This window comes from Eschscholzia californica, unplaced genomic scaffold (genome assembly GCF_041429995.1).
Source record: "Eschscholzia californica isolate CP2 unplaced genomic scaffold, dmEscCali1.0.p SCAF_6, whole genome shotgun sequence".
NCBI classification, from domain to species: Eukaryota; Viridiplantae; Streptophyta; class Magnoliopsida; order Ranunculales; family Papaveraceae; genus Eschscholzia; species Eschscholzia californica.
In genome coordinates, this window is record NW_028238483.1 from 8,546,197 (window position 1) to 8,690,375 (window position 144,179).

At 37.1% G+C, this 144,179-nt stretch overlaps 5 protein-coding genes and 1 pseudogene across 11 annotated transcripts in view; 4 read left to right on the forward strand and 2 right to left on the reverse strand.

Moving 5' to 3' along the window:
- Positions 1 to 16,662: 16,662 nt before the first annotated feature.
- LOC147531574 (pathogenesis-related protein PR-1-like) lies at positions 16,663 to 17,526 on the forward strand. Its single transcript, XM_086648086.1, has one exon. The coding sequence runs from the start codon at positions 16,666 to 16,668 to the stop codon at positions 17,221 to 17,223; it is 558 nt and encodes a 185-aa protein (XP_086504212.1). The 5' UTR covers positions 16,663 to 16,665; the 3' UTR covers positions 17,224 to 17,526.
- Positions 17,527 to 54,861: 37,335 nt separating this feature from the next.
- Positions 54,862 to 62,531, forward strand: LOC147531575 (putative lipase YDR444W). Of its 2 annotated transcripts, XM_086649166.1 has the most exons (10): positions 54,862 to 55,353; positions 57,049 to 57,116; positions 57,405 to 57,475; positions 57,642 to 57,911; positions 59,543 to 59,706; positions 60,082 to 60,137; positions 60,265 to 60,317; positions 60,551 to 60,674; positions 60,918 to 61,015; positions 62,280 to 62,531. In XM_086649166.1, exons 1-10 carry the CDS (start codon positions 55,031 to 55,033, stop codon positions 62,349 to 62,351), a joined length of 1,299 nt encoding a protein of 432 aa, XP_086505292.1. In that variant the 5' UTR covers positions 54,862 to 55,030; the 3' UTR covers positions 62,352 to 62,531. The 2 variants fall into 2 exon arrangements, with proteins under 2 accessions (XP_086505292.1, XP_086505293.1); XM_086649167.1 differs by lacking the exon at positions 57,049 to 57,116 and having other exon boundaries at positions 54,979 to 55,353.
- Positions 62,532 to 78,640: 16,109 nt separating this feature from the next.
- Positions 78,641 to 87,890, forward strand: LOC147531576 (xylose isomerase family protein). 3 transcript variants are annotated; one of them, XM_086646074.1, is made up of 21 exons: positions 78,641 to 78,919; positions 79,992 to 80,090; positions 80,175 to 80,285; positions 80,445 to 80,519; positions 80,600 to 80,729; positions 80,816 to 80,907; positions 81,086 to 81,136; positions 81,487 to 81,563; positions 81,639 to 81,693; positions 81,780 to 81,881; positions 82,067 to 82,118; positions 82,217 to 82,262; positions 82,340 to 82,395; positions 82,515 to 82,566; positions 82,660 to 82,739; positions 82,853 to 82,923; positions 86,389 to 86,429; positions 86,671 to 86,770; positions 86,914 to 86,985; positions 87,070 to 87,147; positions 87,688 to 87,890. In XM_086646074.1, exons 2-21 carry the CDS (start codon positions 80,028 to 80,030, stop codon positions 87,721 to 87,723), a joined length of 1,440 nt encoding a protein of 479 aa, XP_086502200.1. In that variant the 5' UTR covers positions 78,641 to 78,919; positions 79,992 to 80,027; the 3' UTR covers positions 87,724 to 87,890. The 3 variants fall into 3 exon arrangements, with proteins under 3 accessions (XP_086502200.1, XP_086502199.1, XP_086502201.1); XM_086646073.1 differs by having other exon boundaries at positions 78,688 to 78,919; positions 80,008 to 80,090; XM_086646075.1 differs by lacking the exon at positions 78,641 to 78,919 and adding an exon at positions 79,700 to 79,838 and having other exon boundaries at positions 80,008 to 80,090.
- On the reverse strand, positions 82,946 to 85,386 carry LOC147531577 (trifunctional UDP-glucose 4,6-dehydratase/UDP-4-keto-6-deoxy-D-glucose 3,5-epimerase/UDP-4-keto-L-rhamnose-reductase RHM1 pseudogene; annotated as a pseudogene). Its single transcript, XR_015227407.1, has 2 exons — positions 83,452 to 85,386; positions 82,946 to 83,005 (listed from the first exon to the last, which is right to left on the reverse strand). The product of XR_015227407.1 is annotated as a trifunctional UDP-glucose 4,6-dehydratase/UDP-4-keto-6-deoxy-D-glucose 3,5-epimerase/UDP-4-keto-L-rhamnose-reductase RHM1 pseudogene (transcript).
- A 27,000-nt stretch (positions 87,891 to 114,890) lies between the features above and the next one.
- On the forward strand, positions 114,891 to 118,803 carry PEPR1 (PEP1 receptor 1). Its single transcript, XM_086650324.1, has 2 exons — positions 114,891 to 118,117; positions 118,243 to 118,803. Exons 1-2 carry the CDS (start codon positions 115,144 to 115,146, stop codon positions 118,605 to 118,607), a joined length of 3,339 nt encoding a protein of 1,112 aa, XP_086506450.1. The 5' UTR covers positions 114,891 to 115,143; the 3' UTR covers positions 118,608 to 118,803.
- Positions 118,804 to 123,520: 4,717 nt separating this feature from the next.
- Positions 123,521 to 144,179, reverse strand: part of LOC147531579 (diacylglycerol kinase 7-like) — a 20,860-nt gene continuing 201 nt past the window's right edge. Inside the window, exons 1-12 of one of the 3 annotated variants that reach the window (XM_086647393.1) lie at positions 143,704 to 144,179; positions 135,444 to 135,566; positions 135,018 to 135,152; positions 134,844 to 134,929; positions 133,666 to 133,753; positions 133,413 to 133,479; positions 132,995 to 133,077; positions 128,893 to 128,963; positions 127,830 to 127,907; positions 127,261 to 127,348; positions 126,409 to 126,525; positions 123,521 to 123,971 (exon numbers count right to left, since the gene is read on the reverse strand). The exon at positions 143,704 to 144,179 is cut by the window's right edge and continues 201 nt beyond it. In XM_086647393.1, the coding sequence (XP_086503519.1) occupies positions 123,810 to 123,971; positions 126,409 to 126,525; positions 127,261 to 127,348; positions 127,830 to 127,907; positions 128,893 to 128,963; positions 132,995 to 133,077; positions 133,413 to 133,479; positions 133,666 to 133,753; positions 134,844 to 134,929; positions 135,018 to 135,152; positions 135,444 to 135,566; positions 143,704 to 144,033 (1,428 nt within the window). In that variant the 5' untranslated portion in view covers positions 144,034 to 144,179 and the 3' untranslated portion in view covers positions 123,521 to 123,809. The remainder of the gene's footprint in view (positions 123,972 to 126,408; positions 126,526 to 127,260; positions 127,349 to 127,829; positions 127,908 to 128,892; positions 128,964 to 132,994; positions 133,078 to 133,412; positions 133,480 to 133,665; positions 133,754 to 134,843; positions 134,930 to 135,017; positions 135,153 to 135,443; positions 135,567 to 143,703) is intronic. The other 2 variants (XM_086647395.1, XM_086647396.1) reach the window with 2 other exon arrangements.

Here is a 144,179-nt window from a genome sequence, read left to right on the forward strand (position 1 = left end):
TTTACACTTGGGGATCACACCCCATAATTTTCCCTGACAAAGTCAGGAGTATATTTGATGATTTTATTAAATCCAACCCATCACTAAAAAATCCAGAGCTTATCTTTGCAGCTCATTATCAGGTTCCGTGGATAGTTAAATGGGACGTTATTATTGCAAATTGTCCTATTAAAAAATTTGAAATAACTGTCTCTCATATCCCTTATTTGGGAAGAAGAATTCTCATTAAATGGTGGGATAAATTCGAATTCTTTAAGGATTCGATATTTTCGGAAAAGGGAATTATTTCATTTGAACCAGCACCCCCACCAAAGGCTCCTAAAAAGGATGTCTCAGATCTTCTTAAAGAACTGCTCGCGTCGTCCTCGAAGTCAGACCTAAAGAAGCAGTTGAGGGAAATTTTAAACAACTCATCTGAGGAAGAAGATGACACTGAAGATGATGACTCTATGCAAGATTCTCAGGACCCGTTTGCATAAATGTCTAAATCTCAATTATGATCGCTTTTATTAAAGCCTAGCATTTTGTAATAAGAAGGATATTATTATATCCACCACAATTATTCGCACTTTAAGGTGTCGGCATAAAATGCCAGTTATCTTTGAAACGTGCATTAGCAGTAATTAGGACCTGGCGATGGGGCCCATTGAGCACCCGGGGTTACTTTTACTTGTCGTGATGCGTCGGCGGAAGAGATATTTCAGCAATAATGCATAAAGGAAGAGATTCCTTTACTTTACTTTAATAAAGAGCAATTGTAATACGTCATTGCTTAGGTATTTTGTTTTGTTGTTTTGTAAGTGCTCCATCTATATAAGGAGACTTAGTTTATTTGTAAGAACACCTTGTAATCTTGTAAGAACAATAAGAATAAAATCCTTTTCTTCTTTCCATATTTCTCCACTCACTTCCTCCACTAACTATTACTTCCTCCACTAACTATTTCTTCCTCCACTAACTTTCTTTCTTCCATGAAGATGACTGATACATGGATTGATGAATGATATAGGAAGATGATGAAGATGACTGATATTTGAAGAAGATGATATTATATGCAAAGATGGTGAAGAAGACGATGATACATACAAAGATTGCTGGAAGATGATGTAGATGACTACTTTAGGAAGCTCCTTTCACATGAGTGTAAAAGATGATTGGGTGGAGAGAGAGAGAGAGAGAGAGAGAGAGAGAGAGAGAGAGAAAGAGTTTGATTTGTGTTAAAAGAGAGAGAAATAGAGGGGTTCTGTTACGTTAGTAGGGAGAGAGAGAAAGTGAGAAAGCTTTTGGGTGTAGCGAGAGAGAAAATAAAAGAGAGCAAGTAGGATTAGCTTTATCTTCCAGAGTATCTTTTTCTCGCTCTTGGAAAGTTAATAAAAACTTGAATATGGAAGGTTTGATAGGACGTTTGGGCGGGAATGCGGTTGGGTATGTTTTTTATATTAAATATTTAGATTGTGGGTACTTTGGGAACTTTGGACAAAGGACGAAATACCTATAGATCTTTATGGGTGGGCCTTGGACCAGATTTCCCCCTCTTTTGGACCTCCAACCCACGACCCCAATATTAAATTTGTTTTGTATTTTAGCTTTTAATCTTCAGTTCCACCTCCTTTCACGAACAAATGCCGACCACTACCACCATAATTTCTGGCCAATGCCACTACCACCATTTTATCCTCTTTCTCTTCTATCTCCCTCCTTTTTTTCATCCTTTCCCTCTCTTTCTTTAAAAAACTGTTGGGAGTTTTCTTCTTCAATCAAAAGAAGAAAAATAAGACCAACTTATTGAAGAAAGATAAACCACCTTATTCAAACTTATAGGAGAACGTAAACCCATTTGAACATGAGAGGGAGAAAGATGAACCCCGTTCAAAACTTATTCCAATCTCAGATCTGAGATCTCCCTCCCCCTTATCATATTCAGAACCCCATTCAAGCATGAGTTGAAGAAATCATTTGAACATGAGTTTATCTTCTCTCTTTAGGCGATCTTAGATCTCCAACCCTTCCTCTTATTCAAAACTTATTCAAATCATTTACTCGAAGAAAATAAACCCAACAGATCTGAGATTTGCTAGGGTTTTTAGGGAAGGAAAGAGAGGGAAACGATGAGAAGGAGGAAAAGAAAGAAGGAGGGAGAGAAAAAGGTAATGGTGACAGTGGCCAGAAACTTTGGTGTTAATGGTTAGAATTTGTGCCTGAAGGTGAGGTGAAGGTGAAGATTAAAGTCTAAAACATAATCAGATTTAGTTTTGGACCTATAATAAAGATGCCTCTTAGGTCAGATTTTGTTGACCAAAGTCTTTATGTCGCGGAGACTTTTCTTTATGCCTCAAAGAGCGACCTTCTTTTAGGTATTTAAAATTCTAACACTTTGTTTCACTTCACAAAACTCGATCGACCGTAACTCTCTCCAAAAAGGCCGCTTCTCACTGTCTCTGGAAAAATCAACCATCTTTTTCTCTATCTAAAAAATAGACCTAAAATAAAGCTTTTTTACATTTTAAAATCTCGGTTTCTCTCTTCAAAATCAAATTTATATCAACTCAAAAATGAGTTTTTGATTAAAAAATGAAGAATAAACTGAAGGGAATTATACCCTTATACTAGTGTTTATAGCGGATAACGACATCTAATGTCTAACACTAGTATCCCCAAGATCATCATGCAAAACTAGCAATTAACTAATAGGAAGATAGTAGATTACCATAATCGCTATTTCCCTCGAGCTAGTTGAATAGATTAAAGAAGACCAAGAGCTTCAAACGTAGCTCCTCTACTTGGGACAACGAACGGTGTATTTAATCTCCCTCCTTGAAAGTTCGCTAGCACTCCAATGGTGGTTTGATAATAAGAAGACCTTCTTCTTGCTTGACTAGAAGATAGCTTGGGAATTAACTCACTTTCTCCTCTCTATGTGGTAGAGTAAGAAAGCTTAGAGAGAAATTCCACAGCTTATTCTCTGTCCTAAGAGTGTTTATATAGAACCCTAATGAGAATACACCTCCTCAAAGGTTTCCTAAAACACCCTTTAGAATAAGATTTAGGGAAATAGTTGAAAATAACAATTAATGATATTTTCTCAATTCCCTAAGGAGGAGGTGTCCAAACACCAGGAAATTTTGTGTGCATACTACTTGGTATGTCAGAAACTCACCCTCCATAATTCAGCCCAATCCGAGTCTCGAAAGTACCCGAACCGGCTTAGGCCCAAAACCCTTATTTCGGGTCTTTTTGCTATCTTTTGCCCAAATTCTATTTAGGCATGTGAGATATGTTTTATGGGACATTCCCAATGTTATATCACACTCCCACTAGTCATATCATCCGATTAAATACCCATTCTTATGTGTAATCCGATCTAGGATCCGATCGAAGTTAGCCGCGAATTACTTCGTAATTCGACGATCGTAGTTGGTTTCTAGTTAAACACTACGACCCTAAAGCAATCGAACTTGATGATCTTCTTCATCAATTGTGCTAGCCGACATATTGCTCGCATTGCCATCTTGGTCGAAGGACATCTCCTTCAACTCCTTCATAAACCGCCATGGTTCTTTTGATGTTTCAAAATATGTTTGTTAAAGATAGTGTTGCGTATCGATCTTATCTGACAGCCCGTTTAAGGGTAGTTCGGGCTGACTTGATTCAGTGATAAGATGGGCCAAGCCAACCTGGGTTACCCTCTGGCCCTAGGCTGGGGTTTGTTTTCATACCAGCGCGATAGTCTGGCGGAAAGCCTAGGTTAGAGAAAGGTTGTTAGATTGTTGGGACGGGCCGAGCTTCCCGACATTAGGGGTGAGCAACGGTCGATTTCGACCATATAGGGTTAGGGCAAAGTCAAACCAATCATGGCGGTTTGGCTAAATCAGCGGTCGAAGCTGAGTCGATCAAATCGACAACCGACTTCATTCGACCCAGTTCTGTTTGACTCAACTGATTTCGGTTGGTTGGTCCAGCGAACTCAATTAACCAAATCAAACATAAGAAGAGAAAATGTGAACTTAAGCGAGAAGAAAAAGAGTTAAAATTTAAAGTTAGTGTTTAAACCGTAATAGATTTGAGTACTTAAAAAAATCTATTTCTTAGTTTACAATCCCCATTAACTAATGGTTATTAATGTAAGGTATTATATAATGTGTATGTAGTTATATACAATAAATACATATATATATATATATATATATATATATATATGTATAGTTTGGTCGATCTTCAAAACTGAAGTTGAAGTCAAACCAAACCAAGATGAATTGATCACTTTTTTCAGCCAGTCGAGCCAAACATTGTTCGGTTTGGCTTAAAAACCATTCAGTTCAATCCAGATCAACTAATGGTTATTAATTTTCACTTCTAGCTTGGAAGAGCCCAAGAAGAACTAGGTTGTGGTTATTCATGTTCAAAACAGAACTGAAGTCATTTGTCATATGACTTATTTATTTTTTTGTTGAAATTTGTCATATGACTTGATGATCTAGTGTCACGAACAATTATTTGAGTTTGTTTCTCTCTTTTGATATACTTCCATACTTGTGTTAGTCATTTCATTTATACATGATTTTCAACAACAAATTCAAGGATCTTCATACTCAAAATACTTAATGTATTCCAAATTTTTCTTCTTCACTTTCGGTTACTCCTCTTTTAGTGTCTTTATTAGAAGTTATGTCATCTTCTTACTCATACAGGTGCAGTCAAATTTCTTTTATTTTGTGTATTTGATGCACTCTTGTTCCTTTTGTTGTAATCATTCTAGTAATCAAGTTGAATATTTTTGAAGTTGGTGGTCAAGTTGGGCACGTGCGATATCTATACACCAATTTGAGGGGAAGTGTTGGAATATCTTGCCATATTTTAAGATATCCCATATAATATTGTTCCTATATTAAGATATTAGGAAGTACCAAATAGTAGAAACTAGTGAGATATTAGGAACTAGTAAATATATTAGAAGCTAGTAAATATGGAAACTAGTAGTATTGTAACTCTATAAATATCTTATATTCCTTTTGTAACCATCAAGGAATAAAACAATTTCTTTGATCAATTTCAACTACTTGCCAAATACCCCTCAACAAAATGGGGTCGCTGCAAGAAAGAATCGTCAATCGTTAGAAGTTATCAGGGCTATGTTGATCGAAGCACATATGTCATTATCTTATTGGGGAGAAGCACTTCTTGTCGCAACCTATTTAATTTATAGAGTTACAATACTACTAGTTTCTATATTTACTAGCTTCTAATATATCTATTAGTTTATAATATTTGGTACTTCCTAATATCTTAATATATGAACAATATTATATGGGATATCTTAAAATATGGCAAGATATTCCAACACTCCCCCTAAAGTTGGTGCATAGATATCGCACGTGCCTAACTTGTCCACCAATTTAAACAATATTCGACTTGAAACTGCTTTCATAAGAACATCAGCTAATTAATCTTCGGATCGGATCATTGGTAACTCTACAATGTTTTCGTCCGACTTTTCTTTAATAAAGGCCAGCGCTTTGGGGAAAGCAAAATAGTTTCCGGGGTGTGAAGACTTTGTCAAAAACTGGTCAACTTTAGTTTGACCAGTATATTTTCTAAATGTTAGGGGGAAAGCAAATTTTTGACCATTTCTTCTCTATTCCGGCAAGGGTTGTCGGAATCCGGCCACCACTGTCATCACCAAAATCCGGCCACCACCATCATCACCAAAATCCGGCCACCACCATCATCACCAAAATCCGATCACCGCCATCTTCACATATATATATAGAGAGATGATTGAAAAACAAGTGATTACCCACCGGAACATTGCTACTTGTTTGATACATCCGTAACCACATGACGAGAATTCCTCTCAGTGACTCTTGAAAATCGTTTTGTTGTTGAGAATTTCCTTCTATGAGCTTTATACGAAGGTAACAAAAGTCTTCTAAATTCATTAGCTTTTTCACCATCAAGGACCTAATAACAGTAATCATCATCTACCCATTTATACACAAATAATACAATAAGAATAATAATTCGTTAACCCAACTCCACAAGAGTAGAGAGAGAGAGAGAGAGAGAGAGAGAGAGAGAGAGAGAAAGAGAAAGAGAGAGAGAGAGGGGTTGTTGTCTTACAGCAATGGCGGGATAAGTGAGGCTGACTTGGGAGAAGAAGAGAGAAACCCAGTGAGCAAAGGAGTGTAAAGAATGTGTACTTCCATTGTAACAGAGAGGATTGACGTCCAAAAAGAAACCACCAACAGTTCCATTGTGGTTGTTGTTGTTGATTGGTGATAATAATTGCCCACAACCTGTTTTTTTTTTTTGCCAAAGAGAAGGAAGAAGCAGAAGAGGAGGTGATCCTGGAAGTAGGTGTTTTGTTGGGGGAGGAGAGAGAAAGAAATGAAATGGGAGGAACTGTTGGTGGTTGATTTCCCATGAAATGTTGGTGGTGGCGGTTGTGGCCGGAGATGGTGGTCGGAAATGGTGGCCCGCGTTGAAGATGATGAAGAAGAAGAAGAGGAAGAAGATATGTTTGATTTCCCTTTAAAATTTGTTTCCCCCGAAACTTTCTAAAATTTCACATACTCCCTTTAAAATTTCACACCCCGGAAACTATTTTGCTTTCCCCAAAGCGTCGGCCTTAATAAAACATCGATCCACCTCAATATGCTTTGTACGGTCGTGCTGGACTGGATTGTGAGCAATATCACATGCTGTTGTATTGTCACAATATAATTGAATTGGTCTTTCAGAAGGATATCCTAAATCATTCAAGAGGAGTCTTAACTATAGCGCTTCACATATGCCATCTGCCATACCTCAAAATTCAGACTCTGCACTTGCAAGTGCAACAACGTTCTATTTTGTACTTTTCCACGTAACAAGATTTCCACCAACAAAGGTAAAATATCCTGTAGTTGATCGCCTACCATTTACTTCCCTGACCCAATCTGCATCAGTATATACATCGATAATTTGACAACTCAAATTTTTGGTAAACAAAATACCTTTTTCAGGAGCCGCCTTCAAATATCTCAAAATGCGTAAAACAACATTCATGTGTTTTTCACCGGGATTTTGCATAAATTGACTAATTATACTTAACGCATATGCAAGATCTGGCCTCGTGTTCGCCAAGTACATTAACCTTCCAACGAGTCGTTGATATCTTCCTTTATCAACTGGTATCTGATTAGGTTCCACGAACAACTTTAATCCTTCTTCGACAGGTGTATCAATCGGCTCACACGCTGACATTCCCACCTCGTGTAACAAATCTAAAGTATACTTTCTCTGAGATAGGTAAATTCCATTACTAGATCGAGATACTTCAATTCCAAGAAAGTATTATAAATCAAGGTCTTTCATTTCAAACTCTTTAGATAAGTAATTCTGTAAAGCCTTCCGTTCTTCAGGATCATCCCCAGTAACCACCATGTCATCAACATATACAATAAGTGTTGTGAGTTTTCCTTTCTACCTTTTTATAAATAAGGTATGGTCAGAATTTCTTTGGCGATACCCAAATTCCTTCATAGCCTTTGTAAACCTTCCAAACCACACTCTTGGTGATGGGTTTAATCCATACAATGACTTTTTCAATCTACACACCTTCTGGTTACGTATCTCTGGCATCTTGGATCCCGGTGGAAGGTCCATATAGACTTCTTCTAATAATTCCGCATGCAAAAAAACATTCTTCACATCAAATTGTTGCAGTGGCCCATCTAAATTTGCTGCTAACGATAACAAGACAAGAACAGTGTTGATTTTTGCAACTGGAGCAAATGTCTCTGTGTAATCGACTCCATAAGTTTGAGTGTAGCCTTCTGCCACTAGTCTCGCTTTGTAACGTTCAATTGTACCGTCTGCTTTGTACTTCACCGAATAAATCCACCAACATCGCAATGGATTTTTATCAACTGGACGATCAACTAGCTCCCAAGTGTCATTCTTTTGTAAGGATTTTATCTCCTCATTCATAGCTGCTTTCCATTTTGGATCAGATAAAGCTTCCTGCACATTGTTAGAAATAGATACAATAGATAATTGATTTACAAATGACTTATTTGATTCCAACAACTGATGATCTGACACATATAGGCTCATAGGATATTTGACTTTACTAGACGACTCAGGTTCATATGTTGGTTTAGGAATACCTCTGGTTTGCCGCAACAGTAATATTTTTTTAGGTGTTCAGAAGGTGCTTCAGGAACATCCTTGACAAGCTATTGGTTTGGTGTATTACTAACCCCTGGTTCAACAGCTTCAATTGGAGATAAATCCACTATTTGTTCAACGATTTGATTAACACTTTCTTCAATTACCGATTCAGATGGTGGTAATTCTAGAATTTGAATTTCAACTCTAATTGTTTCTTCAGGAATCAAATTTACTTCAATATTATATCCCATGTTGTTCTCTTCTACATGATTATCTGTTTCTTCATAATCAAGAGTCAGAACTTCCTGTTTGCTTTTCTCCCCCTGAAGTTCAAGTTCAGGTGAAAAATACTTGAAATCATCATGAAAGATAACATCCAATGTAACAAACATTCATTTAGTTGGAGGATGATAACATTTGTACCCTTTCTAATTTACACCGTACCTTACAAATACACATCTTAATGCCGTTGGAGTTAATTTTGTACGTTGGTGCTCATGAAGATGAACAAATGCTACACAACCAAAGATACGGGGAGGTAAATTTCAAACTGTCGAAGAGGTTGTAGCATCCAATAGAGCTTGAAAATGAGTTTTAAACTCAATAGTACTAGAAGGTACTCTATTAATTAAATAGGTTGCGGCAAGAAGTGCTTCTCCCCAATAAGATAACGGCATATGTGCTTCGATCAACATATCCCTGATAACTTCTAACAAGTGACGATTCTTTCTTTCAGCGATCCCATTTTGTTGAGGGGTATTTGGACAAGTAGTTTGATGAACAATACCATGAGAATCCAAATAAGTTTGAAGTTCATGATCCATATACTCTCCTCTGTTGTCACTACGAAGTATCTGGACATTTGCGTTGTACTGAGTACTAAACAACTTATGAACCTTCTGAAATAATAACTTTACCTCACTTTTAGATTTCATCAAACACACCAAAGGCATCCTCATAAAATCATCAATAAAAGTAACAAACCACCGTGACCCACCCAAAGTAGGAACTTTAGATGGACCCCAAACATCAGAATATAAGATCATAAAAGGGGTTGGACTTTTATTTAAATTTAACGGAAACGACGCACGATGAATTTTTTCAAGTGCACAAACATCACATTGAAAATTTGAAACATCGCATATAATAAATATTACTAGATCTTTCCGATACTAAATCCAAGTAATACAATTTTCCTCGGCTAACACCATAACCAATAGTTTGCCTCGTCCGGATGTCCTTAAATACACAAAATTCAGGCCAAAAGATGACAACACAAAATAGAGTGGTGGTTATTTGAGACACTGATAATAAATTATGATCTAAAGATAGGACAACCAAAACACAGTTTAAGTTCAAGGTATTAGTTAGAGTTATAGGTCCTTCCCCTATAATAGGGGTTGAGGTGCCATTGGCAGTATATGTGAGGATTAGTTAATGGTTGAGACCTGTCTAAAATCAAAAGTCATATGATCTGTAGCACCAGAATCAATTATCCAAGTACTATTCGAAACATGTTTAGACATATTTAAAGTCTTACCTACATTACCTGTAGTGGCTACCGTTGATGAAGCTTGCTCAACAATTGGAACTACAACGGTCTTCGTAGAGTTTTTCTTTCGATTATGATCCCACCATTCTGGATAGCCTAATAGTTCATAACAATGGCTTTTGGTATGACCAATTTTGTGGCAGTCAGTACACTTGTAAGTTTTTATGTCGGATTAACCAACAACCTTAGCAAAATTTGATTTTGTCTTATTCCGAGTCATTATTGCGGAAGCATCAGTTCTTTCAGTTTCTCCCTTTCATAAATTAAATTAAAAAAATTGATGAAGTTTTTTTCCCTTCACTTTAGCTAAACCGAAAAAACAAAATGAAGATGAATGCTCTTTCTCTAGAAATTCACAAAACAAATTTAAGACCGTTGGATCTGGTACCAAGTTGAAATTGATCAAAGAAATTATTTTATTCTTTGATGGTTTACAAAAGAAATATAAAACTCTATTTATAGAGTGACAATACTACTAGTTTCTATATTTACTAGCTTCTAATGTATTTACTAGTTCCTAATATCTTACTAGTTTCTAATATTTGGTACTTCCTAATATCTTAATATAAGAACAATATTATACGGGATATCTTAAAATATGGCAAGATATTCCAACAGTTGTCGTACGTGGTTGTAGTTTATGTTGTGGTTGTTGTTCTCCTCTGATAGTGAATATCTGAATCGAAATTTGTTACTATATGACCCCATCTTCTAGAAATTTCATCATGGTATACTAGTAAAATCGAAGTCCATAGCCTTTTCTCTTGATTGACTTGATTGGCTTTGCTGATTTTATGTACTCTGTTGTTGTGTTGTCTTAGTAACTCGAGTTTGATAAATTTTTAGAAGTTTTGCAGATGAATTATCAAAGGTTTGTTATCTAAAGGAATTTGCATAAATTTTTTACCTAAAAAGTAGATTTCCATAGTTTTGTGTTGATTTATGCACAAAATATGCAGAATTATTATCTTCTGATTCATCTTGACCTTTAAGCCATTCTTCACGATGAATCAACTTTGTCCGAAGGTCTGAAAATGTTACTAAGCTTTCTTGATGAATTACAACAATGAACTTGTTTTAATCTCTACTGAGTCCTTCTAGTGTAATTCTGCGTTATTAGGTCCTTATCATTTACTCGATCACTCATAGCTATAAGTGCATATGTTTTCCTTTAATCATTCTATGATGGTCACTAACTGAACAGTTACCTTTTGTAATATGTTGGATTAATTTTTTGAAAGTTGAGATTTGCGCCTCACATCCTTCAATATAAGTCCTTAATTTCTAACAATTTCCATATTTTCCTAATTGGTAGAGAGGCTGATGATAGGCCTAAAATTAGGTCTTTCCCCAAGTGTAGGGGTCAAGTTATAGTATTTAAAATAAGATCGAGTATCGTTCCAAAGGACAAGCTATTTTACCTAAATCTCGAATTAAAAACCCCCTTCGAATTTTTGGTTTGGTTTGGAAACTACTTAAAGAAAGAAAACAATACTAATAGACTAATAAGAATGAAATCAAGGTGAGAAAAAGGATCTAGGGATTTCGATTTCACCACATAAATGGACTACTTAAGACAAGCATTCAATCAACAAATCACTTTTTGTTTATAACTCAAAACCTAGCTTAATGAACTAATTAGGTGTCGGATAATATTCTTTAATAACACAATTCAAAATCAAGAATATTTGATTGCCTATCATATAAAACTAAATTCCTACACTATCATTCATCATCTAAAAGGCATATCTCATCTAATAATTCAATAAAAACATGAAATATCTAATTATAATGCATGAATGATAATAAGGTTATAGAATCAACATGAAATGACAATCAATAGGCATTGAAGCTCAATATAAGGATTCATTGATTTATAACATATCTCAAAATAAGCCTAAATATGGGTTTCCTCTACACCCTAGATATAAATTTAGCTACTCATGGAATCTAAAGTAATATTCATTGAATTTATAAAGTAAATGGAATTACAAAAGATTAATGGAAAGAAATCACCAAGAATGTTCAAAATCCATATTCCCATGTATCTCCATTTTGATGTTCAGTATTAGCTCCAAATGTCTCAAGAATATTACCCAAAACTCCAAATAATAGCTTATTAGAAGATAAAAGAAGAGAAATTTAGAAGAGATTTTAGAGAAGAAGGTATGGAGAAATTAGAAGGTTAGAAGAAGAAATTAGAAGTAGAAAGAAAATGTAGAGAAGAGATGAAGGTGGTAGAGAAAGTAGAAGAAAAGAATGGGGGGCTAGGGTTTTTAGTTTAGAAGAGGTAGAGAGAAAAGGAGGCTAAAAGAGGAGAGAGAGGCTAAGAGGGGAGGGGAAGCTTGGTTGGTTCTCTAAAAGTCTTTATATAGAGTTAGGGTTTGGTTGGGGTTAAAGTGGTAAAAAGTGGGAAGTTTGAGGGTTACTTTTGGAATTCTAGGGATTTAAATGAGAAAACCCTAAAATACACAAGTATGGTCGGCTGGGTTAGGGTTTGGAAGTTCGGATGTTAAGGTGTAAATGGAGGTAGCTTAGTAAGATAAGACGAAACAGCCACCGTTGGATGAGAAGAACGCGGGATCTTGAGGGACGGGAGAGAGCCACGTGGCCGGGAGCATGAAGACTAAGCAGCTTCGGGTGCACGAGATTAAAAGAAATAGAGCTGAATCTCGACAGCCGTAGGATCTAGAAAACGCGGAAGCCAACGGTCGAGATTAAAACGTAGGAGCGGGACTACTGAAATAGGATACAACGCGCTACATTGGATCATGCTCTTAGGTCTCATTTTGTTACTCAGCGGGAATACGGGAATTGGATACACCAACCTCTAAAGCGCGCCACGTGTCCTGCAGAATCCCGCATGCCCGAATTTGCACCGAATGTATCCCACCTGGTCAATGGAATTTGACCCATCTTTGACTTTGCATATTTCACTCATCCGGACTCCGATTTGACTTCTGTTTTCTCCTACGGACTCGTCTAGACCTCTACTTCTCAACCACACACTGACCTTGGCCAAATTACCAGAATGTCCTTGACTCCAAATGACCAAAATACCCTTTATGCATCTTTTCCTCGTTTTTAACCGTTTTTCACACCTAACTCTGCAAAAGACACCTAGTCAAGAAAACCAACCATTTTATTACAATAAAGACTCGAAACAGACTAACTTGACTAATTTAAACGACTCCGATGGGACATTTTCATGATCCATCAGCTGAAAACAACAGATGCAATTGAGCGACTAAATGTTGATTTCAAGAATGATCACACAAAACTATCAGTTTTCTTCCAAGCTATATACTCAGAATTTTTGAAAAATGAATTGGGGACTCCCCAGGGATACTCCCAAGTGTTCTCCCCCTCACAGGACAAGGTCATTTTGGTCTTTTCAGTCTCACAGAAACTGTGAAAAGACCAAAATGGCCTTGTCACTGCGAGAGGGAGTACACTTGGGAGTATCCCTCATAGAGTCCCCCTATCATCGTTGAAATTATTTTTCTGTTTGTTATCTTCTGTACTATATTTTAGTGGAACCTTGATTTAGCCATCTAGATAACCAAATAAATTGTTATCAATTTCAATCTTTTCCATTAGATAACCAAATAGATTATTATTCATTTCAATCTTTTTGATTTGATCATTCGGTACTATATAATTATACACCTCACAAAATTTAACAGTGAAAAGACGGGGAAAAAAATTGTTGAAAGTGTCTTCAATATGGGTTGATATCTATCCTTATTCAGGCGGTTATAAAAGTAAAGGGGTCTCCATGAAGTTTCGCGAATTTGAAAAAAAGAGTCTGTGAGGCGGTGGGATTAGGATTTCAATGGCTATATAAACTGAAACATAGAGATATCTTAGTGTCGCATTCTTACTAATCCCTTGTGTAACTTGTTCTTTTTATCATAGTTGAAATCATTGCGCCGTAGTGGAGTAGGTTTTTGATGTAGAGAAATTGGCCAAAAAATACATGAAAGAAATTGATGCGGCCAAATGTAAAGGTGACAGACTAAAACAACCAAAACCGAAGCTACAGATGTCGGAATTGGGCAAAATTTCGAGGGATGGTGCGGAATAGCATTCCGTAAATTCTTTGCCACTTTGTCACAATCAACCCACTTTGGGGGTCAGAATTCATCGTTTAGGCCCTCAAAACAAACTTTTAATAGTTTTTTTTTTTATTTCTATTAAGTGTTCTTTAGTTTAGGTAGTTTCTTAGTTTCTTGAGATTCTAGTATTTTATTTTCCTAGAAGTTGTTATTTCGAAGTTGATTAGGTTCAGACAACCCTAAGGCTATATAAAGGGGATCAAGTAGTTATTTTATTTATTCAGTTTATCAATAAAATTCAAGGATTTAGTTTAATCTTGTTAGTCTTATTCTATAAGTCTTAGACGAAGATTTAAAGGTTTTTTCTGAGTTTTCCTCTGCGCTAGTTTTACAAACCAAACCACGTAAATCTATTTATGTTATGTGTGATTGTTTATTTTGATTATACTTTTCATGGTTTACTTGATTTCGTCACAACAAAAATTTGTTATAAAAGTTGTTACAGAGGCGCCCACTTAATCTTTCTAAACTACATACACCATCTTGACACCACTGAAATTTAAGTTCCGCTGTAATAAGGTTATCTAATGGACTAATACATTTTACATTCATCGGGGATATTTGTTATCAATTTGAACGTTAGAATCAAACTATGTTTCTCCTTTTTCCGAGGGACCTAACTGATGCAGGGAGATTTTCGAAAAATAAATCAAGATTCTTAGATATCTAATAATCTAGTTATTTTAGTAGTTCCATATTTTGGGTTTAGCAAACCCTAATGCTATATAAAGGAGATCCAGTAATTGTTTAATGCATTCAGTTTATCAATAACAATTCAGTTTTTAGCTTAATCTTGTTAGTTTCCGTTTTCTAAGTTTTAGACGAAGATCGAAGGCTTTTTGAGTTTTCCGCTGAGTTATGTGTGATTGTACAAACCAAATCACGTAAATCTATTTGTGTTATGTGTGATTGTTTATTTTGATTATTGTGAGAATAACTCCACATGGGAGAAGGGTATCTAGCAACCAACAATATAATGTCTAGGTCCTCTCCACTCAGTGGCGAGGTCAGATGAGTGGGGGCACTTTTTTGTTATAGTTACTGAAAGAATTTCATAGTATCCGATCAGGCTAGAATCAAAAAATAAATTTTCAACAAAATGTTATTTATAGTTTAAATATTTCATGGTAATTTTGATGTACAACAAGTAATCTCTAATTTTCTCATCAATATGGTTTGGGAATATTTCCCCCAATTGCATTCCCAAAAAATATTCAAATAAAAAACAAAGGAAGGGATGAAGAGATAGTGGTGATGATAAAGAAAACGATGGTGGAGATGATGGAGAGCAAGTGATCGTAATGGGAAAAAAATAAAGATAAACTTTTCATTCTAATAATATGTTTACTATAACAAACGTGTAAAAAAACAATCTTGAAGTCCAAAAACAATCTTATTAAGGTGGTCACTTTGAGGAGGCCAAAATTTAATTAGTTCCAAACAATAATTTCAACTAACGTAAATAGTAGACATTCTACGAAAAAAGTGTAAGTAGTGGAAATTTAAGAAAAAAAGGTGTTGTGTGTGGGTCGATACCAGGACCTCCACTATGTAATCTAAGCATTTCACCACTTGAGCTAGAGAAGAGTTCTATTTAAAAAGTGGGACTATAGATACATAATATACTGACAAGTGCAATTTAACACATACGAGTCACATTAGGGTCGTGGGGGCACGCGCCCCCACGGGCACTTATGTGGGCTCGCCCCTGACTCCACTCATTGCCAATTGATTTTGAGTTGGATGACCACAAACTTAACATGGTATAAGAGCTAGGCCTGCACGTGATAGGCTTAACAGCCACACGTGCTCCACGTCACTTGAAGAAAAAAAAAACACGTATTAGGCTAACCACGCCACAAGTGAGGGGGCGTGTGAGAATAGTCTCACATGGGAGAAGGGGTACCTAGCGACCAAAAATATAGTAGTGTTTAGGTCCTCTCTACTCATCACCAATTGGTTCTGAGTTGGATGACCGCAAACTTAACAATTATACTTTTTTTGGTTTACTTGATTTCGTCACAACATACATCTGCCATAAAAGTTGTTACAGAGGCACCCACTTCATCTTTCTAAACTACATACACCATCTTGACACCACTGAAAGCTCAGCTGTGATAAAGAGTATGTTATCTAATAGACTAATACATTATACATTCATCGGAGATATTTTTTTTTCAATTTGAACATTGGAATCAGACTATGTTTCCCCTTTGTCTGAGGGAGCTAACCTTGTTCAATTCAAGAGCAAGATGAATCTTCAGATTTTTGTCATCGAGTTCTTGGATTTAGACAAAGTTTGTACAAAACCAGCTGGTTCCTAGTGAATAAGTTATGAAGTTTTAATTTGGTCTTAAGTAGCTTTCTAAGTTTTAGAATTTAAGTGATACATTGGAGATGCTCTAGAATGTCACGTTCAAACCTCCAAAACTTGGTTACTCAAGATTGTTATCTGTTTTATTTGGTCATTGATTGATCAGTAACCTTAATGGTCAAGAAAATTAAAAGCAAGATACAATTTCATTGGACCCCAATTGACTTTGGTAACTGAGAGAACCCTTCCAAGCGTTGACAATACCTTTTATTTTATTTTTTGTAGAGACCCTAGCCCCAATGAGAAGGCCGATCAAGTTGACTTGTGAAGTGAGAGATTAGATCCTAAAGAAGAAAAGCTCAATTTGACCAAAATGTACTTTGTTAGATAGTGGCGATCATCATCGAACATGGGTACCACTTTTCACTTTAAAATATTTTCATACACCAAAGTCTTCCAAATCTTCCTTCTTTTTTTAATAAAACATACATCAACATATATATATATATAGACTTTACAACTGTTATTGTATGCACAACAACCTCTCCTTCCTCTCCCAAGAAGTTATTTTCATGTCTACGCTCCACCCCCAAAAGCTTTGGCTCCATGGATTCATAGCCATCCTAATAGTTTTCTTCAATGTTGTTGCAAGTCCTACAAATGCAGCTTATGTAAGCCTTGCAAACCAGTTCTTAATTCCCCATAACAACGTTCGTCGAGCATTAGGTTTACGACCGTTGGTATGGGACGCTCGTTTGGCTAATTATGCACAAAACTATGCCAATAGTAGGAAACGAGACTGTGCATTGATTCATTCAAGTGGACCATTTGGTGAGAATATATTTTGGGGTAGTGGGTGGGGATGGACACCGGCTCAAGCAGTTGGGGCTTGGGTTGCCGAAAGAAGATGGTATAATCCTTATGCTAATTCTTGCTTGGGGCAGCAATGTGGTCATTATACACAAGTAGTATGGCGCGGTACAAGAAGGTTGGGGTGTGCACTAGTCAATTGCTATAACGGAAGGGGTGTGTTTATCACTTGTAACTACGACCCAGCTGGTAACTATTATTCCGAGAAACCTTATTGATGATGGAGTCTAGTTTGTTTTGAGTGATTGAGTGAATTTCTTGTTTATTTTTCTTGTCATCGAAGGCAAAGCTAATGCTTATCTTTTGAGCTTTATCGATCTACTAAACAAAGTTGATCAATCTTTGCCCATCTCTAAATGGGGGTTTTTCTCTTTATGTGTTTATGTATTAAGCTCTCGGTATTCCTCTTGGCGATCTTCTCTTATGTCCTTACTTTTATTTGTAATTAGGCATTAGCTCTATTACAAAAGTAAATAATGTAAAAGTTTGTATCTTTTTGATGAGAGATAACGCCTTTGATCTATTGAGTGGCGCATATAAGTTGTTATCAATTTGCATGGGCACATAGTGCTATTAATTCAAAGATTATTTTCTTTTTGCCTCCTAACTTTTGGCTGCGACTTTGGGAAATAAAGAAAAGTCTCTAGGACATAAAGACTTAGTCAATCAAGATTGATTTAGGAGACATATTCATTTTTTAGCCCAATAATTTACTAAGTTGTCTGACATAGTTTACTTCTTTGACTCCCATTATGTAAGCTCAATATATTTTACTACTATTTAGACTTATCTTTGTTATCACAACATCAATATTATATATGTATCATCTAGAATAATTAAGATCGTTCTCTCACTTGTTTGTGACTGTATACATGTAAATAGTATGCACATTATCACTTTAACTACGATGGTATTGATACGTGATTTCAGGTTGTTATGCTCTTTATAAAAAAGTATTTTTCGGTTACACATTTTCCGAGCATATTTTGAAAAGGTTTAAACTATATTTGATTTTCTGTTGCGTTTTTTCTTGATAGTAACCCGCGGTGAGAGTTTTGGCTGGGATTTATACTTGAAACTTGTCTAAGTGAGGATGCCCCTTAATTTTCGTTCTTCTTATTCTTCTTCCATAATAAAAGTTTCAGAATTTACCGTCATAACTTAATGAACTATGTGAATAAGGAGACTTCCATAAGATCAGTACACCTCTTTTGATCATAACCAGAAACTACAGTGATTCAGTGACCTTAAATTTGATGAGTTGACATGAGAAATTAAAGATAAAACACTCCAATTAGGATAAGAGATCAAGTAGGATAAGAGATCAAGCATCAAGGTACATAAATGAGACGTTATGATCACAGGATACGAAGATAGCAGCTTCATCAGCGACACAAAAGAGGATTGCAGCGGCGTTCTCACAAACATCACAAAGTGTTCCCGTAATTAATCGTTCCTTCCCTCTTCACTCTCCTTGTTTATCCTTTGTCCTACTCCACATCATTTCCAAACCTTTCACTGTTAAAGTCTTCAATTAAAACAATGACAAACCCGAAGTAATACAACTTAGAGAGAGAGCTCCTTTGTGTTCTTCAACTAAAAAAAAAAGCTGAGTAGAAGGAAATTAGTTGTTAGAAACAGAAGGAGAGAGAAACGAAGAAAAAGACAAGAAGAGAGAAGAAGTAGAAGAAGAAGAGAGAGAGAGAGAGAGAGATTGGGAGAAAGATGAAGATGAAAACTCTGATCATGACGGTGTCCGGAAGTTGTGGTGGTCAGAAGTTGTGGGTTGAAGTAAGGTGAAGATGAAGATTAGGGAGCACGAGACAACTTAGTAAATTTTTTGACAAAAAATAATTATGCCCCTAAAGTCAACCTTGAATGACTAAATCTTTATGCCACTTAGATTTTTCTTTATGCCCCAAAGTCGTGGCCTAACTTTTTATCATCTTTCTATTTATTTTTTGTGGATTCTTTGGGGCATAAAGAAAATCTTTAGAGAATAAAGACTTGGTCAATGAAAATTGACTTAGGGGGGCATATTTGTTTTTGGCCTAAAATTAAATATGTTTGTATTTTTTAAGGAGATGTCGGTCTACGAAAGATGCAACGCAAGCAATTTGTCAGATAGGACGATTGATGAAGAAGATCATCCAATCCGGATGATTTGGGGATCGTAGTGTTTAGCTAGAAACCAACTATGATCGTCGTATACGAAACAAATTCGCGGCTAACTTCATCCGGATCCTACATCAGTTACACCAAAGAGTGTCAACTTGATCGAAAGATATGACTAGAGGGATGTGACATATAACCATGTGTAAGACCCATAAATATGTGCAAAAGGCCTAAAAGAAGTTTAGTCAAAGATAGTACAAAAGGCCCGAATAAAGGGAATTTGGGTCAGGCACCAAAAAGGAGATTTTGGGTCCAAAAGAGGACCGGCCATGCTTGGCCGTGTGCCCCTATAGGGGCTTGCCAGATCTGCCCAATATGGGCATGATATGGTCGGCCAAGAGAGAAGGAATGGGAAAATAGAAGCTAGCTGTTATTTTTGATTATTTCCTCAATCTTATTTAAAAGGGCTATTTGGGAAGCCTAATTAGGCTTTTACTCTAACTTAGGATTCTATATAATGTCTCTTAAGACTTGAATAAGGTGTGGAAAATTCTCAAGGAGCTCTCTTATTCTACACCGTAAAGTAGAGTAAGAAAGACATAATTAATCCCAACTATCTATCTAGTCAAAGAAGAAATGTTCTTCAATCTAACCACCATTGGAGTTCTAGCTAAAAACAAGGTGGGAGATCAAGGTGATTGCATGGTGTCCCAAGTAGAGGAGATACAATTGGAGCTCTTGGTCTACTCAAAAGCGATTGGAAAGGTTAGAGGTAAAAATAGCGATTAAGGTAATATCTAATCAACTTAGTTACATTATTAGCTTATGCAAGGGGATACTAGTGTTACACATATAGAGGTATGAGATTCCGCTACCACCACTAGGAGACACCATAACACAACAGTGGCGTCAGAGCCTCTTGTGCGTAGATAATTTTGGCTAAGTTTAGGACAAATCTATGTTTGTTTTGATAGATATATATGTCCAAAAGTGTTTTAGACATTAATTTGTTTAGTTTGAATTTGATTTAAAGTTATTCAAATTGTTTTCAAAGTTGATGATTGAAAAGAGTTTCAAAAGATTCGATTTTGAAAAGTTTTTCAAAAGAATTGATTTTCATTGATTTTATAAATTATTTGAAAATCAAATTTGGGATTTTAGAATTATTCTAAAAGTTTAGAACATCAGCTTTGGAAGCAAAAAAGGACAATAAAATTTGGAGGTTTTTTCAAGTTTTAGAAGTTTTCCAAGGTGTTGACCAGGACGCGTCCCGGCTAGACGCATGCGCGTCTCGATCAGCAGACCGTCTCGGGTTTAAGCGTGCGTCTAGGACGCGCCCCAGGGAAACGGTCCGAGACGCATGGAAGCTTCACCAGACGCATCTGAGACGCGTTTAGGACGTCTCGGTCTTGGCCGAGACGTCCAGGAAGGCTCGGCCTTGGCCCAGACACGTCTAGGACGCGTTTGGACCATATGCTAATGTTTTGGCCTAAGGACAGGACGCGTCCTTGCCCAAGACTGAGACCAAATTGCGTCTGGCCTATGTCTAGATGCGTCTGGTCTCGGCTAGACCGTGCTTAGGCACGACCCAAGCTATTGACCTAGGGGCGAACCATGCTTGGGCCTGACCTATGCACCATGGACATTGCTCCGGACAAGCCTATTGGGCCTTGACCTTAGGGTATTGGGCTTTGATCAAGGGTTGTCCCAGGCTATTCTAAAATCGGCCTAGGACTGCGGGTCGAGATTTTTCGGGCCTTGACTCGAGTGAAAGTTTTTTTCACGAAAGTCCGATTTTTCTCCCGGTTCGACCCAAATTTTACCGAAATTATTTCGGGCCAGCAGAAGGCTCAAAACGGGTTTTTCTTAAAATTGATTTTGGAAATCATTAAAAGTCAATCCAATTTTTTTCAGAAATTGACCCGGGCCCTCCGAAGGCCCAAACGAAGTTTTTCTTAAAATTGATTTTAGAAATCATTAAAGACAAAACCGAAACACACCATTAGTCGAATTCTTCGAATATAGACTAAAAGTCCGTATGTGACATAGAGATGTCGACAAAAGTATCTCTCGGATAATCATGCATATATAATTGTTGGCCTCAAAGATTATATGAATGCATATGATGTGAATGCGGAAACTAGTATGGGCATAGAAAGTTGTTTTCTTTCATCCTTGTTTTAAGCATGGATGGGTGCACGTAATAATTTTAATTTCAAGTTTTGTACGATCTGCGAATGGTTAGTCTTGTAATTAGAGTTTAGGGTCTATGAGTCCATTGAAAAACTCAAGGATAAGATCATGATTCGAGTAGGAGAACTCAATGGAGGTTCGAGGATGGCGAACAAAGGCGAAAGCGATAAGAATCCTAAGAAGATTAGATCTTTTAGGACTAGGGGTCGTACTAGGATCCATATGTGTTTGATTTACTTTTTTGCGCGTATTTACTTATTATTTACGCTTTATGTCGTGGATAGTTAGTTAGATTAAATAGTTCACTATAACGCATACTAGACAAAACGTAAAAGTCCCTAAAAGTAATTTTGAGTACAATGCCTACCTAGATTAAGACACTCGTTGATCCGTTGATTATTAATGGTGGGTCTGCCTCCGTAGAGTGCCATCTTTAACAATGGGACAATGTGGGTAGACCTATGGCAGAGGTCTACACGTCTAAATGATTTTACTCAACGAGATTAGCAAAAGAGTTTTGTATACTCGAGGCAAAAGGATGGATTAGGCATTTATTAATGCAATCTATCAACCAAGAGTCATAAGAGTATGATCAGTGAAGTAGTTCACTCACCCAGGACAACAGGATTGAGGGGAGGTCCCTAGTCCGTTTAAGTCCGAAGAAATGGGATCTTGGAATCACATTATTTAGTCGGGGACGGTTTTATATTGAATAATGTGGGAAAACTGAATTTTTTCAAAAACGATAACAAGTTTAAAACTTTCCAATTCTTTCTTGTAGTTTTAATGACACATTAAAAAATTAGTTTTCTAACCTTCGTTCAATCCTTAAGAAGGAGTTGAACGAAAGTAACTTTCTTGAATGTAAAGAATCAGAGAATGGTTCCCAGATTCGAAAGAAAACTTCCTAGAATACCGAATTCCAATGTTGACTCATACTGGATAAGGTTAAAACCATTTTGCAAGCAATCGTAAGAATCTCTTACACTCATCTATCACCCAGTTCAATACCGATTGAAGAAAGATAGAAAAGACCTTAGATGAGTCACTCAGATTGTTGTGAATAACTGAGCAGAATATATGGGAACATCGAATTTAAGAAAGGTTCTTGAGATTTAAAACAGGGAATCTAAGAAAGAGTTCTTGAGATTCTAAAGGGCAAAAGGTCAGTCATGAGAGACAAACAATTGATCAAGGAAGGCGAATAATCCATGATCAAGAATGTTCCTCATTACTGTAAATGTTTCTAAAATAATTGCTAGACCATTTAAAGGAAACTACCCTTAGTACCTGGAGGACAAAAGGAACAGAATTATGAGTTTCGATTCCAGTATCCTAGTTAACAAAGTTAAGCAAGTATCGCAAAATCCCTGCATCAGGTGTTTAAGACCAGGTGTGCGACTCAGTGGTAGCGTAAGGGAACTTATTACATGACTAAAAGATAGACGGACTCTTTAATAGCTAATGAAGCAAACAGTTGCAGAAATCGCTATAGAGTCCTATAGTCTTCTTTTAGACATTGATCTAGCTTAGAACTTAATAGTAACTATTATATTCTCCTATAAACATCGAATGTTTTAAACTAGTGGTAAATTAACGGAAGGTTCTTGGAGAACCGAAATTGTTAAAACTGAGAATGGATAAAATCAAAAGATTCAAACTCGTTAACTTTAGCATTGTCGCTTAGGTCTTAAGGATCAATTCACAAAGTTACCTTTTTTCAGAAAGGCATAGAGACTAGTAATCTATCAGGACTCATACTTGGTTATGCAGACCTACGAGTTTACGTGCAGAAGCTAACGATAACTACTTCAATACATATTCTGACAACTTCATGAAGTACAGAAACGTACAAGTCATAAAGTGTAAGTCGGAATGTTTGAAATGTTCAAACAAAGTACAAGCCGAAGTAAAGAACCACCTTGACAAGAAAATATAAGCCATCCGATTTGAGTGGTGAAAATTTGAGTCAAGAATTTGATAACCATTAAAGAGTTGATAAATGGCTTTTCGACTCAATCCGTGGAACACATCTGATGGATGGCTTTTCGACTCAAACGGAAATACCTCAAAAGTTGAGAGAGCATTCCGAAGTGTTGTTCATAAGCCCTTAAGGTTACAATAGCTTATCTAACAAGTTCAGAAGATTGAAATATTACTGATAAAAGATAAAATCCATAGACCTGCGCAGAGACGGAAACCAAATCTAAACTTTTCTTGAAACCAAAATATTATGGAATCCATATCTCATTAAGTTTCAGAACTTGATAATTTGGTCAATAGAGTAAAACCCATTCGACGAAATTAGCTTTTCCAAGGAAGCATACTGAGAAGGATGGAAACATTAGAGTTTCCCAAAACTAGACAAAGAGATAAAGATTACAGATTCATACCATGAGATTATGAACGAAATCTTTTCAGTCTAAGTTTAGTCTGTACTAATATAAAAGACAAAAACCGTTATTTCTAATAGGATTATGGAAATAAAAGGTTAACGACTTCAGAAGTTAGTAAAACACGCATGTTTCGGAAATCCGTCGATGGATTGAAGCAGACAAGAGTTGGAATCTTCGATTCAACGAGGTAATCAAAAGATGTTTGATTCCTACAGAATGAAGAGAATCTTGAACCTCGTGTTTCAAGAAGGTAAGTGGGAGTAACGCGTTTTTTAGGTCCGTGTGCAAAGAACATACCAAGATTGAGAACAACATGAAGCTATTGAAAACAGTTAAGAACTGACTCAATAAAGGACCACACACAAAAGGATGAAATGCTTTTGGGCATCAAAGATCTATAAGTATAGATCAAAAGGATGATAGGATTAAGAAACTTGGCACGTTGAGATTCTCAAAATCCGAAATCGAAAGTAACTATAAGAGAAATTCGACCCAATTCTCATAACATAGAGCTCAGCGAGACTCAGAGTCTAGTAGGCACTGATGAGCAAGCACGCATGAGAAGATATTTATGCCCTGAACATAAAATCAATCATGTTGGACATGATTGGCATTTAGACATCTCGAACACTAGAGTATAAAGAGACTTCGACATCCGAATTCAGATTAGATAATCTGAACCACTACTTGAGAGCATCGTAAAAGGTTGTAGGATGAAGTACTACAAAAGTTGAACATGTCACACATTGCAAACTTCTAGACATGGAAGGAAGGAAAGTAGGCTGAAAACTGTTTCGAGTCGAAAGTTGTTGCAGACTCTACAAACGAAAGAATAGAATTGCAACTTAAAAAGTTTTAAAACTAGTAAAGAATTTTAAAAATTATCAAAGAAAATTGAAATGACCTTCAATCGGATTACATCCGTTGTCAAGTAAACTGTCACTGAAGACGAAGTATGAATGAATTCATACATAAGTCAAAGGCATGAGGTATATTCTGGGAATAACTTTTACGGGTAAATTGAGTGAGTAAAGGAGTTTACGGAAGAGACTCAAATTTACAAACTCTTGTTATCGGAAGTAAATTAGTTATTTCATCGTCTAAATTTGGTTTGATATTTAAACGACAATCCATGAATAATAAAACATTCCAAATAGGTTTGTCAGATACGTGATCTGATGAATGAAACTCTATTAAGTGAACTTGGAATTATTTGATTCTCATCTCCCTAGTTTAGGTCATTGCTTGGACAACAATGACATACGAAGTGTGACGACCCGTGTCCCAAAATAGACACGACCACACCCCGGCGATTGACAGATAAGACAAAAATCCAGCAGAACCTCCTCTGTAAATCGAACCGGTCGCACCTGTAAACCTGTCATGCAAACCATACATTCGCATACACAAGAATAAACTAAAGCGGAAGCTAACCAAACTCAACTCAGTTTCGGACCGAAACCCGAACCACAAAAAAACTACAAAAGCCTCAAATACATCGATACAATCTATAAACAACTCTAAGTGTTAAGTATATACATATTAGAGTTTGGTTTCTGCAATAGCTACATAACTTTAAAATAACGAAAAGTCAATAAGCAAACAACCGAAGAAAACGACGCAACGCCACTAACCTTGTCAGACAAGATCACCGGTTGAAATACACACTCCGCCACGAGGCTCTTACAAACACCTGCATACTCAGTCCTTGCATCACCAAAGACCTTTTGCCTACCAAACGACCTAATTCCTCCTCATTCGCATACTCTAGAACAAGTTTCGTTGAATTCCGACAACCGAGCGCGAAGAAATCGACTAAAATTGTTTACATAATATCAAACCCTCAATTATCCTACGTTAAAGCTACTGCTCCTCACTCTCTCTCTTTTTGCGAATGAGGTATGAAGAGAATATAATTGGATTTGAAATGGGGGTGAGCTGGTGGCAGCACGTGGTGTGAATGGGGTAACGTGTGCAAACAGGAAGCATTACAAATTCTCTTAAGGCTACTGTCATAGGCACCTTTCATTTTCAATTCCTTTTTTTTTTGTTGAAATTGATATTATTATTAATTAAAGGGAAATAAGAGTTCTATTACAATACAACTTAAAAAGAAAGTAAAGGACATTCTTCCATGACTTCGTCCATTTCCAATTCCCTGGTCATATGTAGAAAGTGATTTTGCTTCCAATTTAAAGCCAATTGATGCCACATGTCGCCCAACAAAGTGACCATGGTACTTAATTTATTTTGAGTCTCACCTTTTAAATACTTAATACACAAGCCCCACCATAATTATAGTCAACTAATTCAACTCCCATAATTACTTTTTCACCATTGATTTAACATTTTCTTTTTCTTCCTCCTCCTACAACTAACCAAAAATAAAGTACATGCCTCCTATCAACCCGACAACGAAGAAAATTACTTAATACAAAACGATACTCAAACCATATCCGATCTTTCCACGTGACCAATCAAAATTCATTATTTCTCTAGATCTATCTGGCGAATACTCTTCCAAACCCTAAGCCCAATTGACATGATCGAAACGAGAAATAAGAAAATTTTGATTTTTCTTTCTTTTAAAGAGTCTCAGTAAATCTCAGTTTAGTCCCTAGTTTTGTTCTAGATTGCGAAATACCCCCAGTTTGGATTGCTTGCTGATTTAACCCATGTTTTGACTTGACCCAAATGTCAAATAGTCCCTCAACTAACTTTAAAAACTTGGGATGTTACAATCCTCCCCCCTTAAAGATATTTCGTCCCCCAAATTTAGATCAACTCACACTTTGTCCCAATGCATCGCTCGAATCGAATTGTTTTTCTTTTAACGACTTCTTAACCAAATCACACTACAACCCGTCTTCATCGTTTCCAACTATAATGATGAACTTCTGACACCATAAATTGATTCTCTAAGAATTCTTCCTATTCTTGTAACTTATGACCTTGCTCAGATAGAATCACGTCGTTTACCACTCTTACATTCTTCATGCATTTGAATCTTTTGACCTCATCTTATAACACCATGGTCATAATACTTCTTAAGTGGTTCAATCTGTAGCTTCGTCATTACCCAAGGGCATTTCTCATATTACCGGTTCACCTAGGTTAGCTACTCCTCACCTGCTCGAGTGACTTAGGCTCACAAATTTTCACCACTAGTCCATCGATATCGAACAAATTGACCACACATATGCATCCTTCCCACATGAACCGATATATACAAGTATCTTGTAAAATTTCTGAATAGTTCGTTGTCGTCGATTGTTGTAAACTTCTGTATTGGCAAATACGAACCACACTTAACCTTCTCGTACTCTTCTGTCTTCGATAATTCAACATCATCAATTTGTCGACTCACCCAAAATTTATCATCAAAACCTCTTAGCCCTTGGTTATCCTCTTATACCATCTTGTACATCAATGAAGGAATATACGTAACCATCTTAAACAATCCTCCGAGTCTTCCGTTAGCGAGTAAAACAAAGCAAAAAACGAAAATCAAAAGAAACAAATACATATATATCATGTTTTTTTCTTGGTTGGTTTTCATCTTGAAGCTTTTAGACACCTAATCTTAGCCCATTTTATCTTTCCCTAAAATCTAGAGCAGTCAATGCTCTACACTATACAAGACTTATCGGACACCAGAACTAACTGCTCTGATATAGGTCACCAGAACTAACTGCTCTGATACCAACTGTGACACCCCGCGTCTCAAAATAGACACGACCACGCCCCCGACAATTCACAGATAAGACAAAAATCCGATAGAGTCTCCTCTGTAAATCGAACCGGTCGCAACTGTAAACCTGTCATGCAAACTATACATTCGCATACACAAGAATAAACTAAAGCGGAAGCTAACCAAACTCAACTCAGTTTCGGGTCGAAACCCGAACCACAAAAAAACTACAAAAGCCTCGAAAACATCGATACAATCTATAAACAACTCTAAGTGTTAAGTATATACATATTAGAGATTGGTTTCTGCAATAACTACATAACATTAAAATAACGAAAAGTCAATAAGCAAACAACCGAAAAAAACGACGCAACGCCACTGGTCTCGTCAGACAAGATCACCGGCTGAAATACACACTCCGCCTCGAGGCTACTACAAACACCTGCATACTCAATCCTTGCATCACCAAAGACTTCCCGCCTACCAGACGACCTAATTCCTCCTCATTCGCATACTCTGGAACAAGTTTCGTTGAATTTTAACTACCGAGCGAAGAAATCGACTAAAATTGTTTACATAATACCAAACCCTCAATTATACTACGTTAAAGCCACTGCTCCTCACTTTCTCTCTTTTTGCAAATGAGGTATGAAGAGAATATAATTGGATTTGAAATGGGGGTGAGTTGGTGGCAGCACTTGGAGGTGAAAGGGGTAACGTGTGCAAACAGGAAGCATTACGAATTCTCTTAAGGCTACTGCCATAGGCACCTTTCATTTCCAATTCCCTGGTCATATGTAGAAAGTGATTTTGCTTCCAATTTAAAGCTAATTGATGCCACATGTCGCCCAACAAAGTGGTCATGCTACTTAATTTATTTTGAGTCCCACCTTTTAAATACTTCATACACAAGCCCCACCATAATTATAGTCAACTAATTCAACCCCTATAATTACCTTTTCACCATTGATTTAACGTTTTCTCTTTCTTCCTCCTCCTACAACCATGAAGAAAGTACATGCCTCATATCAACCCGACAACGAAGAAAATTACTGAATTTGAAACGATACCCAAACCATATCCGATCTTTCCGCGTGACCAATCAAAATTCATTATTTCTCTAGATCTATCTGGTGAATACTCTTTCTTTTAAAGAGTCTCAGTAAATCTCTGTTTAGTCCCTGGTTTTGTTCTGGATTGCGAAATACCCCCGTTTGGATTGTTTGCTGATTTAGCCCCTGTTTTGACTTGACCTAAATGTGAAATAGTCCCTCAACTAACCTTAAAAACTTGGGATGTTACACGATTACTAGCATGTGAGATCGACATAGTAGCGATGTTTAATGGACTACGTGAATAAGGTATTCAAGTCGACTACGTGGGTGCATTATTAGGAATATACACTGGATAATCGACAAATGAGAATTACATCAATAATGATGAACGTCAAACACTTCTGATTGACAAAGCTGGAGAGATTCCTCAAAATAAGAGTGTTTCACTCATCTTACGTAAAGAATGCTGGCTTCAGTTTCGTTAAACGTCGCGACGTAAAAAGAGGTATTAAAGGCGGACACTGGGTCATGCATGATAGATATGAAGCTTAGTGGGAGTACAAGAATGGATTGTGTCATCATGTTAAATTAGGAAAAGTATCTCGAGGCGACTTGATGAGTAACAACTGAAAATGCGTGACCACGCTCAAATGGATTAAGTGATTAATCATTTGGATTGATAGTTGTGCTCGAGATTAAGAAAGTCTAAAAGATGTGACGTATCTGATGGAATACATAATGACACGGGATCGAGCATTCAATTTTTCTAAGTACAAGTGGGAGATTGAAGGAAATCTCCTTCGACCAAAGATGCAATGCAAGCAATTTGTCGGATTAGATAATTGATGAAGAAGATCATCAAGCCCGGATGATTTAGGGATTATACTGTTTAGCTAGAAACCAACTACGATTGTCGAAAACTTCGTCCGGGTCCTACATCGGGTTACACCAAAGAGTGTCAACTTGATCGGAAGATAAAACTAGAGTGATGTGACATATAACCATGGGTAATACCCATAAATATGTCCAAAAGGCCTAAAATAAGTTTAGGCAAAGATAGGCGAAGATAGTATAAAAGGCCCGAAAAAAGATAATTTGGTTCGGGCACCAAAAGGGAGATTTTGGGCCCAAAAGAGAACCGACCATGCTTGGCCATGTGCCCTTATAGGGGCTGGCCAGATCTTCCCAATATGAGCATGCTATGGTCGGCCAAGAGAGAGGGAATGGGAAAATAGCAGCTAATTGTTATTTTTGACTATTTCCTAAATCTTATTCAAATGGGCTTTTTGGGAAACCTAATTAGGGTTTTACTCTAACTTAGGGTTCTATATAATGTCTCTTAAGAGTTAAATAAGGTGTGGAAAATTCTCAAGGAGCTCTCTTATTCTACAACATCAAGGTGATTGCTCGGTGTCTCAAGTAGTGGAGCTACAATTAGAGTTTTTGGTCTTCTCAAAAGCGATTTGAAAGGTTCGAGGGAAAATTACGATTAAGGTAATCTCTAATCAACTTAGTTACATTATTAGCTTCTGCATGAGATCCTGGGGACAGTAGTGTTAGACATATAGATGTCTGAGATTCCGCTACCAACACTTGGAGACACCATAACCAACAATTTTAGCCTTTAATTTTCATCTTCATCCTCACCTCCACGCACAAATTTTCACCACTACTACCATTTTATTCTCTCTCTCTATATATATATATATATCTCTATCTTTCTCCATCCTTCTTATCTTATCTCTTTTTGTCATCCTTTGCCTCTCTAAAAACCAGATCAATTGGGTTTATCTTTTTCAACTCGGATCAGGGTATTTTATTCCAAGCTTCTGATAACGAGAAGATGAGTTTAAGGTTCAAGTTTTTTTTTAATAAGGAACAAGTTTAGTATTAGAAACATCTGATAACGAGACAGATGTGCCGGCAAACAATATTGAAACCATTCAAGAGATACCTGAAGAGACTATTTTATTACATCAGATATCTGTAAATCTTGTTCTAGTTATTAGATAGAGATTTGTTTCTCAAGATGTTGTTTTACGACTTTTATTGTAGTTTTGCTAAACAATGTAAGTTTTCAGTTAGACAACATAGAACTAGAGAGAAAGATGGAGTTGGTAGAGAGATTACTAAACGAGATTTTTACTTGTCATGGTGATCGGTATCCATAGATGATGGGAAGCTACAAAGAAATAGGAGATCATCACAGTGTGGAAGTCCGGCTAATATGACAATTGTTCGAAGAAGAAAGGACGTAGAGAGAGTGGAGGAGAGAGAGGGGAGGAGAGAGAGGGGAGGAGAGATACAAAGATGGTGGTGGTGGTCGAAATTTTTTGGGTGAAGGTAAGGCGAAAATGAAAATAAAGATTAAAGACTAAAAAGTAACCAAGTTAATTTTTAGACCCAAAATGAAAATGCTCCATAGATCAAATCTTGTTGACCAAAATCTTTATGACCCGTAGATTTTTCCTTATGCCCCAAAGGCGTTACCTTATTTTTTCATTTTCTTTATTATTCTTCCTCGAAAATTAATTCTCATTTGTTATTTGTATCTTCTCCGCTGTCTCAGAAGTTGTGAACGGTGGGCGGCCCATCACATGCTGGCAGCTGACTCATTAACTACCGGCGACCTTGATGATTTTTTTATTTTTATTTCTCCTCCTCATCTTCCCTTTTCTCTCTAAACTCCCCTATTTCCATTTTCTTTACAGATCCAGGAGAAGATCCCCATAACTACAACGACAACAATTTGCTAATATTGATAAGGATTGAAAAAAGAAAAAGAAACTAAGTAAATACAAAATTTACATTTACAAATAAAAAAAAGTAAATACAAAGGTTTAGTGGCAAATAGAAAATAGGGGGGAAACTTTTTTTGGTGTCACGTGACCCATATTTCTCAATTTTCCCTGAAATAGGGGGAATCTATGACCCATCTATTATTAGAGTAAAAAATTTCCCCTCGATAAAAACGATCTCTCTCTCTCTCTCTCTCTCACTCAGTCTTTACTCTTTCTAAATCTCTCTACCCCTTGTATCAGCAAAAGTTTAGAGAGAGAGAAAAGAAACTGAAAAGTTTATCTTCAAAGGCCAACCTCAAGCTTCCTCTTGCAACAAAAAAAAACCTCAAGCTTCTTCATCTACAAAATTCATATATCTTCATCTCTACAAAAAAAAAAATGGATCAAACCAATGATTCAAAAGAACTAGCCTTAGTTATTCAGCTTAGTTTAGATTTAGAAGCAAAGTTAGAGAGAGAGAAATATGTTGTGAGTTGGTGATGCTTGCAGATGAAGATACTAATGCTTTCTTTCTCTTCATACATTTGTTTTTTGTTCTCTCTCTAGATTTTTCTTGTTTTGCTTGAACAAAGAACAAAGAAGATAAATAACTAGTTCAAAGACAAAACTTGTTGGATTTCAAAAACATCTCCACTTGGTTCTAAACATTCTTTATTAGATATTATGATCTCTGATAAATCAAATCGAACCGTTAAGTACCCATCTTTCATCTTGTCTTCCTCTTATGTCATGTTTCATTGCATCCTTTCATGGCTACTATAATAGAAATTTTCCATAACAACAACAAAAATGAAGTTAATCGACAAGAATGATATAAATATAATAATCTTGTTTGTTTATGTAAAATCTGATTATTTATGAATTTTCTGAAATGGATTTTTGGTGTTAATCACTATAACCAAAACTTCATTTAATAATTGGTAAACTGAGTTCGGTACTTTAAAAGAAAGTTTTAAAAAATTATTCCCTTGGCGAACCAAACGTTGAAAAATATGAAAATATTTATGGAGAAACTGATTCTCGGAGAAAAAGTTTCTCCGAGTAAAATTTACCCTATTTTTTTTTCTTTCCCCAAATTACTATCAAACACAACCAAAATTTAATCTGCTTCTCCTCCTCCTTGAACCTAACGAACTCCATTAACAATACATCTACTTTTCTTCCACACAATCAACTCCCACTACCAATCCACTACTAAAAATTTTGTTTCATAAAATCTCTAATGAGGAAGTTGTTAAGGATTGGATACGAGAGATCTCTGGAGGAAAACATTTGCTGACCTTCCATTCTATTGAAGAGAACGATTCTCCACAATCTAGACTTATATCAAAAGTTTCCCAAATGCCTCTAGGGTAAAAAACAAGAGAATATGATAAAGATGACAATAAGATTGGGGAACTAATGAAGAACGATGTGGGTCGAGCTCCTTCGAAGGCTAGGCCCAACGGTAACTCCCACTTAATCATTAGCTGGGCCGAGGGGCAACCTTTAGTAAAAGAGTTGTTGAATTACAAAGAGCCAACTGATTTGGGTAACTCTAACGGGAATTCCCAAACTAAACCATTGGGGAAGTCTGGAATTAATATGGAAGACCAAAACCAAGTTGATGTAGGAAAACCAGAGGTTCAAAATGGGAAGCAAACTCAACGAATTTAAAAGAATGTGAAGGAAAAAAGAAGGGGGAACAATCATAGATGAAAAATGAAGGAAAACCCAGATCAATTTGACCGAATAGTTCATGTAACTAAAAGGGGGCCATGGAGGAAAATTGCAAGAACAATGAATAATAATCAAGCAATCTAACAAAAGGGTTCATAACCTTCTATCTGAAATAAACCTTCACAACGCTCGTAAGATATTTGGATTCATAAACTAATATAGAAAAAGGGTTATTTTCCAAATATCCCCCAACTTTGTGACCGGTTTCCTACCTAGCCCCCTACTTTACCAAAAATACCCAGATGGCCCCCTTTTTCAGTTACCGTTATAACTCTGTTAACTAGTCATCACCTCTCTGTTATCCAACCCATTGCCTCTCACTGCCACCTCATCTTCTTGCCACCTCATCATCTTCACCGACGAAGGTCGTCTGCCGGCCAATTTTCTGGCCGACAACCTTCAAACAATAAAAGAAAATTGTTTTTCTCTCCTCTCTCTCATTCTAAACAAAATTAATTATTTATTTTTTTCAAATATCTCCTCTCTCTCTCTCTCAAAACTCCGGCGAAGGGAAATCCCTTCGCAGGAGGGTCTGTTCACGACAAATCTGTTCGTGAACATACCTTCACGAGCAGATATGTTCGTGAACAGACGTGAACAGGCCTTCACGAACAGATCTTCGTGAACAGCTCTGTTCAACGAACATACCTTCAAGAACAGATCTGTTCGTGATGAAGGTCTGTTCAACGAACATACCCACCTCCGACAAAAGGGTTTCCCTTCGCCAGTTTTTAGAGAGAGAGATTTGAAAAAAATAAAAAATAATTTAGAGAGAAAGAGAGGAGAGATAAACAAGTTTTCTTTAATGTTTGAAGGTTGCCGACCGAAAAATTGGCCGACCTGCGACCTTTGTCGGTGAAGATGATGAGGTGGCGAGAAGATGAGGTGACATTGAAAGGCAATGAGTTGGATGAGAGAGAGGTGATGACTAGTTAACAAAGTTATAACGTTAACTGAAAAAAGGGCCATCTGGGTATTTTTGGTAAAGTAGGGAGCTAGGCAGGAAACCGATCACAAAGTTGTGGGCTATTTGGGAAATAACCCTTACAAAAACTATGTTATTGTGCCAGCAATTGGGTTGAGTTGAGGATTATGGATGTTATGGGATGATGAAGTAGATATTGAGATCGTATCTTCGTCTATGAATCGTATTCATGCTCGAATAAAAGAAATGGCAAGAAACAAAAGTGGAGTTTATTAGCAGTGTATGGACCTCCTATCATGAATGAAAGGAAGAATCTGAATTTTTTTAACAAATTTTGGTTCTCAAATCGATGAACCTTGGTGCATTATAGGAGACTTCAATGTGGTGATGAGGGAGGAGGAAAAATGGGGAGGAAATGGAACTAATAAAACAGAGGCAAAACAATTCAGAAACATGATTGTGGATTGTAATCTAATGGATATTAGTTATTCTGGGCCGGCATATACGTGGGTGAATGGTCGTGGTATTGATCATCATATTCGCGAAAGATTGGATCGTGTTCTTGTTAGCCTGGACTGGCGGTTAGATTTTCGGACGCATTGGTAAAGCACTTGCCACGATTTAATAGCGACCACATTCCGATTATATATCATGAATACGACAAGAGCGACTAGATTTGAGGCACATTCGACCACACATCAAGAGTTTGAGGAGACCATGAAGGTAAACTGGGAACAAGCAACGACACTTTCACCAATAAATTAGAGCAAATGGCCAAAACCCTAAAAAGAAGTATGGGGCAATTGTTTTCTCAAATCACAGAGACTGAAACCTTGTTATTACATACTCAAAGTTGTACACCCTCGAAAAGAATTTGGAGGACGAAAATCGATTGGTGCGTAAATTGGAAGAGTTGCGACAATTAGAGGAAATTTTTTGGCGCCAACGAGCAAAAAAACACTAGGTAGAAGACAATGATAGAAACACCAAATTTTTCCATCTTTATGTGTTACATAGAAGAAGGAAGAACAATATTGTTGCAATTAAAGTTGATAATGAAAAATGGACTTCGGATCTTGCTATAATTACAAACGTGTTCCTGAATCAATTTTATAAGGTTTCAAGATCGGAACAAATTACAAAGTTTCCTGAATCTCTCGAGCTGACAAATAGGCCTATATTTGTAACTGAAAACCTTATGATCAGTAAACCACCATTGAATGAAGAAATTTGGGAGATTATAAAGGGGGTGAAATCTTGTAAAGCACCAGGGCCGGATGGATTTTCTTTAATACTCTACAATAAGTGTTGGAAAACTATCGGTGACGAGGTGACAAACCTCAAATCTATCTTTGAGACTGGTACACTACCAGGTAAACTAAATCATACTTTTATTGCTCTAATTCTGAAACTGCAGGCCCCCGAGTCTCCAACTGACTACAGACCTATATCGTCACGTAATGTTTTATATCAAATAGTGTCAAAAATCATCACCAATCGATTGTGACCACTACTCGAACGTCTAATATCTCCAGTGTAAAATGCTTTTGTGCCATGTAGTCAGATTTCTGACATTATTATCGTAGCTCAGGAAATTTTTCATTCGATAGAACATACTACAGCTAAAGAAGGGTCACTTGCGCTAAAGGTCGACATGGCAAAAGCATACGACAAAATAGAGTGGAATTTTCTAAGTGAAGTGCTAAAAAAGAATGGGACTATAGGAAATACTCATCGGCTAATTATGACATGTGTGTCTACATCTTTCTCATTATTATTGAATGGGTGGCCGAAAGGGCACTTTTTCAGTAAAAGAGGACTTCGACAAGGAAGTCCTCTAAGTCTGTATATGTTTATTCTTTGCTCAGAAACTCTCACAAAACTGGTAGCTCATTCAGATATTAATGGGGTTTACAACAGGCTGAAGGTAAACCGCAAGCGTGAGCCACCTTATGTTTGCAGATGACCTATTCTTTTTCAGAAAAGCATTATAAAACAATGTAAAACAGTTGAAAATCATACTTGACTCTTATGCAAATTGCTCGGGGCAGTTGATTAACTATGAATAGTCTTCGATTCAATTTAGCACAAATTGTGACTCAAGTATAAGAGAAATAACTCTCGATATTCTGAGAGTGAAGGAGATGAAGCGGGATGATGTGTACTTTGGTAATTATTTGCTGAAGCCAAAGCATAAAGAAGCATCCTACAAATTTATTGTGAACAAGATGGAAAAAAATTAACGGGGTGGAAAATAAGCTCTTTATCTCAAGCAGGTAGAAATGTCCTTCTTAAAAGTGAACTCGCATCCATGGCCATATATATTCTCTTAACAAATATAGTACCAAAGAAGGTAGTTGATAAAACAGAGCAATGTCAAAGGAATTTCTGGTGGAGGCATAGTTTGGAGAAACCAAGATGTATTATTTTAGTTGGAAGAAGATGCAAGCAAGTCTAAAGGAAGGTGGATTGGGCATTCGAGGCATGGGTATAGTCAACCAATCGTTGGTAGGGAAGTTGACGTGGAGATTCATTATAGTTGCGAATGCACTATGGATAAAATTAATGAAAGCGAAATATCTCAAAAACCAAAATTTTTGAACCTATAAAGCAAAACCTGGTAGCATCAACGTGGAAAAGTATCTTAGAGATGAGGAAATTTTTTAAAAAATGGGTATGTTTCTCGGTGGGGAACGACCACCCAGTTTGTATATGGGATGACCTATGGGTGCCAAATTTGAGAGGTTTCAGACCAAATAAAAATGAACCTGCATCCTATGTGTCAAAGACCTTATTGATCAAGATGGGAGGTGCAGAAAGAAGGTTATAGAGGAAGTATTTGATGAACTCTCGGCTAAGGCGATTTGTGAAATTCCTCTTACCAATAAAGAATTGCGTGATAAAAAATTTTGGGTCAGACAACACATACCAATGGAATGTGATTCATTTGAATCACATTTTAATTTTTTTTTGACTTGCATGAATGCTGGGGAAACTCATTCCGAGAGGAATAAGATTCTCTCGTAAGGAGATGATATCAAACTAAGGGGGTGGTGTATTTGTGATTCCCATCCCAAGAATAATCTTTTGTACTAATAGATTCATTAGGGTTAAATAAAACTATATATACGAATTTAATAAAGATACCACCTAACATTCCACACACCAATATGTGTAGTTTCTCATCTCTCTCTATTTGCTTTCTTTATTTTCTCTCCTATCTTTTCTTCCTCTTACACACACCACACATCACAGTCAACATTTGGTTGCCCAAGTGGTTAATAGTCTTGACATAAACTCCAAAATCCTGGAGGTCCCAAGTTCGATTATCAGGGGAGTTGGAATCCATGGTTATTGAATTTAGGTTATTAAAGGTATAAATAATGTAATAAGTTTGTCAGGCTTTAGGCCTCTTTCATGTTGTTGTGCTTTAAACCTCTTTCATTATTAGTTTAACTTAAGCGATTATCGTGCTTATCGCGTCTTCATGATGTATGAATGCCTTGTAACGACTAATGTAGATCGTAGTTGATTTCTCAAAAAGAAAAGGTCATCAACAAATTATTGTCCTCGCCCCAATTATATTTTTTTTCTTATATTAATTACTTATGGAGAACACAAATTATATCTATATCATACTTTAAATACTACATACTATATTTTATGGATCATATTATTCGTTATTTTATATGTTATAAACAAGTAGTTACCCAAATAAACATCATCTCCTTTGCCCCTAGAATTCCTAACACCATATTTCTTCCCTCAATATCAAGATTAAGACTAAAATATACAGAAGAGTTTTTATAATTTATAAGATGTCGCGAGCATTTACCATGAGTCAAGATAGGTTCTCATGAGTTTATTTCTCAAAAAATTGATAAGAAATTAATGGGGTGGAAGAAGAGTAGATTCAGAGACGGAGATATTGGTGGGTTGTCCCGGGTTGCAGCCCGGGTCAACTCACCAATATTTACTAGAAAGCCAAAAGTTTGACAACTAGAATTTGCCAGCTCAGTTGGTTCAATGCTTGGATGATGACTTTGTTGGTCACGAGTTCGATTCTTGCCAAAGCATGTCTTCAGTGTTTTCACTTTTTAGCCAAAAATACTTGATTAAGTGGCGTGTTTGGTCTCTGCATCTCATTTGTCTTCAAATAAAGGTGTGTTTGGTTCTCTGAAATCTCATTTTTCATAAAAAGTAAAATCATGTTTTCAGCTGATTCTTCGTTTCATATAAATCAAACATACAAAGGTGTATTTTACTAAAATTAAGATAGTTGATAACTTGATACATGTTTATTTTGTTTCTTTTTTTATATCAAATTGAAAAGTGTTCTTTATATGATGGATATGTATGGATTATGGTGGTTATAGTTCCAACCGCAATTCTAACGAAATTCCTTTCACTTGGTTTACTCAGTCGGAAGGATTTGAAGTGCTCACTTTGTTGTTCCTCTGGTTATTAATCGACAAGTCGATTTCTGTCTTGGCTTGATTTAGACAGAGTTTCCTTTCTCTAACTTATAGAGAGATAAACTAATAAGAAATAATGATTTATCAATATTCCTTCTTTCGGACTAACCGAGATAGGTGTTAGTGTAGTCGAGGCAAGAATAAATTCTCTTTCCTTAAGACATTTTACACCCCCGTAACAGTACCAAACGTTAGGGTGTATGCCTTCGGGATACAACGACTTTCCTTTCAGAGTTGTAAGATGGTACTTCTTTATTCTGAAAGCGGACGAACCTTTGTAAGTATTATGAGCTCTTGGATGATCTTCTATATGCTTCGGAAATTCAAATATCACTTGAAACTTCTTTCTTCCTTTTTCTAGATATTCTAGTCTAACCAGAACTTCTAGAAATATTTCCTAATTAGATATTCTAGGCAAACCAGAACTTCTAATTGTTAGAAGGGAAGAGAAGAAGAGAGTGAATTGAATTGATGTTCTAGACGACCTATGATTATCACTTCTTTCTTCCTTTTCTAGATATTCTAGTCAAACCAGAACTTCTAGAAATACTCCCTAATTAGATATTCTAGGCAAACCAGAACTTCTAATTGTTAGGAGAGTAGAGAAGAAGAGAAGAGAATGAATTGATGAGAATTGGAATAGTTTTGGGTTGTTTATATAGGATTTGAATGGATGCATAGTGTCTGTTGGGTTGAAGGACATATCTATTCGGAACTAGGGACTAAACGTGAAGTCAGAATCAAGTTTAGAGTCGGTTAAGATATGGGACGTTGGATTTAGTTCAAAATCTCGGGTGGAACGCCCACCGTAGGATGGAGCAAGATACCGCCCAAATGTGTCCCACCAGATCAAGAAAACAACGGCCAGATTAAAAGATTGGCTTATCCCACTCAGTGCCCAACTCGGGACTAACGCGGGTCGTTGGATCTTGATAGATCCAACGCTTCTGGGCGAAACCCGAATTTGTCCCGACGATCTAAATGCGCGACCGTTGGATCTAGCGCATTGAACGCGTGTCGTCCAGATTTGGATGCGCGTGGTTCGCTCAAACGGCCCCTGATCTAACTTGTCCCGTTTGACGTTTCAGACCCTAACTTAACCATTTTTTCACCCAAACTTCAAACTCGAATTTCTCATTCATCCGGAATCGGATTCGAGTAATTCTTTGCTCTAAATTGAAGAGCTCGACGAGACGAGCGCAATGGCGCGTTCGGTTTCTGAGATTGATGAGTCGGGTCGAGCCAAAATTGGCTCCGATTCCAACAATCCCCCACATGAATGAAAATTCGAGGTTTACTATATACAAACATACTATACTGACATACTGACACTAAAAGAGCTCATATGCGGAACTTCGCTGCATCGGAAGAAGGTAGTCTTTCGACTTTGAACCTTTCCTAGTGAATAACTACAAGGTCTACAAGGACGGCAGTGAACTTATCGTCTTGAACTGAGTCCTGGGAATTGTAAACCTGAATAGCTATCACACAGCTAATCCCTTACCTACTTAGGTTCTCGGTTGTGTTCATTTCGGCCCTGAACAATCCCGAATTCATGTGTGCTTTAGAGAAGTCGGCCTAGACGACCTTCCCACGGAACCGGCATCAATTCACACACATATAGGTTATCCGTAATAAGGTATCCTGCTATACCTCACGTTAGAATCAAGTTCTAAGTTTTCGGATTCATTAAAAGCTTAATGCTTAGCCTCTCAATGCAAGCAACACTGTTTTCATCATAGGAATGGGTAAGAGATAGAAGTCTCTTACAGTGTTACTGTCGAGTCAGGATATAGCTTCAGTTGCCATTTGAACCTAGATCGTGGGATCTCCAGTCATCTAGGTAGGGTTTCACCATGCCTTTACTCATTTACTTTAGGCGTTTTTGCCACATTCCCCTTGATGATGCAATTTCAACTCTCTTGTTCACCCTTGTTCTTTACGGATCCGCCAGGTAACTTAGGATTGAGCATAATTTTAATTTATGCATTCCTTGAGAGCAATTGCTTTACGGTGCTAGTCTATTTATTTTGAATTCTCTAGACTTACCGTATTAGTGCCTACGCAACAACTACTTAGGTTTATTGCGTGCACTGGCTTCATCACAAACAAATATCCTCCAGGAAGTTCACCTACTTCCTTTGCTTTCTCCAAAACAATGTATCCATCAAGGCCTTTAGGATTACATTGTTGATCCAGCTATGCACGTCTGCCTCTGAGGATTTTGTGATATCGTAGCCCTTAGTGGTTTGTCATATCCACTGTTTTGTATCTGAGATTCGAGTGTTGTCCACATATCTTCATTTTCTTTTATGATATGTACAACCAATTAATACGAGTCTGCTCAGATACCTAAGAACTATTTGTTACTATGATAACTCTTTCTTGAATTTGTTCAAATTCAAGTATTTATGCTTATCGTGGTTTTTGAGTGGTTATTCTACCATTCTCTGTCTAACCATGCACTTTAGATTATCAATCATGAGTAACGATTCAATCTGGAAAAGCAACGAATCATATCTTCTTAAACACTTTCTTATTCCTAACTAGTATTGTCTGTTCTTTTGAACAGATGATTCACGGTTGAATCTCGTTACTTAGTTTAGGATTAGGAAGAGAAGTTCTTTCCATTTGTGTTTTTCCAGATTTGTTGAGTGAATTGGACATTCACGTCATTACTTATATTCACACACTTGATTTCCGACTCTTGTCACAACTTAGTGAATATAACTATAGTTCTTAACTCAATGAAACCTTATTGACCAAACATTCTTATTGGTTAAATCTGGTTTCCGAGGTACTCTATAATTTCCCTCTTTTCACGTCCATATGACGTTGTATCTTAAGGAAAATATAGAGATTTTTATGCCATTTATAATTGGCATTTTGGTTTCTTTCGGTTCCCCCCACATTTCAAGAGTATTTTCTCTTATTCGTCAACTTGGGTGGAATTTTATAGTATTCCATATAGGGTACTGTTCAGATATGTAACAATATCTGCCCCCACAGTTCTAGGGTAACCATTGGATTCTCCTTTTTGACAAAACTATTTTCGTACACAATTTCTTTAGTGTAGTGTGTTTAGTTTTGTTCTATAACATGATGATTTATGATCATTAGAACCTTAAGATATAATACAAGGTGAGTTTCTCTTTTAACTCTTTCTTAAGTTATATGTCTTAATCATATATACTCCCTTGATAGATTTAAACTATCGCATGATCATCAAAGTTATCATTCCCTATTTTGTCCTTTATCGTCTCTAGATTTCGTTCATATTCTTGAATCCAAAAATCTTTACCAAGACCCATGAATTTATTATTCGAGTCACGTCTAGACCGAATGATGTAATATTCAACTTTACGTCTTATTAACCTTAATTCTCTTGTCTATCCAAGAAGATTAGGTTGCCATGAGGATCTATAAGGACTATTCTGTAATGATACAGAACTAGGGACCTCCTTATAAAGACTTAAGGATTTAGTTATAATAACTCCTGATTTCGAGATCTTTCAGCCAAGGTCCTTCCGTTTAACACATCTGAGGATTCCTTGTAATTCTTAGACAGGCCTAAGGACCTTCTAGAGAATTAGTTACCGCCTGAATATGTTATACGAAATAACTTACTTTCTCGAAGACAAGTTTGATTTCAGAATTTTGCGTTCTTCGTCAACTTTGTATTCGAGAATGTTTTACGGAATTTTCATTATCTCAGACCGATGATTTCTTTCGAACAGTTCATCGTCTCGTAACTATTTGTAATATTCTGTCGTTGACCTTGTCTAACCGTTTAGGTTTTGACATTTGTCTTGACATACTTCTCCGCTAACTTATGCGGTTGTCATCTTCGATTCGTCATCGAACTGAACCTTTAGGATCATGTATTCATCATTGATCGCTCTCTGTATTCTCGATAGACGGTTTCACACCCAGTATTTATGTCGATACTTGGTGGTCAAGGTGTCGTTTAGTTTTTCGATGTCTCTGTTATCGAGAAGATATTTTAAGAGTCATCAACTAAGTCAACATTTATGGTCACCATGGATTGAACCTTATTTCTGTTCATGGCTAGTAATAGATTTTAGTGAAATACTTCAGAAAATCCATCGAGATTAGATTGATCATCGATTTTAATCTCCACTGATCGAGTTTTATCCCTTCTAATGTTCTGTGCTTTCATTCTACCAAAAAGAGTCGTCGTTTGATGAACTATGCCATTCTTGGCGTATATCTCGGCGAAAGGAGATTCATACTCTCCATCTCAGTCGTTTCTCAAAGCCTCAATCTTTTTACAAAAGTTGAGTTTCTACTTTGATTTTATAAAGCTCGAACTTTTCGATTGCTTCATCCTTACACTTTAGTAAGTAATATAACAGAAACAAGTGGAGTCATCGATAAAGATAATGAATTACCTTTTTCCACCTCATGTTTGAACCGTTTTTAGGTTACAGAGTTCATTGTGAATTAAGTCTAAAGACTTGAACAACGTTTTAGTCATTTTTGACTATACACATGTTTGACATGTACGTCTTGAGTAAATTTCGAGTTTCAGAATTTAACTCCAAGCTCATTAATTTCTTTAATGACTTATTATTCACATGTCCTAATCTTTCGTGACAAATATTGGAGGACTCAACAATATACGCATAATTATTAATTTTATTAATAATAGGTGCCTTCGGCATTACATGGGTAACATTTAATTGAAATAACCCCCCACATAAGTGGCCCTTTCCAATATACATCATTTTCTTAAATATGATAACGATATCTGACAGAAAGATTAGTCTGAACCCGTTCTCACTTAAAAGGGAACCAGAAATCAAGTTCTTTTGATTGTCTGGAGCATGGAGTACATCGGTCAAAGTCACCTCTATTTCGGAAGTGAATTTTAACACGATCTTTCCCCTTCCTTTGACTTGGGTGGTCGAGCCGTTTTCCTTGAATAAGGTCTCTCCTTCGGCTACCTCTGTATAGGAAGAGAATAGGCTTTTGTCACTACAAACGTGATGATTTGTCTTAGAATCGACCCACCATCTCTGGTTGTTAACCATGTTATCTTCATGTGCCTCTGTACAGAGGTTCATCTTATGAAGTATATCAAACGCCTTTTCGAATTCAGTAATCATTAGACGGTGATTCCGATTTTCGGTGTCTTTTGCTAATGAAGCTTGGTTTTCGGCTTTTCCCCTTGACTGTCATATGTGGAGCGACACTCTTTGGCTAGGTGGCCTCGCTTTCTACATTTGTAGCATTCGACAGGCCTTTGCCTTTTCCTCGACTTGCCTCTGTTTTGAGATGGACGCTTCCGCTTCAGAGCGAAGTCCGTTCCCTTGAACATCTCTGGGTTTTCCACGTATGTGGTGTTAGGCTGAAGAACCCGTAGGGTTGTTCTTGTTCTTGCCATTTTTTCTGAAACACACAGAAAATAACCCAGATCAAAATCTTATAACCAGAGAAATAATTGTTATATAAAATGTCTTAAGATTGTTGTTCCTCTGGTTATTAATCGACAAGTCGATTTCTGTCTTGGCTTGATTTAGACAGAGTTTCCTTTCTCTAACTTATAGAGAGATAAACTATTAAGGAATAATGATTTATCAATATTCCTTCTTTCGGACTAACCGAGATAGGTGTTAGTGTAGTCGAGGCAAGAATAAATTCTCTTTCCTTAAGACATTTTACACCCCCGTAACAGTACCAAACGTTAGGGTGTATGCCTTCGGGATACAACGACTTTCCTTTCAGAGTTGTAAGATGGTACTTCTTTATTCTGAAAGCGGACGAACCTTTGTAAGTATTATGAGCTCTTGGATGATCTTCTATATGCTTCGGAAATTAAAATATCACTTGAAACTTCTTTCTTCCTTTTTCTAGATATTCTAGTCTAACCAGAACTTCTAGAAATATTTCCTAATTAGATATTCTAGGCAAACCAGAACTTCTAATTGTTAGAAGGGAAGAGAAGAAGAGAGTGAATTGAATTGATGTTCTAGACGACCTATGATTATCACTTCTTTCTTCTTTTTCTAGATATTCTAGTCAAACCAGAACTTCTAGAAATACTCCCTAATTAGATATTCTAGGCAAACCAGAACTTCTAATTGTTAGGAGAGTAGAGAAGAAGAGAAGAGAATGAATTGATGAGAATTGGAATAGTTTTGGGTTGTTTATATAGGATTTGAATGGATGCATAGTGTCTGTTGGGTTGAAGGACATATCTATTCGGAACTAGGGACTAAACGTGAAGTCAGAATCAAGTTTAGAGTCGGTTAAGATATGGGACGTTGGATTTAGTTCAAAATCTCGGGTGGAACGCCCACCGTAGGATGGAGCAAGATACCGCCCGAATGTGTCCCACCAGATCAAGAAAACAACGGCCAGATTAAAAGATTGGCTTATCCCACTCGGTGCCCAACTCGGGACTAACGCGGGTCGTTGGATCTTGATAGATCCAACGCTTCTGGGCGAAACCCGAATTTGTCCCGACGATCTAAATGCGCGACCGTTGGATCTAGCGCAATCCCGCGCATTGAACGCGTGCCGTCCAGATTTGGATGCGCGTGGTTCGCTCAAACGGCCCCTGATCTAACTTGTCCCGTTTGACGTTTCAGACCCTAACTTAACCGTTTTTCACCCAAACTTCAAACTCGAATTTCTCATTCATCCTGAATCGGATTCGAGTAATTTTTTGCTCTAAATTGAAGAGCTCGACGAGACGAGCGCAATGGCGCGTTCGGTTTCTGAGTTTGATGAGTCGGGTCGAGCCAAAATTGGCTCCGATTCCAACACACTTAATTTGCAATCATTAGATTCAATTTTTTGGCGACTCTTGATTGAAAAAGTGATTTTTTAGTTATAATTTTCAGCCCCTCTCTTCTTCAATTCCTGGCTCCGCCTCTGAGTACATTATCTCATGCAGGAAAAACTACACTCTTCAAGAGTAAGTTAACTATTCCCATTAATTTCTTATCGAAGAATATAACACCACAGGGATTTATTGAAGCTATTGAAAGAAAACAAAGAAACTTTTGGTGTGGGCATGATACGAAAAAATCAAAGAGGCATTATATCAATTGGAGGAAATTGCAAGATAGTCAAGTTGAAGCAGGGTTAGGTATTCGCAACATGGGTATAGTTAACAAATAAATGGTAGGTAAACTACTTTGGATTCATTACAAATCTGAAGGCTTTATGGGTTACACTATTAAAAGTGAAGTACAGATAATCTTTGGTCTCGTGTTACCAAAAATACAATTACCAGTACATGGAAGAGTATGATGAAGATGGGACAAATTATTGCAGATGGAATGTGTTATTCAATTAGGAATGGTAAAACCATTAAAATCTGGGATGACTCATGGATACCGAACATTACAGGCTACAGACCAAGGTTAAAACACAATGAAACTAATGTGATGGAGACCATCTTCCTATTGGGCCTCACGGCCATGGTGATAGTGGGCCTCACGGTCAAGAAGCTACATTAGCGTAGTTTCTATAATTAAGTATTTAGGGTTTCCATAATTATGAGTCTTAGCAATCAAGGAAAGTATTATTAGTAGTTATCTTATTTCCTTATTTGAGTCTATCTAGGAAAGTACAATCTCTATATAAGAGAAGTCTAGTCTGTCTTTGTTAACTAGATCAGAGAATATTATGAATCAACTTTATTGTTAATCAAGTTTATCGTTTTGTTCTTTACTTTATCAGTTTATTTACGTATTTTATCAGTTTATTTACATATTTTATCATTGTTATAATGGTGGATTCCATTATTTTTACGCTTCCGCAACAATCTACATCAGCTGGTATTCAGAGCTTTAAGAATCTGGGAACAGATAATTTTTTTTTAAATACTTCTCATCTTGAATGTTGGAATAATCTTCCGCGTTTAGGTTGGGATCCTTTAAGAGATGCACAACAACTCTACGTTGATCGAAAAGATCAAAACAAAATTAATGTCGATTCCAAAATTCCTATGTTTGATTATCAATATCATATAGATTTTTGGATTCAACAGATGGAAGATTGGTTTATAAACCAAGAGGTTCGTGATGAAGATAAGGTTTTTATTCTTGAACAACACTTGTCTACAAGAGTGTATGAAAAATACAACGAGATGCAATGGAGACTCGTTAATGAAGGAAAATCGTTCGTAGATGATTGGAATAAAGTGAAAAGTATTTTTCGATATGCTTTTCTCCCTTTGCATGAATACTTATCTTTTATAGAATCTCAAATCCAATCGAACAAATTATTATCCGAAATTCCTTCGACTACCATGGTCAATATTATTGAAGGAGAGGTTTTTGATAAAAAAATCCTAGTTTTTCAATAATGGAGGAAGAAAATTTTGATGAGACAGATCAAGAAGAAGAAATTCAACTGACTAACACAAGCTCGAATAAGTTGTTTGATCCATATATGATTCCGGGAGACGAATTAGTTGTGTCAAATCATAAAATAATTTCTCCTCTATTGATTTCTTCACGGCTTTCAACTTCAAAGAATCATACAAACCAATCTTCATGGCCATCCATTGTTTTTCCAAGAACAAGGCAGGTTGTATATGTGACCTCTTTCGTCAAACTAAAAGACGACGGGCGATGTTGCAATTTACTAGACGTATCTACGTTGGTATTGCTTTTGCGAGTATCTTGGCAATATATGTTTCACATTATAATTGGTGATATTGTCAATACTTTTCTTCTTCGAATTTTCGGCAATTTTCGTGAAAAGTGGGAACTAAGGATTGCCTTCAAACTCGTCGCCGAAGTTACCTTCAACATCGCTGATATATATCCTCATTACTTGGACGATCCGCTTTATGGCAACACCAACTTGGGGGCAAGTTGTTCCGCAGCGGCGGAGTATGATGGAGACCATCTTCCTATTGGGCCTCACGGCCATGGTGATAGTGGGCCTCACGGTCAAGAAGCTACATTAGCGTAGTTTCTATAATTAAGTATTTAGGGTTTCCATAATTATGAGTCTTAGCAATCAAGGAAAGTATTATTAGTAGTTATCTTATTTCCTTATTTGAGTCTATCTAGGAAAGTACAATCTCTATATAAGAGAAGTCTAGTCTGTCTTTGTTAACCAGATCAGAGAATATTATGAATCAAGTTTATTGTTAATCAAGTTTATCGTTTTGTTCTTTACTTTATCAGTTTATTTACGTATTTTATCAGTTTATTTACATATTTTATCATTGTTATAATGGTGGATTCCATTATTTTTACGCTTCCGCAACAATCTACATCATAATGTCACTAACCTCTTCTTTGTATGTGATCTATTTAACAGTGAAGGATCGTGGAACAAGCAACTGATCACATCGGTCTTTGACTCACTATCGGCGATTGCTATATTGAAAATCCCATTGTCCAAGTTGAAGACAAATTGATATGGGTGTTCATCGAGAAAGGAGCTAAAATTAACTGCCAAGTCATTATACATATCTATTTCAAAGGCGAGACCTTCAACCTCACATCAGTTGCAGTTATCTAATGGCCTTACATGGAGAAGCGTATGGAAGAGAGTAGAGCTAGCTCCCCGAGTACAAATGTTCGTATGGAGAATTCTACAAGATGCATTACCAACAAAGAAAATATCCCTACGATTTAATTCACAAGTTTCCAAGCTATGCTCAATATGTCATTTTGAAGATGAAGATGTGGATCACATTTTCGCACTTGTAGATTCGCAAGGGAAACATGGATGGAAAGCCCTTTGAATTTGACACTCGAAGGAGATACAAGCTTAATGCATACACTCTGTAAATGGATCAGAAGTGAAGAAGATGAAAGAATTATTGCAAAAAGAATTTATGTAACATGGTTCTTATGAAAAGCTCAGAATAAATGTGTGTTCGAAGGTATCATCAACGTAGTTATTCATCATTCAAGCGGCGACTGCTATGTGGAATGATTTCTCAATGACTTACACGAACATATACTCAGGTAGTGGAGGAGAGTATGACTTACAGGAGAAAATGCAAGATTGGGTACCACCACCACTGGACAAGATAAAAAATAATTTTGATGCTTCATATAAGGGGGGGGGGGAAGCGGCTTTAGCTGTTGTGTGTAGGAATGGATGTGGTGATTTCATCATGGCTCGAAAAAAAGTAACAATTGCCTCCTCGACCTTGGAAGCGGAGGCCAAAGCTGCGTGCCTAGCCACTTTGATGGCAAAGGATCTTTATCAGTATGGTTGTATCATAGAAGGATATGCTCAAATGGTGCCCTTAAAATATAAGTTCAATCACTTCGGAAGGATGAAATCCGCGAGGCACGACAATAAGCTGGGAGAAAAATGCCAGTAACAAGGCTCGACAATGGCCCAAGTCACTACCCACACGCCAAACCTCTAACGACTAAGTCTATACCTGCCTTAATGTAAGGCATGCCCGACATGTACCACACAATAACCACCTAAGCGTACGGGGACATCCTACATCTACAAACTGATCGCATCATCATGAACCGCAACCGCCAAGGCACCACGTGTCCCGTATTTACTCCGCAAGGAGTTAAGTTACCAGCCAGTAGGCTATCGCACACACGGGGCAACATCTTAGTCGTCCCCAGAGCTACGCTAGCGCGTATTTACAAATCGATCCGTCAGTTCGTCTGTGCGGTCGATACGTCACATAAACGAATCAACCACATGATCCTTATCCCAAGATTACCTCCTTATGACTACCGTTATAGAGTAATGACCTCAGTAACCAGCTGGTTGTCATCAATTCGTCCTAACCTCTTACACTATAAATAGCAAGACTGTCTACAAAACATATCATCCAAGATTCAGGAATAGTAATCTGGCTACAGTCATCAGCTATCTTCTGACATTCATCTCTCTGTAAGCTTCCCATTATTTCAAAGTCTCTGACTTATCGTCTTAGAAGTCGGGAGATAAGGGCTAAATGATAAAGGGCTACCCGATGGTCAATCTACTTGCGGGTAGAACCTTATAGCACCTTCTCCTTATAAGATCTATCCTATCTCACTTCGAGCAGTAAAGAGATATATGACGCAAACATCATCTATTCACGACCAGATCTTTATTGCGTGGTTTACTTACAACAGGGATCCTATCGTTGTGTCTGATTACGGAAAGACCCTTATTGCGAGATTTTCCGAACGACCAGAACCCTGCTGTAAGACCTGCTTACGGTCATGAGGTCATCATACACTATCATTATCATCATCTTCATCGCACTCGAATATACAGTAAGTACATCGTTTCTGCAGGAATCTGTTCCGACAACTCTACGAGTCGAAACACCTAAGTACTCCGGCGAGGTTACGTCTTTATCACTTATTTTGACTTTCTTTGTCTTATTTGACCAAGTATCTGACTTGACCATCAGAGCCCCCTTAGGCCGAAAACGTCCCGGTGTCCAGTGGCTTCACGATCTTTTGTCTATTTTTCTTTGCAGGTCCTTTCGACACGTAGCCGACGCCCGCAGCATTTCATCTGACCCGTCGAGACTTCTGACTTTCGACCCGTTGAATGTCAGACTTTTGATCAGTAGACTTTGACTAGTTGACTCTTGACCGCCTACATATGCCATAAAGGAGAAGAAAACGTCCCATGGAGGATAAGAACTATTGTAGCTGAGATTCTGAAGGAGAATTCAACATTCTAGATTATTCTTTCGTCTATTGTGTCTGAAATGCCAATCAAATAGCGCAACTGTTAGCGTAGTCTATTTCCAACTTAAAAGTAGAATCTATCGAGGAGATATTACACACTTCGGGTTTCATTGTTAGAGAATTAGCCATTGAAAGAGCCAGTAATGCTCGTGAACATGATTCTTAATAAAGCTAGGCAAAGCCTTATTTTCACAAAAAAATAAAAAATTGATGTGTTGCCCACGTAGTTAAACAAGAATATTTTTTTCTAAAAACTACATTCCTATTTCTTTGCGGATCAAAAATCAAGTTTCTTTCTCTTGTGTCTTCTTCTGTTTTCTTTTTCTGACTGCTGGTGTTTGGGAGTAGTTGAAGGTGGCCTTTAACTTATCCTATTTCGTGTGCCTTGTGTTCTTGAGTAGACTTGATTCTTAGGTGGCCTTTAGCATTATCTTTGCTTTGTGGCCTTTAGGGCCCATTTGACCAGTGCGGGTTAGTTTCTTGGCCCCTGTTGTGAGCTGCTTTTCGGTTGAGGGCAGCCTCATTTGATCGTTGCGGGTTATTTATTGACTCCTGTTGTGGCCTTTAGAGCCCATTCGCACAGGCGGGTTATATTTTGACTTCTGTTGTGGGCTGCTTCCTATTGAGGGCAGCCCCTTGTGGTTAGGTGTGGTTGTGGCCCTTAGTTTCTTTCTTTGTCTTGTGACCTAGAGTGCCCTTTTGACCGTCTCATGGACCTCTCAATCCTTGCCTGAAATGTTCGAGGTTGTGGCAATTTTGCTAATCGTAAGCATCTTAGTAGGCGGATTAAAGAGAATAACCCGAACTTTGTTTTCCTCTCAGAGACCAAATGTATCAATACTAATATCGACAAAATTCTCAACCTTAATAATATATACAAGAAACATGTTGTGGAGCCGATCAATAAAGCTGGGGTCTAGTTCTGTTCTGGTCTCCCCAATTTGACATCGAGATCATATACTCAGACAACAATATGATTCATGTGAAAGGCACCCAAGAAGGAAATAATAATATTTTCTATCTTACAGGATTCTATGGGTGCCCGTACAATAAAAACAAAATGAAGCCTTGGGAGACTTTGGCTCACACTGCTTTTGTGGAATACCAACCCTTGGATTGTTATAGGTGACATGAACTGCATTTTTGATCAATCCGAGAAGCTAGGAGGTAATATTGTCTCTCATACTACTATCTCTCAGAATAAGCAGACTATTAATGATTTAGGCCTTCATGACATTGGCTATGTGGGCAATCCGTACACCTGGTCTAACAGGCAATTCACTGGGAACCTCATTCAAGAGAGGCTTGACAGAGCCTTAGTTAATTATAGGTGGCTCACCATTTATCCCCAGACTAAACTCACTCATCTTCCTACCCTTGGTTCTGATCACAATCCTATCTTACTTACCACTAAACCTAATTCTTTTTTGGGTCGTAGACCTTTCAAATTCATTCGTACCTGGATGCCTCATCCAAATTGTGCTCAGTTCATCAAAACCAACTGGATCACTCTTCCTAATCCCATACAAACTAAGCTCAACTCTCTTACCATCAAGCTCTCTAAATGGAATAAGGAAGTTTTTGGCCATATTGACAATAACATCAAGAGCCTCACCCTTCAGTTGCAATCTATCTCTGATGCAGATAATTTCAAGGATACCTTTACGAAGATTGAAACCCTTCTTCTACAACAAGAGAGCCTGTGGAAGGAAAAATCAAGAATCTCTAATATCAACTTAAGGGATAGGAACACTCAGTACTTTCACGCGAAAGCTACTACTAGAAACCGCAAAAATCAAATCCATTCCATCAAAATCAATGATAACTCGTGGACTAATGATGAGGCTGAGATCTCCAACATTTTTTCTAACCACCTTCAGAATATTTCCACTTCAGCAGGTTCTGCTTGGTCTGATAATCTCTCTGAGTGCTTCACTACTCAGATTACTTATTCTCAGAATGAGGAACTTACCAAGATTCCTGAAGAAGAGGAAATCAAAAAGGCTACTTTCTCCCTTAAACCTAGAGCATCCCCTGGCCCTGATGACTATCCTCCTCTTTTCTACCAGGCCAACTGGGATACAGTCAAGGAAGACATTATCCACATGGTTTCCCTCTTCTTCAGGGAGGCCTCCCTCCCGATTATGGCTAATCACACTCATATATGTCTTCTCCCTAAAACTAAAACTCCTCAATCCCCAGCTGATTATAGACCTATTAGCCTTCTTAACACCACTTATAAAATCATTACCAAAATCCTTGCTAATAGGCTCAAACCTATTTTAACTGAGATCATCTCCCCTTTCCAAACGGCCTACGTTCCGGGCAGACAAATCACGGATAATATTATTATTGGTCAAGAGATTATTCATTCCTATAAGAAGAACAAAGGAGCGAAAAGTTATTTTGGCCTTAAATTAGACATGTCCAAAGCTTTTGATCGGATAAAATGGAATTATCTGGCGAAGGTTATGAATATGATGGGGTTCCACCCTAGTTGGATTAATCTCATTAGCACTTGCCTTACGACTAGCTCTATGGCTGTCCTCATTAATGGGCGTCCGGGCTTAACATTTGATGTTAGTCGTGGTATTCGTCAGGGGGGGCCCTCTTTCGCCTTTCCTGTTTGCGATCGCCATGGAGGGTCTCAGTCGACTTCTTGAGAAGCAAAAAAATAATTCTGCCTTAATAGGTTTCCCTATTCCTAATTCGGGGCTCACCATCAAGCATCTTCTTTTCGCTGATGATTGTATCATCTTTGGGCAGAATTCGCTTGATAACATCCACAATCTTAAACTCATTCTTAAAGAATTCAGTGATGCGGCAGGTCAGATGATAAACTATTCTAAATCTAATATCTTTTCTCCAAAAATTCTCACCCCAAATTTAAACGTATGATCATCCGCAAACTCAAAGTCCATTATTCTTCTGCGGGTGACAAATACCTGGGCACTAATCTCTTCATTGACAAAAAAAAAGTCGGCGTTTCAACCCCTTCTTTCTCAGATTAAGAATAAGCTTGCTAAATGGCAAACTCACCTTCTATCTCAGGCTGGTCGCTCGGTAGTCATTTCAACTATCGCAGCGGCCGTTCCCCGATACCAAATGCAATGCTTTGCCATTCCTAAAGGCATATGCAACAACATTGAGTCCATCCAAAGGACTTTCTGGTGGGGAAAATCCAAAACCTTCCATACTCTCAACTGGTCCACCATTTGCAAGCCGCGCAAATTTGGGGGACTTGGTTTCCGTCTTCCTCATCTTGACAATCAAGCCTTCCTTAACAAGATCAACTGGCGTCTTATTAACAATCCCAATGCGGTGTGGGTTAAAATTCTAAAGGGCAAATATTTTCCCAAGTCTCATAAACCCACACCTCCTAAAGCTGGCCACTCTTGGCCCTGGAAATCCATCAATAAACAGTTCAATCAGATGCAGAGTCTGATTTTTTGGGACATCAACAAAGGAGAGAATATTAACATTTGGCAGGACTACTGGATCCCTAATCACCCTCCTCCTATTACTAACCACAATGCATCTAACCTTGAATGGGTAGCGCAACTTATAGATAACAATACCTGGAATACTAACGTGTTACATAGTTGTTTTACCAGTGATATCTGCAGCTCAATCCTAAGCATAAACATTCAAAGCAATCAAAAAGACAAACCCATGTGGAGGCTAACAAAATCAGGTAATTTTTCGATTAAATCTATGTATAATTATCTGCGAACAGGTAGTACGAATCTTACGCAGGATTAAACCGACTGGTTTTTTATATGGAATATGAATACTATTCCACGTGTTAAATTATTTATGTGGAAATGTTGCACTAATGGACTACCAGTGAAGGCAAAAATAGGTAAATACATTGGAAACCAGTTCTCTTGTATAAATTGCAACGATAATGAAACATTAGATCATGTCATGCTTCACTGCACGTTCGCGAAAGCTATATGGTTTCACTTTCAGGTACGAACAGATCAAATCGCCACCACCAACCAATGGATCCATGAATGGAAAACTCTAGATGAAGAGTTGACCCTACTATACGCCAAAATTTTGTGGTTTATTTGGAAAGCTCGTTGCGAAAATTGCTTCACCACAAAGAAACAATGTCCGAAACAAATGATTGACAGGATAAATAACACATCTATTACGCCTCTTAAGATTGAATCTATTATCACTAACAAATGCAGGAAAAAAAACTGAGCAACAAACATGGAGCCCTCCATCGACACCATTCATAAAACTCAACGTCGACGCATCTTTTTCCAGCAGCACAGAACCAGCCGGCATAGGTTGTATCGTCAGAGATGAAGACTCTGTCTTTATTATTGCAGCAACAGACTCAGTTCGATGTCAGAATGCGGAAGAATGTGGAAGTATTGCCATTATATTCAGTGTTAAATGGGCCATAGAGTTGAAGATCACTCGTGCACACATCGAAAGTGATAATCAAGCTCTTATACTTTTCATCAATGGTCAAAATGTTGGCCTTCACTGGCAAATCCAAGAAGATTATGCAACAAGTTAAAGAACTCATAAACAAATTGAACGGTGTGATATTCACCTTCATTCCTAGGGATTGCAACGCTCAGGCAGATGCGATAGCAAAATAGGGTAGAAGATATGGTCATAGTAAAGTGTGGAATGTAATACCCACTTTTATTTCGGCAGTACGCTAAAACTCTTTGTATTTGCTTGTTTAGTAATGTTATTTTCCTTCATCAAAAAAAAAAAAAAAAAAAAAAAGTTATAATGCCGCCAAGAATCGTATTTTATTCTTGGTCAAATGCCTTATGTCAAACATCACCAATGAGAGCAAGGGGGAAGTTTTTTTTTTTTTTTTTTTTGTTAAAGGGAGCAAGGGGGAAGTTAAGGGACCAAAGGGGAAAATAGCCTTCAAAAGGACCACGCAACTATCCATCTCAATTGTTTCCTTTTTCGCACAATTTTCCTTCCAAAGTTCGTTTCCATCTTCTACGCATGCTTGGCGCCAATTCTATGTTTGTCAACGTTACCTTCAGCTTCAAAGAGGCCTATTTTTCACATACCCATTTCTGTATTCGTTCCAGTTCCAAAAATTTACCCTTCTGCAAATTAGGGATTCCTTTTGAATTTCGTGAAGAACCAAAAAGGTTCTTGAAAGAAAGAGGTAAACCAAAAATGGGTTTCTTACGAATGATGCCTTTCAGTTACTTCAATAACGGATTAGGTCAAGAAATTTGTGATACTGATGAGACTTTTTATGAGGCCAAAAGTTGTTGTCCGGATCATCTCGTTGTTATGGTTAATGGCATCATTGGGAGGTAAAATTTCTTAATTTTCTCTGGTGTATTGATTTGTTTATTAATTCCTTTGAAACTTAAATTGCTAATTGAAATCATAAGTTGACCAAGAACTATGAAACTTTATTGAGCTAATATTTTGATGCAGAAATGGTGATCTGGGAATTGTTTTCTATATTAAGTTAGGGTTGGTTCATTAGTAAGTTTTGGATGGCGTCTTTTTAAATGTTAATTAGGCTTAAGTCAAAATGTGGATGTCTTTATCATGGTTTGTCGATTTTTGGTTACCTGTCACTGTTATCTCACTCCTTGATATTAGGTGCTTTTGATGATAATAATAATAGTTTTCAGATCATTACGTGTTGGAGTAGCATTCAGGAAATGATCTACTGTAATGGGAAAATGTTATGTGGTAAATAATTTTTGCAGTGCTGTTCTGGGAGTTGTCAATACTTTCGTGGGTACTTCAGTAATTGCTTGTGAGATTTGTATCTTGTATTTATCTGCACATATAATAATCTGAGATTTATATCGTTTTGTTAATTTGAACATAATCGTTGTAGGCCATAACTATCATCTGGGCCTTATACATTGTCCGGATACATGGTGTAGGGCAAGGCGGATTAGAAAAAGATTAATACGCTGGCACATCCATACAATTGTATCTCTTGTCGTAGTTACTTAGCAGCACCATGTTGACTAGAATGATATCTTATTGTCTGGCATGATTATGTTCAAGTAAACACAAGATATACATAAAAACTGTCACATTTTTACGTCGAAGTGCCCATTGAAGTGTTGAAAATTTACATTTTACAATTCACAGGTTAGGATCATATTTCTTGTGTAGTATCTAATCATGTAGGTTTTTCTTTTCAAACGTTGAATCTGTTCATGTGATGTGATTTGTTCATGAATACAATGATATGGAAAAATTGTAAAATTCATGTCCATGGTTTTAATTAGATCAGTGAGGCATAAAGTTATAAATGACGCTGATAATGATAAGAATGACAAAGATGGTGATAATGTTATATTGTGGAGGTCACTACAAGTAGCGGTGCTTAAGCATTAGGTCACGAGCAATGGTGCCGTATCATGTACGTTTGTTAAAATCGTAGTCTAAATCGCCTTTATCCTGAATTGTTAGATTCATACTCGGAATTGTAGTATAGATCATGAATCGTGGGATTCACATTGAATCCCATGATTAAATCTTGTGTAGAGTCCCAACAGTTTTTATTGTTTTACTCCCCCCCACCCACCCACCCCAATGCAAAGTAACTTTCCCTTTCTAAAACTCTCTATTTATATCTTTTTCTTCCCTTGCTTACATCTTCTTCCTTTTAGTAACCCGAGACTTTCTCTTTTTATAACTCTGTTTCTAGCTCTTTTTTGAGAAGTTTTGAAAGAAAACATCTATTTTGTGCTCAAATTGGTATTAGTGTACTACCATAATAGACTTAATATTCGTCTTATATTGTTGTAGAACATATAGAAATAAATCTTATGATTCTCGATTTGAATGAACGATCTATAAAATCTGAAAACGATTCGCGCTACAATTTACGATTTGACAACGCTGGTCATGCATAAAGCACATGAATCTCATAAACGTAAGTAAACTAGGAATTATGTGTTAATATCAGAAAGTACCCTCATACATTGACTTTTAAGAAAGCTTCCTCTTGGGTGTTCATTTTCTAATACTTTTAGTGCTGCGGACTGGAGATATGCCGCAGAGCAGTTTGTGAAGAAAATTCCTGATAAAGTCATTGTACACCGTGAGTAATGATGCTTTTGTACATATTGGATATATTTGTCTTGCAATTGTTTTATGAGATCTGCATTTCCTTCTTGAAACGTGGACTGTAATTAAATATCCAATTCATATTTTAAATACATTATTTAACGTCGGTGGCCTTACGTCAACATTTACTTGAAATTTGTCGATTCTAGACTCCGTAAGTTGAAAATATTACGTTCAGTTGGCAGTAAACAACAAAAATAATTATCCAAAAGACGGCATTATTACAACCCAATGATATCTAATTTGATTTCTTTTCAAGCAGGCAGTGAATGCAACTCATCTAGGTTAACTTTTGATGGTGTTGACTTGATGGGAGAAAGGCTAGCAGAAGAGGTATTTAGTGTTATTACTTAATTGTTTTCAGTTCATTTGTTGTGCTTCTGAGCTGGTCTTTTTCTCCTACTCTTCGTCGGCCATTGGACTTAATTTCCATAACGTTACATTAGCAAGATGGTTTCTACAACTTAATCCACAGACACCTTACTTGTCTTTGACTTAGGTATTATCAGTCGTTAGATGTTGGCCTGGGTTGCGGAAGATTTCCTTTGTGGCTCACTCTTTAGGTGGCCTGGTTGCAAGGTATGCTATTGGAGAGCTATACCGTTATTCTCCACATGCAAACTCTTTAATGAAGAGTTTAGAAGAAGAGAATTCAAATAATTCATTTCAGTGCTTGGAAGAGCTCCGTAAAGGTAGAATCGCTGGACTGGAACCCTTGAATTTCATAACATTTGCTACACCTCATTTGGGTTCAAGAGGACACAAACAGGTAACTGAGGAACACGATTACCTGTTTGAAACTTACTCGTACTAGTATCTTGTTATGTTGGCTTTGTTTGTATAGTTTTCTACTGCATGTAATTCTTTGAGTCATATAGCTTGTGTGATGTGCGAAAGTGTAAATGGCCATGTTATGCATATCCGAGATGAAATAACACATTAACAGAGCACAATTAAAATCAAAACAGTGCTGATTCCATACATAAACATTTAGAAAATCACTAAGATATTCCATATGATTCAAAGCCGATTCCAATTCTACGATAGTGGCCCTTACGTTACTAAACAATAAATACAAGTGTGGGGATCAATACTTACTCAAAGGGATGAGTAAAGGGTTGTCTAGGATGTTTTGGTTACAAATGAAAGTCAAGAACAAGTCTGATTCAGCAACTAAATAAGGGAAGAGAAGTGATTATAGATGGAGAAGTTACCTGGAATTAATCTACAAGTAGTATCACCGAGCATCTTCTGACCAAAAACAGTTTTATGGAATCACTCCGAGTGGCTTCACACTAAGGAACCACTACAAAACTATCGAAATGACACTTAGTCTAATGTCTCTCCCTTTCCTTTGCATATTACCATCCTTATTTTCAACGATGGTTGCTGAGATCACCCGGAAGTGGACCACTCGGGTAATTTTGTAGTAGTACAGGGTAGAATTCTTTGTACACTATTTTGGGTCATAGTATGTTTGTGGCCATTTTTCTAGACCATATATATTTTCAACGATGCATGTAGAATAAATTTAGTTTTAAGTAGTCCACCTCCATAAAACTTGAACTTCTAATTGTTAACTTAAATTTGTTGTAGTTAATTAAAAATAATCCATCCTATAGTTTTTGTAAAATAAATTGGTTAATTAAGGTAAAAGATTTCAGTATGCCAAATTTAGATTACTAAATGGCTAAAGTACTAAAAAAGGTACAGGGATTCCGGTAAACATTACTTGAGCTGTGCAGGGTATTTAAGCAATAAATCCCTAGAAGGTGTGGGTACAAGAAGCACCCAAACATAGTCGTGGGAGGATATAAGTTCCCTTTTTAGATCCACGGACCCTTGTTAGAGGTATATAGGTAATAAGTCTCCTGTATTGAATAATTACGGTAGCAATGACTGATGCAAAAAATATTCCTGGACTGTTGTATCATAGCCTCTTAGGGCACATTAATAGGTTGAGGAAGCAAAAGGCGTGAAAGAAGTCCAAGAGAAACAAAAAACATGAAATTATTAGAATTGCGTTTTTCATTTCTATTTTATTAATCTTGATATTGCATTTCTGAACTATAAAAAAAGGCCAAGGACTTATTACATATTTTTTAGCCAGAAAGCATACCAGTAACTGTGAACTAAAAGACTTAAACAGTCTGAAACAGTAAGAAATCAAATGTAAAATGTCTCTGTGCTTTTCCAACATTGTACGGAGGAACACAATGGCTCGTGCAGATACTATCCAGAGGACTATATGCAGTATTCTCGTTTATCTTTATTAGAAAACATCTTGTGATAATGTAGCCATCAATAACTACGTCTAATATGTTAGAGAAGCTAGGATCCACCAAAACTCGTCTAAGCAATATAGACTCTTTTATACTTTTAGTATTTTTCTTTGTACAGCTTCCTTTCCTTTTTGGTGTTCCATTTTTGGAGAAAAGGATATCTGAAACTGCACATTGGATTGTTGGAAGGACAGGGAAGCATCTCTTCCTGACAGATAATGATGATCGAAGTCGTCCGTTGCTTCTTCGTATGGTGAATGACTGTGATGACCTAAAGTTCATGTGAGTATTGATTTCTTCAATGTTCTGTTGGCTGTACATTGTGGTGGTGCCCTTTAGGGCTGAAATTGTCATAGTTGAGTTTGGGGTCTCTGAGCTAGGCTAAGCAAGCCTATCCTTTCTTACCCCATGAGCATCAGATACCGTGACAAAACCTCCAACTCATGACTCAGAAGTAATCGCATTTATGCATGCAAATATGGGAGAGAGACTACGTCTATGAATTTTGACTTACCAGTATGTCACCTTGGGAGAGATGAAAAGATGTGTTGCTTTAGACCAAAATTTATCTTATGCACAACCACACTTAACTGAATATCTCTCTTCTTTGTCACGAAATTACTGAACATGTATTAATTAGCTTAATGCACTGTGCAGGTCAGCTTTACACTCTTTCAAGCGGCGTGTTGTATATGCCAATGCGAACTATGATCGTATCCTTTTGAGTTTTGAGGATTACGTGCATTATAAATCTTTAATCCTTATAGAGTCAAAACTTACTGAGTTATCTTAGTTATCCAATTTTTTGAATTTTTTTGTTCATTGTTAACTGAGTATGAGATATGGTTGGGTGGAGAACATCATCTATTCGCCGTCAACATGAACTTCCACAGGTTTGTGATATTACTTGCGATTTATTTTTCATGTGTTATTCCCCGAAAGCCATGTGGATGCATTTCTTAGGCGGTGGTTGCTTTTCTTTATTTTTGAATCTTAAAATGACTTATATTTTACATACAAAATCAATGTAGATGATAAAATTCAGAATCTAGGAAACATACACCGCCTTAGTCTAGGTAGGTGCCCTTCAACTAATTGTATTTTATATTTTCCTTTCATTCTGCAGTCGTATCATCTTTTGAAGTACGAGAAGTATCCACATATTGTTTATATTGAAAGACAGCAACATGCAGAAGGAACTCATAAAGAACTAACTTCAAATGTCGGGGGACAAACAGTGGAGTTGGAAGGTTTGTCATATTTGATACGTTAATCTGGTACAGCTATGGATAACGGTTGCTTTAATTGCGTCATATATTATTGGGTTACTTCCAGTTTGGCCCTAGTTTATGAAAAATATTACATAGAAATTTCTCTGGTTGTCGTTATCTTTCCTTCCCTTTTTCACAATAACACATCCTGTTTTCACAGTAAAACTACCTTCCTTTCACTATCTTCTTTCTTATGGATTTCATGGTTCTATTTTTCTGCAGAGAAGATGATTAGGGGCCTCAGTCAGGTACCTTGGGAACGAGTGGATGTTAGCTTCCAGAAAAGCAGGCAAAAATATGTAGCTCACAGCACTATTAATGTAAGTGGTGCATACAAAATTAATTTACCAACTTGGTGGTGCCATGACTATACATAATCAGCTTACAACTTTTAGTCTCCTTCAACCCCTTTTGGCTAAAGACAATGACATCAATTATGTACAAGCATAGCATATCAACATTTAACGGAACGTGATCTCATGCAAACTTCCTCTGAAAACATGTACTCACACTATCACACATCCATAAGATTATTCCTTGTTGTAGTCTGGTTAGGTAAGGGCAAGTTTTTAAAATACGTTTGTATTCCTCAAGGCGGTTTGCTCTCACAACACAAGGCGGTGCCTCGATGCTTCAAATTCGAAAATATTGTGGCTAAAGACAATGACATCAATTATGTAAAAGCTTCATAACAAGTTTTTCTACTTTACTACCATAGTATAAAGTCTAAAGTGTTGCCAAAAAATTCAAAAATAACAAAAGTCTACCACCATAGCATAACAAGTCCCTTTAGCTTAAAATGCATCCGTTTTTTTTCATGACTTCAGATATGTATACCTCGAAGCACCTCGAGACCGCCTTGGCTCGAGGCGTACGCCTTGTCCATTTTTTGGTAACTGTTCAGGTTTATATAACTTGGGCTCTAGTTAGTTAGCTTTTACTAATGATGGTTAATGGGGTTTTGTATGGCCCGTAACCTATTCACTCCACTGTTATTTCATGCTTCATTGATTCGTGTAGTTAAGTTGTAACATAGTAAGATTGACACACTTCGTCCGCAATTGGTAGTATAAGTATGAATATCAAAGGAATTTTTATGTACTAAGAAAGTAATAGCTTCTTACGAAGAAATATGATTGTTTTATGGATAGTGTTATCATCTGCATTTATCCTTCTACTAGACAGCGCCTATATCACAAAAGGTGATTCCATGGTTCGCCGGTCCCTCCATAACGCTGGAATGCTCTATTTTATATTTTGACTGCCTTCCCCATTTACCACAATTTTGAGTTAGCATATTAAACATTGGTGTTTGGTCATTAAAATAACTAATTATGTAATAAGTAATATGCCATTTATCTGTTGTTTAAGTTGACTAATTATATCATGGAAAGTATATACAAACAATAGGCATCCTTTCTAATATGATATGCAGTATACCCGTACATATCTATATAACCAGGGCGCCCTCCCCACTCTTACCCTTCCTCGCCCTTGCTCGCTTTTCACACGTTACAACCTTCTAGTACTTGCTTTTAACAGATGAAGTAAAGTTTCTTCTCGTTGCATTTCAAATGAATGCAGGTGAAAAGATATTGGATAAATTCAGATGGCGCAGACGTTATTTTTCACATGATAGATAACTTCCTTGTTTAGTTCTTCGGCTACGAGTATGATTTTCCCTCTCGCTTAGCTCTTGATTTGCCAAATTATTATTGTTAATTTGTCCCCTTATTTGGTATGTACTATATTTCATTTTCGTGTTTTCGTCTGAAAGATAATGCTTGTAAGTAATTTTACTTTGTTCAAGAATGTTAGTTGTTTTTCTTGTTTCCATATTTCAGATTTTGTCTCTGTTAATCAGATTGTTTGTGTTTTATCTAATGTTTGAATCGGACTGGTCCCAGTCTGTTCATTTGAATCTGACTCTCTAAGTCTACTCATTGAATCGAAGGGGGGGGGGGGGGGGGGGGGGTAGTGGTTGGGGACATTGGGGGACATTTTCATGTCCCCCAATGTCCGTGTTATTGGTTGGGGACATTTGAAATGTCCCCAAATGTCCGTGTTATTGGTTGGGGACATTTCAAATGTCTCCAAATGTCCCCAAATGTCCGTGTTATTGGTTGGAGACATTTCAAATGTCCCCAAATGTCTGTGTTATTCGTTCGGGACACGAAATTAGAGACATTTCAAGACAAATTGTTTTTGGGGACATTTGGAGACATTTTAGTGTAAATTTGGAGAGCTTTTGGAGAGAAAATGTCTCTCAAAATATGGAAGACACTTGGGGACATTTGAGTAAGGAAGATAATAAAAATAATTATTATTACCAAATCATATTATAATAATATTATCTTATTATTATATTACTACATTATTGTATTATTATTATTATTATTATTATTATTATTATTATTATTATTATTATATTATTATCAAATCATATTATAATAATATTATCTTATTATTATATTACTACATTATTGTATTATTATTATTATTATTACTATTATTATTATTATTATTATTATTATTATTATTATTATTATATTATTATTATTATCAAATCATATTATTATAATATTATCTTATTATTATATTATTGTATTATTATTACATTATATTATATTATATTATATTATATTATATTATATTACATTACATTACATTATATTATATTATATTATATTATATTATATTATATTATATTATATTATATTATATTATATTAATATTTAACTATATTAAATAATAAAAATATTTACTAATTGTCCATCAATGTCCCCCAGATATCTACAGATGTCTACGAAAATCGAAAAATATATATTTGGAAATATTAATTAATATTTTTTTATTTCATATGGTAAGACAGTAATAATATTAAAAATAATAAATATCAACTAAATATCTATCAATGTCCACAGATATTCACGGATGTCTACGAAAATCGAAAAATATATTTTCAAAGTAGTAGGGCAAATTTATTTCGTATGATTAGACAATAATGATTACATTAAAATAATAAATGTCTACCAACTGCCATCAATGTCCTCAGATATCCACAGATGTCCACAAAAGTCGAAAAATATATTATTGAAACAGGAGTACAAATATATTATTTTATATGGTTTGACAATAATGATAATATTCAAATAATAAATGTCTACCAATTATCCTTCAATGATGAGATAATAATAATAATAATAATAATAATAATAATAATAATAATAATATCCACTACACATTTTGTCCATGGATTCAATATGTTGAAATGTCCCCAGGACATTTTGTCCATGAACCAAATGTCTTGAAATGTCTCTGAGACATTTTGTCTATGAATCAAATGTCCTGAAATGTCCATAAAGACATTTTGTCTACGGACAAATGTCCCGAAATGTCTTGAAATGTCTCTGGAACATTTTGTCTCTGAGTGTCCTCCAATGTCCTGAACCACTACCCCCCCTAAAGTTCACATTTGACTTGTCTGAGATTAAAATAGCTAACTGCAAGTCTGCAACTGTGTCTGAATTAATCCATCTATTTGTACATAGAAAAGATAGCGAATGAAAAAGTCACCTTGAAAGAATGACCTATTGTGTGAACGTGTAAGAAGCAATTGAATTCTTTAGGACATGTAGAAGCATAAAATAATACAAGAGTGGACCGGCCCCAGACTTGACGGTTGTTTCTCTTAATCTAGTCTTTCACAGTAACCTACCAAAAAAAACTAAGGGCAATTTAGCGATACGCCCTCACCATTAGTCCAATAGAGATGTCCTTTTTTTTAACTGGATATTAGTGAAACTCTTTTTTTTTTAACATTTAAAAGTACGAAAATATCTTTAAATTATTTTATCTATCTTTTTTCTTCGATCTCTTGTACCTCTTCGATGGTATGCTTTGCCTCATACCTATTTTTTTTTCTCTCTTATCCATCTTTTTCTATTTTACCAACTCGAAAATTTAAAACTAATTAATCACAACCATTCGAAAATAAAAATCATAAATTCTAAGAAGTTTTTTAACTTTTCACTTGTTCTTTAGTTTATGTTAAACTTGATGTTTTCAAGTGTAACCAATTTGAATAAAACGTCTACATATATGTTTTTCGTTTTATTAATTGTAACTCGTATACATTCAAAAAGCACAAATGCAAATTGAAATATGATTTGAAAAGTTAAGAAGTTAGAAAAGAATTTATTAGTTAAACTTGCAAATTAGATAGAAAAACTCATGGAATTACCAAAGTTAAAGTATTATGTTAGCCCTGAACTTAAAATTAGATAGAAAACCCATGGGAAGATAAAGTTAGAGTGTTAAGTCGACCATAGTGATATGAGAGGGAAAAAAATATAATAAGTGTAAGGTATTTTCGTACTTTTAAGTGAAAAAAAGGGGTTTCGCTAAAATTCAATTAAAAAAGGGGTATCGCTAATTTACATTCGTGGTGAGGGTGTATCGCTAAATTCTCCAAAAACTAACCATTAATGAAATTCGAAGTGGCAATTTGATTGCATTTTATTTGTATAAAAAATAGCTTTAAGGGCGAAAAGATTTGTATAATAAGCAAAAAACAAATAACTTCCTATTTAAAATAAGAGAAATTTGACCAAAACTCCCTGAAAAAAATTAGGCTTTGCGGTTAAAAAAAGACTTATTAACTTTTTGTAGGCTTCAGCTCCATGTGGTATTTTTGTAAAATATCTAACAGAGAGGAAAAGCAAAACTTACCTAATTGGGCTTCAGCTCCTTGTGGCATTTTTGTAAGATTATCTAACAGAGAGAAAAGACGAAACTGACCTTATTGGCCAAAACACAATAGTTTGCACTGCTTTGCAATCTGGTTTGCAGAGCTTTACAGTTGAGTTGCAAATATTCTTTTCAAAAATAATCACAACATATTCACATGTTCCTTCAAATCTTTTTCAATAGATGCCGAAGATGATCGAAAGATTAAAATAAAAAATATCCAACTTTGATGTTTTTTTTATGAAATGTTGATATTCCCACTTCACAATCAGAAGTCCAAGAAAGATCCAACTGGTTATCATTGAATACGTAATACAAATAGTTTGTAATTCATCAAAATTTAACACACACGGTGTACATAAATTAAGTTACTTTGCATTGAAGGGTGTGCAAGTATGTCTAAAAGTAATATAATTTCTATCTAAGTTGCAAAAGGATTCCAAAGCTTTTGATGACTTTCCTTTGCAAACTAGTGTGCAGAGCTTTGCAATGACTTCCAAAGTACTTTCTATCTAATTCAAAAAAAGTTTCCAAAGCTTTGGAAGAGCTTCCAACAAGTTTGCATTGCTTTGTAATGAGTTTGCACTCCTTTGCAATGAGTTTGCATTGCTTTGCAGTAGTTGTAGCCAGCAACATTTTGTCCAGCTACCACAAAATAATTAGAAATTCAAATTACTTTTGTATGTGTAGAATTGTTAAAACAATTAAAATAAGTAAATCAAAAAGTAAATTATACCTTGAAACGATATAAGATTTCGCTTCCATTATTATTTGACCAATAGAAATCAAAATTTTTTTCTCTCTAGAACCAATAAAGAGATTCAAACACCTAAACTTAAAATAGATTGATGATTTGATAGCAAAAAATCGACGCAGTCTTTCTCCTTTCTCTGAACTACGGTTGGAAAGACAACTCAAAATTTCAATCTTAGTTTTTTTGAAATTTTGGTTAAAGAAGGGGTATTTTCGGTATTGAAAAAAGGAGTGCTTTTAAAATTTCCCTTCAAGTGCATCTCTAAACATTCTATGGTGCCTATAAAGACAAAAAAGTTAATTTGTCTTTTTAACAAAAAAAACATAAAATTGGGTCGAAGTTAAAAGGGTTATTTCTCAAATGGCCCCCAACTTTCTAACCAGCTTCCTGCCTAGCCCCCTACTTTAGCAAAAATACTCATATGGCCCCCTTTTTTCAGTTACCGTTAAATGTATGTTACTCTCTCTCCTTCATCTCATCACCTCTCTCTGCCACATCATTGATCACGCCACATCATCGTCTTCACCGGTAGGGGTCGCCGACCGGCCAAATTTCTGACCGACGACCTTCAAACTTTTTTTTCTCTCTCTCTAAAAAAAAATAATTCTCTCATCTTTCTCTCTCTAAACACTCTGGCAAAGGGAGAACCCTTCGCTGGAGTTCGCGAACAGACCTAGATCTGGTATGTTCGTGAAGAACATACCAGATCTTGGTATGTTCGTGAAGAACCCTTCGCCCGGAAATTTGCCCGGTCGGCGACCCCTCCCGGTGAAGACGATGATGTGGCGTGATCAATGATGTGGCAGAAAGAGGTGATGAGATGGGGGAGAGAGAGTAACGGACAGTTAACGGTAACTGAAAAAGGGGGTCATATGGGTATTTTTACTAAAGTAGGGGGCTAGGCAGGAAGCTGGTCACACAGTTGGGGGCTATTTGGGAACTAACCCAAGTTAAAATAATGTCTTTTTTTTTAAAAGAGATTCCATTAATCATATATATCTCCTGACTATACAAGTCACGAAAAAATATAATTACACGGGATGAGAATTATAATAGGCCAAAGTGTAAGCCGCCAACTCATGAGGGGATCTGTTGGAACTTCGGGGGAAATACAAGATAGTGATCGGACGACTGCTTATCTTTACATGTAGCATTTTCTAGGACAATTTTAATCCTCCAAGGGGCGTCTTTATGACTGTCAGATAAGAGAGAAGTTAGGGTTTTCGAGTCAGTTTCCAGGTCGAAGGAGTATAAAAAGAGTTGTTCTCCAAACTGAAACCCTAGATGAAGAGCTTTTAGTTCACCATGGAGTGGTGAAATCAGAGCGAAAATTCTTGATATCGAAGCTATTGTTTCTCTATTCCAATCCTTGGGCACCATTATTGTTGTTGCTCCATTATGGCGGTAGGAACCATTGACATTGATTTGAACTCTTTCAATCGAAGGGGACACCAAGAAGCGGCCTGCAAAATAGTTAGGGGGTTAAGAGAAAGCTCCTGGTCTGGTATCTTTTGAAGTTCCTGCCGCACTTGCCACCATACTCTCCTCAGATCCACCCTATCATTTCTAAATTGGACTCCATCCTGCAAATCTACCTACACCAAAGAAGATAAATATACTTATACCATTTGTTGTGTGTATCATTTCCTTGTGCAAGTAGATCTTGTATATTATTGAGTGGATCCATATCTAATCTTATTAAATCTTGATCATTTATAAGATGAACAAGATCTTTGAAAAACTTTCTACAAGATCTAAAGAGATGATATATGGTCTTTATTTCTTCTTCATCACACATTAGACAGTTATTATTGGTATTTGGTATTCGTTGCCCTATGTTTCCTAACACTGCCAAACCATTATGAAAGACTTTTCATATGAATAGATGAACCTTTTGTTCATTTATAGTTTTCTTCCAAAGACGGGTTCATGGTTTGTTTCATGTGAATCACATCGTTACAACAGGCAGGTCTTGTGATGATCGAAGAATAATATGATTTTGTTTTGTGAATTGTCCAGTTGGAGTCTTTGTCCATATGAGTCTGTCTTTGTGCATTGTAGAGGAGATAATAAGATTTGTGATTGCTATGATTGTTTCCTGATTGAAATATGTGGTTAGTTTTTGCATATCACATTCATTCGTTTGATGGTTTATTAGATTCGCTGCCCATATGATATTTGAAGGTAACTCATGAACCGATTTTGGTTTGTAACCTTCCATTTCAAGGAGCCAGTTATTCTGAATGATCCTAGTACCCGATCCATCGCCAATAAGCCACAGTGTGTTATTTTCTCATGGTATTTCTTGTTTGTATTTACAAAATGGGGAGGAAGGCCGATTGTTGTTCACCGTCCAAAAGTCATCATTTGGGAGGTATTTTGCCTTTAGTAACCTAACCCAAGTTTCCTGTTTGTTGGTAAGAAATCTCGTGGCCATTTTTGCTATAAGGGCTTCATTTGTTTCACATGAGGTACGGATTCCTAATCCACCATATTTGTTTGGACTGTTGATGATTTCCCATTTAATGAATTGTATCTTTTTTTTCATCTATACCATGTCCCACTAGAAGCTTCTTTGTTCTCTCTCGAGTTTATTTATAACTGTTTTAGGAATCATTTGATAACTTAAATGATATGTACAAAAAGGCCTCAAGACAGACTCTATGAGAATCGTACGACCTGCCGGAGATATCAATTTTTACTTCCATCCAGCTAATGATTTCGTAATTTTGTCTATCAACTAGTTATAACTTTGTACCCTATTACCTGGTTTCAATAGTAGTAAACCCAACTACTTAGCTTGATCTCTCATTAATAGAGCTTATTAGACTGATATAAATACTACTATAATTTCAAGTGGAGCACCCAAGCTGAAGAAGATTGATGATTTGTCATAGTTGACAGCCTGGCCTGAGAAGCTAGAATATAGTAGCATAAAATTTACTATGCCATTTAAATTTTCTATGAAAGCTTTGCTGAAAATATAGTTTCAATAGTAGTGAACCCAAATACTTAGATTGATCTCTCATTAATGGAGCTTATTAGACTGATATAAATACTGTTGTAATTTCAGGTGGAACACCCAAGCTGAAGAAGATTAATGATTTGTCATAGTTGACAGCCTGGCCTGAGAAGCTAGAATATAGTTGCATAAAATTTGTTCTTCTTCGAAGCACCTTTACTTATGGTCTTTTGTAATGGCTCGCACAAGTTGGTCATAGTCGGCGAAACAATGCCCCTCAACCTCTCAAGTATCGCTTTCATCTCAGGACTGGTCGAACTACCCCACAACATATAAAGTACTTCCATTTCATGTGATGAGTGAAGATCATTGTAAATCTCGGGAGTTGGATTAATTGGTTACTGAGTACATTTGTGGTGAATGATATCTTGTGGAAATACCTTTTCCTGTTTCATTAAATCAATCATCTCGTGCGCAGAAGGAAGCCCATAAACGGATCGGAGAACACATCCACAATTATTGACGTTAATGGTAATACCATCTACACAGTGTATCTCATCTTCCATTAGGTCTAAGGCAACATGTGAAACATACCATCTAAGATCTCTCATAAACTTTCTTTGGTGAGGACCCTTCACCTTTGTACGACTATACTCAAATAAAGATTTGATATTTCGAATATCTGTCTCGGTCATGGCATGTATAGATTCCCAACATGTAACATAGTTACCTTCAGAGTTGCCTACATTTCTTTTCAACTTTGCGTGAGCCCCCTCGACACTGTTGGTTGTATTATTACCCATATGCATCACCTGATTCGTCCATGCCGTGACAAATCTATCTTTAAGTATCAACCAAATCTTCTGGACATAGGTTACATCGCCTAGAATTAGTCCGTGACCATGTGTTCATAAATGCTTCCACTACTTGATTATAGTCAGACACTGTCTCTGCATACATAATCATCTGAAACATTGACATGAAATTTGTGAACTTTTTATGTTTGGAGTTACCTTTTACATTTGCTACCACACACTTGTCAATATGCCAAGTACACAACAATCGGTTGCCATGTGGAAATACTTCACCAATGGCATTAATGAGAGCAAGTTCCCCGTCGGTTACAATTACTTTTGGCATTGAGTCAGGAGGAAACAATGTTCTCAGACGATTAAGAGCCCACGTGTATTGATTTGTCACCTCTCCATCCATAAAACAAGAGTCGCTATGAAAGATTTTATAGTAGACGTAACCCCACAATCTCAAGCAATGACTTCTTAAAACGGTATGTTTTATAGGTAAATAAGTTAGTGACTTCATCTGTCTCTTCATTTTTCGAGAAATGATAAACATAGTTGCTTTCCACTAACAACTTGATCAATTATTGCATTGGACTTCTTCCTTCTTGATTAAAATACGTATCTTCGCCTTTGCATTATATATGGTTTTCATTGTGGAAGTATTATCATCAAATGTGGAACGCACTTGTGAAAGTATTTTACGCGGTTTTGTACCAATTTTCAATAGCTTTTCAACTAAATCTTTTTCTTTACAACTCAACCTAGTATCATATGCATGACCAAGAAGACTTTCAGCTAATTCGTGGTTATAAATTCCAGACAGAACTTTCACCTTCCATGTATCACCATCACCTGGAATCCCTTTGAGATAGAATGGGCAGTTGCATTTTTTGTGTTAGTTTCGGGGGGGGGGGGGGGGGGTGGATTTGTTTTTGGAACCAAATCTTTCTTCATATGTTATCGGTACTCACCGATTCTTTCACATTTTAGATGTAATTTTGGTTTCTTGCCACCAATTCTATTTTGTGATTTGCCTATCAAAATCACAAACTTATGCTTTCTTCCAATTTTCTTAGCCCATTCGACTAGTTTGTCTCCAGTTTCAAACACATCTTTGGTCACCAAATGCTCAACAACCTCAATGCTAATTTTTCGCCCCTCTTTTGAATCTACATCATTTGATTGTACATTGTCACTTGAATCATTCGATTTGCGGTTGTTTTCCTCCGTGGTTCGAGATGAGCCTTCGTTTAAAAAATATGGGAATGTACCGTCTACTTCCGCATGCCACTCATCCTCCCAATGGGGACCTCCGAAATCCCAAGGATCTAAAGAACAAGGTGAAATACACGAGCTTTTATTTAAATAAAAAATCTGACAAAAAAAGATTGGGAAAAATGAGAAACAGTAATGACTCGGAGTGGATGACCCGACCATGAACGGACTGTCCTCACCGAGAAGTTTCAGTGGGGACGAACCGACTTGTTAACAGTCAAAACGGCCTGGTTAGGTCCGACCAGACCGAGCTTTTTTCTAAAAAGTTAATGGATGTACAAAACATTTTGGAAATTCATTAAATGGGTATGGAAAAGCTTGTATACCTCTTTTTCGATTAATCCACGCTCAGAAATAGGTGGAGAAGTCCCAATACATATATGCCCAAATTTTTTGGAGTTTCCTTCTTCATCCATGGTTTTTTTTCTAACTTCCAAGATGATTCGCACAATGTAGGAGGATAAAGCTAGTGGTGGGTGAAGGTATACGGAACACGTCGGTGCCGGAATATCTCAGGGTGGCCGGCGAGTCTCCGGGTGGAATCTTGGATGAGTTTTGTGATCCCTAGGTTTTTTTTGCATATAACAAACTAGGTTTTGGGATCTCTAGATTTTGTATTTTGGAAGGAGGGAGATGCGCCTCTTTAAATTTTTGTAGGCGCTTCCGAATATATGTCAAGGAGAGACGCCTATAGGTGTTGGGGTTGGCCATGTAATTGACTATAATCAATCCTCCCAAGAGGCCCCTACAACAATTTAAGGAGGCGCCTATAGACACACCTATTGAAAAATCATGTTATTTTTTTATTTGACTCCAATTAATGATGTTTTTAGTGGTGTAAAAAAAAATCGGAAGACCGCTACCCGATCCTTTCTATCGAGACAAAAAGTGTGCATGGGCACCCGATGGGCATAACGGTCAGTGTCTGACCGGCCGAAAGAATTGGCGGACGGTCACAATCAAAATTCTATGTTGAAGGATTGCCCCTAACCGACCGGTACGAGTGACCGAATTATCCGTTCTCGTTTTTAAAGGTTATATACTGTCAGATTTTGTAGACATATGATGGTTGTGGAGCTAGGTTTGAATTGATAACATATTTATTGTTCAAGTCGTGGCCCTTGTAGTGTTAGACAATGTATATTATCGGAAATATGAGGGTAGATTAAATGATTAGTGCATGTCTTCATTATATCTTGCCAAATACAGTAATGATCAATTTTTTTCATAATTACTGTGTTTTCTTGGTTAAACATTTTCATTTATAATTTGTGAATTGTAATTTTATTTGTGGTAATAAGAAAAAGTTATAAGTATATGTAAATTTTATTGGGAAGTCCGGACCGAGACCGTCAGGTGTCCGATTGACCTGATAAAATAAATGGCATTGGACAGTTAATAGACAAACAATTTTTGAAAGTAACTGCGCGAGACCGTCAAATAAAATAAGTGGTCACCAACATTTTATGCCAGAGTCGACCGATCCGATGAAGTTAGAGACCGTATCGACCGAACCATTTCCCGTCCCTAGATGTTCTATTGATGTATTTTTAAATTAGGTCATTCATTTGGGAGGGAGGGATTGTTATTAAAATTAATAAAATAATGGCATACATAACTTAAACATGGCAACCTTATCCATAAGAGGATTTTAATAATCTAATTTGAGTTATCTACATTATCCCGATAATGCACATCCTGTACTATTATTGCAAATAATATCCTTTCAAGGGAATGTTTTTTTTGCTCCCGGGCGGAGATTTAAGCTTTTTTTGATCGGACAACCAAAAGTGGTGGTGTTTTCGGTTATTCAAGCAGTTACTACCATCTTTAATTTAAATTGACGGTTTCTTGGGCTGAGATCAGGCGGTTATTGGCAGTTTCTATCTTGTTTTTAGTCCTTTTTCTCGAATTCAGGCTGTTATAGCCGGGAATTCCAATTCAGTCGCTCTATAGGAGTCTCTCGTTCTCTTGTGCCGGTCAATTCACTCTAAGTTTTCTCAAGTTTCTTTGCAGTTCTTCTATCATTTTTCTATGGCTGAACCAAGCAATCAGTTTATTCAACAATTTGCGGCTTTGACAACCGATGATCCTCCCCCAATCGTGATTGAAGGAGACGATGTTGTTCAAAATTCATCGGATATAGTGAAAAATGGAGTAATTTGGTTTCAAAGTGACAAGAAAATAGATTTAAATCAGGCTATGACCAGGTTATCTAGAGTGATTCATGGTCCTAATCGATTCAATATTTCGGAGGTTAAAGATAACGTGTTCTTAATCAAATTCAATACGGCTACAGAGCTTGAAATTGCTTTAGATAGTTCTCCTTGGGTAATTCAGGAGGAGTTAATTGTCCTTCAACAATGCCAACAGGATATTATGCCGAGTGATCATATTTTTGATTCGGCATGGTTTTGGGTTCAGATGCATGGTCTTCCTCCTAGTCATCTTAATAGCACTACTGTTAATAAACTAGCAGAACCGTTGGGTACTATTATTCCGACTACAAATGAAGATGCTATCAAATGGACTCTATTCGGGAGAGTCAGGATAGATCTTAATTTGAAGAAACCATTTGTCCCTAGAGTTTATTTGAAATTGTCTAATACTAAGATCATTGCAGTCCATCTTAAAATTGAAAAACTCCCGAGATTTTGTATTGCTTGTGGTTTTACGGGACATACCATTAAATTCTGCCCTACCATGTTAGCCTGTAATGATCTTCTTAAACAGAACCTCACAGAAGAACAACGAACTAAAATCTCCAAAATCATGACTCCTAAATTTTCGGAGGATTTCAAAGTTCCCTTCTCGACTAAGAATAAATTAAAAGATCTCGATTCATTTTGTCATGTTGACCGGGTTAAATTAGGCAATGATAATTTAATTAATTCTGATTCTGACGAAGTTATGAATGAAAATATTCCTGATTTCTCTATTAATGCTAACTTCGGAGATTTGTTGTCCAGATTATGTCAGACTAAAAAGAGAGGAGTTCAAACTATGTATGGATCAACAGGTTTATACTCTAATGCTTTGTTTTTGGGAGAATCGTCTTCATCACTCCCAAAACAGAATGCAGTCCAAGGAGAGCAAGGATATGTAGATGAAGAAATGCATATTGTCAATGATAGATCTCCTAAATACTATAAACGATCCTCTCACTCAATAGTACTATGTAATGAAAGGGTGCCGGCATCCCCAATGCCGAAATCGCCATGAGTATTCTGGCGTGGAATTGTCGTGGGTTAGGGAACGCCCCGACAAAAGAAACTTTGTCTCAGTTCCTAGGAGCGACTAAACCGGCTGTGGTTTTTCTCTCTGAAACCAAATTAATTAATTATATGCCTCTTATGTGCTTCAATAAAAACTATCTTACAGAGTATTTTACTGTTCCCTCCATAGGTCGTAGCGGTGGACTACTATTGTACTGGAATGTAGATATTAATATGAATATTCATTTTTCTTCTTCTAATCTTATACATGCTACTATTACTTTTCCCTCTTCTGAACCTTGGGATATCTTTTTCATTTATGGTCCACCTAATGTCAGGGATAGACCCAGATTTTGGACTAGTTTACTATCCCGCATTAACAATGTAACGAATCCTTTTTGTTGCTTAGGAGATATGAATGCTTTGTTAGACCAAACAGATAAATGGGGAGGCCAATCTAATATACCTTTCATGTCTACTTTTAAACAGTTTGTCCGAGATGCTAACTTGATTGACTTGGGGTTCAACGGTCCAGCCTTCACATGGACTAATAATAAAGCAATACACCATTTAACCAAAGAACGACTCGACAGAGGCCTTAGTGATGCGACCTGGCTTACGAGATTTCCAGAAGCAGGGATCTTTCATCTACCACGATACAATAGCGATCACGCTCCAATTTTGCTCAAACTAAAGGTAGAAGGTCAACCCATTAAAACAATTACAAGGTTCGAGATATTCTGGACTAAACACGAAGAGTACAAACAAATTTTTGAAGACAATTGGGTTCGGTCAGAAGGCAGTTTTTTGGAGAGACTAAACCAGGTAAAAGACTCAATAAAAAGTTGGAGTAAAAGAGCATTTGGAATCATTAAGAACCGATTAACTATTTTAAGAAAAAGACTGGGTGATTTGCAAAACCTACAATCTACAACAACACTTTTGGAAATGGAAAGCAAAATTCAAGAGGAATTGCTATTTTTGGAAAATATTGAACGAACTAAAGCAGAACAGAGATCAAGAGTGAGATGGGTACAAAATGGGGATCGCAATACAAAGGCTTTTCATATTGCCATGACTACCAGGAGACAGAAGAACAAAATAAATCAGATCACATTGTCAAATGGCCAGACTACTTCGGACATGAACAGTATTTCGCAAGAGTTTATTGAGCATTTTCAGAATCTATTCAAGGCAGAATCGGTGAGTGATCCGCCGACCGAGATAATTAATGCATACAAGGTCTTTTCGATCGAACAGCCGGCCGATATCTCCAGAATTCCATCACCCGAGGAGATTAAAGATGTAGTTATGAAAATGGGGTCGATAAAGAGTCCGGGACCAGATGGGCTACCTTGTTACTTCTTTCAACACAACTGGGACATCGTGGGACAGGATCTTATTTCGTATATTCAATCAGCTTTCTCTTCAGGTTTTATCGAACCCCATTTAAATAATACTACGATTGCTTTAATTCCTAAGACTCGGAATCCGAGTACGGCCTCGCAGTTCAGACCGATTGCCCTTTGCAACTCGGTCTATAAATTCATCACTAAACTTATAGCCAACAGGATTAGGCCATATCTGGAAGAAGGCATCATGTGGACCCAAAATGCCTTTGTACCTAATAGGCAAATAATGGATAACATTGTTATTACAAAGGAGCTGCTTCACTCTATGCATGGTTCTAAAGCAAAAAAGGGTATTTTCTCTTTGAAAATGGACATGGCTAAGGCCTATGACCGTGTCAGTTGGGAATTTCTAGAATGCGTACTAAAAGCAACGGGCCTATCTGGCCGTATTCTATCTCTTATTATGTCTTGCATCACCACTTCCAGATTTAATATTCAACTAAATGGGGGTACTGTGGGTGATTTTGTAGCAACTAGAGGTCTCAGACAGGGCTGTCCGTTATCGCCCTATCTTTTCATCCTTACCTCACAGTCTCTCTCTCTCCTTTTCAATTATTATGAGCATAAAGGTACATTTACAGGTTATCAGATCAATCAAGCAGCCCCTAACATTACACATCTCCTATTTGCTGATGATCTGATTGTATTTGGAAAGGCAACACAAGAGAATTTAAATACAGTGATGCAGATAATGGATGAATATGGAAGATTCTCGGGACAACGGGTAAATTACTCCAAGTCTTCTCTGTATTTTAGCAAAGGAGTTTCTTCTAATATAACCATGCAGTTTGTTCAAACCCTCAATGCTCCATTGATGACTGATAGAGATAAATATCTGGGAGCATTAGTGCTCAAAAAAGATCACAGAATTGAGAGTTATAACTGGCTCATAGAGAAATTCAATAAATCTTTGGCCGGATGGAAACACAAATTCACTACTCAAGCAGGTAGGTCAATTCTTATCAAATCCATCTTATCTTCTTTCTGCACTTATGTTTGTAGTTATCAAGTTATGCCTAAGACAGTGGCTAACAGTCTAGAAAAGATCGAAAGAAGTTTTTGGTGGGGTCACTCCCCATCAGAGAGGAAAATCCACTTTATCAATTGGGACATTATAACTGCCCCTAAGCATAAAGGGGGTCTAGGCATTAGGTCTATTGTCGAGATAAATTCATCTCTGATTGCCAAGATGACTTGGAACTTTATTACTAAAAAGAATGACATATGGGTTAGACTCCTTCATGCTAAATATATCAAGGATGGGGACTTTTGGTCTCATAATTATTCTAGCAACTCTTCCCACATTTGGAAAGCTATTAATAATACAAAGAACATAATTAGGGAGAAAAGTATTTGGCATATTCATAATGGTGTTTCTGTTAAAATACGATCAGACCCTTGGATCCCTAACAATAACTATCAAAACATCCCTACAAATGTTACTAATCTACCACAAGAGATTGTGTTTGTTTCTGAACTAATTATGCAGGATGAGCTAACTTGGAATGAGGCTAAAATTAGAGAATGGTTTAATGTAGAAGATGCTCATAATATACTTAACATCACAATCCACACTTCCAACAGTAAGGATGAACTAATCTGGTGTCCCAAAGAAAACGGGATATTCACATCTAAGTCGTTCTATACGGAAATTAAGGTGATTCCAGAGTTACCAATCCAAGTGCAAGAATTTACATGGTCTCAATTTTGGAAGATGAATCAAGCTCAACCAAAGATTCAAAATTTTATATGGAAAGTAATTCAAAATGGGATTCCAGTACTCACCAACATCGGAGCTAGGGTTCCCCAAATCGACCAGACATGTAAGATGTGTGGTACAGAGGAGTTGGAAAGCATTAATCACCTTTTTGGTTCATGTTCCTTGTACAAGAAACTTCTTCAAAAGGCCGGATTAGACCACCTACAACATATTCAAACAGATCCAACCAAGGCTTTAGACACAATGTTAAAGGATAAACAAAACAGGGAAGCATGGTGGTATAGATATACTTATCTCATGTGGTTTTGGTGGAAAACCAGGAACGAGCTTCATTTTCAAGAGAGAGAACCAGATCTGAATCGATGCTACTGGAATATAACAGAAGCCCTCAGGTATGTGGTAGTTTCAAACCCTCCATTAACAACTAACCATCAAATGCAGGATAATCGATGGTGTCCACCACCGGAAGGAGTCCTGAAAATCAACTTCGACGGATCCTTTCGGGATACAAAAGCATCATGTGCAGCTTTAATTCGTAACTCACATGGAGTCACTATAGCAGCTCGAGCAACCCTAACGGAACCAATTTCGCCGATAGCAAGTGAAATCGCCGGCTTGGAGCTTGGGTTAACCCTAGCAGATGAGTTGCAACTTTCCTCTTTTATAATCGAGGGGGATGCTAGGGTTTTGCTCGAATTAATCGGGGCCGTCAATCCAGAGATCCCATGGAGGATATCAGCCAAGATCAACGGCATCCGAGCAAGAATAGCGAATAGACCGTTGGATTTGAAGTATTGCCCAAGAATACAGAATGAGGACGCTCATGTTTTGGCTGCTTCAGTTCTATCCAACGTCGTTTAATTTATTATCATTTAGCCCTTATGATGTTAATTCCATTTCAAATTTAGTCCCTGCTTTATCTTACTGTTAAATTAGGGGACCGAACTTTGTAATGTACTGTTTAGTTATATGGCTTTCAAAAAAAAAAAAAAAAATAATATCCTTTCGGTACGCCTAATCTTATCCGTTAATTTTTGATATCTTAAAACAAAGGTAGTGCTTGAGTAATGTTAGCTTTCGATGACCACAGGAGTATGACTGATAAGAACGTCGCGAAGTACGAAATCATTACTCATCGTCTATCCCTCTCAACTAATTTTATCTCGGTATCTCCGATTTAAGATTTATCAGAGCTGGTCAGACCCTTCTTAAAAGCCACACCCTTTCTCAAACATCTCTCTCTCTCTCACACACTTTCTCTCTCTAAATAAAATCTCTCTCAAACCTCCCCTCCTTCTCGCAGGATCATCACCCTTGCTACAGGATTTTGATCACAGGTACTCTAGAAATCTTTCTATTATTAGTTCCTCGTCCTATGATCTGTTGTTTTGAAACTGAAAGGGGTACTAGAGCGACATCCTTTTTATCCTGTTTTTGCTTCTTGATAGGTGAATGTTGAGTATTGTGTATCCTATTTGTTATTTTTTCTTTTTGATCCTCCAAAACTTATTGATGATTTCAAACCCACCAGACGCTGAAAATCATATTGGAGGTCTTTCTAAGACACCAGTTACTAAGGAAATTCTTCCCTAAAATGTCAGGGATGTTTTCTTTATGTTTAAGACTCTAAATGAAATCAATTTCACGTCCAATAGGTTTAGTTCGTAGTTGGTTTCAAACCCACCCGTCTGGCGCGTCATAGATTAGATTAGGCTAACCATAGTGTAAGAACAGTCCCAGAACACAACCAAGAATATAATGTCCAGGTCCTCTCTACTCGGTTGTTAATTGGTTTTAAAGTGGATGACCACAAACTTAACAAATACACAACTTATAAAAACGGCTTGCCCTGGTATATGACGCACTTTTGGTTGGTTTTTTAAAACATAAAAAATTGGGGATGAGGGTCAAAGCCCACGTATTTTCATTTTGGGGTGTAGCCCTAATATGGTTAAATAGTTGGGGTCAATGTTTAACTAACCCTAACTATTTTATGAAGGTTATTTTTTGTCAAAATTCACATATGTGGTTGGCACGTGAACCACCTACCTGATATTTGATGGTAAATCTAGAAAAAAGGTCAACACGATACATGTTTTTGTTTTGGGGGTATACTCCTAATATTGTTAAACAGCTGGGGTCAATGCCTAAATTATTTAAACTTATGGATCTTTATGGAAAATACCTTGACTGGTGAGGGAATTGGATTTTGAAATCTCAAAATTGTTTTGTAATAAGAATCTTGTTTTGAAAAATGTGAGATTGTCCAAATTAGGATTATTTATATATTCTTATATTTCAATTTAGGGTATCTGAATCTGCATCTGATATTTATTTATTTGTTTGAAGGAAAATTGTCATGTTTTTTTTTTACCCTAAATCAGTTAATCTCACACCCTTCATGATCAGCTGTTTTTTGTTGCAGAAATTTTGTATACGAAGTACATGATGAAGGTGAAGGAGTTGGGCTTGCTTTTCCTATGCCTGAATATGATCTCAGTAGCAGTTGTAAGTTGTAATAGCTCATGTCTGGATTCTAATTTCTTTTGTTTGTTTAATTTGTTTACGATTTTTATCTGCTTGTAATTCCAGATTGCTAGTAGTCCACCTACTTGTCCTGCTGATGTTGGTGCGGAAAAATGTAGTGATTCTAGTGAATGGAAAGGAGAATTTTTCCCAGACATTCCAAAAATCAAGTACGAGGTAAAAGTTTTAATATGCTTCGTTCTTGATAGCTATAGTTAGGGATACTAGCTTTTATTTTTATATTAATGGAAGTAGGAGTTGTAATGAGTGATGATAATGTTTCTATGTCAGAGGCTAAGTTTCTGTAATCGTCATATGTTTTTCTCTCCTTTCTAGGGACCTTCTAGCAAGAACCCACTTGCTTACAAATGGTACAATGCCGAGGAAGAGATTCTCGGAAAGAAGATGAAGGTTTAATTTTCTTCTGCTCTTTTATGTTGGGAGTTAGATATTGATGATTGGTAACTGACATAAGTGCATAATTACTGTAGGATTGGATGAGATTCAGTGTTGCTTTCTGGCACACATTCCGTGGTACAGGTGGAGACCCATTTGGTGCACCGACGAAGGTCTGGCCTTGGGAAGACGGCACTAATTCAGTAGCAATGGCCAAAAGAAGAAGTAAGATTTGATTCAGAGATTAGTCGAGTTCCTTCATTTATGTCTCGAACTAGATTGTTGCTGATATCGTCTCATTTTTCATGTAGTGAGAGCGAATTTTGAATTTATCAAAAAGCTTGGTGTGGATTATTGGTGCTTCCATGATAGGGACATTGCTCCAGATGGTAACACCATTGAGGTGAGTTACATTTTTTCCTAATTAACAAGTGTCTTCTTCTTGCTGACTAGTCATCTTCGTAATTCAAATTATTTCATGTCCTATCTCCTGAATATGGAGAAGAGAGTGATGATAATTCTATCAAAACCTGAAAATGAACATGTAATGTTAAGTAAACTAAAACAAAAACTTGTAACAGGAAACGAATGCAAACTTGGATGAAGTGGTAGCCCTTGCGAAAGAGCTTCAGGTAACTTATCTCTAGTCTCCCTTTGTAATTTTAAGAAGATACTGAGGTTTTTTTTTTCTTTTTCTTTTTTGGGGAACACAATTTAAGTCTCAAGAAATAAGTGCTCGAAAAGGATCCAGGGTTTCACACCCGATTCGAGCTTGATTCTTAACAATTTCTCCCTTAAAAGTAACATATGTTGAGGGAGTTGAGAGAGGTAGAAAATGATTTCTTAACTCGTAGGTTACAATGAGCTCTGTCCAGTGTAATTCAAAAAATTACATATACTATAATTATTAGGTTACAAATTCTGTTAGATAGTTATGTGGTTTACAGCTATAATATCTAACCTTCACCGTGACAATGAACAGGGAAACAAAATCCGGCCGTTGTGGGGTACAGCTCAGTTGTTTATGCATCCTCGTTATATGCACGGCGGTGCAACTAGGTATTTGACTTGCTTATAACTTCTTTTTTATGAAATTACTAGATGTATCTTATATTTCGAAATTTTGGTTTCCAGCTCTGAAGTAGGTGTATATGCATATGCTGCAGCTCAAGTGAAAAAAGCTATTGAGGTACCTTTTACACACATAAATATATTCCCATATCATAAGCTCCCAAGTTTGATCCTTACTGCTTACTAATTCCCATATTTCTTAAGGTCACACATTATCTTGGTGGAGAAAACTACGTCTTCTGGGGTGGCCGTGAAGGTTATCAAACCCTGTTGAACACTGATATGAAGAGAGAGCTCGATCATTTGGTAGGTCTCAATTTATCTTGCCTATTCGTTTCCACCTTGACGTGTATTATACTTAGTTTGTTGATTTCTGTCACTACTAGCTTCTAGAGTTTGTAAAATATGTACTAAAGTTGGGTCAGCGAGTACATTTTATATTTTTTCCTTTTTATTTTCATTGACAATGAATACGGTTATCTCCTTGGCAGGCAAAATTTCTTGAAGCTGCAGTTGCTTGGAAGAAGAAGATTGGATTCACTGGTAACTTCTCATATAAAAGATTGAAGCAGTAACTCATAGCACGACTCCCGTTTTGTTTAACAAAAATCTTGTTAGTCTAATGGAATAGCCTTTTTCAGGGACACTACTGATCGAGCCGAAGCCTCAAGAACCTACTAAACACCAGTATGTTTTAGACCCAGATTAACTATCTTATAATTTGATACTTTAGTAGCTAAAACTCATTAACAATGTTGTGTTAGGTATGACTGGGATGCTGCAACAACTGCTGCATTTCTACATAAATATGGACTTGTTGGTAATCCTCCGTTTCCCTATGATTCTTCTTTTAGGGATGTCACTTGGGGACTTCATAAGGAAATTCACTTCAACTCCTTAGAGTTTGTAAACAACTTAAAACATCTCATTTTTCTGCAGATGAATTTAAGCTAAACATTGAGTGCAACCACGCTACCTTATCTGGTCACAGGTGCAGTTTTCGCTGTTGAAAACCTCAAATTATACATAGACTAAGTATCGTTCTTCCTCGTATCAATCTGAATATCATTTTACGGTTGTGCAGCTGTCACCATGAGCTTGAGACTGCTAGAATCAATGGGTTACTGGGGAACATTGATGCAAACACAGGAGATCCTCAAATTGGTAAAGATTATAGCAATACTTATTTATAATAATCTGGGAAGAGCTTAGCTGTACATTTGAATTAAAAGAACTTAAAGATTCTTAAGTTCTAACTTGTGTTGCAACTGGTACAGGCTGGGATACTGATCAGTTCCTTACTGACATAGGAGAAGCAACTCTTGTTATGCTCAGTGTTGTCAGAAATGTAGGTCAATACTGAAGGTTCACTATGATATTTCTTGAGGACGCATGGTGTAGAACGCAGCAGAATTTAAGAATAAAATAAACTAATACGAAGAACGATAAAATAACGATTAAATAACTCTAAATAACTGTAAACTCGATTAAACTTGATTGGGTTTTCTCTTCAACATGAGAATAATGGACAAACTAGATATCCTTTTATAGGATTCTGGACTTTCCTAGATAGACTTGAATTAGACTTTCCTAAATAATTAAAATACTGCAACTTCCTAAATAACTAGACTCAAATCTGGACCTTTCCAATTATTGAAAATACTAAAATAACATAATTTCCTAAACCTAAATTCTCTAATAATCATACTAAAATTGGGACTTCCTAAAACTATTCTCCATGGCCGGTTGGCCCATGGCCCGGTTTGGTCATGGAAAAAGCCTCCACGCCGGGTGCCCCTGCATCAGCTTCCCCTTCTCCCACGAGGTTCGTCCCGAACCGTTTCGACGAAGAAAATAATGTGAGCCGCCCGTATACGCTGAATTCCGCCATGGCGATTCGTAATTCCCACTTGGCACGAAAGGTGCATGAAAACCCAAAGACACCATTATGGATTATATCATTAGCATCAATCTCATATCTTAAGGAATTTCGAAAGATCAATCGTGGGAAATAATCTTCCAAAAAATTTTGACATCTCCCGTCATCTAGTAATTCGATGAAGAAGATGATACTCAACGCCTTCGAAAAACCCAAGTCTAAACTCATCTTCGTCGTAGTATCATACTCAAATATACAACCAGTAGCGAAGTTCAACATCAATAATCCATGTTCCCTACAAACATCTGCCAAATTTAATGTACCAGCAACATTGGCACGGATTGTCTCTGGTTTGTGAGACTCGCACCAGCCGACATTAGGTCGACCAGTCACACCTGCAGCATTAAAGACATGAGTGGGTTTGATGTTTTGAATATCAGCTATAAGCTGTGATCTTTCTTCCAGGCGCCCTTTTCCGTACTCGTAGAGTATTCCCTGTTTCTCACAGATCTTTCCAAGAAGGCCCCCAATCCAGCCAGTCCTACCATATATCAAAAACTTCAAAGATGGTTTTGAGTGAGGCGAGTTGGTTGATTTTGGAGCTGGAGTAACCATCTTGTTCTGGGTAGGATTGCTCCCATTAGAAGATATAGCATTGCCATCTTCAGACCCATCACAATATCTTTCATTCCCAGGCATCATTAGCATTCTTGGATGAGGCAATAGAGCTCCAGAAACATCACCCCACCAATCAGGATTGTTTACATACCACTCCATTGTCTTTTTTAGACCTTCTTCCCATGAAGTTCGTTCTGACCAACCGAGGATCTTCAGCTTCTGATCATCCAAGAAGTACCTTTGATCATTGAATGGCCTGTTCTCAACAAACTTAATAACAGACTCAGCATCGAGAGAGAAAAGTTTGCAGACATCCTTTGCTACATCAATCACCCTCCTTTCCTTTGTCGTGCCAATGTTGTAAACATGGCCGATTTCTCCTTTGTGAAGAATAACCTCAAAAGCCTCAGCTACATCCTCACAGTAAAGATAGCTCCGGACATTAGATCCGTCTCCGTGAATAGGAAGATCCTTCCCTTTCATAGCCAAGAGAATGAGCTTTGGGATTAATTTCTCGGGAAATTGATTAGGCCCATAAACATTGTTTCCTCTGGTTGTTATCACTGGGAGACCATATGATCTTCCGTATGCCATCACAAGCATTTCTGCACCAGCCTTAGTTGCAGAATATGGGTTTGTTGGTAGGAGCTGAGAAGCCTCGTGATTTCCCACAACAGCATCTTCATCTGTTTCACCAGAAACCTCATCTGTGCTCACATGGATGAACCTTCTAATCTGCCCAGTAACCTTACAAGCTTCAAGAAGAACATGGGTTCCATAAATATTGTTCTTCGTAAACTCGAAGCTGTTACCAAACGAGTTATCAACATGGGTTTGGGCAGCGAAGTGCATAATAGTGTCGATAGACTCGGTAATGAGGAGGTAGCTAACAAGGTCGGCACTTCCAATATCTCCCTTGACAAACTTGAAGTTGGCTGACGAACGAGATGGAAGTAAATTCTTCAGATTCGAACAGTAATCAAGTTTGTCAAGAACAACAATCTTGTAGTCAGGATAGCTCCTGATGAGCCGATTCGCAACATGTGATGCTATGAAACCAGCTGCTCCAGTGATGAGAATGTTTTTAGGTGTGTAATTCAACTTTTTCAAAGCTTTTTGTGTATGAATTTCTTCTTCCTCCTCTAAGGAAGATCCATCTTCTTCGTCAACTTCTTCGTGAACATCTTCTTCAACTTCTTCATACTCTTCTTTTTCTTTTTCCTGATGGAATGATAAAATAGGTGATGAATACGGTTGATGAATGTATCGTTGTTGTTCCTGTTGCTGCGGTTGTTGTTGTTGTTGTTGTTCCATCAGCGGTGTCGAAGATGGTATAAGAGGTTGTGAATATGGTGGTGGTGTATAAGAAGATGGAGGTGATGGTGAATACGAGGACGATGAATATGGTGAATATAGTTGTGAGTACGGTGGTGGTGTATACGAGGACGGAGGTGGTGTATAAGAGTACGGAGGTGGTGTATAAGAAGATGGAGGTGATGGTGAGAATGGTGGTGAGTACTGTGGTGGTGTATATGAGGACGGAGGTGTTATATAGGAGTAATATGGATGTGAAGTTGTACAAGACAATGGTGGGGTTGGTGACGGTTGACGAGGAGATGGTTGTGGAGGATTTTCTCGTGCGATTTCTCCCGGATTCCAATGATAATTGTACGAGTCGTTATTCACATATAAACATGATGAACATGAGCATTGATTCGTTATCTCTTGATGAGTATAATCTGATTGAATATAATCATCTTGACGAATATAATACGATTGATATGGATTTAACTGGTCTGGAAAAAAATTTCCAGAATCATTAGCCCAAAATTTTGGTGGCTCTGAATACCACATGGTGTAGAACGCAGCGGAATTTAAGAATAAAATAAACTAATACGAAGAACGATAAAATAACGATTAAATAACTCTAAATAACTGTAAACTCGATTAAACTTGATTGGGTTTTCTCTTCAACATGAGAATAATGGACAAACTAGATATCCTTTTATAGGATTCTGGACTTTCCTAGATAGACTTGAATTAGACTTTCCTAAATAATTAAAATACTGCAACTTCCTAAATAACTAGACTCAAATCTGGACCTTTCCAATTATTGAAAATACTAAAATAACATAATTTCCTAAACCTAAATTCTCTAATAATCATACTAAAATTGGGACTTCCTAAAACTATTCTCCATGGCCGGTTGACCCATGGCCCGGTTTGGTCATGGAAAAAGCCTCCACGCCGGGTGCCCCTGCATCAACGCACCTTGCTATTTTTCTGCTTGTGTTAATTTTCTTACTCTTTCCACAGGGAGGGATTGCTCCAGGAGGGTTCAACTTTGATGCCAAATTGTAAGTTTGTTTCTTTTAGAAAAATGTGGTGCCTTAATAACGTGGGTTGATTGAGTTGGTCAAAGCCAAAGGCAATTTGATCAGCTAATTGATATCAGGAGATTGAGGGCTCAATCCAGATCTTTTATGTACACCAGTTCAGGAAAAAAACACAAACTAGTTGTCAAAGTGATTTTCTTTTGATCCACGACTGTCGTTAAATTGTTAGGGCTGATTAGATTTTACAATTTTGGTTGCCCAGACGACGAGAGAGTACAGATGTTGAGGACTTGTTCATTGCTCACATATCTGGAATGGATACACTTGCTCGTGGGCTCCGAAATGTTGCGAAGCTGCTTAAGGTTAGAGAGTCTTCCAGAAAATATCTTCTGTTTCTTTCCTTTTTTTTTTCTTTTTCGTTCAATTAATTTTGTTTCGGTATGCCATATCTGCTGCTTATTTTTTTCAATTAATTACTCATTGCGCTCCTTGTGTTACTTCAAAGGATGGTTCCCTTGCTGAGCTTGTTCGTAAGAGATACGAGAGTTTCGACTCAGAAATCGGTGCCCTAATAGAGGTTTGTATCTTACCGTACTTATTCTGTAGACTATAACACCTTTCTCAACTTAAAAATGGGTATTTGTTGCCTTTCATTTAACAGTCTGGAAAGGCTGATTTTGAGACACTCGAGAAGAAAGCCATAGAATGGGGAGAACCAAAGGTTGCCTCCGCAAAGCAGGTAAGTCAACACAACAAAAGAAATATAAAGAGTCATAACTTAGGTGTATTGCACTGATTACTACATGTTACACAACTTGGAGAGACCCTCCAAATGTGGCTTATACCAAGGAGTTAAATTTCAAAATATTTCGCCAGAAATATTTCAATTTCCATGTCTAGCGAATTTTCCACTGAAAAAAGAAATTTAACTATTTTTTCTTAACTATGCTTGATAAAGGAAATAAATTTTGAAATATTTCGGTCGAAATAACCAAAATATATCCATTCGATGCTTACCGAAATTTTCACCGAAACTGAAATTTCATTCCTTGGCTTATATAGTAAAGCTAGGCTTGGTCCCTCTAAGCTGGTCAGTTGATAAACCCTGTGCTGGCTGAAGACAGGCCCATGCTATATGTTTCTAACATGTGAAACTGGGCTAACGCCTTAAACCAGCAAAAATGTAGTTGGTTTCGGGATTGTGATCGGTATTAATGTTTTAGGTGGTGTCTCTAAGAAAGTAGTGCAATTGAATAATATACGATGTTGTTTGTTTCAGGAACTGGCAGAGATGATTTTCCAGTCAGCATTGTAGAGAATTTAAAAATACCACTCCTGCAAGTAGAAGACCTCGTTTCTGAATAATAATACCATAGCTTGAAAAGAGAGTGCCTTTGGAAAGGAATGCAGGAAATAAGCATAATATGTAGAAATTTACCTTTTATGTTGATTTATTGGTTATAATACTCGTTCCTCTGGTTATGGTTTGAGTTCACTTTTATCTTTGTCTTGTCTTGATTAAGATAGAGTCTGGGTTGAAGTAGAGACTTCCTCTCTCTAAGTTGTAGAGCGATAAACGATAAACGAATACCGACTTTATCAGTAATCCTTCTTTCGGATTAACTGAGATAGACAAAGGATAATGGAGTCGAGGCGAGAACCAACTCTCTTTCCTTAAGACATTTTACAACCCCGTAACAGTACCAAACGTTAGGGCGTATGCCTTCGAGATACAAAGACTATCCTTTTAGAATTTTAAGATAGTACTTCTATATTCTGAAAGCAGGCAAACCTTCGTAAATATTATGAGCTTTTCATTGAGGCGAATAGATCTTTTAGACACTCGGATACTTCTCTCTACCTTTTTTTAGATATACTGGAATGCTTCCCAATCAGATACTGATCATTAGAAGAGAAGAGAAGAAGAGAATATTTTCGATTTTGTAGACGCTTTAAGATTATCACTTCACTCAAAACTTGTTTCTTCCTTTTTCTAGATATACTAGAATACTTTCCAATCAGATAGTGATCGTTAGAAGATAAAAGCAGAAGAGAATGACTTCGATCTTCTAGTCGCTTTAAGATTATCACTTCACTCAAAACTTCTTTATTCCTTTTTCTAGATATACTAGAATACTTTCCAATCAGATACTGATTGTTAGAAGAGAAGAGAAGAAGAGAATGAATTGATATGAATTGGAATGGGTTTGGATGGTTTATATAGGAATTGAATGGGTATACAGTGTCTTTTGGGGTTAATGGATGTACCCGTTTGAAAGGGTGGACTAAACTGAAACAATAACTGAATATTGGAGTCGGTTGTAATATGGACCGTCAGATTTCTCTAAAAAGCTCGGGTAGAACGCCAACCATCCGATGGATGTTGCTGTCCCGACGAAGAGGAGAGAAATGGCCGTTCGATTGAGATTTAACGAAAACCCGAATCTGTCCCGACCCGGAGGAGATGAAGGCCGTTGGATTTTGCTGATCCAACGTGTTTGGCTTTTTCCCAACGTTGTCCCGCTCATCATAAGGCGCTGCCGTCAGATCTCGCGAATTCCCGCGGACGGAACGCCAGCCGTCCAGATCTGAATCTGCGTGCTTCGCTCAAACGACCCCCAAAGTGACTTGTCCAACTTGACGCTTTAGTCCCTATTTCAACTGATCATCGTCCAAATTTTAAACTTGAATTTCTCATTCATCCGGAATCGGATTCGAGTGATTCTTGGCTCAAAATTGAAGAGCTCGACGAGACGAACGCAATGGCGCATTCCGTTTCTGAGTTTGACGAGTTAGGTCGAGCCAAAATCGGCTCCGATTCCAACAATCCCCCACATGAATGAAAATTCGAGGTTTACTATGATATAAACAAACATACTATACTGACATACTGACACTAGAAGAGCTCATATGCGGAATTTCGCTGCATCGGAAAAAGGTAGTCTTTCGATATTGAACCTTTCCTAGTGAATAACTACATGGTCTACAAGGACGATAGTGAACTTTTCGTCTTGAACTGAGTCCTGGGAATTGTAAACCAAAATAGCTATCACACAGATAATCCCTTACTTACTTAGGTTCTCGGTTGTGTTCATTTCGGTCCTGAACAATCTCGAATTCATATGTGCTTTAGAGAAGTCGGCCTAGACGACCTTCCTACGGAACCAGCATCAATTCACACACATATAGGTTATCCGTAATAAGGTATCCTGTTATACCTCATCTTAAAATCATGTTCAAAGTTTTCGATTTATTAAAAGCTTAATGCTTAGCCTCTCACTGCAGGCAACAATGTTTTCATCCTAGGAATGGGTAAGAGGTAGAAATCTCTTACTGTGTTATTGTCGAGTCAGGATATAACTTCAGTTGCCCTTTGAATCTAGATTATGGGATCTCCAGTCATCTAGGTAGGGTTTCACCATGCCTTTACTCATTTACTTTAGGCGTTTTTGCAACATTCCCCTTGATGATGAAATTTCAACTCTCTTGTACACCCTTGTTCTATACGGATCCGTCAGGTAACTTAGGATTGAGCATAATTTTAGTTTATGCATTCCTTGAGAGAAATTGCTTTACGGTGCTAGTCTATTTGTTTTGAAGTCTCTAGACTTACTGTATTAGTGCCTACGCAATAACTACGTAGGTTTATTACGTGCACTGGCTTCAATCAGAAACAAATGTCCTCCAGGAAGTTTACCTACTTCCTTTGCTTTCTCCAGAGCAATGAATCCATCAAGGCCTTTAGGATTACATTGTTGATCCTGCTATGTACGTCTTCCATTTGAGGATTTTTGTGATACCGTAGCCCTTAGTGATTTTTCAAATCCACTGTTAGACTTTGTACCTGAGATTTAAGTGGTCAACATATCATGATGTTTCTTCCTTTATGATATGTACAACCAAAATATACGAGTATACTCAGATACCTAAGAACTGTTTGTTACTCAGATAACTCTTTCTTGAATTTGTTCGAATTCAAGTATTTATGCTTATCGCGGTCGTTGAGGTCATTATACCATTCTTTGTCTAACCATGCACTTTAGATTATCAATCATGAGTAACGATTTAATCTGGAAAACCATCGGGATCATATCTTCTCAAACACTTCCTTATTCCTAACTAGTATCGTCTGTTATCTTGAACAGATGATTCACAGTTGAATATCCTTACTTAGTTTAGGAGTAGAAAGAGAAGTTTTTTCCATATGTGTTTTTCCAAATTTGTTGAGTGAATTAGACATTCACGTCATCACTATATTCACACACTTGATTTCTTAATCTTGTCACAACTTGGTGAATATAATTATAGTTCTTAGCTCAATGAAATCTTACTGACCAAACATTCTTTTTGGCTAAATCTGGTTTCTAAGGTACTCTATAATTTCCCTCTTCTTACGTCCCTATGACGTTATATCTTAAGGAGAATTTAAAGACTTTTATGCCATTAATTTCTTTATAATTGGCATTTCGGTTCCTTTCGATTCACCCCACATTTCAAGAGTATCTTCTCTTACTTATAAACTTGGATGAAATCTTACAATATTCCATATAGGGTACCATCCAGATACTTAACCATATCTGCCCCCATAGTTCTAGGGTAACCAATGCATTCTCCTTTTTGACAAAACTATTTTCGTACACAATTTCTTTTGTGTAGCGTTTTTTGTTTTGTTTCATAACATGATAATTTATGATCATTAAAACCTTGAAATATAACACAAGATGAGTTTCTCTTTTAACTCTTTCTTAAGTTGTATGTCTTAACATATATACTCCCTTGATAGATTTAAAGCTATCGCATGATCATCAAAGTTATCATTCCCTATTTTGTCCTTCATCGTCTCTAGATTTCGTTCACACTGTTGAATCGAAAATCTTACCAAGACCCTTGAATTTACTATTCGAGTCAAGTCTAGACCGAATGATGTAATATTCAACTTTATGTCTTATCAACCTTAATTCCCTTACACATCCAAGAAGATAAGGTTGTCCATGAGGATTTATGAAGGATTATTCTGTAATTATACAGAACTAAGGACCTGCTTACAAAGACTTAAGGATTTATTTATAATAACTCCTGATCTCGAGATCTTTCAGCAAAAGTCCTTCCTTTTAACATATCTGAGGATCCTTTTGTAATTCTTAGACAGGTCTAAGGACCTTCTAGAGAATAATACTAATTTACCGTCTGAATATGTTATGTGAAATAACTTACTTTCTCGAAGACAAGTTTAATTTCAGAATTTCGCATTCTCCGTCAACTTTGTATTCGAGACTATTTCACGGAATTTTCATTATCTCAGACCAATGAGTTCTTTCGAACAATTCATTATCTTGTAACTCTTTGTATAACGAGAACATTCTGTCGTCGACCTTGTCTAACCGTTTAGGTTTTGACATTTGGCCTGACACATTTCACCGCTCACTTATGCGGTTGTCTTCTGCGATTCGTCATCGAATTGAACCTTTAGGATCAAGTATTCAAGACTTGTGCCAACATCATTGATGCCTCTCTGTATTCTCGATGGCCGGTTTCACACCCAGTATTTATGTGAATACTTGGTGGTCAAGGTGTCGTTTAGCTTTTCGATGTCTCTATTATCGAGAAGATATTTTAAGAGTTATCAACAAAGTCAACATTCATGGTCACCATGTGTTGAACCTTATTTCTGCCCACGGCTAGTAATAGACTTTAGTGAAATACTTCACAAAACCCAGCGAGGTGAGATGAATCATCGTTTTCAATCTCCACTGATCGATTTTTATCCCTTTTAACGTTCTGTTCTTTCGATGTGCTCTACCAAAAGAGTCGTCGTTTGATGAACTATGCCATTCTTAGCGCATATCTCGGCGAAAGGAGATTCATACTCTCCTCCTCAATCGTTTCTCAAAGCCTCATTCTTTCTATAAAGTTGAGTTTCTACTTTGGTTTTATAAAGCTCGAACTTTTCGATTGCTTCGTCCTTACTTAGTAAGTAATATAACAGAACCAAGTGGAGTCATCGATAAAGGTGATGAACTACCTTTTGCCACCGCATGTTTGAACCATCTTTAAGCTACAGAGTTCACTGTGAATTAAGTCTAAAGACTTGACTCTGCACGTGTTTGACATGTTCGTCTTGAGTCAACAATTAACTCCAAGTTCATTAATTTCTTTAATGACTTATTATTCACATGTCCTAATCTTTCGTGACAAATATTGGAGGACTCGACAATATACTCATAATTATTAATTTCATTAATAATAGGTGTCTTCGGCATTACATGGGTAACATTTAATTTAAATAACCCCCCACATAAATAGCCCTTTCAAATTTACATTCTTTTCTTAAATAGGATAATGATATCTGACAGAAAGATTAGTCTGAACCCGTTCTCTCTTAGAAGGGAACCAGAAATCAAGTTCTTTCGAACGTCTGGAGCATGAAGTACATCGGTCAATTCCATCTCTGAAGTGAATTTTAACACGATCTCCCCCTTTTCTTTGACTTTGGTGGTTTGAGTTCACTTTTATCTCTGTCTTGTCTTGATTAAGACAAAGTCTGGGTTGAAGAATGGAACTTCCTTTCTCTAAGTTATAGAGAGATAAACGATAAGCGAATACCGACCTAATCAAGAAGTCCTTCTTTCGGATTAACCGAGATAGGAAATGGATAATGGAGTCGAGGCGAGAATCAATTCCCTTTCCTTAGGACATTTTACACCCCCGTAACAGTACGAAATGTTAGGGTGTATGCCTTCGGGATACAACAACTATCCTTTCAGAATTTTAAGATGATACTTCTTCTGAAAGCGGGCGAACCTTTGTAAATATTATAAGCTCTTGATTGAGGCGAATAGATCTTCTAGACACTCAAATACTTTTCTCTTCCTTTTTCTAGTTATACTAGAATACTTCCTAATCAGATAATGTTTGTTAGAAGAGTTTCTAGATATACTAGAATACTTTCCAATCAGATAGTGATCGTTAGAAGATAAAAGCAGAAGAGAATGACTTCGATCTTCTAGTCGCTTTAAGATTATCACTTCACTCAAAACTTCTTTATTCCTTTTTCTAGATATACTAGAATACTTCCCAATCAGATACTGATTGTTAGAAGAGAAGAGAAGAAGAGAATAAATTGATATCAATTGGAATGGTTGTGGATGGTTTATATAGGAATTGAATGGTAGATAGTGTCTTTTGGGGTTAATGGATGTACCCGTTCGAAAGGGTGGACTAACCTAAAACAATAACTGAATATTGGAGTCGGTTGTAATATGAACCGTCAGATTTCTCTAAAAAGCTCGGGTAGAACGCCAACCATCCGATGGATGTTACTGTCCCGCAGTTGTCTCGACGTAGATGAGACAAATGGCCGTTTGATTGAGATTTAACGAAAACCCGAATCTGTCCCGACCCGGAGGAGATGAAGGTCGTAGGATCTTGCTGATCCAACGCGTTTGGCTTTGTCCCAACGTTGTCCCGCTCATCATAACGGCCCCCAAAGTGACTTGTCCAATTTGACGCTTTAGTCCCTATTTCAATCGATCATCGTCCAAACTTTAAACTTGAATATCTCATTCATCCAGAATCGGATTCGAGTGATTCTTGGCTCTAAATTGAAGAGCTCGACGAGAAGAACGCAATGGCACATTCTGTTTCTGAGTTTGACGAGTCGCGTCAAGCCAAAATCAGCTCTAATTCCAACAATACTTATAAAATTGTGGTTTTAAGCATCGTGACTTGAGAGATGGTCTTTTCATGGTCTAAACCAAGAACTCTTTGACCTTCTTTTCTAGTCTAACTCTTGGAAACACTAATGTTTCCATCCTTGTCCATTTTTCAAACTCTTTGAAAAACCTATTTGTACGCAATGACACATTCTGTTTCTGAGTTTGACGATTCGCGTCGAGCCAAAATCAGCTCTAATTCCAACAATACTTATAAAATTGTGGTTTTAAGCATCGTGACTTGAGAGATGGTCTTTTCATGGTCTAAACCAAGAACTCTTTGACCTTCTTTTCTAGTCTAGCTCTTGGAAACACTAATGTTTCCATCCTTGTCCGTTTTTCAAACTCTTTGAAAAACCTATTTGTACTTAACAGGTTATTTCTTTAAGAAAATAGATCAAGTTCCAAACTTGATTTCAGACGTGGATTCCATTCTGATATTATGACTCTTGGCCATATTTCGGAGTGATTCCGTCATCGCTTTTGTGTACGTAGCTCATCTCTTCTGCAGTAGGATTTAGTCCCCTCAGACAGATCTATGAGCCTTCAAGGCCTACAAGGGGTTTGAACAACTTTGAGACGCTCTCAACTCCTTGAGGGCTCTCCTGCGAATCTAATTCGACTTATGCGGAAGGATCTCCGAGATCTACTATGTCTACCACTATTTCCATATCTATCGGCTAAAATAGATAGGAATCGCAATTTGGGACATTCATATACCACCGTTGGTTTGTAATACCATTGTCAGTTTGTTGCTCTTATGGAATTTCTTCGACATCTTAAATTTCTCCCATTTGTCTTCTTGGAATAACTCTTATTTCAGGCAAGACACATCACGAGCAACAAACTCTTTGTTCTCTGATGGATTGTAGAAGAATCCCCTATGTTTCTTTATCCCACAAAAAAATACAGTGTCTTATGTGCAAACTACCCGTAAACCCTTTACGTTAGCTTCGCAAGTTCAGACATTTAGAAAAGACCGCTTTAGAACCATTCAAAATCCATACTCCTATGGTGTCTTTCAGCTTTAGACGGAATGTGGTTGGGTAGGATAAACGACCATGTTTGAGAATATATCCCATAAAGTGTTCGAAAGATTGGCCTATACCCATCATTGATCAACTCATGTCTAACATGTTCGACCACTTCCACTGGACTCATCACCCATTATGTGTTTGTTGGAGAAAGGTGAGAAACTATTTCTCAACTTCTTTGATGGTTATCAAATTCTTGACTTAAATATTCATCATCTCGATCCAATCAAATGACTTATATTTTCGCTCAAGTGGATTCTGGTGAACTCTAGTTAGCGTATTAATAGATTTACATACATCCGTATGTATGAAGACTATTAGTTCACTAGCCATATCTTCCTTTCTAAAAGGTGACTTTGTCAAATAGTCCTATTGAACAAAATTCACATGTGTGGTATGATTCTAAATCATTGGTCTTAGAAGTCCATATCGTTGGATCTTCCTCATGTGTCTTATGTCAATTTGACGCAATGACAAAACCAGAGTTTACCGATTTGAATCCTTTGATTGTAGCCTAAAGTATCATTGTTAACATTTCAGTTCTCCTATAATCGACTTTGTTAATTTAGCACTGATTTAAAACATTAGATGTTTCTAGAAAACATAATAACACATATTAAGTTATAAGCTAAATCAGTGTCTAAAGGAAGACTTTGATCCAATTCAGCATCCTTAGCAATTACTTGCTTCTGCTCCCTCTTGGACTTTTTCTCCTTTTAGTCAAGTATGTAATTCCCTTGAGCTCCTACAGACCGGCACATCCGGTTTTAAACACCTGATGAAGGGAATCTACTATACTTGCCAAACTAACTTTATTGATAAAGATACAAGAATCGGAATTCTCAATTCTGTTTCTTTTGTCTTCCAAGTACTTAGACGTAGTTTCCTGTAATGGCCTAGCCATTGCTTTTAAAACTCTGACCCTTTGTCCCTATGAATCATAAGAACTTCTTATATTCCTTTGGTTGCTAAATCATAAGAACTTGCTTCTTAGAGTGAAACGTTCCTCAATGTTCTTTTCAGTTGTCTTCATAAATTGAGGTAACAACGAACATTAGGAATGGAATATTCTCAGTCGTATTCTTTGTTTCGAATTCGAGAGTGTTTCTCGGATTCTAATCCAATCAAGGAAATAAGTTTCGTTTCATTCCTCCTGGAGGAATAGACGAAGGTTGGAAAACTATTTTCTAATAGTCATATATACTCTACACTAAAAGAAGAAGCAAAATCTTAAAACTTATTATCATAGCAAAAAACAGTTTTGCCACATTTTTAAATGAAAATCGTCCCCGGTTGAATAATGCGATTCCAAGACCCCATTTCTTTAAGGTTAAGCGTACTAGGGCACTACCCTTAAGCCCATCGTCCTGGGTGAGTAACTCTTTACTGGTCATACTCCTATGAATCTTGGTTGATGAACAACACGTTGATGTGTTCAATTCATCCTTTGCCTCGAAATCCAAAACCCTTTTGCTGACTCGTTCAGAATAACCATTTAGACATGTAAACCTCTTCATAGGTCTACCCGTACTGTCCCGAGGTAAAAGATGGCACCCTGCGGAGGCAGACCCACCATCGATGAACAAGGGCTCAACAGGTGTCTTATTCGGGGCAGGCTTACTCAAAATTCTTTTTGGGGACTTTTATGTAATTTATCAAGTATGTGTTACTGTGAACTCTATCATAACCATTCATGACTTATTACGTAAAGTTTATGTGGGTTTGCGTAAGTAATTAATTAGTACCTAGTATAACCCCTAAAAGATCTAATCTTTTAGGTTACCTCTTGTTCGCCAATGGTTCGTTTGGATTTACGTCCTTAAACCTCCATTAATTACTCCCACTTGAATTATGATCTCATCGTTCGGTTCATCAATGGATCCTATGGCCCTATACTATAAGTATTATTCGGGCACATACCCACTTGTGCTTAGAAACAATAATCGATTACTTATCTAAAGGAAATACTATTCTACGCATTCATACATACATACATACATACATACATACATACATACATACATACATACATACATACATACATACATACATACATTCACATATCACATTAATAAAATAAAGTATGTATCCTAGATTCGTTTCCAGTTTCGCTATTTGTGGGAAATTGTGACATCTCTATGTCTAACGGGCTTTTAGGTTTATTTTCGTAAAATACGAACTAATGGCCCGTTTGTTTCTTCCCTAATGATTTCTAAAATTGATTTAAGGAAAAACTCCGTTTGGGCCCTCGGACGGCCCGGGTCAATGTCGGGAAAATTTTGTTGAAGTTGGAAGAAGAAAAGTCAAGACCTCCAACTCGGATTAAGGCACGAGTCATACTCGAAAGACCCAAGTCAAACTTGGTCAACATACCCTTTGACTACCCCGGGTTACCCCATGACAAGTCTAGGACCAAGACCCAGCACTGGCCGGACCGGAACAGCACGTTCCAAACGTGTCGGGCCATAGGCTTGGACGCGTCCTGGCCCTGGGCCAGATGCGTCCCTCAGCCTTAGACGCGTCCTGGACGCGTCTGACCGAGTTGTAGCCTTCTCGGACAAGAAGTTCTAGATGTTAGGACGATCCAGACGCGTCTGGGATCATGGTCTAGGTCTCGGTCCTAGACCGAGACTTCCGCATCCTAGATCATCTCGAACTCCAAGTCCGAGATGACTTAGGTTTACCCAAATGCGTCCAAGACGCGACTGGTAGGGCACAGTTGGTCGCGTCTATGGGCTCAACCTGGCTGGCCCACTCTACTCTTATGGCCGGTCCTAATCAACTACCTAATGGGCTTGATCAGCCTCATAAGTGGGTTTTTCCACCTTTTCGGGTTCCTTTTTCGAGCCCGGTTCTTTCTATCTTTTGGCACTATCAGACTGGATCATATCCATCTAAAGGAAATCTCCTATGAGCCAACTCTCTCCGATCAAGGTACCATTCTTTGGTGTAACCCGTTGTAGGATCCAGTTTATGTTAGTCGCGGATTACCGAAGTGATCCGACGATCGTAAGCGGCCTATATCTAAGCATTAAGATCCCTAATTGGACCGGACTAGATAATCTTCCGAATAAAGTCATCGTCATCCTAACTGACAAATTGTATGCATTTCCATTTTGGTCGAAGGACACTCCTTTGGAAGGACATCTCCTTCAGACCGAAGGACTATATCCTTCAGTTAGACATGGTCCGATCGATGATGAACTTAGCCGGTCTTCCAACCACTTTCTGGGGATATGCTCTCGAAACGGATGCTTTCACAACCGAGCTCCGTCAAAAGCTGTGTGAAAGACGTCATATGAGTTGGTTTCGAAAGCCTCCAAAGTTGTCTTTTCTTAAAATCTGGGGTCGCGATATTTATGTAAAGCGTTTACAAGGAGATAAACTAGCACCCAAATCAGACAAATATCTCTTTGTGGGGTATCCAAAAGAGACAAGGGGATATTACTTCTACAACCCATCAGAGAACAAATTGTTTGTTGCTCGTGATGGTGTCTTCCTTGAAAAGGAATTCCTTTCCAAGAAGACAAGTGGGAGAAATATAGGAATTGAAGAAATTCGATATGAGCAACAAACTGAGAACGGTGTACCACCAATGTCAATAGTCGCGATTCCCAACTATTCTGAGCCAATAGAAAGGGAAAAAGATGAAGGGATGATGGATCTCACAAAGCCTCCCGCGTAAAGCGATTTAGATTCGCAAACGAACCCTCAAGAAGTTAAGAGTGTCCCACCTGTTGTTCAAGCCTCGCGTAGGTCACAAAGGCTAATTGAATTATCTCAAAGAGCAGAACTGCTGTTAATTGAAGATAATGAACCTAGCACCTACAAAGAAGCTATGACGAGTCTAGACTCCGAAAAATGGCTAGGAGTCATCAAATCCGAAATGGAATCCATGTATGAGAATCAAGTTTGGAACTTGGTTGATTTGCCCGATGGAGTAATACCTATAGGATGCAGATGGATTTTCAAGATGAAAACAAACGAGGATGGAAACGTCAGCATTTTCAAAGCTAGACTAGTGGAAAAAGGTTACAAGCAAGTTCATGGTGTAGACTATGACGAAACCTTTTCACCAATCGCAATGCTTAAATTTATTAGGATAATTCTAGAAATTGCCGCTCATTACGATTATGAGATTTGGCAAATGAATGTAAAAACCGCTTTCCTGAGTGGAAATCCAGAAGAGGATGTGTACATGACACAACCTGAAGGGTTTGAAGACACCAAACATGCTGGAAAGGTTCGCAAGCTTCAAAGATCCATTTATGGATTGAAGCAGGAGCTGAAATCTTCGGTTCGACGAGAGAATCAAAGAGTTTGGTTTTCTTAAGAACGAAGAAGAATCTTGTGTATATGATAGGCCTAAAATAGGTCTATTCCTGCAAGTATACGGGGTCAAGTTATAAAAAGTTAGTAAATTCGTGAATCGTCCCAAGGAATAGGTAGGTAACTTCGGATATTGAAGGCGAGTTTAACCCAATAATCAAGATGTCAATAGCTAACTTAGACTAAATCACACACCCACCCCACTCATAAATGTGATGATTGATTTGTGAAATAAGAAAACAAATAAAACTAACTAAACTATCTAAGTGAGAGGTGAGAGAGATTCAGGAGAAGAGTCGCAAGAAGTCAGACAAGATTCGGGTGAAAGTCGAGTGAGAGGGATACTTTGGTTCACAAGATTGATAACGATTACTACTAATTATCTACTAGAATGGAAAGTTAATTAACTTCACCCACATACATTGACACTCCAAAGTATAATGCGTCACAATAAGTATAATCGATCAAAAGTTACTAAGCATCGACTATCTAGCTATGCACGCACTATCTAATTACGTATCAATGAACTAATATGACGTTCTAAAGTATAATGCGTCACAATAAGTATAATCGATCAAAATTTACTAAGCATCGACTATCTAGCTATGTACACACTATCTAATTACGTGTCAATAGACGATTAAGATCGAGCCCTCTAATTCATAAAATTAGACGAAGTTAATTGAACTCGCATTTAAGAAATAATAAGTAATTCATCATAAATCAAATCATGCTTCACAAGTATTCGAATACAAGAGTTAGCTAAAATGTTGAATGAATAAGAAATGACAAGAAAATGATGAGAGAATCCCCCTTTTTCGATGTCGTTCGAGGCTAAGATCGTCGAAAAATATGAGTTTTTAGATGCAGCCGATCTCCCCTTAGCAATTTTTTAGGTTCCCCATAGCGACCATCATCATCTTCTCCATTTAAAACTCAACCTCCATTAAAGCTAAACCCTAGTTTTCTCTCTCTAGCAATCTTCAACCAAAACCAAATCAAACCACTTGGGAAGCAAGATCAAGACATGGGGAGTAAAAGCCCTAAGGTTTCCGGCCAAGAAAGTGGTCGGAACACCATGAAAAGTCCGGCCAAAGAAGGACAAGAAATCCGGCAAAAATATTTAGATCCGGGCCAAAGGATCCCTTGGTCGCGTCCCGTGCATGAAGTTCGTGTCATCCCGAGCCTGTGGATGCGTCCCGTGAGATGTGCAGCTCATCCCGTGCTCCGGTAGCTGCTGTAGCGTCCCGACCATGCTGCAGGTCGCGTTCACTAGAGCTCGGACCTGCTGAGGACGCATCCCGTGACGGCGCCTTCGCGTGCTATGCATGCGTCCATCCTGAGCTCCGGTCCGACAGTGGAAGCTTCCTTGAACATGCAACCGAGCTGCTATCCCGGCAAAGTTAGGCCGGCCTAGCTTGGCCGGCCTCCTTCTTCTCCCTTTCTCTCTCCAACCAAACTCTTGCACTTGAAGAACACCAAAACCCTAGTTTCCTCCTTGCCTCCTTTTCTCTCTCTTGCTTGGTGTTGAATGAATGAAGAAGATGATGAATAGTAGCCTACTTCTTTTACTACTCAAACCCTAGTCAATCTTGACTTAGTCAATTCATTTAGACTTGGACCATAAAGAAGGGTGCCCATAAAATCTCTACACATTTCTTCTTCTTTGATTTTTTGAGGGCTTTGATCTTGGTTTTGGGCTTGATTTGATTTCCAATTAGAAACAAAGGAGGGTGCCTTCAAGAAAAGACCTTGACTTCTTTCTTTCATATCTTCCCCGTCCGACCTTCGATTGGACTTTTGTTTTCACCGCCGGACTCGTCATTGACTCCACTTGTAATTTGATTTGCTTGAAGTCTTTTTCTCTCGTTTTGGGCACATGAAATGATAGTGATAATTCGCTCTTTTTATTCTGAATTTCATGTTTAACTCAAAAATAGGCACCTAATAAGAAAAACAAATAAAATATTTTTGATAACACTCGAAAAGGACTAATTAGTCTAAGTCAGGCGCTCCAAATGTGACATTTCGTGTCACATCAGTATACAAGAAGGTTAGTGGGAGCGACTTAGTTTTCTTTGTCTTGTATGTAGATGACAAACTGCTCATTGGAAACAACATTCTCAATAAAAGACCTAGGAGATGCAGAGTATATATTGGGCATCAAGATCTATAGAGATAGGTCAAAAAGGATGATTGGACTCAGTCAAGAAACTTATATAGATAAGATTATTGAAAGATTCCAAATGAAAGACTCTAAGAGAGGATTTCTACCCATGAAACATGGTACAGTGCTTAGAAAGACTCAAAGTCCTAAAAACCTAGATGGGCAAGCACACATGAATAAGGTGCCTTATGCTTCGGCTATAGGATCTATCATATACGCCATGATCTGCACTCGCCCAGACGTCTCATATCTTTTAAGCATGTGTAGTCGTTACCACTCTAATCCAGGTGAAGCACACTGGACCGCAACCAAGAATATCCTGAAGTACTTGAGAAGAATAAAGGATCACTTCCTTGTGTATGGCGGAAAAGAAGAACTAATCGTGGAAGACCATGTGGATGCGAGCGTCCAAACAGACAGAGCTCAGAAAACCAAGAATATCACAGTCGGGTTGCCTATTGTCTAAACGGAGGAGCAGTGAGCTGGAAGAGCTCAAAACAGAGCAATGTTGCAGACTCAACCACAGAAGTAGAATACTTAGCCGCTTCAGAAGCAACCAAGGAAGGAGTTTGGATAAAGAAGTTCATCAAGGAATTTGGTGTCGTTCCTAGCGTTCAAAACAGAATAGCTTTATATTGTGACAACAATAGAGCTATTGCCCAAGCTAAGGAACCAAGATCACACCATAAATTCAAACACATCCAAAGGAAGTACCACGTTATAAGGGAGATCACAGAGCGCAAAGATGTGGTCATTTGCAAAGTTCACACGGATCAAAACATAGCAGATCCTTTAACTAAACCACAACCTCAACCCAAACATGAGACTCATATGAAGGGCATTGGTATAAAGCACATTGGAGAATGGCTTTAGTATGTAATTAGATTAATAAAAGAGTTTTATGTAATTAATTACCTACATTAAACAAATGAAATAAATTAGTTATTTCGTCGATTAAATAAAGGTTTAGTATTTAAACGACAGTCCAAACATGATGAAGCATTCTAAGTAGGCTTATCAGATACGTGATCTGGTAATGAAACCCTACTAAGTGAATTTAGAATAGATTCGTCATAAAATGTCCGTAGTCCAAGTCGTCGAAATGGACAACTACGACTCAAGAAGACTAGCATGTAAGATTGACCGATAGCGCAGTTTCATGGGCTATGAGAACTGGGAGTTCTAGTAAATTACATGGGTGTATGATTGGGAATATACACTGGATAACCCAACAAGAGAGTTGTTCAATGAGTAATGAAATACGTCATGAACTCTCTTACGCAAGATTGCAAAGATTCCTTAATATATGAGTGCTCCACTCATCTTACGTAAGGAATGTCAAACTTTGGTACCACCAAACGCCGTGCCGTAAAAGGAGGTTATAAAAGCGGAATTACCAGGAATGACATGATAGACATTAAGTTAAGTGGGAGCACAAGACTGGATTATGTCCTCCTAAGCAGGTTAGGATTAGTATCTCCGGGCCACTTGAGGAGATGCAACTGAAAATGTGTGGCCACACTCGAATGGATTAAAACTTAATCATTCACTAAGCCAATTGTTCTCCAGATCAAGAAAGTTTGAATGGTATGACGTATCAGATGAGATGCGAAGAGACATGGGAATCAATCATTGCACTTGTTCTAAGGACAAGTGGGAGACTGAAGGATATATCCGTTCGATCTGAAGAAGATGTCCTTCTGAAGGAGTGTCCTTCGACCAAGGTCACAATGCGATCAATTTGTCAACTAGGATAATGATGAACTAATCATGAAGATCATCCAGTCCGATCCAATTAGGGGTCGTAATGCTTTGCTAGAAGCCGCTTACGATCGTCGGATAACTTTGGTAATTCGCGGCTAAAATAGATCGGATCCTACAACGGGTTACACATAAGAGGGGTAATTTGATCAGAAAGATTTGATTAGTGGGAGCTGGGCTAAAAATGGATTGGATCAAACTAAATAAGCCAAAAGGGTTCGAATGGAGATTCGGAACAAAGATAGAATAAACAGGGCCTAAAAAAGAAAGCCCGGGATGAGACTTATGATGGTCGGCCATGGCATGGCCGACCATCATAAGTGGGCCGGCCAAAACAAGTCCATAAGGGGATGTTATGGCCGGCCACACTAGGGAAAACCCTAATTAGGGTTTAGTCCTAATTAGGAAATCCTAATGAGATAAAAGACTATCTCATGCTTATCTTTTCTGAGGGACTTTTTAGGATTCCTCATTTGAGCGAAACTCTACTAAAGTAATGCCTATATAAGGACCATTGAGAATTCAGAAAAGGTGTGGAATTTTTTCTGAGACAATCATCCCTCTCACACATTAAAGAGAAAGAAGATTAAAGAGAAAAGACTCCCATCTCTATCTATCTAGTCAAGAAGAAAGGTTCTTCTCAACCTTTCATTAAGTTCTAGCAGACATTAAGGAAGGGAGATCAAGTTAACCTACTCGGTCTCTCAACTAGAGGAGCGAAAATTGGAGATCTGGATCTTCACACGCGATTGGAAAGGTTCGAGGGAAAAATTGCGTTAAAGGTTAGTTTTTCTCCATTCTAGTTCTTATTAGTTCTTGCATATGATCCTGGATAACTAATGTTAAACATTAGATGTTTGAGATTCCGCTTACAACATTAGTTAGTGTAGTAGATACATAAAAAACCCAACAAAAGCAATGGAGGTTCGAGGATGGAGATCCATGCGAACTTAGACGAAACAAGCGAATGCCTAAGAAGATCAAATTTTTTAGGTTAGGGGCCATACCGGGATCTAGTCTGCTTGATTTATTTTCTCGCGCACATTTACTTATTTATTTACGTTTTATGTCGTGGATGATTGTGTTAGAGTTCACAGTAATGCATGTATGATAAAAACGTAAAAGTCCCCAAAAAGAATTTTAAGTAAAGCCTACCCAGATTAAGACACCTGTTGAGCCCTTGTTCATTGATGGTGGGTCTGCCTCCGCAGGGTGCCATCTGTTACCTCGGGACAATAGGGGTAGACCTATGAAGAGGTCTACATGTCTAAATGGTTATGCTCAACGAGTCAGCAAAAGGATTTTGGACTTCGAGGCAAAGGATGAATTTAACACAAACGTGTTATTCATCAACCAAGAGTCATAGGAGTATGACCAGTAAAGAGTTACTCACCCAGGACGACGGGGTTAAGGGCAGTAAGCTTAACCTCGAAGAAATGGGATCTTGGGATCGCATTATTCGACCGGGGACGGGTTTCATTGAATAATGTGGCAAAAAATTGTTTTTTACTATGATAATAAGTTTTAAGATTTCGTTTTTTCTTTTAATGTATTGTACATATGACTTTTAGAAAATAGTTTTTCAACCTTCGTTCATTCCTTGAGACGGAATTAAACGAAAGTTATTTTCTTGATTGGAAAGGAATTCGAGAAACGTTCTCGAATTCGAAACAAAGAAAACGTCTTAGAATATACCATTCCTAATGTTAACTACTACTTCAACGACTAAGGATAAAAGTAGGATGTGATTATCCGAAAAGTCTTTTGTGAACATCCATAAAAAAATTTCTCTTTCGTAGAGATTAATAATATGGATGCATACACAACCATTCAACGACTAAAGGAAGAGCTCCACTAGATTTCGTGAATGGAGAGGTCGGTACCTCTAAGAAAGTCGTCTAAAAAAGAACATTGAGGAACATAGAATCTAAGAAGCAAGTTCTTGAGATTCAGAAACCAAAGGAATATAAGAAGGGTTCTTATGATTCAAAGGGACAATGGGTCGGTGTAAATGTTTCTAAAGAATGGCTAGGCCATTAAAGGAAATTACCCTAAGTACCTGGAAGACAAAACAACGGAATTGTGAATTATTGTTCTTGTATCTTCGTTAACAAAGTTAATCTAGCAAGTGTAGTAGACTCTCTTCATCAAATGTTTGAAATAGGATGTGCGGCTCAGTGGAGCTCAAGGGAATTACATACTTGACTAAAAGAAGAAAAAATCAAAGAGGGAGCAGAAGCAAGTGATTGTTAAGGATGCTGAAAGGGATCAAAGTCTTCTTTCAGACACTGATCTAGGTCTTAAACCAGTGCTAAATAAATCGGTTCTAGGAGAACTAAAAGCATTAACAATGATACTATAGGCTATAATCAAAGGACTCAAACCGATCAACTCTGGTTTTGTCATTGCGTCAAATTGACATAAGACACATGAAGAAGATCCCATTGTATGGACTTTTAAGTCCAATGATTTAGAATCATATGACATATGTGAATATTGTTCAAAAGGACTATTTGATAAAGTCAACTTTTCGAAAGGAAGATATGATTAGTGAACTAATAGTCTTCATACATTCGGATGTATGCAAGACTATTAAACAGTAACTAGAGTTAACCTGAATCCATTTGACGAAAATATAAGTCATTTAATTGGATCGAGATGGTTAATATTTGAGTCAAGAATTTGATGACCATCGAAGAAGTTGAGAAATAGTTTCTCACCTTGCTCCAAGAAACACATCATATGGGTGATGGGTCCAATGGGAGTAATCGAACATGTTAGACATGAGTCGATCAATGATGGGTATAAGCCAATCTTCCGAACACCTTTTGGGATATATTCTCAAACACGATTTTCATCCTACCTAAGCACATTCCTTCTGAAGTTGAAAAGACACCATAGGAATATGGGTTTGGAATGGTTCCAAAGTGGTCTTTTCTTAAGGTTTATGGATGTGAAACTGACGTAAGTATTTCGAGAACCAAGTTTGCATATCAGACAAAACATTTCTTTATGGGATAAAGAAATATTGGGGATTCTTCTACAACTGATCAGAGAACAAAAAGTTTGTTGCTCGTGATGGTGTCTTCCTTGAAAGAAGAGTTATTTCCAAGAAGACAAGTGGGAGAACTTTAAGATATCTGAGCAACAAACTGACAATGATAGACAATGTCAAAAATTGCGCTTCCTGTCTATAGAGAGCCAATAGATATGGAAAGAGAGGTAGAGATGGAAGATCTCGAAGATCCTCCTGCACAAGGCGAATTACATTCGCAGGAGAGCCTCAAGGAGTTGAGAGCGTCTCAAAGTTGTTCAAACCCCTTATAGACCTTGAAGGCTCATACATCTGTCTCAAAGGACTGGAAACCTGCTGAAGAAGAAAATGAGCTACCTACACAAAAGCTAAGACGGAATCACTCCGAAATATGGGTTGGAGCCATAAGATCAAAATTGGATCCATGTTTGAAATCAAGTTTGGAACTTGGTCTATTTGCTTTAAGGAATAGTTCCTGTTAAGTACAAATAGGTTTTCGAAGAGAAAAATAGACAGGGATGGAAACCTTGGTGTTTCCCAAAGCAAGACTAGAAAAGAAGGTCACAAAATTCGTGGTATAGACCATGAAAAACCCATCTCTCATATCGCGACGCTTAAGACCATAATGATCAATCACTATCCAAAGAATGTGTACATAACACATTCCGAAGGAAGTTAACTCTTCTAACGCTGGTGAAAATCGCAAGCTTCAGAAAACCATCGATGGTTTGAAGCGGGTAAGTAGGAGTTCGAATCTTTGATTCAACAAAGTAATCAAGAGTTGATTTCTTTGGGAATGAAGAGAAATCTTAAATTTCAGGAAGTTCAAGAAGGTTAGTGGCAATGACCCAGTTTTCTTTAGTCCGGTATGTAGACGACATACTAAAGATTGAGAACAACATTCTGATGTTGAAAACAGTTCAGAACTGACTTAATAAAAGCACCACACATAAAGGTGAAATGATTTTGGGCATCAAAAGATCTATAGGGATAGATCGAGATGATGATAAGACTCGTTCAAGAAAAGTTCTTGAAAAGTCAAATATGAAAGACTCAAATGGAGTACTTCTACCCAAGTTCCATGGCACACAACTTAGCAAGATTCAACATCTGAAGGATTCTGATGAGCAAGCACGCATAAGAAACGATGGTTATGCTCAAAGCAAAAGATTGGTCATGTTGGACATGATTAACATTCGCCACGACGTCGCAAAATACTTAGAGTATCTATGGTCGTCACCAATCAAATCCCGATAAGCTGATCTGGACCGCACAAAGTACTTGAGAAGAACTTGTGATAAATTCTCGGTAGGAAAATAAAACGGTTGAAAGTCATATATTGCGAAGATCCACAATGAGATGACAATCTTGACTTGGAAGAACTGTAAGTTGGAAGGGTTCCAGGCAAATACTATTGGAAACTTTACAAATATAAGCAAGTAGTTAGAGCTTGGGAAGCTTTACTTTAGTATTGAAATGCTAAAGATTATTATCGGGATGATAACTTGCAAAATCTACATAGATAAAATCTATCAACAAAACTGTCACCTTAGACTAAGTATGGAAGTAACACTAGGGTCATAAGCATTAAGCTTTTCTGCAAAGCTTGCACTTGTAAATTGAGGGTGTAAGGAGTTACACTGGAAGACTCAATATTACAAACTCTTATTATCAGAAATAAGTTAGTTATTTCGTCGTTAAATCATAGTTTAGTATTTAAACGACAGTCCAAAATAATGAAGCATTCCAAGTAGGCTTATCAGATACGTGATCTGGTAAATGAAACCCTACTAAGTGAACTTGGAATTGATTCATTATTAAGTCCCCCGTCCAGGTCATTGCATGTACAACAATGAAAAGAAGACTAGCATGTGAGATTAACTGATAATGCAGTTTCATGGGCTATAGGAATATGGTATTCAAGTCAACTACATGAGTGTATGATTGGGGAATATACACTGGATAACCCAAACATGAGAGTTTTCAGGTGATCAAAGACGTCATAACTCTCATAGGCAAGATTAGAGAGATTCCTTAAACATGAGTACTCCACTCATCTCATGTAAGGAATGTCAAACTTTGGTACCGCCTAACGACGTGCCGTAAAAGGATGTTATAAAAGCGGATTACTGGTGAGACATGATAGACATGATTAAGTGGGAGTACAAGACTAGATCATGTCCTCCTATTAGGTTAGGATTAGTATCTCCATGCCACTTGACTAGAAGCAACTAGAAAATGTGCGGTCGCACTCAAATGGATTAATGGTTAATCATTTGTATTGACAGTTGTTCTTCAGATCAAGAAAGTCTGAAAGGTTTGATGTATCTGATGAGATACGAAGAGACATGGGAATCGAGCATTGCACTTGTTCTAAGAACAAGTGGGAGACTGAAGGATATCTCTGTTTCGTCTGAAGGAGATGTCCTTCCGAAGGAGTGTCCTTCAACCAAGATAACAATGCAATCAATTTGTAATTTAGGATAACAATGACTTAATCCTAAAGATCATCCAGCTCGGACAAGTTAGGGATCGTAATGTTTTGCTAGAAGCCGCTTACGATCGTCAAATTACTTCGGTGATTCGCAGCTAACATAGACCTGATCCTACTACAAATTACACATAAGAGTGGTGACTTGATCAGAGAGATTTGACTAGTGAGAGCTAGGCTTAAGATGGACTAAATCCAACTAAATAAGCCAAAAGGGTTCGAATGGAGATTCGGAACAAAGATAGAGAGAACCGGACTCAAAAGGGCTGCCTGGAGCAAGCTCATTGGGATGCCCATGTGATGGCCGACCAAGGTGAGTGGGCTGGCCAGGCTAAGCCCATAATGGGCTACTCTAGGGGTGGGAATCGGGTCGGGCTCTGGCGCCCATGGGTACCCAAACTCTGGGCTCGGACGTTCCAGGTACCATAATTTAAAGATCACTGGATTAAGCGGTCGGGCTCGGGTCGGGTAAAATTAAAGATTCCTTGCACAAAGCCCGCCATGGGTAGTGACCCGCGACGGGCTTGATGTGTGTTGGGCGGGCCGGGTACCGGGTAATACATCAGAAAAATGAACAAAAATAAGAATAATAACAAATTAATAAAATCCATATTTTCGTTTATATTTGTTCCCGAGTGTTTCTCCTTCTCTGTTTTTATTTACATGATCTTTTTATTTGTTGATTCAAACAATCTCCATTATTTAATAGTTTGGTACATCTCTATAAATTCAGAATAATGAAGAAAAATGTAAAAAAAGAAAGAACTTTATCTGCCATGCATTGCATCTCCAATTTGAATTTTTTTTAAATCTTTGCCACTTCATTCATAATCCAAAATCATTTCATACTCTATTGTTGAACATAATAAACTATGATGTACCTTAAGAGTTGAACTTTCTCAAATACAACCAGATGGGTATTTAAAGATGATTAGGCTTCATATACCAAAAGGCAACTGCACAAAAACATATAAGACGATTTTTCTGTTTCTTCATATCATAATAACATACACTACTCGTTATTCAAGACAAATCTAGATTTAAGGATGAAACCTAGAAAAAATGGGAGTTTGAAAATTTAGAAACTAAGCTGGGGAAGAATGAAGTTAGGGAAGCTGAAAGGGGGCGGAAGATGGAAGAGGTCTGGATGTTTGAGGTAAAAAAAGCTTTAAATAACCTTAAAGAGAAGACCACCCTAGATCTAACGGCCAAGGTTAAACAAACCTTTCTGTCCTGCTCGTTAGATCTAACCAAGGGTGCCTGTAGACAGGCTTAACACTCGGGCTTGACCTACGAGTAGGTGTTTTTTTAAAGTAGCCCAAGCCCGCTCACTATCTTTAGACGGGTCGGGCGGGTACTACCCATGTCGGGCTTCGGGCGAGTTTTTTTGTCATCGGACCTGGGCTTTTCGGACCGAGTTACGGGCTCTCGGGCTAAATTTCCAACCTTAAGCTACTCTGGCCGGCCACACTTAAGGGGAAACCCTAACTATCCTAAAAGGACGTTTTGGGTAATATATTTTCTGTGGCCCGGAAAGAAACCAAATATGAGTGGGACTCCTATTTTAGGGTTTCTATATAAGGGCCAGTTAGAGAACAGAAAAGGTGTGGAATTTTCTCAGAGAGGAAATCATCTCTCTCTTTCTTACACAACTAGTGGAGAGAGAGGAAGTTAGAGAAAAGTTCTCATTCTATCTATCTAGTCAAGAAGAAGGGTTCTTCTCAACCTTCCATTAAGTTCTAGCAAACATTAAGGAAGGGAGATCAAGTTAACCTACTCGGTGACTCAAGTATAGAAGAGCTACAATTGGAACTCTTGATCTTCACACGCGATTGAAAAGGTTCGAGGGCAAAATAGCGAATAAGGTATTCTTTTTCTCGATTCTAGTTTATCTTTAGTTCTTGCGTATGATCCTTGTTATCTAGTGTTAAACATATGATGTTTAAGATTCCGCTTACAATACTAGTTAGTAATCTTAGAGACGTACAAATCACAACAAAACGTTCATGCAGCCATTATATTCAACCATAGCATCCGTGGCCTATGGGCACGGGTTATCCTAGTGTATATATATAGCACATAGGTTGTATATAGACGATGTAAACTTCCAAAGGATGTGTAAATAGTTCTAGTAGTTCGGTTTTCGTTATGGTTAATGTGTGTTGGTTTCCCTGTTGTTAGAATGTTTATATGGGTTATAACAGGTTACGGGTACTATCGGCTTGGCTCATAGTGGAGATGCAGGCTGATTATAACCTCTTTTGGTAATGGTTGGAACTTGCTCCTGCCTGTTTTTCGGCATAGTAGTATCAAAGTCGATGACAACTCGTTGTCAAGGGTGGAAGATTGTGATAGTCTCACATCTATCGCGTAAGAGTCTTGACCTTTGGTTATAGGTGTACGCTTACCTTAGTAAGTGATTTGTGGAGCCTTCGCCAAAAACAAAACATTGCACTTGTTACTCTGTTAAGCTTGGATTTGAGTGTTTAAAGCGGAGATAATATTGGTAATTGTTTAAATTTTGGATATTAAACTGAACGTATAAAATGGTGACGATATCAGTAACTCGTAAGGCTTCGAACGTTACAGAAATCACTAAATCTCAACTAGAGAAGTTGAATTTTTAGTGACTGATCATGTGTAGTTTTTATACACGTGAGAAAGACCTGATTCATCTTGTCATTGACATTTTTTAAACATGTAAAAAGATCTCCTGCCCAATGATTAACCCCACCAAGCCCCAATAAAATTTATCCTCACAATGATACACTTTTCTTTTTGTTGAAAAAAATCGTCACAATCATGGGAACCTTAATAAAGTGATGTGAGGTGTCCCTGGGCAAATACAATCCACCCAAGAGTGAGTGTTCAAGTAGGCTTATGGAAAAGGAAGGGTCACAGGTCCACTCATATGAATCACAAGTTATATGGAACCTTTTGCAACAACAACAAAAAAAAGTTGTATGGAAACTAAGGGGTAGTGGACATGGGCGGCAATGACAACGTCCACCGTGTTTGCGTACTGGTTGGAGACATTTCCCTAAATATTTGTATTGGTTTATAGCATTTTGAATGTTTTGAAATGTTTGTGGTTTAGTACCCATAACAACTACAGATGCGGTTTAATGTGATTTTGGAGAGTTTTATTAGAGACAAAGAGAGCATGTGTTTCAAAATATAGAAGACATTTATGGATGCTTTCCTAAGGAACACAATGAAAGTGATCAATAATGACAATTACCACTATAATTTGATAACATACACATAATAATATTAAAATAATAATGTAATACTAAAATAATAATATAATGTAATAATATTAATATAATATAATAATATTACTATAATATTAGTGTAATATTATAATATTTTTGAATTATTTATAATAATATGTTATTTCATATGATAAGATGATGATAATAATAATAATAATAATAATAATAATAATAATAATAATAATAATAATAATAATAATAATAATAATAATAAATATCCACCAATTATCTATCAACGTCCATGGATATCAGATATCCGCTAAAGTCCAAAGTATATTTTTGATGTATCAATAAAATAATTTATTTCATATGATAAGATAATAATAATATTATTATAAGAATAAATTTGCACCTATCCTTCATCAATATCTACAGATATCCATGAAAATCTAAAGGTATATTTTGAAATATTATATATTTCATACTGTAAGTTATAATCCACCAATGTTTCTCTTGATTTTTTTTTTAATGTATAGTTTGAAATATTATATATTTCATAAGGTTTTGCTAAAGTTTAAGGTATTTATCTAAATTTCGCTTGAGTTGTCTCTTGGCACCCCATGTTTTTCGTTTCTTTCTTAAATACCCCAGATAGGGGCCAAAATTCCAATTTGGTCTCTTTCTCGTTCGAAGGAAGGGGTTCCCCTTCGATGAAACAGAGAGGGTTAGAGGGAGGAGGAAAAGGGAAAGAGGGAGAAGATAAAGAAAGATAAAAGGTGGGGAAGGTGGAAATGGAGGTGACAGAAGAAGGAGAATAAAAAGAAAATGAAGGTCGACGGCTGGCGACCTCCCATCGACAAGCTTTATAGGTTGAAGAGGTGGAGGAAATTGAAGAACGAGGTCGATGTGAGTTGGACAAAAATATAATAAAATTAATAAAAAATGTCATGAGAGTAAAATTGGAAGGCTCGACAAATTCAGGGGGACAAATCAAACTCGCAGACACAAATTGGGGTCAAATCAAACCCCCAAACACAATTGGGTGGCAAATTGACCAGCTAGTCACAAATTGGGAGAATAGATTTGCATCTATCCTTCATCAATATCCACAGATATCCATGAAAATCTAAAAGTATATTTTGAAATATTATATATTTTATATAGTAAGTTATAATCCACCAATGTCTATCTTGTTTGAAAAACATAATAATAACAAAACTTACAACAACAACAACAACAACAACAACAATAATAATAATAATATTATTAATAATAATAATATTAATAATAATAATAATAATAATATCTCTTCTACACATCCTTGTCTAAATGTTCCAAAATATTGTTCATAAATCAAATGTCTTGAACGGTGTACAAGATATTTTGTTTAAGTACTTAGACCATGTTTGGCGCGCAGAAATATCTAAAAATATCTTGACGATTTGACCCCAATTTGTGTCTGCGAGCTTGATTTGTCCCCCTGAGTTTATCGAGCCTTCCAATTTTACCCTCATGACCTTTTTATATTATAATTCTCTTATATTGTTGTCCAACTCACATTGACCTCGTTCTTCTCTTTCCTCCACCTCACCTTCTTCAACCTATAAAGCTCGTCGACGGGAAGTCACCACCCGTCGACCTTCATTTTTTTGATTCTCCTTCTTCTATCACCTCCATTTCCACCTTCCCCACCTTTTATCTTTCTTTATCTTCTCTCTTTCCCTTTTCCTCCCTCCCTCTAACCCTCTCTATTTCATCGAAGGGGAACCCCTTCCTTGGAACGAGAGAGAGAGAGACCAAATTGAGATTTTGTCCCCTACCGAGGGTATTTAAGAAAGAAACGAGAACCTGGGGTGCCAAGAGACAACTCAAGCGAAATTTAGATAAATACCTTTAACTTTAGCAGAACGTTAGAATTTGGAATAAAAACTGAACATGGAATAAAAACGGAATAGGGTATTAAAAAAGAGTAAAATCGAGAGGAGGCGAGCAAGAGAAAAAGAGAATATGATGCTTGTTGTTGTCGAAGATAGAGGAAAAAAGACAAAAAGAAGAATCCTTTTGAAAGAAATGTTAAGAAAAGAAAAGAAAATATTGACTTTTAAGTTTGACTGAATAATTTATAGTCTTAGTGGCAAACGGAGAATGCATACGAAATTGACGCGGCCCGTTGGTAATGTTACCGGGGCCATTTAGGAATTAGCCTTAATTTTTAGTTTTTCTTTTATATTGGTCATGAATATAATATGCAATACATCATGAATTTAGATGAACACTATAACCGCCATCGACATCTTAGACCCTAAGGTCATATAAAGACCCAATTATATCTGGGAGTTCGTTTTGACCCCAAAATGTGTCTGCGGGTTTGATTTCTCTACGGTGGACTTCTTAGTTTCTTATCACATACCTTTTTTATTTCCTTCCGTCGTAATCTCTTCTTTTCTTTTTTTTTTGAGAAATCGACTACGTTCTACGTAGGTCGTTACAAGACATTGATACAATTTAAACCGTAATGAAAGATGCCTAAAACCCGACAACATGAAAGAAGGTTTAAAACCCGACAAATTTATTAAATTATTTACTTTATATATTGTCTAAATTATATATAAATCTTGATGACAAATTGCTTAAATCGAGACTCGATCTCACGACCTTATGGGCTTAAAAGCGGTGTCCAACCGCTGCACCAAACGAAAAACCCTTGTAATCTTTTTCCTTCTGCCGTAACTGTCTATAGGAAAAAACCGTTGCAATCTTTGTCGTCATTCAAACATCTTCTCCCACTCAAACGACAACCATAATTCATCTCCCGCTACACAGAGATAGTGAAAGAGAGAGAATCTCAATAAAAAGCAGACCTTCCACTAACCCCAAAGAAATTCTCTTCAAAAAGCTTAGCTTTTGATGTGAATGGATCAAAACCCTCCAACTTTCCAAAGAAATTCTTCTTCTTCTTCTCATTTTCCAATCAAACTAATTTCATTCATTCATGGCCTCTGTTCCAAATCCTTCCTTCTTCTTAATCTTCTTCCTCTTCTCATTTGTTATACTTTCTCTCTCTAGAATTTCCGCTTTAAATTCCGATGGTGAAACCCTACTTTCTCTCCTCAACAACTTCACTAGTTTCCCTAACTCAATAAAATCAAGCTGGATCTCTTCTCACTCTACTCCTTGTAACTGGTTAGGTATTCAATGCGATATTAAACACAACGTAATTTCCTTAAACCTTTCTAGTTACGGAATTTCAGGTCAATTAGGGCATCAAATTGGACGGTTAAGATACCTTCAAATACTAGAACTAGGTACTAACAATATTTCTGGTTTAATCCCTAAAGAAATAGGAAATTGCAGTAATCTTCAATACTTTAGTCTATGTGAAAATAAATTATCTGGTAAGTTACCCAAAACCCTAAAACATTTGCACAATTTGTATTTTTTCTCAGTTTATAGTAATTTTCTTAGTGGAAAAATACCTGATTTTTTGTTTCAAAATCAGAATTTAGAAACTGTATATCTTAGTACTAATAATTTTACTGGTTTGATCCCATATAGTATAGGAAATTCGACGAAAATTGTATCTCTTTTTTTAGATTATAATTTATTATCTGGAAGTGTTCCTGATAGTATAGGAAATTGTTCTAAGTTAGAACAACTTATTTTGAGTGATAATAATTTAGTTGGGATTTTGCCTGATAGTTTGAACAATCTTGAATTCTTAGATTATTTAGATGTTAGTAATAACAATTTAGAGGGTAAGATTCCTTTGGGTAAGGGAAACTGCAAGAATTTGAATGAATTAGTTTTGTCGAATAATCGTTTTAATGGAGAAATTCCGTCTGGTTTAGGGAATTGTAGTAGTTTAAGTATATTTGCTGCTTTGAACAATCTGTTAGTAGGTCAAATTCCATCTTCACTTGGGTTGTTAAATGAACTTTCAATTCTTTATCTTAATCAAAATCAGTTTTCCGGTAAGATACCACCTGAAATCGGTAATTGTACGTCGTTAACTAGTTTACGGTTGAACGAAAACCAACTTGAAGGTGAGATTCCAACTGAAATTGGGATGTTAACAAAATTACAGACCCTTCAATTGTTCATTAACAATTTGAGTGGAGAAATCCCATTAGAACTCTGGAAAATCAAAACTTTAGAAACTCTTCTTCTTTATGATAATAGTTTGTCTGGTGAATTACCTTTAGAGATGACTGAACTTCATCATTTGAGAACTGTCACTCTCTTCAATAATCACTTCTCTGGAGTCATACCCAAGACATTAGGAATCAATAGTAGTCTTTTAAAGATTGATTTCACTAATAATAAATTTTCGGGTGAAATACCACCAAATCTTTGCTTTCGACGAAGATTGAATGTTCTAGACTTGGGTAGCAACCAACTTGAAGGAAGCATACCTTCAGATGTCGGAAAGTGTCCGACTTTGAATAGGTTGATTCTTAAGCATAACAATCTTAGTGGGTTCCTCCCAGACTTCATAAAATGTCAGAACCTATCATTCATAGATTACAGTGGGAACAGTTTTAATGGTACGGTGCCAGCAAGCTTTGGGATCTGTCAAAATCTTACTTCCATTGACTTGTCGACTAATAAACTTACGGGTAATATACCCGAAGAGCTGGGTAACCTTGTAGAGTTGCAGCGCTTGAATCTATCTAATAATCGGTTTATGGGTCCTTTGCCTTCTCAACTCTCGAAATGTAACAAGTTAAATTCAATAGATTTGGGGTTCAACTCCTTGAATGGTTCGATTCCATCAAGTTTGAAGAGTTTAGCACGGTTATCGACTTTGATTTTGATGGAAAATCAGTTCACCGGTGGTATTCCCGATTTCTTGCAAGAACTCCAAAAGCTCTCGGAGCTACAACTTGGTGGTAATTTACTTGGAGGTCAAATTCCACCGTCCCTTCGAGATCTGCAGAATTTGGAGTATGTGTTGAATTTGAGTGATAATGGTCTAACAGGTCAATTACCCACTGAGTTGGGGAAATTGAATATGCTACAAAGACTGGATATTTCTCATAACAATCTCACTGGAAGTTTATTACCAGTTTCTGAACTTCATTCGATTGTCGATGTAAATATTTCATACAATCTTTTTGTTGGTCCAATTCCCGACTCACTGTTGAAGTTACCAAACTCTTCTCCTTTTTCATTCTTCGGCAATGCAGGTCTTTGTGTTACTTGTCTTTTTGGAGATGACTTATGCACCAAATACATCAATTTCACTCGTTGTGATCATCGGACAGTTCGAAAAGGCCTTAGTACTATAATGATTGTGATGATAGTTCTCTTTTCATCAATAATATGTGTTGTTTCCCTTCTTCTTTTAAGCTTTATATATCTCAAACGAAGAAAAAGACCTGAAATTGACACTTTAGAAGGTCAAGGTGCATCTTCTTTATTGAACAAAGTAATGGAAGCGACTGAGAATTTGAACGAGAGATTCATCGTTGGAAGAGGTGCTCATGGTACTGTATATAAGGTGTCGTTAGGTGATAGAGTTTATGCCGCAAAGAAACTTGCATTTATAGGGAAAAAAGGAGCAAGTATAAGCATGATTAGAGAAATCAAAACCGTTGGAGAAATCAGACATAGAAATCTTGTGAAACTAGAAGATTTCTGGTTAAAAAAGGACTACGGATTGATCTTATACAATTATATGGAAAATGGTAGCCTTCACGATATTCTACATGAGATGAATCCACCCACGCTTCTGGATTGGGACGTTCGTTATAGAATCACTTTGGGAATTGCCCAAGGACTGGAATATCTTCATTATGATTGTGAGCCTACTATTGTCCACCGAGATATCAAGCCGAAGAATATACTCTTGGACTCAGATATGGAGCCACATATTTCTGATTTTGGTATAGCCAAGCTCATAGATCACTCTTTTGCTTCTGTTAATTCAGTTTCCGTCATCGGTACTGTTGGATATATTCCTCCAGGTATTTACCAGAATCTGCTTTTGTTTCTTATCAACTATTTGACTGCTTTATATGCGAATTTGTTTTCACGATCGTTCTTGAACACTACCTATTGTCTGTGTAATTTAAATCCATTTGTGTGACAGAGACTGCATTTACAACATCAACAACAATGGAGAAGATCAAGAAATGTGATGTTTACAGTTATGGAGTTGTTTTGCTTGAATTGTTAACAAGAAAGAAAGCATTGGATCCTTCATTTCCAGAAGACACAGAGATAGTTTCTTGGATTCGTAGCTCACGAAGCAATAATCGAGCCATTGAGGAAGTCGTGGATCCAACCCTAATTGATGAAGTCATGTATTCTGAAGCAATAACAGAAGTAAACGAAGTGATGATGGTTGCTTTACAGTGTACAACGAAGGATCCAAATGATAGGCCCACGATGAGAGATGTCGTAAAACTACTTAAAGATGCAAAGATCAATGTAAAATCCAAATCTAAAAAGTAGATATATTTGTATACATACATATATACACACACGATATATATATATACATATATATTGAGTTGTAGCAAGCGGTATGTGATTTCGGTTACAAGTTTCATTTGAACCGACAAAAACTTGAAAAAGCTTGTAAAATATTTGCAGGAGGTATTGAACCTGGATGTACTGTTATAAGCTTTAAATGCTATTTACTTGTCCTTGGATGGTTTTTTCGTTTATTCGCAGCTAGTTTGTGCTTTCCTCTTCCTCTGTATTTTCACAACTGATTTGAACCAATCCAGTGTGGCACGGTCAGTGTTATAACAAAAAGCTCACGTTTGGTACTAGGATAGGCAGCCTGCCTATCCAACCCGATGTTGGAATCAGAGCCGATTTTGGCTCGAGCCGACTCGTCAAACTCAGAAACGGAACACGCCATTGCGTCCGTCTCGTCGAGATCTTCAATTTAGAGCCAAGAATCACTCAAATCCAATTCTGGATGAATGAGAAATTCAAGTTTAAAGTTTGGACGATGATTGGTTGAAATAAGGACTAAAGCGTCAAGTTGGACAAGTCACTTTGGGGTCCGTTTGAGTGAAGCACGCACGTCCAAATCTGAACGACTGGTGTTCAATCCGCAGTGTTCCGCGAAGATCTAACGGTCTGTCGTTGAGGGACTCGAGACGATGTCGGGACCGGTCGAGAAACGTCGGATCCGCAAGCATCCAACGGATGGCGTTACTTCTGCGTTAGGCATGCTCGGGATTTCGCTAGATCTCGATCTAACGGTGAGTTTTCTCCTCTGTTGGGCACGCTTCGGGACAACTCGATCTCCATCTAGCGGATGGCGTTCTGTCCGCGATTTTGAGCCAGATCTAACGGACAAGAGTACACCGACTCTGATATTCAGTTTAAGTCCGTGAATTTGAAGAGAGATGTCCTTTGACCCCAAAAGACAAATGCACCTATTCGATCTCTATATAAACAACCCAAACCCACTTCATTTTAAACATCAAATTTATTCTCTTCTTATCTTCTCCTCTAACAATCAGTATCTGATTGGGAAGTATTATAGTATATCTTGAAACTCTTCTAACAAACAGTATCTGATTGGGAAGTATTCTAGTATATCTAGAAAAAGGAAGAAAGAAGTTTCGATTGAATTTTTAAAGTGTATAGAAGATCATTCGCATTAGTCTAAGTTTACGAAGGTTTGTCCACTTTCAGAATATAGAAGTACCATCTTAAAATTCTGAAAGGATAGTCGTTGTATTCCGAAGGCATACACCCTAACGTCTGCTACTGTTACGAGGGTGTAAAATGTCTTAAGGAAAGAGAATTCATTCTCACTTCGACTACATTAACTTTTGTCTAACTCGGCTAAATCGAAAGAAGGAATACTGATTTATGTTGTATGTGTTGAGTTTCTATTTATTCCATGCTCACACATAAAAGGGAACCATTATTATCTATTTTTGAGTGATTCATGTTTGAGAGTGTATGTCCGTGAGGCTAAAGTCGAAGCGAAATGCACTAAGATAGGAATCGAGGTTTTGTGACTTTGGACTTAGATGATGCTCATTATGGTTAGGCACTTATATTTTAGGATGAGACTACGAGTGAGCATACTTTTAGCATTTATATGCGTTTATCGATTTTGATTCACTTGTTTAGCATGCTTGAGTGTGTCATTAGTTGTCATAATCTTATTTACATCGATGTTCAACTCTTTTATGTCTTTGGAATCTTGAATTTTGTGGGTATATTCACTGAAAACCCTCACGAGACGACACTCGTCCTCTAGGGGAAACCTAGGGGTTAAACAGTTTGTTGCATACGCTAAATGCAACCGGGATTCCTCTGAAATTAAGTTAGGTTTTACATTATTGTTTTGTTTTGTTTGTTTGCTCGAGGACTAGCAAATTATAAGTTTGGGGATGTTTGATGAGGCGTGAACATGCCACATTTGGATCATTTAACTTCGATGAGTTAGTTCCTTTCTGGTTTTATTTCTAATTATTTATGTGTTTTTCTTGGTACCTTATTTGGAGTTTGACGTTTGATTTGGAATAAAATGAAACATTTATCACATTTTCATCACATGTGGAAGAGTCCGGAAGGAGAACCAGGGGTATTTTGGTCATTTTAGTGAAAATCAGAGGTCAAATGATAAGTGGAGTCTATGGTGAGTCTGACGGTGAAGACGTAAGTCGAATCAAAGTACTGATGGAAAAATTATGATAGAAAGAAGTCGGAGACATTTTAGTATTTTCTGAAAATTAGAGGAAGTAGAGACAATATTGAAGGCACCCGTTTGATTTCTAAATGGGAATCTAGGGTTTGAGAACCAGAGAGAGGAGACCGACCAAAGCTTGGTCGGCCAACCTAGACAAGAGGAGACTGGAACAGCAACAACTCGGATTAAGAAAACTTCATTGAAGCAGCTCAGGTCTTTCAAAGCTTGTTTGGGACAGCAAGGGGGAGCAGCTCGGTCAGCTCGCAGCGAAAAAGCAACCAGCTCAGGACGGCAACGCAGAGCTCGAGACGGCTGCAGCTAGCTTGGGAAAGCCCTAGGCCAAACTTTCTTCTTTTGGCCGAGCCATTTTAGGGTTTTTCCGACCAATTTCTTGTCCTGAAAACTTAGGGATTTGCTATTGAGTTCTTTGTCTTGCTTGTCTTTCTTGTCTCGCTTCTCTTGCTATTTTATTTGATTTTGGGTTGAAATTTCTTAGAGAGAGAAAGCTAGGGTTAAGCTTTCATGATGGTTTGATTGAAAGAAAGAAGAAGACTCTGTTGCTAAAGGGACCCTGGTTCTTACTGAGGGGACACTTAATTTGCACTGTTAAGGGGGAATCAGAACATTGCTAAGGGGAGATCGGCTGCACCTAGACACATATATTATCTGAAGATCCTAACCACACGCCTCATCGGAAAAGGGAGATTTCAACCTTAACTTGTATTTTTCTTTATCTTCATCCCGTGTATTAATTGTTTCACCATGTCTAGCTAACTCTTGTAATCGGATACTCGTGAAACATGATTTGGTGTGATGAGTGACTTATAATTTGTTCAAATGTTAATTTAGTTGAGTTCGTCTAATTTTATAATTAGAAGCCTTAATCTTAATCGTCTATTGACATATCACTTGATAGTTCGTACTTAGTTTGATAATCAATGCTTCGTAACTTTTGATCGGTTATACTTAGTTTGACGTAATATGCTTAAGAGTGTCATATTAATTCGTTGTCAACTCATCTGATAGTGTGTTATTAGTTTGATAGTCGATGCTTAGTAACTTTTGATCGATTATGCTTAGTTTGACACATTATGCTTAGGATTGTCAATGTCGGTGAAGTTAACTAACTTTTCATGCTGATAGATAATTAGTTATTGTCATTATCGATCTTGTAAATCGAAGTATCCCTCTCACTCGATTCTTGCAACTTGTCTCCCGAAACTCTCTCATCTCACCTTTAGTTTAGTTAGTTTTATTTGTTTCTTTATTTAAAATCAATCCAAAAATCTCGATCATTAATTATCTTTTCGTTTTTAGTCTAAGATACTCAGTGACACCTAGACCGGTGGACATGCCTCTCTCAATATTCGAGTTATCTTCCTGTCTCTGTGGATCGACCTCGGTCTTACCGGGTTATTACTTGATGCTTGTATACTTGCGGGTGGAGACCATTTAGGATAACCTTTTAGGCCCATAAGTATAAGTCCCTTTCTCCCCTTTCATCCTGTAACAGTATATTTATTAAGGGTACTAATGGGATCTATATCTATTTCTTGGAGGTCTGATGTACCAGCAATCTGATGTAGATCTCTATATCTCTGACATGCACCGAATAAATGGTAAGATGATTCTAACTCTTCAAAACCACATAAGAAGCAATATCGTTGAATATGATTAACTCTTTTGCCTATGTTTGAAAGAGTGGGTAACCCATTACACCAATTTCCATATAATGATTTAAATTCCATAGACTTCTTTTTCCAAAACTCGCTCCAAGGGAATGTTAAAGGCGAATCTGAAATTTGAGATAATACCTTTATCTCAGTATAGAAAGATTTTGTTGAGAATTTTCCACTCTCACAAGGACACCATATCAATTTCTCCCTAGCAGTGTGATGAGATAAAGGAATACATTCTATTGCTCTTGATGTAGAATAGTCGAAACATTGATTTATGATCTCCATGTTCCATTGATTCTGGTATGGCATTACGATATCTGAAACCTAAAAAATGTTAATAGGTAAATCTTGGTTAAAAGTAGGAATACTATACATTATGAATCCAAGGTTCTGTTCTAATCTTTACTGCTGACCCATCTCCCATCAACCGCATAACATTTTTTACGCATGGTACTCTTAGTTTTATTTATTGTCTTTCAAAAGTCCGAAGCACCCACTGAGTTGTTTGAATTTCAGAAATCATCTGTTTTTTTTAATATTTAGCCCCAAGTAATTTTACCCAAGACCAAAGTAATTTTACCCAAGACCAACTGTTGGTTTGTTAAGAACCTCCAAGTCATCTTAGCTATAAGTGGTAGATTAACTTCCTCAATCGATCTGATAACAAGTCCCCCTTAATGCTTTGGAAAAATATTCCACTTGATAAAATGGAGTCTCATCTCCTCATCTGTATGACCCAACCAGAAATTCCTCTCTACTCTTTCTAAATCTTCTGTCACCTTTTTTGGTAAGATTTGGAAACTACAAGGGTAGATGCAGAATGAAGCCTGCTATTTTGAGTTTTTTGCGCCTGTTACTGTTACTGTAATCTCCTTACACGCTTCACGCTTATTCCCGTATCACCAGTTCATTAGAAAGAGAAAGTATCTTGGATGCAGTCAAGTTGAAGCAGGCTCACATTTGACTTAAGTACATTTTTTTAGTAACAAGTAATATAAGAAAACAAGTGTAAACCCGAAAAGTTCAAAGTAATACAACATAATGTACATAATACTATAATATCCAAATGTAACAAATTTTGAATCCAACTAATCCACATGAGTTATTAATAACAAACTAATAAGAAATATGTATTAGGGTCACAACAATTTCTAGTTTTGATGTCTGGGTCAAGACTTTTTTTGACATTTGCAGAATGAGTCGGTGACTGTTAGTTTGTGACCTATTCCGCAAATACTTCAAAAGTGTGACCCAGATCCTATACTTGGAACTTCTTTGTGATCCATATGCAATTATAGCAAAAAAGTTTGCTTACCATTCACCAGTTATCATCCTTGACTGATAAGGAGCCCTAACTATATCCACAAATGTTGAGGACTCCTGGTTTATTGGTTGTTTCCATGGCTCTCCATCCATCTGCATATAAGCTTTTTTCCATTCTCCACCTCTAAGCTCCATTCGGATAGCAGCTGCCTGGATATTAAGATTGCATAAGAAATTCATGATCTCGAATTATTTTTCGTGTCATTATCAGATGTTTGGCTGTACAATCGTTACAAGAACTTTAGCATGGTTTGAGATATGTGTCCGCCCAATGGTTATAACAACTTCTACGTGATAAACAAAACACAACTCTCTTGACCAGTAAGCATATGGAACATGCAATTGTAGGGCCTATCATGTATGCGCCTAGCTCCTACACCATCTTAAGTTTGTTGGCTTTCAACTCAAAACCAATTGGATGAGTGGAGAAGCCCTAGATATTATTTAGACGATCATAAAATTTCTTTTTGTCCATATTGGCCTATCCTCACGCAGCTCCTCATGTGTGACATTTTTTAGCTTAAAACCTGCCTTTTTGTTATCTAGTGAGGAGCACATGTCACTTTTCGGTGTATCACACAAGGTCTAGCTCAAGTATCATGTTAAGTTGTTGCATCCAAATTTAGGGGCGAGCCCGCATAGGGGCCCGTTGGACACTTGCTCCAAAGACCCAAATGTGGATTCCTTTAGTTTTGAAGAGGTGCGTTTGGTGTGTCCGTGTCTAATTTAACTCTTTAATGTGCCAATCCTTTACCCAAAAGACTCCAGCCCACTTTAATTACAAAACTTGGGAACTCAAATGGCCCACCCACTTTTTTTTTATTTGAGAATTCGACTACAATCTACGTTAGTCGTTACAAGGCATTGATGCATCATGAAGATGTAATAAGCACGATAACCACGAATGAAATAGGCCTAAAGCTCGACAACACAAGAGGCCTAAAGCCCGACAATTATTACATTACTTATAGCCTAAATTACATAGGATAAATCTTGATGGCAACTGCTTCCACCGAGACTCGATCCCACAACCTCATGGGCTTAAGAGGGGTGTCCAACAGTTACACCAAAGGCCCGCCCACTTTTGAGTTTGGGTTTTTTTTTACCTTAGCCCCTCAACACTAATTAGTAATTGAGTTTACCCCTTCTGGAATCGATTTTACCTCCTTGAATTTAGAGTTTTTGTCAAAACTACCAAGGACATGTTTGGCATGTAATAACCGAAACATAGCTTAAATAATTTACATACTTTATTGATCATATTCCCGACCAAATCAAACAATAAAGTAAGGTGGAATAACTTCTAAGAATCGCCTTAAAGGATGATTGTTCTTGGTAGTCACATTTCTTTCACGCACGCGAATTTGTATTTTTGTCAAAAATAGTAAATCCAAGGGGCCAAACTCAATTACCAATTATTGAGGGAGGTAAATTCAATTACCAATTAGTGACGAGGAGGTAGCAATTATGATCGTACATTAACTCTTTAATGTACCAAGTGTCCCCATTTCACTCCACCGTAATTTACTAATTTAAACTTTAATTTCAACTCGATAAAAAATAAACAAAGATACAAAAATAATAAATTTTGGTAGTCAAGTTTTGTTTTACAAAGACGCAATGAAATCTTTTTTCTTGGCTGTGACAGCAAAATAAGATAGGTAGATATGTGATTTTTCTTTTCTGTTCTCATCTTAGTAAAATTAAATTGAAGTTCATAATGTTTTCAATTCATTCAAAATTAAGGTTTTTTTCTCTCTTTTTCTCTATAAGCTGCAAAATAATTCATTCAAAATATTCTGGTGATCAATTTCTTAAAATTAGCTTCAAAATAATTTAAATTTATTATTTATTTTGACATAATTAACTCTACGTCTTAGTAGGCTTATGATTGGTGTTTGTTAATATTCTTTTTAATGTGTTTCAGTTATCCGATCCACGAATATCCGTCAAAACCATGGAAACAATAAAAACCATTTTCTTGTATCATATAAATTTGTTATTTCCTTGACTTCAATGTGCCCCCACATCAAAAAAAATCCTGGCCTCGCCACTGCTCAAATTAACTGGCAATAAACTTTAAGGCCTCAGATATTATTTAGTTGGTCATGAGAATGAGTTTCCCTTTCTCCATGTTAGTAGATTATCACAATGTTGGGATGGTTCAACGAGTAAATCATCCTAGCAGAACTTCTTTGAAGTGGAAGAGGAGGCTCTTTAGAAGATCTTATCAAACCTAAGTTGTTGATATTAGGTATCGTATCGGCCAAGGGGTGGCCTATATTGGGAATAATATCAGAAAATATTGATAATGAGATAGAAAAAAAATTATTACTATTGTGCCCAACAAAGGCATCTGGCAACATTGCCACTAGTATATGACAGACCAAATATCAAAAGTGACAGATCTAAGTAGAGGTCGCGGGCCTAAGGAACGCATTCCCTGTGGACTACTTACTACTAAGATCAAACTAAACACTCAGTCCTACACACTATTTCCTACTTCTGACTCCATATATTAGAACCAATCTGTTTTTCATTAAAATGCCTTACGAATTGGGGAAGGTGAATTAAATAACAATGGTACCTGAGCAATATGCTTGGCTGAGATAAGTTCAACCATCACAAATGAAGCATGCCACCCTTCTTTTAGGCCAAATATTTCGAGGAGTCCATCATCAGCATGTGCCTCAACAAAGCCTCTCTGAGAAGAAATAGACTAAAAAACTAAGTTGGTGTTCTTCAATTTCATACACAACTCAAGTACGTGCAAAGAAGATCGAGAGATAGATGAGTTATCAACTAAGAGCTTATAAGTTATACCCCAAAATAACAACATGGAGCATTTTGAAAATCAACATATTACAGGAATTGTATTATTTGTTTGTATCCATCTATAATAAAATATCACTTGATTCTTGTTTGAACTGAAGTCATGTCAATTTCATTTCTTATGATTGATTTCGTGTTATTTCAGAAAATTGAATCCTTATACAAACTTATTTCATTGCTGATATAAATGGACGAAAAATCATACCGCGTGAACGGTGAACCATCCAGACGAGCTGGAAACACCGAGTCAGACAAAAAAAATAATAATAACTGAATTGGACGAAAACACATTAATTTGATTAACTTTTATTTAACTTACAATATTTTAAGTTTTGGATCTCCCGTTTGGTACTATACACAACCATTGAAGTGATTATGAGTATCTAGTATCCATCCTACAAGTATCTGAGTGCCGAATGAAAGTATTTATTATTTACACTAAAGAACATATGGAAAATAAGTTTCCATGTATTATAACAACTATAGATCCAATTCGTCTTTCCAAGTCAGTTATAAATCATTTTTTTAACCAAGCTTCATAAACATTAATTCGTAACCAATGCATGTTTCATGTACTGTATGTGCAATCTATGGAAAAAGCACACACCTTTTCCAGATACTCTGGTTTAAGCTTACCCCACGGATGACTTCCACTTCCGTAGCTGTGAAGATTTAAAGCAACAATTGACCTAACACTGAGTAAAAAAAAATTTTAGACGCCCACCTAAGATAACGTTGCCAAACAAGAACATCACGCAACCAAATAGTAACAGATTGAACCACAATTGAGAAACTAGTTAAACTCAGAACTTAAAAACGAGAACGAGCAATGAAACTGTGAAAGTCATGAGACCAAAAGTTACCCAAATATGAAGCAGTATATAAAGCTGGGAGAATTTCGATTGTTACATCATGTCCTACCAAATTTACGCAACTTAATTGGGTAGAATTTTTAGAATTCATACAAACAGTTGCTTCCTAATTGATCGAATCGATTGTATGCCCTCCTTTGATGTCATCAATGACTTCTCGCGAAGACAAATTCCATGGTTCATTTAACTTATATTCTATTAGCATGTATGTAATAAGTAGCTACTGTAATAGTAAATGTACCAACAGAATATACGAAAACTTTTTCCGCATTGTAATGGAAAGATTTTGGGTTGAAGATATCACCTTGAAGGAACTTGAATTTGCTCCCATTCTGAAGAATTGACCTTCTTAATGTACAGCCTTAAGATGTTCTTCAGCCCCCTGCATTATAATTTTGTAACGGCATACCAACACTGTAGAAGTTACTACCCAATGCTGCTATCATGGAATATATTGTCCCATGCGTGACACGTAATACCAACATGGTAAAAGTTACTTTTCCAACAACATAATAACACACCTCCGTTGGTTTACGTACCGAGAGTTAAAAGAGAAGAACATTTTAAACCTCAAAAGCAAATCCTTTTTGTCACATCATTAGCTTCATCCCACAAAATTTTTCTATTCAGGAAAGGTGGGTGACAAGGAGGGCACCAAGAAGAAAATAAAACAATGGTACGGGACTAACAACTACCCCAATCCCGAAAGAAAGAGTTCGTGAGTAATGTGTAAGAAGAGAAGAATAAGTTGGGGAAGCCCGCACGAGAACTTCAATCACCTAATTACAAGTATAAAAAAATGATAGGATTTTGTCTAGTATGAGTAAGATCTCACCAACGGTGAAGGACAACAACAAATTTCAATCATTTCGAATGACGCTTTGCAGGTGTTTTATGGCTCTTATATTTTGAAAGACACTCTTATTTAGTGTATTAATTTGATAATACAAGACTTTGATGTTTGGTTATTCAAATAACTAAACCCTGTAAGTATCTAATTGTCATTTATTTGTTCACTTGGCTGACCAATTCATTTATTTATCAACAAGGAATGAAATATCGGTTCTGGTGGAAAGTTTTGTTGGCATGGAAATGGAAATATTTCTATCATTTCGTCCGAATTATTTTGAAATTTAATTCTTTGATCCGGCATTGGTAAGAGAAAGTAATTAAATTTATGTTCCACTGGAAATTTTGGTAGGCATGGAAATGAAAATATTTCGGTCACTTTGGTTGAAATATTACGAAATTTAATTTCTTGATTATAATATATATGAAATAGCCATCCCTAAATAACTTCTGATAGAAGATCACATGCAAAGACACTACTCAACAAAAAAATGTAATTCATTCAAATGATGGCTAACCTGAGGTTCGGGTTACTCATGCAGGGTGTGCAGAACCACCCCTGGGTACAACTATAACCGGAGTAAATCACCTGCGAAAATTAAATCTCAACTAAATTGACTTCCTTCGGGAGTTCTATAAATCCTTGAATAATATTATAATACTTTAAGAAAACAACAACTTTCAGTCTCTAGATATACTATAACATACACATCGGTTTGACCTTCTCCCACATATAAAACGTCAGCAAATATTTCGATGCATTGTCAAAGAATGAGAGTCAGACATTGCTTGGGAGACTGTCCAAATCCTAGGCTATAGGTCCGAGATCCAACTTAAAAAGAGTTATGACCTCGACTGAGCTCGTGGAGCCTTTGCCAAAAAAAAAAAAACAGTACTAGTTGGGATTGGGTCTGCATGTCAAAAGAGGGATAGTATCGATAACTACCACACTTTGGGTTGTTAAAAGTGGTATCAGAGACGAGGACCACTCTTAACCAAGGGTGGAAGATGTCGTAGTCTCGCATCTTTTAGAGAGCGTGATCCTCGGTTATAGGTGCAAACGTGCAAGGGCAAGCTTAGTAAATGTCGAGGCCCTTGCGCATTTGCCAAGAAAAACCCCATACCTGTTGGATTTGGGATTGAATATCAAAGCGGAAACAATATCGATAAGAACTAAGGCTTGGGTCGTTATAGAACTTTCATTAGTAGTATAATTGCATGGGTCAGGTTTTTGAATCTGCATACTAAGAGAATATGTTGACAAGTGATTTCCATACTAGCCTTTTAACTTTGTAAAATGGAGAAAGGTACATATACCAGTATCTGACATCGTTTCGAGGTTCCAAATAAACGGTGAGCAGGAAAGAGCTAAAATGGGGACACAGATACCTTACCTATACATACACATTTTCTAGTCTTAGTTATTTGGTCCTTTGTTAATTCTACTAGATAAACCACTTTACATCACGCATATGACATTAATCTATAGGGGTATTTTATGGCCCAACACAATTCTTGGCTAAGTATATGCAACATGTGCATTGCTACTTTCTCCAAATTTGTCAATAACATAGCAGTCTTCTAAACGACATATTCAATGTCCACTTTCCATACTACATAAAAATGTGGCACGCCTTTGTAAGTAACTATTCCTTAGTGAGTATAATAAACATTCTCCATGCAAGATATACATAGAAATCTCCATTATACCCAAAAAAGTAAATGTAAATATCCGATAAGAGTACTTGACGTAGCAAAAAGAGCACTAAAATGAAGTAGCCATGTTGCATAGCACTTCAAGCTCTGTTGGGCTTGTTAATAACAAAGAAGTGAAGAACAAGGTTCCAATTTAACATTAAGGAATTACTAGGCAAGAAGTTGCAAAGGATATATGCCGATGGGCTTAATTGTGTGTATGAAGTCAATACTTGAAAATATGCAGCAGAAAAATATTTAAACTTTGAATAGTAAGCTTGGAATCAAAACCAAGGTTAAAAAACTACCACATAGAAACTAAAAATCTAAGAAAAAGCATAACTATTTATTAGGTCCTATATACGCGACGCATTAGTGTCTTTCCAGTATGGCCCACCGACCCGACCGAGATTCTTCCCATGAAGCCAACAGGTAGACATCAATCAAGGGAAGATAAGCAACAAGTTATTTGTAATATTTGTATGTCTTTTTTTACTTTCTTCTTATATAAACTATACCTGATTTTATTTAACTTTGACTTCCTCCGCATAAATAGATTCTGACAAAACTGCAATTATCCCCTCTTCTTTTGCTCCTTATGATGTTCATCATTGGGACTCTCCAACCTTCGTGTTGAAAACTCTTCTGCTTTCTGGAGATAATTAAATCTCTTGGTCTCGAGGTATGAGGATGGTTCTTCAAACCAAGGATAAGTTCGGTTTCTTGATGGTTCTATACCAAAAACGTACTTCCCTCAACGAGTTGCATTAGTGGGAAAGATGTAACAACTTAATTGGAAGTTAGATATTAACTCGGTATCACCCGATATACGTTCTAGTATTCTTTATCGATAATGCTCATGATATATCTTGTGATCTCCATGAGAGATATTATCAAACCAACGCTTCTAAGGTTTATCAACTTAAGCGAGTTATTACAAATCTCAAGCAAGAACGAGTTGATGTTTCCATCAATTTTTCTCATCTTAAGTCCCTTCAAGATGAGTTATATTCTCTTATCTTTATTGAACCATGCATATGTGGTCATGGGAAATCAATTCTCGATCAAGCTAATCAAGATAGAGCTATGGAATTCTTACAAAGCTTACACGATTGTTTTTCAGATACCCGAAGCCAAATTCCAATAAAGGATCCTTCCCCATCCATTCTTTGAATCCATAGCCTCGTTAATCAACCGGAACTCGCCAAATTATTGTGCAATCTTTTGTTGATGCGGCTTCTTTGGTCATTGGCTATGCCGATTGTTCGAACACCCGTCAGTCCGGCCAAACCACCACAGTGATCATGGTGCTCGCCCTGTCCATTTTGCGACCAATGCAAACTTCTTGCTCATGGCCAGGCAACTTGCTATAAGATCCATGGGTATCCCCCTCGCCAAGGTAACTCGGCCTCTGTCCATGCCACAGTTTTCGGTGCTTCTAACAACTAGTCTCTCTCGAGACCAATACAATTATTCCCTTGTAAGTCTTTTGACCTCGAATAATCAACCGAGTCCAAACACTTCGGTCGAGGACCCCGTTGTTAACCTAATGGTATATTGTAACTACTTGGATTATTGATTCAGGTGCAGTCCAAAATATTCGTTACTCTCTCCCTTATTTTGGTCATTAATAAAGTGCCACTTTCCCAGTGGAACACAAATTATGTTTTGACCCTTCAAATGGGTCTCCTCTACTCGTTCTGACAGTTTACGCCCGCTTCATCAGCCGGTTACTCTATCTCACCGTAACCTGCCCGGATTTCATATTCGTCGTGAACTCTTTACGTCAATCCATGCAAAATCCATGCAGTGTTCATCTGGATGCCGCTCACAGCGTTCTTCGCTATCTGAAGAGCACGATTAGCATAGGCTTATTCTTATCCGCTACTAGCTCTCTTCACGTATCGGGACTGATTTGGACTGGATCGGATGCCCATCAATCGTCGATCAACAATTTCTTAGAAATCCAAGAAACGAGTCACGGTTGCCAAATCCTCCAACGAAGCCAACGCAAGGCAATGGCCTCCCTCACTTGTGATTACAATGGATTGAGTATTTGCTAAAGATCTTGGAATTGATCACACCTATCCTATGTCGGTTTATTGTGACAATCCTGCGGCACTCACATTGCTGAAAATCCTGTGTTTCACGAACGAACCAAGAACATTGAAATAGACTGTCACTTGGTCTGTGGGAACACTCAATCCAACAAAATCTCTCTGATTAGCTAGGAAACATCTTTGCAAAACCTTTTGGTGCAGATCAGTTTACGACGATCACTAGCAAGTTGAACATTGTCAACTTCCCGCTCCAACTTGAGGAGGATTATTGGGTACTATACACATGACATGGTAGTGTCATCCAATATGAGCCACGGGCCGCTGAGGTTCTTCCAATGAAGGCAACCGATAGGGTATCAATCGAAGAAAGATAAGGTAAACTATACCTAATGAATGTAAACTGCAAAAGTGAATCAAATAAATAAAGTTGTTTTCCCTTCATCTCTCTCTCTCTCTCTCTCTCTCTCTCTCTCTCTCTCTCTCTCTCTCTCTATTTCTGTCAAGTTCTCACTCTCTTTGTCTCACTCTTCTTCTTCTTCCGTGTTTGGAACTTCAACTATTCTTACGTACCCTACAATATTGTCTTGTCCTAAAACTCCTGACAATGATTACTTCTGAATTTGAACATCCTGTACAAGAAGTGACTGAAATTGATCTTCCAATTCCCCAGCAAAAAAGGTAAGACATTTTGTACCTTCATATACACTTTCTGTTTCTTCTTCTAGATACTTCTCACACCGCATCAAACTTCAAGCCAGTGGAAATCATTAGCAGAATTTGATATATAGAACACAACTATATCATGAGAGTACTATGCTATACAAAAAAGATAAATCTACGCAGAGACATGAACATGTAATCAAACCTTATTTGCTATAGGACCTTTAGCCAGATAGGGTCTTTTATTACGTAAATGGTGGAATCCATAAGCAACTTGGGCATCCATTCCTGTATAGCGAATTAACAACTAAAAATTAAAAAAGAAGTTTATAGCAGCAACCATGACTTTTCTTACGTGCTGAGACAATAATTAACATTTTAAGAAATATATATTTTTCCTCATTTTTTAACTACAGAAGTTTGGAATTCACACCTAAAACCATAAGTGATAGATCAAAACTACCAGATGCTATGGTCTAACATCAACATGGGCCAACACTTACCTAACATGAGGGTCAATTTATTTTCTTTGCTATATTTAAACTAAGTTTATAGGAAAAAGAACAAGTGTAAGACATATATATATATATATATATATATATATATATTTATCAAAAACATACCCATGCTAAAGTAATTATAGAACACACCCTCAAAGCAAGTCTTCTTTTCAGGCAACCCCTCAACATCCTGTTGGTAAAAAAACATACTTGAACTTGTACCGAATCAACAATAAGTCGATAACTATATGTGTATCAAGGATTGTACAATTTCAGAATCGATATCAGTGCAAATAAAAATAATAAAAGTTGAATGCTCTTTAATCATGGAATTTCAGCAAACTGAACAAAAATAAGAAATAATTGGAATTATTACCGAACTGTAAGTATCACCATCTGTATATCTCAAACAATGAGGTAGTCCTACAGTTTCTCCAACAGGCATAGTGACCACGACATGCCAACTGCAACGACATAAAAGCCCATTTAGAAAGGCATCTTATAAAGAATCAATCCTCAGAACAATTAGAAGATCAGACAAGAATTAGAAATGTTTAAAAATCTTCACTCAAAGTACGTACGATAACCTAGATATTGCAAACCCAGTTAATATATTAATAGAAACCAATTTCAGCCCCTTCCTGATACTCTTAATATGGAACTTCTTGGCATATAAACTCCAAGATGATTTGAGAATTTTGCAACATAAAGCTCAGTTGATGAATCAAGACTCAATCAGGATCATTTGGAACTTTTAGGAAATTTCGTTTAGTTCTTCTGGTGCTGGTCATCAGAACGGATCAGCATAGCTCATGCAGTCGTGATTGCAGACAAGGTTTTATCTTTCGTCTCACAATATATGTTTATATGTCATATGGTTATCGAAAAATTCTTCTGTTTATGACGTGAAAAAACAAGAAGAGCGTAAAGGCCTCTTTGGTAGGGTGGTAACATGTATCGGCGTTCACAAAGTTGAGCACGAATCGCTCCTATGTGGTGAGGTTCTTGGTCCTCAAGTAAAACCATGTGGTCAGATTTAAACAAAAGAGGGGGGATCAAAAGAGGAAGGTTTTGATAACTTTATGAAGTCTCATCAACACTGAGTTCACATTAGATGTTTTGCCGTTCAACATATAAATTTTAGTCTGGCTAGTAGACCATCATATACATTTGTCTTAGATTTAAAATCATTTATCTTTTGTCGTCGAATTCTTTTACTTGTGCATCAACCACTATTAAAGTTACAAAAATGATAATAACAGACTAGAATTGTATTTAATGGACCTACCATGCTTTCGCGCAAATACACAAAAGATGTAGTAATTCACTTATAAAATCTCACGTTATGCGCATTGAATGACTGCAGGTAACCGAGTGTTCCATATCAGTATTTAACACGGCAAACTTCCAAAATGTGTATCCGTTTACAATGCTCAAAAGACATACAAGCAGTAGCAACGTCAACCAGGTCGAAAGCACACAAAAACCAATCTTCCCATTTGCGCTACGACAAAAAAAATCATCGGATGTTAATGTAACGTAGCTTATACTTACCTATCAAGACGGCTAACTGGACCTGTAATAGCATCATTCAGGGATCTCTTAATGGCTGATTTCCATGCAAAAGGGAGTGAACCACCCTATTATGAAATTCATGGTCAAGTGTCAATAAATATATATAGATATTAGAGTATTGAAACTAAAAGCTCAGAAAAATAAGACTCCCACCCAGCCAAAACTCCTAGAAAGATCATTGCCTGTACCAAGAGGAATAATTCCGACGGGAGGAACCTCACGGTTATGTCCAAAAGGTTCCGTAAGAGTTCCTAGTACCCAACCCACTGTCCCATCACCTCCTGCAACCTGCCAATAAAATCTTTGTTCTCTTCAACAAAAACATATTTTTAAACAACAATGCTAGTAACCAACAAGTTCAACAATACCATATCACCCTTGACTTTTGACAGATTTACATGCCAAAATTCATGATTCCACTATCCAACAATTACAATTACTTCAGATAAGAAGTTTGTAATCCAGCATAATCGATATACCTCTACCAATTGACACGGTCATGGTGGTGATTAGATTCTGTCAACCACTTTTTCCCACGTGAATTATGCAATCAAAGGTAATGCACTAAAACCAACATACCATAACCCTCAGCTTCTCACGTGTCTCTTTTGCACAATGGTCACCAAGAGAAGCCAAGTTCTCCAGGCAAACCAATCCGTAGTTAATGAATTCTTGAGGCTTCACAATTGAAAGATCAAAAACCTGCATTTCATATAATAGTTAAGAACTTGTTATTTGCAAAATGAAACAAACAAATAGACACTAGCAAATAAAAAAGAGGCATGAGTTTGACATTCTCCTTAATTGTAGATTCACCCTTCTCAGATAATATCCAAGTGCAACCAGGTTCATATGGTGTTAACCCTATGCATTAGAAAGTTCCGGTAGGAGGAACCCACGGCTCTAAGGCATAATAAGTGACACAATTGGTAGAAAAGCTTACTCCAGTCCTAGGGAAGAAATGTCTTGTTTTTACATGTCTATTTTTTTATTTTGTACAACTCAAATTAAGGAATTTTTTTTTGAATAATTTGAATTAATATTGAGGGGAAAAGGAGAAACAATAATAGGGAAAAAGCAAAACAAAAGAAAAAAGAGCAAAGACAAAAAAGGGAGAACGGCAACAAAGCATCCTCCCACCAAGGAAAAAAACAACCTAGCCCCCTAAAATTGCGATTCGAAAGAATCACTGACTTGAGAGAGACCTCCCTTTGGGCTAGGGCTCAAAAACCAACCTAACTACTTCCTTCCTGGCTCCAAACAAGTTCCCTTTCAAAGCTGTTTAGCTCTCAGAGAAAAACCTAGAGGTTCTACGCTTTATTCCTCTAAGAGAAAAGCCTTCCCCTCCAATATCCCTAGTTCCATACAGTTAAGAAATCAGTTGGACAGAAAATTGTCTAAATCCAAATATGGCTGAAACTGATTTGACGTAATTTTTTGACCCTTAGTCTAGTTTAGCTCCTCCTTTATATTAAGAGCTCCTTCATATTAAGAGCTAGACCATTTCAGGCTTTGTTCAGTACCGGGGAATCTTTGCAAATTACTGCACACTATTTATCATTGGGTGGTGTTTAGTTAAGTCTCATTACATGGAACAATTTCTAATTAGCCCATTGAATTCAACAATGAAGTGTGAATAGTTGTAGTCGTACACATAGCCACAAATATTCACATTCTAGTTTGTCAATGTTACTCGTGTTAGATAAATTTTGTATTTCTTCTGATATTAATTCTCAAACAATACAAACATATATATACACAGCTAGGACTCTATCTTAGGTAACTATACATCTAGGAAACACAATCTTAGGAAACTATATAATTAGGAAAGAATTAGACAGCTAACACTCCCCCTCAAGTTAGAGCATAAATATTGTTCATGCCCAACTTGTTACAAAGATAATCGACTTGAACCCTGTTTCAGGCTTTCGTAAAGATATCGCCTAGTTGTTCTCCAGTGTTAACATATCCTATAGAAATCAAGGCTTGTCAATTTTCTCGCACACAAATGACAGTCAACTTCAATATGTTTAGTTCGCTCATGAAACACAGAATTAGAGGAAATAATGAAATATGAAGAGCAGCTTGACTATCATACAATAATTTTGTTCGTACAATAGTTTTGAGACCTACTTCAGCCAAGACCTTACTTATCCACATTATCTCACAAACTTATTGTGTCGTAGCCTTATACTCTGATTTTGCACTAGATCGTGACACAACATTTTGCTTCTTGCTCTTCCATGCGAGTAAGTTCCTCCGACAAAAAGATAATAACCTAAAGTATATCACCATGAAGAAATGCATTCTCTATATCCAGTTGATGCAAGGGTCAATTATAAGTAATTGCGCTCGAAATAAACAAGCGAATAGATGTTAATTTCGCAACAAGAGAAAAGGCTTCTTAATCGTTCACTCCATACGTTTGGGCATAACCCTTGGCCACAAAAAGAGCTTTTAATAGTGTAATGGACCCATCAGGATTGACTGCGAAGACCCATTTGCAACCTATAGGTCGTTTTCCTCATGGTAAATCTACTAATTCACAAGTACCAATATCATCTAAAGCATTTATATCCTCTATCATTGCATCATGCCAACCAGTACGAGATATGGCTTCTTTAACAGTTTTAGGAATGGTAATAAAATCAAGGGAGTCAATAAAAGAACACGAGGAAGATAACAAATTGTTATATGAAACAAACGAAGAAATTGGATAAGTACATTGTTGATGAAGGACCAGGTATAGGAATTGAATCAGAAGGTTGTCGTCTAGAGTAAAATGTATAATAAGAGGCTTGGCCCGCACTTGTTGTGGAACGGGTCTGAAGGATTTAATTGAATAAACCAACAAATAATCATCATCCCCCTGACGAATGGGAATAGGTGTAGACGGGAAGTAAGGTGTCTTCCTTAAAGGTAACATCAATTGAAACAAGATACTTCTTAAGACAAGGACAATAGGAACGATAACCTTTCTGAAGATGAGAATGACTAAGAAAGACACACTTTAACTATTTTGGGTGTAATTTAGTGGGGTGAACATAAGAAGTATTGTCAAATATCTCCAGATCAACTAGAAACAATGGTTTACTAGGGGAAAGGGTTGTATAAGGAATCTCACCGATAAGAAAAGAAGATGGCATGCAATTGATGAGAAAACATGTCGCATAAACAGCATCATTCCGAAATGATTTAGGAGCGTTCATTTGAAATAGAAGAGCTCGGCAGTTCCCAGAAGATGTACGTTTTTACGTTCTGCTACACCATTTTGGGATGGAGTATCAACACAAGAAGTTTCAAGAAGAATTTCATTCTGAACCTTACTAGAGTGAAACAAAGTAGATATATATTCTTTTGCATTATCACTCCGCGAAGCACGAATGGAAACAATAAGTTGTTTTGTAATTTCAGCACAAAATGCACAAAACACAAAATAATTCTAAACGATTTTTCATTAAATATAGCCAAGTTACACAGGCACAATCATCCACAAAGGTAACAAAATAGCCAAATCCAGGTTTGGACAAAAATAGGAGGACCCTAAATATCAAAACGAATTAACTAACGGAGCTTTTGCTCGTTTATTGACTCTAGGATACGAACTAAGATGACAATGTTTCGTAAACTGACACGACTCGCGATCTAATGAAGACACCCTAGTGTATTACGGCCCAACCGGTAGTGAGCCTCAAACGGAGAAGTTATACTTGATAAAGGAACAAAAGTTGGTAGTGATGTACCTAGAATGTAGAAACCTCTATATTAATATCCTTTAAAATAATCTTCTTCGTTGTAAGATCCTCAAACAAAAATAGATCAGGAAAAAATGAGATGCAACAATTGAGTTCACTAGTAAGTTGACTGACTATATCACATTAAAGGATCTTACACAAGATGGTGAACCGTCAGCTAAAGTAACAGTTGAAGTGGAAGCATGTGATTGAAAAACAGATGATGGTGAACCGTCGTCTGATATGTGGCACCAGAATCAATGACCCATTTAGAGGATGAAGAAAGAAAATATGTGTTGGGTTTACCTGAAGCAGCAATAGCAGGGAATGGAAGAGATGAAGACTTAAGTGACTCTTGATATTCTGCGAATGTGGCAAATTCATCACTTGAAACAAGTATAGATTTATCAGAATTATCATTGATGAATGCAACATTAGCCATGTGTTTTGCTGATTTTTACGCTGAAGCTTTCAACATTCAAATTTAGTATGGCCTGTTTCGCGACAATAGTTGCAAACAATGTTTTCAGAATCCATTATTCGATCTTTAGATCCTTGTGAGCCCCTTCATTTTGTTCCATTATAATTTACTTGATCTCACGGGTGCATAATTATTATTTTTACTTACCAAAGCACCACTGAGCAGAGCAGATAGGGTACTTTCCGTGCGAAGAACAAGGCTAAAGACATCTTGTAAAAATGTCACCTCAGAACCAGAGAGAATTTTTGACCTAGCAGACTCAGAGTCAGAAGAAAGACCAGCATGAAACTCATGATAGTCATCTTGTCACGTTGTCTTTGTTGAACCTTCATATCAGAGCTAAAAGGCAGGGACTTATTAAGTTCATTATATGTCTTCTTAAGTGGAATAAAATAGTTTATAATTATAAGGGACTGGTCGTGTTTCTCTGCACGGTAAAAGGCTTCACAAACCTCATATATACGGGAGAATTCCCTTTGCTGAAGTACAAAAATTCCAAATAGTCCATTAGTTCTTTAACAAATTTGCAATGATTGATCAAGCCAATTACCTCACTATCAATGGAATTCCGAATCTAAAGTAACAGACGAGCAACCTCTCCATGTCATGTTTGTCTTGAACTCTTTTTCTCCGTCGAATCCTCATTTGAAGGATCATCAATCAAATGATTATCTTTGTCAATACTAGGAAGATAAAGACGAATAGTTTTAATCCAAGCCATGTAGTTCGAACCATTTAGCTTATGGTCTGTGATTTTAGACATCACCGGCACCGTTACAATAGAAGACAGACTTATTGTCATCCATAACAGCGAAGAAAAGTGAGAGGGTAGTAGCACAAACAACACATCAAAGAATGAAAGAGGGGGATGATACAACAAAACCTCAACAAGGCAGCAAATGAAAGATCGAGGATTGAGCAGCAGCAAAAAACAACCAACAGCAGCAACATATATGTTCTGAAAGAAGATCATACTGCTCTGAATATAAACCTTAAAGAAATATTGGTAAACCCCCAGTTGGGTGCAAATGGGTTTACAAGGTAAGGTTTCGTTCCGATGGATCCATCGAAAGATATAAAGCACGCCGTGTAGGCAAAGTTTATATAAGGGGAAGCCTCGCGTCTGTCGTCTTCATAAGTCTCTCTATGGTTTAAAACAGACCTCTAGACAACGGTTCTACGGATTTTTTTGCACCTTAATTCGTTGTGGTTTTGTTCAGTCCCTGTCCAACTATTCTTTATTTACTTACAGGACTTGGACTGTCTCTATTTTCTCGTCTTACATCGACGACATAATCATTAGTAATGATGACTCTGTGGTTACTCGTCTTTAACCATTCCTCGGTCAGACCTTCTTAAAAGACCTTGGGCGTCTCTAGTATTTTTTGGGTATTGAAGTGTCTCGCTTCTCTCGAGGCATCTTCTTATGTCAACGAAAGTATGCCCTTGACATTTTCCATGATTCTGGATTGACTGCTTCAAACCCTCTCTCTTTCCCATTGAACTGGAGTTTCAGCTTAGTGCATCCAGGGGCGCCCCGGGCCCAAAGCGGCTTGCCCCAACATAATGAAGGGCTCATGTTTTGGATTTTTATGTCAGTTTTGAAATAATAATTATATTCTAAACAGACTTATGAAATGATTTAGGTTGTAGCTAAGTGGTTAAAAGTTTATACTATATGTAAGAGGTCGTGGGTTCAACTCTTCCCATGAGCACAATTAGAAATTTTATTTATTTTTTTCTAACATGCGTTATACAGTGCCCCAAGTTTTAACTCCGCTTGGGGCCTACCGAATATTTGGTCCGACCCTGAGTACACTTGATGGCACCCCCTTTTCTGACACGACAAACCATCGTCGCTTAATTGGTCAGCTCCTCTATCATACGGTCACTCGACCTAACATCAATTTTCTATAATAACCTGAGTCAATTCATGCAATCCAAGTTTTGTCCATCTTGAGGTCGCCCATCAGGTGCTTTGTTATCTCAAAGGAAACATTGGTGAAGGCATTTTTCTCTCTGCCTGGAATTCCCTTCATATCTCTAGTTATAGCGATTCTCATTCGGTTGGCTGCCTATCTACCAGACTTTCTATCACTGGTTACATCACCATGCTTGGTTCCGGTCCCTTATCTTGGAAATCCAAGAAGCAACCTACCGTTGCCAAATTCTCTCGGAAGCTGAATATCGAGCTTTAGCCACCCTAACGTGTGAACTTCAATGGCTTAAGTATCTCCTTTGTGATCTTGGTTTTGATAACCCATCCCATATGTTTGTCCATTATGACAATCGTGCAGCTTTACACATAGCTGACAACCCCGTTTTCTATGAACGCACTAAACACGTCGAAATTGACTGTCACTTGGTTCATGAGAAGATTAAAACCAACTTAATTACTCCTCGTTTCACGCCGACAACCGAGCAGCTTGCGAACGTCTTTACAAAGCCCATATGCACTGACTCATTTAAGAAGATTATTGGCAATTTGGGCGTCATTTCTTTACCGCACCAACTTGAGGGGGGGTATTATGGATATAGGCACCAAACCCACACGCCATCACGATGCAACATCAAGCAGGCCATGCAAGATCAAGCCGACGCCTCCATGTAGATTAATATCCACTTATTTCATGATTATCCTTATATACTCTTGTTACATTTCAAGATCTAACCTAATACTAACTATATATACTAATATTTTGATTTATATGAAATACATATCAAGCTCTCTCTCTCATACGGCTACCTCTCTTTCTAGAACTCACGAGTTCTACGTATTCAAACAAATTACGGGCTAACTATAAATTGGTATGTGTAATAGTATTTAAATGAAAACCACCAAGCTATAAATGAGTTGGTCTCCGAATATCAAGTAGAGCCATAGTTTTTTTTTATGGTTGTTATTTAGCTTGGTTAATGGATCTCCATTGAGAGCTACCTTACGCACATCGGTGGTAATATGAGGTTGGTGGGTCCAGTGGCGGATTGAGGAGTAATGTTTAGGGGAGGCTAAAGTAAAAGAAGAAGACAATTTTTTAAGGAGTTCAACCATAACTTTAAACCTTCTATACTGTATGTTGCATTTTTAACTTAAAAACAAATATTTGTAATATTTAATTTTATTTTTCATTTTTTTGTGGAGAAATAGTATTTTTACTTTTTTTTTTTTTTTTTTTGATGAAAAAATAGTATTTTTACTTAGAAAATCATATTTGTCCTTGATAACTTGTAATCTATTTAAACAATGAGTTTACTAAGTGAGACGCTTTTCATAGTTTTACATCACTATTAAATAAAACAATGAGTTTCCTAAGTGAGATTAGCAAGAATTCACAATTTACAATCGTAAATTTGGCGATAATACGAATCATTAGCTCAACCAAATCATTGAATATGATATTGACACATAAAGACAAATACTTTGAACGCAAAACTTGAAAAATTTTGCCAACGAGATTATGAGAACAATACCTAAACTTTTATGACACACTTGAACCTATTAAATTTTGAGATTAAAAACTTCTGGCTAAATAAACCAATGACAAAAAACAAGGTTAAGAAGGTATAAGCTTAGAAAAGAAAACATTGATAAAAAAATACAGCTAAGGGTCTCGAACCCGTGATGTATGGGAGTCAACCAAATTCATAACTCCAGCTCTTACGAACTGAGCAACATCCAATATTGTGATTAGCTTAGGAAAGTCGCAACTCTTATTGTTACACGGAGGGGTTGGGGGCTAGTTCTGAATTCCTTTCGGCTTTTGTGGGGGTTGAGGGGCGGGTATAGCCTACCCTCGCCTCCACATAGATCCGCCACTGGGTGGGTCTTGCTAAAAAGTTGTCACATGTCAAAATCGAATCAACCATTTATTTCGACATTTTCACATCTTTGTGTACTGGTATCCCGTAAAAAAAATGACACGAACCCCTCTCACCTTACCTCATTCCCTGTGTGGACAGTAGAACAAGAGGGTAGGAAATAACGAGATTGCCCTCGTACCCATCTTTCCCCCTCTTGTCCTATTGTCCACATATGAAATAAGGTAAGGTAGAGAATGCACTCTATCATCATTCTACTCATATAGCGACCTATACTTTTTCTTACTGTCAAGATTGTGAGTGACAAAATAAGGATTGTTTTCAAAAAGAGAGAGAAAGAGAAAGAATCAGTTGAGTGGAAAAAGAAAGAGTTACTTAAAGCCCATATGAAGATTTAATACAATTTCATTAAAATAATTGTAAAGCCCATAATATAAATTAGTTTTCTAATAGAAAAGTCAGTAGCTGGATTCCATCACCTTATCCATCACACATTTCATATTTTGCCTTCTGGTTTTTTTACCCCACCCCCCTAGGTTAAAAACCCTAAATTATAGCATTACTACAGTAGTTAATCCATCTCTTGAAAAACCCCCAGAGTCAAATCTGAAATCTTCAGGGAATTTTCAGTATCTCTTCCCCCACTGATTTAAGAATAAGGTAAATTTGGTGTTTACATCTGATGTAAACCCCCAAATTTGAGTTCTGTCTGATTCAAAGTGAAATTTACTCTCCCTCTCTCTCTTTAACTCTCTCTCTCTCTAACTCTGTATTGAAAGAAACTTGAAAAAGGAAAGTAACTGACCTGTTCTTCACCCAACAATTCTTGAAGGCGTTCTTTAAGTGCAGGACCTTTTCTTCCTCCACTGTTAGGATTCACAAATATCACCATCGGAGCCTCTGGAGCTTTACTCTTCTCCTCCGCTTCAAATTTAACACCACAACTCGGATCCTTAGACCGGATCGATTCAGAAATAGCAAGTCTCAGGTACTTTGGGATCAAAACTCTTTGTTTCAATTCCTCTTTATCGATTCTAAAACCATAAAAAATACATCCTTTTAAATAATCTATCATCGATGAACGAGCTTGAATCCAAGTTGATTCTACTCGCTCACCAACAGATAATGAACCCATGATTCTCTCTCTCTCTCTCTCTCTCTCTCTAGAACTTCAAAACAGTGAAAGATCAAGTTCTGAAGGAAGTAGAGAAACTACTTAAATTTCAGATTTTATTGAGAAAAGGAGAAACGAAGGCCAAACAAAAATGGAAGATTTTAGGG

Bases quoted from the DNA above. Each gene is read 5' to 3' on its own strand.
- LOC147531574 (XM_086648086.1), top strand. From the start codon at position 16,666: ATGCACAACAACCTCTCCTTCCTCTCCCAAGAAGTTATTTTCATGTCT.
- LOC147531575 (XM_086649166.1), top strand. From the start codon at position 55,031: ATGCTTGGCGCCAATTCTATGTTTGTCAACGTTACCTTCAGCTTCAAA. The intron at 57,912-59,542 runs GTAACTGAGGAA...TTCTTTGTACAG, and splicing joins GTTCAAGAGGACACAAACAG to CTTCCTTTCCTTTTTGGTGT. The intron at 60,138-60,264 runs GTATCCTTTTGA...ACTGAGTATGAG, and splicing joins TGCCAATGCGAACTATGATC to ATATGGTTGGGTGGAGAACA.
- LOC147531576 (XM_086646074.1), top strand. From the start codon at position 80,028: ATGATGAAGGTGAAGGAGTTGGGCTTGCTTTTCCTATGCCTGAATATG. The intron at 82,924-86,388 runs GTAGGTCAATAC...CTCTTTCCACAG, and splicing joins TGCTCAGTGTTGTCAGAAAT to GGAGGGATTGCTCCAGGAGG. The intron at 87,148-87,687 runs GTAAGTCAACAC...TGTTTGTTTCAG, and splicing joins AGGTTGCCTCCGCAAAGCAG to GAACTGGCAGAGATGATTTT.
- PEPR1 (XM_086650324.1), top strand. From the start codon at position 115,144: ATGGCCTCTGTTCCAAATCCTTCCTTCTTCTTAATCTTCTTCCTCTTC. The intron at 118,118-118,242 runs GTATTTACCAGA...TTTGTGTGACAG, and splicing joins TGTTGGATATATTCCTCCAG to AGACTGCATTTACAACATCA.